The sequence below is a fragment of the Anabas testudineus genome, chromosome 13 (assembly GCF_900324465.2).
Source record: "Anabas testudineus chromosome 13, fAnaTes1.2, whole genome shotgun sequence".
In the NCBI taxonomy this organism is placed as follows: domain Eukaryota; kingdom Metazoa; phylum Chordata; class Actinopteri; order Anabantiformes; family Anabantidae; genus Anabas; species Anabas testudineus.
Genome location: NC_046622.1, coordinates 20012545 through 20156025, shown reverse-complemented (window position 1 = coordinate 20156025; position 143481 = coordinate 20012545). Strand labels below are relative to the sequence as shown.

The 143481-nt window shown below is 39.0% G+C and overlaps 11 protein-coding genes and 4 pseudogenes across 11 annotated transcripts; 1 reads left to right on the top strand and 14 right to left on the bottom strand.

Annotated features, from left to right (window-relative positions):
* Nucleotides 1–825: 825 nt before the first annotated feature.
* On the bottom strand, nt 826–5117 carry LOC113172020 (extracellular calcium-sensing receptor-like). Its single transcript, XM_033326289.1, has 6 exons — nt 4927–5117; nt 4445–4742; nt 3517–4311; nt 3129–3356; nt 2890–3013; nt 826–1739 (listed from the first exon to the last, which is right to left on the bottom strand). Exons 1-6 carry the CDS (start codon nt 5106–5108, stop codon nt 826–828), a joined length of 2541 nt encoding a protein of 846 aa, XP_033182180.1. The 5' UTR covers nt 5109–5117.
* A 4439-nt stretch (nt 5118–9556) lies between these two features.
* LOC117152942 (extracellular calcium-sensing receptor-like) lies at nt 9557–13802 on the bottom strand. Its single transcript, XM_033326290.1, has 6 exons — nt 13612–13802; nt 13238–13535; nt 12306–13100; nt 11912–12139; nt 11612–11735; nt 9557–10464 (listed from the first exon to the last, which is right to left on the bottom strand). Exons 2-6 carry the CDS (start codon nt 13499–13501, stop codon nt 9557–9559), a joined length of 2319 nt encoding a protein of 772 aa, XP_033182181.1. The 5' UTR covers nt 13502–13535; nt 13612–13802.
* A 4731-nt stretch (nt 13803–18533) lies between these two features.
* Nucleotides 18534–25543, bottom strand: LOC113172014 (annotated as a pseudogene).
* Nucleotides 25544–26078: 535 nt separating this feature from the next.
* LOC113166387 lies at nt 26079–30117 on the bottom strand (annotated as a pseudogene).
* A 6663-nt stretch (nt 30118–36780) lies between these two features.
* LOC113166425 (extracellular calcium-sensing receptor-like) lies at nt 36781–40188 on the bottom strand. The gene is made up of 6 exons (XM_026366556.1): nt 40028–40188; nt 39605–39902; nt 38608–39402; nt 38252–38479; nt 38023–38146; nt 36781–37676 (listed from the first exon to the last, which is right to left on the bottom strand). The coding sequence occupies exons 2-6, from the start codon at nt 39866–39868 to the stop codon at nt 36781–36783; spliced, it is 2307 nt and encodes a 768-aa protein (XP_026222341.1). The 5' UTR covers nt 39869–39902; nt 40028–40188.
* A 7236-nt stretch (nt 40189–47424) lies between these two features.
* On the bottom strand, nt 47425–51324 carry LOC113166409 (extracellular calcium-sensing receptor-like). The gene is made up of 6 exons (XM_026366533.1): nt 51137–51324; nt 50645–50942; nt 49685–50479; nt 49353–49580; nt 49114–49237; nt 47425–48320 (listed from the first exon to the last, which is right to left on the bottom strand). The coding sequence occupies exons 2-6, from the start codon at nt 50906–50908 to the stop codon at nt 47425–47427; spliced, it is 2307 nt and encodes a 768-aa protein (XP_026222318.1). The 5' UTR covers nt 50909–50942; nt 51137–51324.
* A 3273-nt stretch (nt 51325–54597) lies between these two features.
* On the bottom strand, nt 54598–58661 carry LOC113166401 (annotated as a pseudogene).
* A 13511-nt stretch (nt 58662–72172) lies between these two features.
* On the bottom strand, nt 72173–76014 carry LOC113166380 (extracellular calcium-sensing receptor-like). Its single transcript, XM_026366485.1, has 6 exons — nt 75824–76014; nt 75304–75601; nt 74367–75161; nt 73941–74168; nt 73676–73799; nt 72173–73086 (listed from the first exon to the last, which is right to left on the bottom strand). Exons 1-6 carry the CDS (start codon nt 75970–75972, stop codon nt 72173–72175), a joined length of 2508 nt encoding a protein of 835 aa, XP_026222270.1. The 5' UTR covers nt 75973–76014.
* Nucleotides 76015–82449: 6435 nt separating this feature from the next.
* LOC113172007 (extracellular calcium-sensing receptor-like) lies at nt 82450–88410 on the top strand. The gene is made up of 6 exons (XM_026374788.1): nt 82450–82713; nt 82912–83706; nt 83833–84060; nt 84205–84328; nt 84671–84884; nt 88371–88410. Exons 1-6 carry the CDS (start codon nt 82450–82452, stop codon nt 88408–88410), a joined length of 1665 nt encoding a protein of 554 aa, XP_026230573.1.
* A 1652-nt stretch (nt 88411–90062) lies between these two features.
* Nucleotides 90063–95027, bottom strand: LOC113172002 (extracellular calcium-sensing receptor-like). Its single transcript, XM_026374774.1, has 7 exons — nt 94849–95027; nt 94399–94696; nt 93453–94241; nt 93136–93363; nt 92906–93029; nt 91622–92524; nt 90063–90124 (listed from the first exon to the last, which is right to left on the bottom strand). The coding sequence occupies exons 1-7, from the start codon at nt 94923–94925 to the stop codon at nt 90063–90065; spliced, it is 2481 nt and encodes an 826-aa protein (XP_026230559.1). The 5' UTR covers nt 94926–95027.
* Nucleotides 95028–101299: 6272 nt separating this feature from the next.
* Nucleotides 101300–104740, bottom strand: LOC113171984 (annotated as a pseudogene).
* Nucleotides 104741–110359: 5619 nt separating this feature from the next.
* LOC113171973 (extracellular calcium-sensing receptor-like) lies at nt 110360–113856 on the bottom strand. Its single transcript, XM_026374731.1, is given in 7 exon segments — nt 110360–111270; nt 111713–111836; nt 111943–112170; nt 112269–112926; nt 112928–113052; nt 113185–113482; nt 113666–113856. Coding segments are annotated over 7 exon segments (2421 nt in total). The 5' UTR covers nt 113743–113856.
* Nucleotides 113857–115736: 1880 nt separating this feature from the next.
* On the bottom strand, nt 115737–119318 carry LOC113171967 (extracellular calcium-sensing receptor-like). Its single transcript, XM_026374721.1, has 6 exons — nt 119128–119318; nt 118639–118936; nt 117669–118463; nt 117327–117554; nt 117097–117220; nt 115737–116650 (listed from the first exon to the last, which is right to left on the bottom strand). Exons 1-6 carry the CDS (start codon nt 119202–119204, stop codon nt 115737–115739), a joined length of 2436 nt encoding a protein of 811 aa, XP_026230506.1. The 5' UTR covers nt 119205–119318.
* A 2005-nt stretch (nt 119319–121323) lies between these two features.
* LOC113171961 (extracellular calcium-sensing receptor-like) lies at nt 121324–124904 on the bottom strand. Its single transcript, XM_026374708.1, has 6 exons — nt 124714–124904; nt 124225–124522; nt 123255–124049; nt 122913–123140; nt 122683–122806; nt 121324–122237 (listed from the first exon to the last, which is right to left on the bottom strand). The coding sequence occupies exons 1-6, from the start codon at nt 124788–124790 to the stop codon at nt 121324–121326; spliced, it is 2436 nt and encodes an 811-aa protein (XP_026230493.1). The 5' UTR covers nt 124791–124904.
* A 14259-nt stretch (nt 124905–139163) lies between these two features.
* On the bottom strand, nt 139164–142747 carry LOC113171944 (extracellular calcium-sensing receptor-like). Its single transcript, XM_026374685.1, has 6 exons — nt 142515–142747; nt 142002–142299; nt 141069–141863; nt 140728–140955; nt 140494–140617; nt 139164–140077 (listed from the first exon to the last, which is right to left on the bottom strand). Exons 1-6 carry the CDS (start codon nt 142745–142747, stop codon nt 139164–139166), a joined length of 2592 nt encoding a protein of 863 aa, XP_026230470.1.
* Nucleotides 142748–143481: the final 734 nt, after the last annotated feature.

Genomic DNA, 143481 nt, shown 5'->3' with positions numbered 1-143481 from the left:
GGATAACTTACACCAATTATCTGGACCTTGAATTAGGTCAATATTAATGCAAACACTGATTTCACCTTACATTTTTATTTAAATGACATTACTTCGTATTAGTCACTTTGACAATAAGTCACCAAGTTTTATTGACCATGATTGATTTATTATGTGAATACTTTTTATAGGCACTGTAATGCTAATCCTTCCTTTGGTAGAATGGACAGTACCTGTGTTTTACTTTTTCTTTCCATTACCTTCTGTCTTTGTTTTTTCTCTAACTCCCCTCTTGTTGTCCTATATATCCCCTCCTCCAAAATATGATTTATGAAGAAATTTTATTGTTTTCTGCGTCAGTGAAAAAATACTACATACAATACAACCTTTTAGAATGTTAGATGGCTACCTAGCTTATTCAAGTGAAACCAAGTAGCCAGCATCATGATAGTCAGTCTTTGCTTAATTTAGCTTGGTGTTGTTCATCATAAGACATCTGGGGTTAAATGAAATTAAAATTTGTTTGCAAGTAACATTCTCTAGTTGACATTAATCACATTTCCATGGATTCAGCTGTCTGTGCAGTTGAATTACTCAGAGAACACCTGTCTTGAATAAAGATTATGTAGTAAGAACAAAATCATTCACTCTGTCCACAATAAAGCAGTAATGGTGATAAGAAGGTGGTAAGTGAAAGTGTTGTACAATATCTTTGCAGCATCAAACTACCAAACTTATTTCATGACAGTATAACAACAAATAACCTCAATGACCTCAGTGTTGGGTACGACCATGCCCATTGGGCAAGGTCAGTGATACACTGATACATAGATTCATCATATTATGTTAAAATGTTTTTGGTGCTCCCTTCCCCATTATATACTTTTTTGTGTTCTTCTCTGGTCTCAGTAAGATAATATAACATTTTGGAATAAAAATACAAATTAACAGTCCAAAACTGGAGGCCAGAATAGCAAATATCTCTACAGCAACACTGAACTTCCCAGGAGAGCTGACATAAGCTGGAATAAAAGTGATCCACACTGCACAGAAGATCAACATGCTGAAGGTGATAAATTTGGCCTCATTGAAGTTATCAGGTAGTTTTCGAGCCAGAAAAGCAAGAATGAAACAGAAAGAGGCCAGAAGGCCTATGTACCCAAGTACAGCCCAAAATCCCACTGTTGAACCCAGAGCACATTCTAAGATGATTTTGTCTTTAATTTCTTTAAAGTTCTTAAATGGAGAAGGAGGAGAAATTGTTAACCAGAGGATACATATTACAACCTGGATGAGGGTGAAAGCCAGAACACTGAGTCTCTGCTGTGTTGGTCCAAACCATTTCATCACATTACTGCCTGGAAGTGAAGCCTTGAAGGCCATTAACACCACCATAGTTTTCCCCAGAACACAAGAGATACAGAGGACAAAGGTGATGCCGAATGCTGTGTGTCTCAGCATGCAGGACCACTCAGAGGGTCGGCCGATAAAGGTCAGAGAACACAGGAAACACAGAATCAAGGAGAAGAGCAGCAGGAAGCTCAACTCAGAGTTGTTGGCCCTGACAATAGGAGTTTTCCTGTATCTGAAGAAGATGAATGCTACAACAGCAGTCATGCATGTTCCAAATAAAGATGCTGCAGTGAGCAGTGCGCCCATAATTTCTTCATATGATAGAAACTCTGCTTCCTTCTTTACACAGGCATCTCTTCTGTCATTGGACCAGAATTCAGGTTGACATCGCAAACAGGTGATAGAATCTGAAAAGTATGATAAAACAGGTATCTTTATTTTAGAAAATAAATGGGAAACCATGTGGCAGCTCCAGTGCTCTAAATATTTTATATGTTATTAATATATTATTTAATAAAGGAAAAAAGCTGTTAAAATCTGCCTGGCCTACTTGGAAAAAGTAATTAAAAAAACTGCAGGCCTCAGTTTTCATGATTTCTCAATAGTAAAGAGACTGGACAAAAATAGTATCCATCGGAAAGTTCTAAAGAAAAATTCACTTCTGACCATAAAATAATGCAATGCACAGCATTCATAAAACTAATATCATACAGTCAAACATGGTGGTGGTAGTCTAATGGTCTGGGTGCTGTGAAGTTAAGACCTGGATGACTTGCCATAATTGATAGAGCCACATATTCTGCGCTCTACCAGAAATTCCTGAAGGAGAATGTCTAGTCATCAGCTGTCAACCTCACACTCAAGCACAGTTGGGTTATACAGCAGGACAATTATCTTAAACACAGCACTAACTCTACCTCTGAATGGCTCAAATAAAACAACATTTTGGAGTAGCCTAGTCTGTGGCATAACTTTAAACAGGCCGTTCATCCATGCACCCTTCTTTTGTGGCTGAATTAAATCAATTCTGCAAAAGAAGAGTGGGCCAAAATTCCTCCACAGTGATGTAAAAAACTCGTTACCGGATATTGCTAACACTTGATTGCAAGTGCGGCAAGTACGGCAATTATTAGGCAATTACTTTTTTACATGGAGCCAGGCATGTTTGGACAGCTTTTTCCCCAAATAAATTAAATCTTCATATAAAAAAGCTTTTTGTATTTACTGGAACTATCTTTGTATAGTAATACAATTTGTCTTGAATCAATAAAGTGTGAAAAAAATAAATAAAAGAAAAGGAGGAAGGAAGGAAAAAAAATCGTAAAGGGGGCAAATACTTCACAGCACAGTACTCGATCATTTGAATCTTATAAGTACAATTTATAGTACAGTACTGGTATTATCCATAAATTGTATTCATTTCTGTTTTTTACCACTGAAAACAGTCTAGCACTTTCCTACACTACTGGGACACCAAGCACTTTCTGCTACTTCTAATTCACCCATTCACATGTCAGTGCCGGCTGGACTGGCAACTTGGGGCAATTATTACTAGACCTGTAGTGTTGCTTATTTCTCCCTCTGCACATCTTATACAGTCATAGCAGCAGACAGGTTTTCCTTTCTGGAGAACTTTACGAGTTCCTGGAGGACATTTCTCACTGCAAACTGACACTGGAACCTGTATGAACAACATTCATGCACTTACCATAACAGTTGTTTTTTCAAAATAATTGATTAACTTCTATATTAGGATTAATATACTGTATAATTGCAGTGCTGAAATTATAACTTACCTGTTTTGAGTTTTGTGTCCAAACTAAAGACTTATTTTTCAGACTCAGCTGTTTGTCTGCAGGTAAAGATGCATCATAAAGACCAACTGTGACAAAGTCCACAACACCATTTTCTGTTGGCTGCCAGTTTATAATTTCATATTTTGCTGGTGGGTCTCCATTCTCATTAAAGTAAACTTCATCTCCTTCCTTTGTTGTGAAATTAAGCTTTTTTATGTGCTGTAGGATCTAAAACAGTAGATATTAATTTACTCAATTTTGAGAAAGATTATGTAGGCCTGTTGGCTAAAAAGCATGAAAACTGATAGACACATTTTTTTTCTGAATCTTTATATTTTTTGTCAGGTACTGTAAAACATTAACATTTAGTATTTAAGAACTGACTCACCGTGAATGGATCTAGCTGCACTCTATTATTACATGTTTCATTGCAGTCAAGAATACTGTGAAGTGCATGGGCCACAGCATACACTCCTTTGTAGACATTATTAAATATAGGCATGAGTGACATGTCAGTGAAACTGTGTTGTAATCCAGTGAGATCTTCCTGTCCAGTACATTCTCTCTGATTTTGTGCTGCAAACCCAGACTGATTAAACTTACAGTCAAACAATGTCTCCCAGAACTCAGTAAACATTTTATTACCTGAAAAATTGAGTGGCTTCACATCTAATATAAATTCTCTCATGCCACTGACATGTGCTTTGGGGATGGACAGGCCTATGGCACCGTCCAGAATGTGCTGCTTATCCATTTCTGCAGTTTGAGAATCAAAGATCCAACTCTCGCTGCCTACCCACTGGTACCCAGTCAAATTGTGTTGAGATAACACATGCATTAACACATCCATATCCATGTGGGACAGGAAAGCAATTATCACTTTGGAGCTAGAAGACTTGATAATATCAATTATTTTTTGTATTTTGTTTGGTGGATCTGTTCTGAAGAAAGATACAGAATACTCCAGACAAATACCCAGTTGCTGTGCAGCTTCTGTGAATATAGCCATACCATTATTGCCATAGTCATCATTGGTTCTTACAGCTCCAACCCAAGTCCAACCAAAGTGCTTGACCAACTGAGCCAGAGCTCTACTCTGATAATAGTCACTGGGTATAGTTCTGAGAAAGGATGGGTACTTGGTTTTGTCACTGAGACAAGCACAGGTGGCAAAATGACTGATCTAAAAAATAAAAATGTTAAAAAAAACAACTAAATAACAAAACAAAAAAACACTTGCTGTAAGCAGGTTGAAAAAATTAAGTATAATCAAAGTTTTTCACAAATACAATTTTAAGTTTACTAATCCTACCCACCTGTGGGATATGAAAGGGTCCAATGACAGTTGCTACAGCCATGCAAGGAGAGGAAGAGGTTTCTCCCATGATTACCTGCACTTGTGCAGGTCTGGTACATGAAGTCTCATAAGGTGCAGACACAACTTCATTACCATTAGCCAAGGCCAGTGCAACTCTCACACTTCTGGCAATAGAGCCACAAGTATCATACATTTTATATCCAAGAGAGATGCCAGGTAGTAAGACTGTGCTGTTATTAATCTCCTTAATGGCAAAAAGCATAGCCTGGGCAAACTGGAACTCTCTGAAATTCAAACTTATTGCAGACATTTTACTACTAAAATTAGAAATATAGACAACAAAGTAGTAAATAAATATATCCGATTGCATATTCAATCAAAACTTATTCATCTAATTCTAACTTTTTTTACTTTTTCACATCATGTGCCCTGTTCCTCTTAGATAATTTTTTCTAAGGAAATTTCAACAGTCTAATTTACCTGGTGCATTCCAGTGGCAGTGGTTTGTTTGCATATGTATCCTGTCTGTTCTTCCAACTGCTGTGGAAAGAAAAGATTCCCCCCAGTACAACGTCACCATCTTTAGATAGTTGGGGTTTCTCAGGATCACCCCTCTCTTGGCACACTGGCTCCTCACCCTGAGAGAGAGATGCTACCAACATCAGGTGTAAAAGTGCCCAGCCCCGCACTGGCCACTTCTGTGTGGTTGTCATCCTGTCACAGAGAATTAAATTATTGGGTGGCATCACGTGTGCCTTAATGCAAATCAGAAGCTTGCTCTGGTATTTATATATCTTGGGCTGGAAAGCACCCAAGAGACAAAATGAGGTGAAAGGAAAGAGGTACCCCCCTAAAAAAAGCTTAGGTTTAGATTTAGGTTTAGATTAGATTTTAGATATGTTTTTCCTGTGTTACCAATTCAATTTTTTTTTAACACTATTGATTTTAAATAATAAGTCAAATAGTACAAAACAGCCTGCTGATAACATGGTAGTATTGGGATAATACTTTAGAAATAACAAGGCAAACATAACAACAAGGTAATAATGGCAGGTAATTTTCAGTAATAAGGATGTAAGAGGGCTATCACATTGATAATAAAAATGTAAATATTATGATAAACAGGTAATGGATTGGAATGAGCCATGAATATAAGTATTATTACTGATTACTTGTGTTCCATGGTACAGCACACTCTGGCAGAGAATTCAGAAAAGCATTTAACAACTAACCTGTTTTTCTGGTCTTAGAGTTTGACTAGATTGACTATTCTATTTACTAGTAGCCGTTGTTTTGCTCCTTACTGTTTCTACCAATTCCTTTATGGGCCCCATGGATTTATTGATATGCGTGCCTCTTTGTTATGCAGAGGCAGGCTATTGGGTGGTAGTTTGATGGGACTGGTCCCTTCTAGGAGTCCTTCTGGATCAGGACTGTTTGGCCTTCCGTTATGATGATGATAATATCTCCCCCCTGACCTGTTATGCTAGTTCCCCCTTTTCCGTAGCATTTATCTTTGACCTTGTCAATCTCTAGTTGTGATCGCAGTTGCTTCTTGCGAATATTGAACACTGAGCTATGAGTTGTTTTGATGTTAATCTAGACGTTGGGTTTAAATAATAAATAGTTCCCACATCCACCTTATGTAACCTCTTTCACTTGGGTTATGTGTAGTAGCATTTCAGCAGTTCTCTGTTCTCCTCTCTGTGAATATCTAGTTCCAGTAGCCAGCTTATCTTCTGTTGGTCCTGGTTCCCAACATTCAATTCAATTTTATTTTATTTGTATAGCGCCAATTTACAACAGAAGTTATCTCAAGGCACTTTACAGCGTAAGGTTTAAGACCTTACAGAAAATATTTATACAAAAAATTATAGAGAAAAATTATAACATCTGGCTTTGGTAATTCAGGCATTGTCTGACTGTCTTGCACAAGGTAGGCAGAATCTCACGTTAGGAGGTCTAGCTTAAGGACTCCTACTGGAGGTAGGCCACAGCCAGGATTCAAACCCTGGTCAAGCTAGAATACGTTATAAAAAGCTGCCTGCACAAACAACCTACATGAAACTTTTTCATTGCACTGCAGTATTACACTGTCCAAATTCAGCTACAGTTGTCCATGATTTCCTTTTTGTCTATGCACCACAGCAGCTACCAATAAGGCAATGGTTCTATAGTTAGTTGCAATTTTCTAACATTGAAATTGAGGTGCTGAAAAACAGATTACAATATATATTTGTATACGTGTTGTATCACATCATCTTCCATTTCCGGCCTTTCCTTCAGCAACCACAGGGACCAGTGGGGCCACAGGGCTGACAAAACCAGGGGCACAGACCTGCAACCACAACAAAGCCATGGAAAAAAACTCCAGATGGCCAGCAGCACAACACAAAAAGAGGCCACGCATTACACCTGTGACTCACCCAACACCGTGTGAGTCATAGTGGAACATGTCATGACCCTCAAAAAACAAACAAACAAATTAACACGGGTGTCACAATTTAAGGAAGGGGATGAGGCAGGCTTGAACTGAAACAGGCTTTATTGCTGAGACTTACGAAACAGGGAAACTAAGGGGGGTGTCAACAGACACTACAAAAACAGGCAAAACACGAGGACAAAGTAACAACAGAAAACCATCCGTGCGACTGGGAACAAAGTAACAAAACAAGACTCCAAAGTATCAAAGAAAACCACTGCTTGAAGGCAGGAAAACACTCACGGAAAAAAAGGGTAACAAAGTCCAAAGAGTCCAGGGGGAAGCAAACAGGGCTGAGCAAGATGAGCAGGAGCTGGCAGGAATAGCAACGGGCAGGGAACACAGGCTGGAAACAGGTTGGGGAACGACAACGATCTGACAGAGGAGAAAGGGCAGAGGAGAGCTTATGTAGTGTGAGGGGAACACAGGTGAGTCCAATATGCAGCTGATTGCTGGGAGCAGAGGGAAAGAAGTGGCTGGTGGGCGGAGTCCAGAGGGAGAGCGAGAGGAAAATCCAAGACCGGCCGGGGCCAGGCCGAAACCATGACAACAGGAAGCCAGTATATGTAGCCAAGCATATGTCCTCCCTGGAGCAAAGCCAGAGAAGCAGTAACTTTCCTGTTGGAGTATGCAGGAATCCCCTCTGGCGGCTTCCCCCCATTCGCCAGATAAGTGTGACGAATAGTGCCACACAAACAATGTGCTCCTGTGAGAGGGTTCGAACCCACTAAACTGTTTCTATAATGAACAAAGAGGCACTCCGATCTGCAAATTTCTGCCGTGCAGGCCACGTAGCACGAGAGAGTGCTCACCAGACACAGCACATGAAAAGCTTAGGTGCCTCAGCCTCAGATGTGTGAGGGTGGGGACAAAACCCCTGCAGGTTAGTCACCCTAGATTGAAAGAGTTGGTACTGTGGTGTGAAAAAGAGTTTGCCCCCTTACTCATTTCTCTTTTTTTTTTTATGTTTTTTGGATCTTAGCATAATGTCCAGCTTTTGAGAATCTTTTGTTCTACTTCACTTTGTCAGGCAGGTCCTATTTAAGTGATTTCTTGATTGCAAACAGGTATGGCAGCAATCAGGCCTGGGTACAGCTAGTGAAATTGAGCTCAGGTGTGATGAACCAGAGTTAAGTTATGTTTTAACAGGGGGGCAAACACTTTTTCACACAGGGCAGTAGTAGTTTTTGATTAATTTTTACCCTTAATAATAAAAACCTTCATTTAAAAACTGCATGATGTCTTTACTTGTGTCATCTTTGACTAATAATTAAATTCGTTTGATGATCAGACACATTAAAGTGTGACAAACATGCAAAAAAATAAGAAATCAGTAAGGGGGCAAACTCTTTTTCACACCACTGTATAAGCTTAGGGCACAACACTGCTGTGTTACCATCCTCCCGAATCTGCAAACCTGCAGGGGAAACTGTTAGAAAGATCTTTGACTCTCTTGGTGGAGGACACTTGTTTTTCTCAATAAAAAGTTAAGAGGACCTGGTCCAGCATGTTACTGTGACTTCAACTGACAAGATAATTACTGTGAAATAAGAGCTGTTCCATCATGCAGGGGGCAGTAGAGAGTAGTAGTAGTAGTACAGAATAACTGTGAGGACCTAGTTTCTCTACGTTGATAAAAGCGAAGCAGACAGTCGCTTATAGAAAATTTTGGCGAGTCAGTAAGGTAATATATATATATATATATATATATATATATATATATATATACATTTTTGCGTAAATGAATTTTCACTCTCAGCCTAAAATAATCTAAAAGATGGACAAATGGCATTTTGTGTGTTAGGCTACAATTAATAAGGGAGGGGGGTGCAATATTTGGCAACTCTGAGTTGCCATTTGACCACACTGCCTAGGTTTTTTGTCATTTGACCCGTCTGTCGTACTTCTAGTGTTAAGTACCTCAAATGCTTTACTGTAACTGACATACAGCATGAAGCACAATTGTACAAGTACTCAAGAATTGTTTTAATTATGTCAGCATAATACATTTGAATATATTTTGTCTTTTATAGAGATTGTGCTACAACACATCTTCCGTAAAGTGTATTATTATGTACTTAATTACATATATTTTGTGACTTGATTGTAAGTTTTATTAAATACTGTCATTTTAATTCAATGCCTCAAAGGAATGTATAGATGCAACAGTTTTTTTTTAAATACATGGTTCATTTATTAATATGAACAAAATCACAAGAAGGTGGCTGAAGGGTCTACAACATAGCAAGTGTCATCTCACCTGAGATTGATTTCCTATTTGTGTTTCTTTAAGGTTTTTGTTGATAAGAGAACTTATTCCAAAGTAAATAAAGACATTTTGTCATCAATCATCAATGTTAAGTTTCTCTTCTTTATCGAGTGCACAATGGTTCCCTAGCCTTCCCTGGTGTTCTGTGTGCTTATTTATAACCACAACAAACAAACAAATTTAATAATTTTATTTAATAATGTTGTATTGAAAAATTTGGTATTTTGGCAGAAAAGGTATGTTGTGTGTTGACTTTACATTTTCACAAAAAAACAAACAAACAAAAATCTATGTTCACTTTGTTGAAAGAAAATGTAATGTGGTTGGAAATATGTTACCTACAAAAAACATTGTCAGAATTATTTTGGTGCTCCCTTCCCCATTATATTCTTTTTTGTATTCTTCTCTGGTTTCAGTAAGATAATGTAACATTTTGGAATAAAAATACAAATTAACAGTCCAAAACTGGAGGCCAGAATAGCAAATATCTCTACAGCAACACTGAACTTCCCAGGAGAGCTGACATAAGCTGGAATAAAAGTGATCCACACTGCACAGAAGATCAACATGCTGAAGGTGATAAATTTGGCCTCATTGAAGTTATCAGGTAGTTTCCGAGCCAGAAAAGCAAGAATGAAACAGAAAGAGGCCAGAAGGCCTATGTACCCAAGTACAGCCCAAAATCCTACTGTTGAACCCAGAGCACATTCTAAGATGATTTTGTCTTTGATTTCTTTAAAGTTCTTAAATGGAAAAGGAGGAGAAATTGTTAACCAGAGGATACATATTACAACCTGGATGAGGGTGAAAGCCAGAACACTGAGTCTCTGCTGTGTTGGTCCAAACCATTTCATCACATTACTGCCTGGAAGTGAAGCCTTGAAGGCCATTAACACCACCATAGTTTTCCCCAGAACACAAGAGATACAGAGGACAAAGGTGATGCCGAATGCTGTGTGTCTCAGCATGCAGGACCACTCAGAGGGTCGGCCGATAAAGGTCAGAGAACACAGGAAACACAGAGTCAAGGAGAAGAGCAGCAGGAAGCTCAGCTCAGAGTTGTTGGCCCTGACAATAGGAGTTTTCCTGTATCTGAAGAAGATGAATGCTACAACAGCAGTCATGCATGTTCCAAATAAAGATGCTGCAGTGAGCAGTGCTCCCATAATTTCTTCAAATGATAGAAACTCTGCCTCCTTTTTTACACAGTCATCTCTTCTCTCATTGGACCAGAATTCAGGCTGACATCGCACACAGGTGATAGAATCTGAAAAATAATAATAAAACAGGTGTCATGTCTGCTTCTGTTATACAAACACTATATATGCACAACAGTATATCCATGCTTCCGGAGCCAAAAGAGGAAAAATGTGGCAAATGTGTTTGGCTTCCTAAAAAGGGGGCTCCAGAAGGCCACTCATATTGGCACTGCCTTCACTGACAACTAAAAATCTCCAATAATGGCACCTTAGATTGTACTGCTGCTGCCCCCAAAGAAATCCTAAGTGAAGCCTAATGTAGTCTTAGGCTTTATTCTATGCCTAATACTACAAGGAGGAAGTAAATCTGTTATGTGAATTCAACCTGAGGTGGCACATTTTTAAGATAGGATAGTAATGGAAATTCGAAAAATGTATTTTGAGGTGTTTTTGTCAGTATTTAATTTTAATAGTATTTAATTGTATTGACTTGGTGATTCTAGAATGGTGCCTGTTGGGTGGCAGCCAGTTACATCAGCTTTTTGTGAGCTGCTTTTGTATTTATAAGCAATGTTCTTCCAACTCATAGTGTGTGCTTTTCTGACATGATGGGCAAGAGATCTTTTTGACTTCTTTGACCTTTTGTTGATCTTTTCACCTTGCCTTCTATAAGCCACCAGTTTCTAGCCCTGCAAAAAGACAGGTCATTGGACAGAGACCTCAAATCCACCAGAAATTTAGCAGATGACCTGAACTCAACCAGGAGTTGAAGAGATGGAGGTGCAGAGCACAGGAGAAGCTCTAGATACAAAAACATAAGATGAGCAATATGTATGTAGTCCAATGCAGCAAAGCGTGCTCAGAGCAGTACATTGGAAAAACTAAACAGCCACTATACACAAGAGAATGGCCCAGGAAAGAACAAGCAAAGGACAAAGAACACTTGGATGAATGAATGCTTTCTGAACTTGTGAATTATACAGTGTATTAATTCCAAATACCACTCACAGTGAATGTCACAATCCTGCACAGATTTTTCTATAAGCTATGCCGCTATTGCCAATGCTTTTTTAAATGAACTCTGCATTGTTACATTGCAGTTTTAATAAAACATATATAAAAATATATATATATAAACCATATAAAATCATATGCACCTTAAAGTCGTCAGTTTTGCTTTGTGGCACACTGAAATGTAAAAAGGTTTAACTAGACCTGTAATGTTGCTTATTTCTCCCTCTGCACATCTTATACAGTCATAGCAGCAGACAGGCTTTCCTTTCTGGAGAACCTTACGAGTTCCTGGGGGACATTTCTCACTGCAAACTGACACAGGAACCTGCATTAACAACATGACTATAAGAAAAATGTATGGACAGCCATTCACACAACATTGTTTTGCTGTGTCATTCAGTTGTATTAAAACTAAACATTCTTATGCCAGAACAATCATACAATAAGTAACAAATATAGTATCTTCAGAAAATTTAATGATATCATTAAATGATAACTTACTTGCTTTGAGTTCTGTTCCCAAATTAAAGACTTATTTTGCAGACTCAGCTGTTTGTCTGCAGGTAAAGATGCATCATAAAGACCAACTGTGACAAAGTCCACAATACCATGTTCTGTTGGCTGCCAGTTTATAATTTCATACTTTGCTGGTGGGTCTCCATTCTCATTAAAGTAAACTTCATCACCTTCCTTTGTTGTAAAATGAATCCTTCTTATGTGCTGTAAAATCTAAGATGGTAGGTATTAATTAATTATAACAAATAATATGTAGACATGTCAGTCATCCTAACAGTATCATAAACAGATCAAGATCCAGTTTGATTTTCAAATATTTGGCAGCTTTTCTGGCAACTTAATATAAAACATAGAATTTAAGTATTTAACATTCACTCACCATGAATGGATCTAGCTGCATCTTGTGGTTACATGTTCCATTACAGACAAGAATACTATGAAGTGCATGAGCCACGGCATACACTCCTTTGTAGACATTGTTGAATATGGGCATGAGTGACATATCAGTGAAGCTGTTTTGCACGCTACTCACATCTTCATGTCCAGTACATTCTCTCTGATGCTCTGCTGATGATGCAGACTGCCTGAAGTTACAGCTAAATAATGTCTCCCAAAACTCTGTAAACATTTCATTGCCAGAAGAATTGAGTGGCTTCACATCTAATATGAACTCTCTCAAGCCACTGACATGTGCTTTGGGGATGGCCAAGCCTATGGCACCATCCAAAATGTGATGCTTATCCATTTCTGCAGTTTTGGAATCAATAATCCAGCCCTCACTGCCTACCCACTGGTAACCAGCCAAGTTGTGTTGAGACAACACATGTATTAACACATCCATATCCATGTGGGAGAGGAAAGCAACAATCACCTTAGAGGTAGAAGCCTTGATAATATCAATTATTTTTTGTATTTTGTTTGGTGGATCTGTTCTAAAGAAAGATACAGAATATTCCAGACAGATTCCCAGTTGCTGTGCAGTTTCTGTGAATGTAGCCATGCCATTATTGCCATAATCATCATTTGTTCTTATAGCTCCAACCCAAGTCCAACCAAAGTGCTTGACCAACTGAGCCAGGGCTCTGCTCTGATAATAATCACTGGGTATTGTTCTGAGGAAGGAGGGGTACTTGGTTTTGTCACTGAGACAAGCACAGGTGGCAAAATGACTTATCTGAAAGACAAATGGAATAAACTTGACTAATGATTAAAATGTAACAAAACATTCATAGTGTGACATTGGTATTTCCTATAAGAATCACAGAATAACATTTATTTTTCACACATTTAATATTTGACAATCTTACCCACCTGTGGGATATGAAAGGGTCCAATGACAGTTGCTATAGCCATGCAAGGAGAGGAAGAAGTGTCTCCCATTATGGCCTGCACTTGTGAAAGTCTGGTACATGGAGCCTCGGAGGGTGCAGACACAGCTTCATTACCATTAGCCAAGGCCAGTGCAACTCTCACACTTCTGGCCATAGAGCCACAAGTATCATACATCTTATATCCCAGAGAGATTCCAGGTAGTAGGTCTGTGCTGTTATTAATCTCCTCAATGGCAAAAAGCATAGCCTGGGCAAACTGGAAATCTCTGAAATTCAAACTTGATGCAAGCATCAATATTTATTGTTATTTTTCATATGTTTTAAATTTAAATAGATTCTTACAGTCTAATTTACCTGGTGCATTCCAGTGGCAGTGGTTTGTTTGTGTAGGTATCTTGTCTGTCTTTCCAGCTGCTATGGAAGGAGAAGATTCCTCCCAATATAATGTCACCATCTTTAGATAACTGGGGGTTCTCAGGATCACCTCTAAGTCGGCACACCTGCCCCTCTGCCTGAGAAAAAGATGCCACCAACAACAGCTGTAAAAGTGCCCAGCCACGCTCTGGCCACCTCTGTGTAAATGTCATACTGTCAGATAGAACTAAACCACTGGGTGGCATCATGGATACTTTTTAATGCAAATCAACACCTTGCTCTGGTATTTATACATTTTGAATCCAGCCTACAAAATTGGTGAACTGTGATCTTTTACTGTATATCTTGGGACCAACAAGGTGGCAAGAGAGGAGGAAACTAGGCCACTGGGCAGCCCCAACAGAGGGCAGTGTTTTCTGGCCTGCCAGTAGCCCTTGAGACCCAAACACTGATATACACATTTGTCTTTTTTGTGGATAAAATGAACAAAACTTTCAAGCAACACTTTTAAGGGACCAACACACCTACAATATTAACTATATTTAAACTTAGCATTTTGAATGAATGGAAATTACCTTCATTTAAAAATGCAATTCGCTGGCTCTTTTTTTGTACATTAAAACCTTAATGATGCCAAGAACCATGTTTAGAACATACAAAGAAGACAATCCAATTGCAAAATTGTATTCAACATAAAAAAAATACATTTACAACTGTGGTTATAATATTTTTCAAAGTACATCAACAAAACATTACAACTTGCACAACAGTAATAGAATCACAGTTTTTTTCCATTCAGGTTGGCTAATTAAACCACTGCCCAATCTTCAGCTCAGTGATCCCACGATGGTGGAATGAGCTGCCAAACTCGGCACGCTCAGCCACCTAACTTTCAATATTTAAAAAACTGCTGAAAACAGAACTCTTCTGCATCTTCCTTTGCACTTAAAAAAAAAAAACTTTTCCGCTCTTTTCTACTTAAATCTCTTAAAACAGAAACACTTTTTTGATAGCACTTTGCTTTGATATTTTTTCTCCTTGACATACATGTAGCTTTTGTTTTACTTGCCTTGTTCCTCAATTGTAAGTCGCTTTGGATAAAAGCGTCTGCTAAATGACTAAATGTAAATTTAATTCTTACATAAGTAAGGCATTTTTAAAAACAACTGTCAGAACAATTAGTTTGTCAGAAGTAAAATTATCTACAAATCAGCACAAAAATAATTTGTATGTGGCTTATAAACATTCTTTCATCTTTTTAGTATCACATTGCAAAATGATCCATTTAATTATCAGAATCTGTCAGATATACATGGATATGTTATCAATCTATCCACCACAGGCCAGAAGATCAGATGTCTCTATTGAATGCCAAGAATGCTGCATGTGAGGACATCCTAGGTGTATGTTGCATTGTTGCACGACAAAGGTGGAAAGGCCACAGGTGGAAAGGACCTCCTGTGGCACTCTGTGGAGCGCTTATTGTTGATCAGTCTTTGGCTGAATGTGCTCCTCTGTCCAGCCAACACACTGTGCAGTGGCCACACCACTTTCTGCAAGTATTAAAATGTTCATTCATGTTCTTTTTGTTTTGGAGAGAGATTCACCATGTTGATGTGTATCATTCTGAACAAAGAAGGGTCACCACTGACATCTGAGACCATAGATGTCTTCCATTTTTATCTTAAAGACCAAACTTGGATTGGATGGAGACCTGGTGGTTCAGTTTTCAGGATATGATAACGAACTGTGCATTTAACTAGCATATCAGACCTTTCTAAGGATAGAGCTACTTTGAGTAGTACACACACACAGACTTAACCCTAGACACTGCAAGCTTGACATTATCATCCTGTGAGGAGAGCCCCATCAGTAGCCAAACTCATCAGCTGCCTCAGCCTTTTGTCATTCCTAACTTTTCTTTTGATGTTGAGTTAAAACTAAAGAAAGGAAACATAGCTTACCACAAAGATGGGACTCTTCCTGACAAATTAAAAGACATGAAATCAGATATTCTGCATAAGTTAGCAGTAGCTATCTATGTCTGCAGCCCTTACCCAACACATGAAGACTATGATCATGTGGCCCAAGCTCTCATCAATAAGCATCCTTGCCTGAAGGAACCAGGTTCTCTCTGTGGGTGGTACTGTTGGAGTTTAATGTTCAAAATGGACAATTTCCGACATAAGCTGCAAGAGGCCGGTTGCGCCGAGCTCAGAGTAAATTTATGCCCAAAAGGGTACAAAAAAACTTAAGACTTAAGACACCCAAAAAAAAAGTCTCCAGAAGGCAAAACCCAAAGTGATCTTGACATGGGCAGATCAGCTATGATTAGTGAGATGAAGAAAAGAAATGTTGACTGGAGGCAAATTAATGAAATGATGAGTGATACATTCCCTTTGCAGAGAAAAGAGATTGTTCAAGATGAATCACTTGTACCTACAAAAGAAACCTCATTCAAACTATCCAATTTAGGAGTTACACTGTGTATTATTATAGCATTTACTGTAGCTTATTGGACTTTTTTAACTGCTATTTCTCAGAATTTGCTCGCCTTACATCTGTTGACAGGAGCTCTCTTTGCTGGACTTGACTTTTTTGTTTAGTTTTTTGTTAAATGGAAATAGGCACACCTACATAAAATAACATTTGGATTTATATAGATTTTATGATTTTCTGCATCCTGTTACTTTTTCTTAGTATAATGTCATTCAATTAGATATGTTTTGTAATTGGGCATTTAGTATTTAAACATTTCTAAAATAATAACAGAGTGGGTCAGATATATTGCTCTGCTTCAAGAGTAGGCTGATTCACCTAACTGAATGCTGATAAATAGTACAATAAAGGTGTGACTGGTGTGACAGTTTTATTTGTTGATATTTTTGTGATAGTATTTTGATATAATTTGTGTAACAAGGAGCTGTAATTTCATAACTATTTGTTATTTTGTTTTCAGGTAGCATTATCAATCTAATTTATCTGTTCTGAAAATAGCTTAAGGTTCCAAGATCTTCTACATTTAAATTTAGAAGATGCTTTTATCCAAAACAACTTACAAGTGAGATACAAGGTATGATAAGCACAAGAAGGTCTTGCCTAAGGAAGTCTACTGGCGCTGACACAAATGTAAACAGTGATTTTTTGTACAATATTGCTTTTTGGCTATTTTTGTGTTTTTAGTTTAACTGTGACAGTAGGGTGCTGAGAAAAATGCTACAAAAGCCATATGCACTAAAACAGCAATATTGCCACATCAAACCTTATCACTGTTAATAAATGTTTAATAATTTGTGCATGAATTTATTATTGTCATTTTTTTCTTTGAAACTAATTTTCTTATGGGATTTTGTAACACTCTTTAATACAAATGTGTTAGAAATAATGTTAAGGTTTTGCGTGAAATTTAATTAATTAAGTACTATAACCAATCTCAAAGTATTTTAGGCAAATGTTAGGTAAATGTACAAGATCAAATGAACTAATAGAAACTTTTCACAATATGCCAAGGTAGTTATGTGGAAATTGAATTTTGAGTTAGAAAAACAGTCAAATGAGTTTAATAAACAAATAAAATTAAGTCAAATAAACAAATAAACTGAAATAGATTAGTTTAAAGAACTCTTGATGTAGCTCAATTAATTAGCAAACTTTATTTGAGAAAACACGCACAGCAATCTGAAGTAGTGCTGTAAGTTAAATAATCTAAATCATATTAAAAAAGAAATGTATTTATCCAACATGAGATATTTAACAAAGACAACATGTGGTTGTGTTAAACAACTAATTGTATTTCTTTGACTTGACTTAATTTTAAGGCAGCCCTTTGACTAGTTATTTTTTGTTAAATTAGCAAGTTAGATTTTACAGCGTGAGGACTCTGGCAGCAGCAATCTAAATTAAATGTAGTGTATTGTTTTTTTTCCCAAGGCCTATGAATAAACAACCAGCAAAAAACTAATGCATGAACAAGTTTTTCTGTTTCTTTATTTTTGAGTAGAAAGTAAAACATATCACACCAATCCTTAAATTATTGCACTGGTTTATGCCAAAGGACACATTTGAAAATTTTACTAATGGTTAACAGAGAACTTTATGGTCTTGGACTAAAATACATTTCTGACTTACTATTAAATTACAAGGCTCCAAGACATTTGAGGTCAACTGTAAAGGGCTTACACGTTCTCAGAATGTTGTTCAGTCTTATAGGCAAAACCTAAATTGAAACTGAGTGCAGATATTTAGTGCTATTTATTGTTTGAATAATCAATGTAACAGGACACACCTGGGTAACAAAACACAGCTGTCAGTCACATTTTCCAATAGCTTTGGTCACATGAAATGTGGGTGGGTTGAAAAAAAAGGTGCTATCTTCAACTCCTCTTAATTTTAGAGGGGAGTGTATACCATACGTCCTACTTACATTTTAAGATTTTCCATTTCTACTTCACTTTGCTAGTTATCTACATTCATATTTTATGTTATTGTTAGTTCTGTTTTTCACTGGTTAATAAGTTATGTAAAACTTATAATTGCACTAGATTTCTTTTGTCACCATATTATGAGTAGTGAATACATTTGGACACACATTAGAAGTGACCATCTTTGTAAAAGAAAAGCATATTTTATAGCATCTAATTGTTCAGAAATACAATGTAGACATTAATATAATTGGAAATGACCATTGTAGAGAGAAAAAGTTGTTTTTACAGGAATAGTTATATAAACCTACTGAGGCCTATCATCAGCAAACATTAGTATGTCTTCCTTTTGCATGTAGAAGGATACCTGATCATCAGAAAACCCTTTTGCAATTATGTAGTGAAGACATGAAATGTGTCATTAAAATCATGGTAGTTTCTATGTCCAAATGTTTCACTGGTTGTGTATTTTTATGGTTTTTAAAATGTCTTCGCTGCTCCTTTCCCCATCATATTCTTTTTTGTATTCTTCTCTGGTCTCAGTAAGATAATGTAACATTTTGGAATGAAAATACAAATTAACAGTCCAAAACTGGAGGCCAGAATAGCAAATATCTCTACAGCAACACTGAACTTCCCAGGAGAGCTGACATAAGCTGGAATAAAAGTGATCCACACTGCACAGAAGATCAACATGCTGAAGGTGATAAATTTGGCCTCATTGAAACTATCAGGTAGTTTCCGAGCCAGAAAAGCAAGAATGAAACAGAAAGAGGCCAGAAGGCCTATGTACCCAAGTACAGCCCAAAATCCTACAGTTGAACCCAGAGCACATTCTAAGATGATTTTGTCTTTGATTTCTTTATAGTTCTTAAATGGAAAAGGAGGAGAAATTGTTAACCAGAGGATACATATCACAACCTGGATGAGAGTGAAAGCCAGAACACTGAGTCTCTGCTGTGTTGGTCCAAACCATTTCATCACATTACTGCCTGGAAGTGAAGCCCTGAAGGCCATTAACACCACCATAGTTTTCCCCAGAACACAAGAGATACAGAGGACAAAGGTGATGCCGAATGCTGTGTGTCTCAGCATGCAGGACCACTCAGAGGGTCGGCCGATAAAGGTCAGAGAACACAGGAAACACAGAGTCAAGGAGAAGAGCAGCAGGAAGCTCAGCTCAGAGTTGTTGGCCCTGACAATAGGAGTTTTCCTGTATCTGAAGAAGATGAATGATACAACTAGCAGTCATGCATGTTCCAAATAAAGATGCTGCAGTGAGCAGTGCTCCCATAATTTCTTCAAATGATAGAAACTCTGCCTCCTTCTTTACACAGGTCATCTCTACCCTCATTTGACCAGAATTCAGAGTGGCATGGCACACACATTATCGAGTCTGAAAATTACATAAAAGCAAAGGTTATTCTTGAACATTTGTTTTTTGTTTGATTTATAGACAGTACTGTATGTATATAGTGTACGGTCAAAAGCTATTAAAAGCTATTTAAAGTTGCAAAGTTGTTTAATTTGTAATTGAAAAAATTTTTTGTTTATTGATACATTCAGGATTCAAACTCAGATCCTTCCTGATGTGTTAATTACTATCTGACTGTGCTGCCCTTTTTGCATACATTGTCACACTGTGACCTTAACACTATAATATAGTGTTAAGGTCACAGTGTGACACGATATTCCTCAAAATTGACATATTTGTATAAAATACAGTTTAATTCCATAACACGCTAAAGTGCAAAACCTTGGATTAAGTATTACTAGACCTGAAATGTTGCTTATTTCTCCTTCTGCACATCTTATACAGTCATAACAGCAGACAGGTTTTCCTTTCTGGAGAACCTTGCGAGTTCCTGGGGGACATTTCTCACTGCAAACTGACACAGGAACCTGTATAAACAACATGAATTTTAGTCTAGTGTAAAGGCAGTCTTTTTTATCCAGTGTTGTTTTTATAAGTGTAATTTAACTGTATTTAATCCAAACTTTACAATAGGTTAAGAAAAATATATAATAATTAGCAATTATGCAACTAAAAATGTCTAGATAATGAGAGAAGAGATCCCTGCATAAAGAAGGAGGCAGATTGGTAGATTACTTGATAGCTTACCTGTTTTGAGTTTCGTGCCCAAATTATAGAATTATTTTGCAGACTCAGCTGTTTGTCTGCAGGTAAAGATGCATCATAAAGACCAACTGTGACAAAGTCCACAACACCATTTTCTGTTGGCTGCCAGTTTATAATTTCATACTTTGCTGGTGGGTCTCCATTCTCATTAAAGTAAACTTCATCCCCTTCCTTTGTTGTGAAATCAATCTTTCTTATGAGCTGTAGAATCTAAAATGAAATGCATAAATTTCAGTTAACTTTAACAAACATTGTGTAGGTCTGTTGGATCAAACCTATGATAGACTGCAACATTTTTTTTGTACTCTTAAGTCTGAAATGACCAACTTAATGAAATACTTTGTAGGCTTCTTGGCTAAAAAGCATGATGGAGTCCCACAACTGATTTTACAAAATGGTATCTATTTCTCTGGCAACTAGATGTAAAAACTCACTGTGAATTGATCCAGCTGCACTTTGCAGTTACAGGTTTTATTACACTCAAGCATACTATGAAGTGCATGGGCCACAGCATAGACTCCTTTATAGACATTGTTGAATATGGGCATGAGTGACATATCAGTGAAGCTGCTTTGCAATCCACTCAGATCTTCATGTCCAGTACATTCTCTCTGATTCTCTGTTGATGAAGGTGACTGTTTGAATTTACAGTTAAATAATGTCTCCCAGAACTCTGTAAATATTTCATGACCTGATGAATTGAGTGGCCTAACATCTAATATAAACTCTCTCATGCCTCTGACATGTGTGCTTTGGGGATGGACAGGCCTATGGCACCATCCAGAATGTGATTCTTATCCATTTCTGCAGTTTGAGAATCAAAGATCCAGGCCTCAGTGCCTACCCACTGGTACCCAGTTAGATTGTGTTGAGACAACACATATATTAACACGTCCATATCCATGTGTGAGAGGAAAGCAACAATCACCTTGGAAGTGGAAGCCCTGATAGTATGAATTATATTTTGTATTTTGTTTGGTGGATCTGTTCTAAAGAAAGATACAGAATATTCCAGACAAATTCCCAGTTGCTGTGCAGTTTCTGTGAATATAGCCATACCATTATTGCCATAATCATTATTGCTTCTTATAGCTCCAACCCACATCCAACTAAAGTGTTTGACCAACTGAGCCAGAGCTCTGCTCTGATAATAGTCACTGGGTATTGTTCTGAGGAAGGACGGGTACTTGGTTTTGTCACTGAGACAAGCACAGGTGGCAAAGTGACTTATCTGAAAGACAAATGGAATAAACTTGACTAATGATTAAAATGTAACAAAACATTCATAGTGTGACATTGGTATTAATCTAAAAGATTAAAAAAGATATTATGTCTTAAGATAAAGATTTAAAATACATACTAAATTCCATTTTAGATAGATGTAGAAAGAAACTTTCAAAGCTTGAAGAGTTATAGAAAAATAATTATTTTTATAAATAAAAATTTTACCCACCAGTGGGATAAGAAAGGGTCCGATGACAGTAGCTATAGCTAAGCAAGGAGATGAAGAGGTCTCTCCTATAATAGCCTGCATTTGTGTAGATCTGGTACATGGAGCCTCTGATGGTGCAGACACAGCTTCATTACCATTAGCCAAGGCCAGTGCAACCTTCACACTTCTGGCCATAGAGCCACAAGTATCATACATTTTATATCCCAGAGAGATTCCAGGTAGTAGGTCTGTGCTGTTATTAATTTCCTCAATGGCAAAAAGCATAGCCTGGGCAAACTGGAAATCTCTGAAATTCAAACTCAATACACACATGTTTTATAAAATATATTTTATAACTACTTAAAACACTTCACAACCTCATCTTAAATATTTTTAATTTGAAAAGAGTTTTAAAGAAATTTTACCTGGTGCATTCCAGTGGCAGCGGTTTGTTTGTGTAGGTTTCCTGTCTGTCCTTCCAGCTGCTGTGGAAAGAGAAGATTCCTCCCAATATAATGTCACCATCTTTAAATAACTGGGGGTTCTCAGGATCACCTCTTAGTTGGCACACCTGCTCCTCTGTCTGAGAGAAAGATGATACTAACAACAGCTGTAAAAGTGCCCAGCCACGCTCTGGCCATCTGTGTGCAGATGTCATACTGTCTCAGAGAAATAAACTGCCCGTTGATTTTACATGTACCCTAGTGTAGATCAAGCGATTTCACTGGTATTTATACATTTTAGATCAGCATAAAATAATGATGGAATACATTAATCTCTGCGGACCTACAAGTGGGTTGAGAGGAGGCTTTGCATAAAAATACAACAGGGGCTGTAGCCTAATGAAAGAATTTAAAATCAGTTAATTTAAATCTGAATCTGTATTCCTCATTTAAAGAGATGTCAGAACGAATGGGTACTGAGGCAAGCTCAGGCTAAAGAAATATTAATGACCACCATGGGGGAATAAGATGCATAGCAAAATTTCAGACAGCGAGTGAGGACAGCAGCTTTCTGCTATTGTTTTGTAATGTTTGAGTTGGAAAAAAAGAGTGAATGACTTCACAAATGCATTGCAATTTCTCCAGTGGAAAATAAGCTTTCATGTCAACACTCTCAACCCAGAATTTCTAAACTGGTTGTGGGGCCAAGAGGTTTTTCGTCTGACAAGATAATACCTAAAACATAATAAGTGGATTAGACAAGTTTGGAGAGAGAGCAACCACATTCATCCTGGGGGGAGTCTATAAGGAGGAAATCATGGAACAAATTAGGGACTGATGGTGGTTTAAAGTTGTTGAGCAGAATCCAGCAAAGGGCCTTTGACACCAGACTGAAAATAGCTGGGCTCCTTCTGCACCTGAATGTTAGCCTCGCTGCTTAATAATATTTTGAACTCCACCTAATGCTGAACAGGTGACACTATGAGAGGTGAATAGGCACTATTTTAAAGGCATCAGATATTTTGGTTTTTGAGAGCCAAGCACCTTGACCTGCCAGTTTTATTAATTTAATTGCATTGTCAAAAATCTGTCTAGTCCTGCCGGAGTATTGAGTATGAGTAGCAATACCAGTTGGACTGATTCAAAACAGGACAAAGGAAGAGAAGAGAAAAGGCTGCATCATAAGCCATGCAACACTTTATTCAACAGCTGCGACACTGCTACAGGCTCTTTAATAGCAGTTTGCAGATTTTTACACACAAAAGACTGCTGCAAAAAAACAGTGTGGGTGTTGGATTGGGCAATGTTGAAAACTGACTTGCTGGAAAAGGCTTTGTGATAGTAAAAAATGTTCCCCATGCTTTAAATTTAAATCAAGCTCTTGATGTCTGTCAGGGTAATGTGAGTGTATAACATTTCAATATATGCCAAAAGCTACCAGAAATCCCTTGATTAGCCTGAGTCTGGCCAGGTGAGGATCACAAGACTTCAGCAGAGACAGAGCAGATGCGCTGTTGCCAGAGAGTTTTTGTCGCACTAAGGGAATGGTAAGAGACGACTGAGGAGATTGATATGTCTAGCTTCGGAGATTTTAGTATGCAGCCTGTCAGAAATGTTGGCTGCTAGGGAATTAAAAGGTATAGTCAACAAGAATGCTGAAACCTTGCCTCTGCCCTTATTGGAAGACCGTGTTTTTTGCACCTTGTGTTTTTTGATCTCTATTTGCTCTCGTAGTTTTGACCTCCTGGATGATCCCTGACACTCTTATCTACCAGCTCTCAGGCCTGGACCTAACTATCTGGACTGGGATTTAGATACTGAACCTTGGGACCTCGATGTTATGAGTTTTTAGAACTTTTTTTCTGCCGTAGCTGCAGTGATTTTTTGTTATTTTCTATTTGGTGATCTCTGCACTTTTTGTTACCTATCATTTGGACTGAATTTGTTACCTTGTGAGATTTTAGTTGTTACTTTGTTCTTTTCTTTTTGAGCCTGTTGCAACATAATCAGCAACTCGCACCAGGCCGCACAGAGAATGCCGATAAGGCATCCGCCATTTTCAAGATCCAAGATTCAAGATTCAAAAAACTTTATTAATCCCAGAGAGAAATAGTTTTGCCTCTTTACAGTTGTTCTGAACAAAGACAGAAAGAAAGGGAACAACAACCAGGAAAGATCCACACCAACACAAATACAGAATAACATCAATACAGAGTACTCAATATATATACAGAATATGTAAAATAGATGAATGAAAATGGGTCAATAATTATAGTCCAGGATCGAATGACAGCAATTAGACATATGACATAAATTGTCAGTTCCCCCATCGCTTACAGAGGGGGGACAAATTGTAGAGATAGATGTCCACAGGTAGAAAAGACTTCTGTGGCCTTCTGTAGAGCACTTAATGTTAATAAGTCTTTGGCTGTACGTGCTCCTCTGTTCAGCCAACACACTGTGAAGTGGGTGGGAGAGATTGTCCAGGATTGAGAGTTTTGACAGCCAGAACAGAGCCAGCCCTTCGGATCAGTTTGTTCAGCCTGTTAGTGTCTGCCACCTTCATGTTGCTGCCCCAAAAGACCACAGCATAGAAGGTGACACTGGAACCACAGACTCATAGAACATCTGCAGCATGATGCTGCAGATGTTGAAGGCCCTTAGTCTCCTCAGAAAGTACATCCATACGACCTCCACCTCCTCCCCCTGTATAAAGAGAGGGCTCACAGGACTCCCAGATTTCCTGAAGCCCATCACCAGCTCCTTTGTTTTATTGATGTTCAGTCGAAGATGGTTGAGTCAACACCAGTCCACAAAACTGTCCACCACTCCCTGGTACTCTGTGACGTCTGCGCCCTGGATACATCCCAAAACTGCAGAGTCATCAGAGAACTTCTGAAGATGACAGGACTCTGAGTTGTACCTGAAGTCTGATCTATACAGGGTGAAGAGGAATGGAGACAGAACTGTCCCCTGTGGAGCACCTGTGCTACAGAACACAGTGTCACACAGTTCTGCCGGTGGGCATACTGTGGGCAGTTGGTGAGGTAGTCCATGATCCAGAAAATCAGGGGAGTGTAAAACCTGCATGTTTTTTATTTTCTCTCCCAGCAGTGGTGTTGAATGCACTGGAGAAATCAAAAAACATGATCCTTACTAGGTCCACAGGCTTGTCTAGGTGGGTGTAGGTGCGATGGAGCAGATGTATGATAGCATCATCCACTCCAACCTGAGATTGATAGGCTAACTGGAGGGGGTCAAGTGAGGGTTTGACCATGGACTCCAGTATCAGCCACTCAAAAGCCTTCATAATATGTGAAGGTAATAATATGTTACCTAGACCACAACTCCCACAATCCTCTGGTTTACCTGACGCATTGCCCAGGGCTGATCTGGTTTTCTTCCACCTCACAACAAATGTAATCTCCTCCACAATCACTCCCCCATTCATGATGTCACTACCAGAATTAGACATGACTAGAACTACCACTAGCAGGTGGAGAAGAAATTCAAGCATATCATGAGTTGTGTAAGCATAGGTGTGAGAGGTGGAATGACAGTGTTATTTGTGGACTGATGAGCTGACTGAACTTGAGAAAGTGAGAAGAAAGGTTTTTGTTTAGAGATGACGATCAAGAAACAGATTTAGTAGGGATACCTAGAAAGGGTAAGTGTTAAAGATTTTCCTTATTGAGCTTTCAGCTTTTTTCTATTTCGTAAGTCTTTCAATAGTCAAACAATAATAAATAAAATAAATAATAAAAAAAAAAAAACCCAAACATTTTAATATCATCTTTAAATGTTTGTATCAGTTCTTCATTCAAGAAATTTGATAAGAACGGCTATGCATTTAATTGTACTTAATTGTATACATATGCTGGTTAAATAATAAGCGTTGTTATACCCACATGCTATGTCACAAATGAAATAATATGCAATAGAATAATAGTATATAATCACATAGTAATAGAATGACACTAGAATGCCATTTTTTAAACAATCATATTATTTCAGAATGATTTTGGTGTCCCCTTTCCCATCATATTCCTTTTTGTGTTCTTCTCTGGTCTCAGTAAGATAATATAACATTTTGGGAAGAAAATACAAATTAACAGTCCAAAACTGGAGGCCAGAATAGCAAATATCTCTACAGCAACACTGAACTTCCCAGGAGAGCTGACATAAGCTGGAATAAAAGTGATCCACACTGCACAGAAGATCAACATGCTGAAGGTGATAAATTTGGCCTCATTGAAGTTATCAGGTAGTTTCCGAGCCAGAAAAGCAAGAATGAAACAGAAAGAGGCCAGAAGTCCTATGTACCCAAGTACAGCCCAAAATCCCACAGTTGAACCCAGAGCACATTCTAAGATGATTTTGTCTTTGATTTCTTTAAAGTTCTTAAATGGAAAAGGAGGAGAAATTGTTAACCAGAGGATACATATTACAACCTGGATGAGAGTGAAAGCCAGAACACTGAGTCTCTGCTGTGTTGGTCCAAACCATTTCATCACATTACTGCCTGGAAGTGAAGCCCTGAAGGCCATTAACACCACCATAGTTTTCCCCAGAACACAAGAGATACAGAGGACAAAGGTGATGCCGAATGCTGTGTGTCTCAGCATGCAGGACCACTCAGAGGGTCGGCCGATAAAGGTCAGAGAACACAGGAAACACAGAGTCAAGGAGAAGAGCAGCAGGAAGCTCAGCTCAGAGTTGTTGGCCCTGACAATAGGAGTTTTCCTGTATCTGAAGAAGATGAATGCTACAACAGCAGTCATGCATGTTCCAAATAAAGATGCTGCAGTGAGCAGTGCTCCCATAATTTCTACATATGAAAGATACTCTGCCTCCTTCTTTACACAGGTATCTCTTCTGTCACTGGACCAGAATTCAGGCTGACATCGCACACAGTCGATGGAATCTGAAAAATGTAAATAACAGGTGTTAGGCCTGCACAGTACATTTGTCTTTTGTTTTATTTGATTGTCAAATGCAATATACTATATTAAGAAAAATAAATAAATCATGAAATAAAAACAGGAAACAGGTGTTTTTGACTTTTGATATGAAAAATAATGATATTCCTTGCAAAAGATAATTTTCATTCATTAATTATAAATGATACATACATATACTTATGTTTCAAAATTTCAAAATCTGCATTTCTTGTAATTAGCACAACATACATATTCAATCTTAATCATTTACCACATTTAAATGGAGAAAACTAATCACTCTTGAATATTTGATATGGTGTGCTGCTCAAAAAGCAGCCGATAGAGTGACCTTGCCTACATGGAGGAGTGCAATATTGAAAGAAAAATTAAAAAGGCAGTCACTGTAGCTCTATGTTTACCGTGAAACATAGAAGCAGTTTATTATGTTCCATTATATTTGGGGCTGCTTAGCTGCATGTGTGCTGTCCTAGGTACATTTACTATATGCAGGGTGCAATGAAATCTCAAGACTATAAGATAATTAAAGGAAAATGCACTCTCTAGTGGTGGTGGAGTCATACTGGATATTAAAAATATGAAGATATTAAGAGGCATGTCTAAGGGTTTCACCAGTTACATAAATGAAGGGAGAAAACATCAGAAACACCAACCAACATGACACCTATATAAAACATTCATGATGAAGTAACATTCATGGCTTAGCTGCTGCAATTGATTGTATTATATTGTACAGCTATTCCTAATATAGTGGCAACTATATTTAAACCTGAAATGTTGCTTATTTCTCCCTCTGCACATCTTATACAGTCATAGCAGCAGACAGGCTTTCCTTTCTGGAGAACCTTGCGAGTTCCTGGGGGACATTTCTCACTGCAAACTGACACAGGAACCTGCATAGACAACATGACTGTAAGAAAAATGTATGGGAGGTATATTTGAACCTGTGAAGACTCCCTTACTAATCATGAACCAAAACAGTACGATACAGCAACAATTCTATAATATATAATTAAATATTACTGTTATAACTTACCAGTTTTGACTTCTGTGCCCAAACTAATGACTTATTTTGCAGACTCAGCTGTTTGTCTGCAGGTAAAGATGCATCATAAAGACCAACTGTAACAAAGTCCACAACACCATTTTCTGTTGGCTGCCAGTTTATAATTTCATACTTTGCTGCTGGTTCTCCATTCTCATTAAAGTAAACTTCTTCTCCTTCCTTTGTTTTGAAATGAATCTTTTTTATGTGCTGTAGAATCTAAAATCATATGCATTCATTTTGATTATTATGAAAAACATTGTATAGACCATGGCTCAAAAGAATCATAGACAGAGGGCACTGCTGTATTTAGCAGAACTTTTCATTGTTATTTTTCTCTTCATATAAATACTAAATTTTAAGTAATTAAATATACACTCACCATGAATGGATTCAGCTGAACCTTATAGTTACATGTTCCATTACAGTCAAAAATATTATGAAGTGCATGAGCCACAGCATACACTCCTTTATAGACATTATTAAATATGGGCATAAGTGACATATCAGTGAAGCTGTTTTGCAATCCAGTCAGATCTTCATGTCCAGTACATTCTTTGTGATTCTCTGCTGAGGACGCAGACTGCCTGAACCTACAGTTAAATAATGCCTCCCAGAACTTTGTAAACATTTCATTACCAGACAAGCTAAGTGGCTTCACATCTAATATGAACTCTTTCATTCCTCTTACATGTGCTTTGGGGATGGCCAAACCTATGGCACCATCCAGAATGTGCTGCTTATCCATTTCTGCTGTTTGGGAATCAACCATCCAGCTTTCGCTTCCCACCCACTGGTACCCAGTCAGGTTTTCGTGAGACAACTCACGTGTTAGTACATCCATATCCATGTGGGAGAGGAAAGCAACAATTACCTTAGAGGTGGAAGCCTTAAAAATGTCTATTATCTTTTGTATTTTGTTTGGTGGATCTGTTCTAAAGAAAGATACAGAATATTCCAGACAGATTCCCAGCTGCTGTGCAGTTTCTGTGAATATAGCCATACCATTATTGCCATAATCGTTATCGCTTCTTACATGCTCCAACCCAAGTCCAACCAAAGTGTTTGACCAACTGAGCCAGAGCTCTGCTCTGATAATAGTCACTGGGTATTGTTCTGAGGAAGGATGGGTACTTGGTTTTGTCACTGAGACAAGCACAGGTGGCAAAGGGGCTGACCTAAAAGATAAGAGATTACATCCAAAGATAAAAATGTAATATAAAAATAATACATAAATATATAAAAAAATATAAACCATTAGCAAAGTCACATTTACTTTTACCATCTGGAGGAAATGCAGTATAATATTTTTTTCACAAATATAATTTTCATTTCACTAATCTTACCCACCTGTGGAATATGAAAGGGTCCGATGACAGTTGCTATAGCCATGCAAGGAGAGGATGAGGTCTCTCCCATCATTACCTGTACTTGTGCAGATTGAGTACATGGAGCCTCAGAGGGTACAGACACAGCTTCATTACCATTAGCCAATGCAAGAGCAACCTTTGCACTTCTGGCAGTTGATCCACATGTATCATACATTTTATATCCCAGAGAGATGCCAGGTAGTAGGTCTGTGCTGTTATTTATTTCCTCAATGGCAAAACGCATAGCCTGAGCAAACTGGAAACCCCTGAAATTCAAACTTGATGCACACAGTTTTAACAATTTGTATTTGATAGAAACAACAAGATGATTGTACTAACACACAACATTGAATATTGTAGTTGTAAAAATATAATAATTAAATTCTAGCCGCAATGCTCAGTTTGGTAAATATTTTTGTATTTGTACCCATTTTCTCTAGGAAAGGAATTTAGTGTATTTGATGAAAACATTTTTACATGATAATTACCTGGTGCATTCCAGTGGTAGTGGTTTATCTCTGTAGGTTTCCTTTCTGTCTTTCCAGCTGCTGTGGAAAGAGAAGATTCCCCCCAATGTAATGTCACCATTCTTAAATAGCTGGGGATTCTCAGGATCACCTCTCTGCCAGCACACCAGCTCCGCTCCCTGAGAGAAAGATGCCACTAACAACAAGTGCAAAACTACCCAGCCCCTCTCTGACCACCTCTGTTTGGATGTCATACTGCCTGAGATAAATAACCACTGGGTGCACATGTACTTTAATGTAAATCAAGATCTTATGTTGACATTTATACGTTTTCTCTCACAAATAAAAAAAAAGAAAAAAGCTGTTATGTTTTATCTAGGATAAGTGAATCTAGGAGGTATCAAACCAATAAGATTTTTATCTTTAACCCTGTTCAAATATATTTTTTGCATACATTATCAGAGAGGAGTGTTTTTGTTGTTTTATTAGTTTTTTTCCTTTTCAAAATTTTATTCATTGCAAATTTCCAATAAATGAAGCCTGAGCTTGACACTCTAATCATGTCTCTCTGAATACAAAAATCCACAAGACCACTAATAGTTTAAAAAGTTTATTTAGACTCACTTATTCAAAAGAATTAACTGAACAGATGAGATACAGAGCTAGTGAGACGGGTCAAAAACTGTGTGGCTCCACTCTCCTCTCACCTGACCCCATCTTTTTTCTAAGACTATCAAAGTAAATATACATATACAGCAGGAAGCAACAGTCACAGTCACAATTTTTTATTATCCACACAAATTTAAAGTACAAGTAATATGCAGTACAATGAAGTTACTGCAATATTGTAAATATGTCCATGTGTAAATATTCCTTCAAATTATTTATAAATCAGAGAATCATGTAAATCACATACATGGTAAAATTCAAATTTAATTATGAACTTAAATAATGCCAATCAGGTAAACCTCAATAAACATCATTTAGACTCATTTAGATTGCATTATTGGTTTATTTTATACTAATCTACAGTTTCAACATTAAAAAGTAATATCAAATAACAGTTTATATAAGTTGTTGCATTAATTGATGTTTTTAAACAGCTGATCATTTATGAAAACACATTTCTTAGTGGGATTTCAACCATTAAGCTGTAAATTCTTAGTGGAAGTGAAGTCACTATAGAAAATATTCAGTCCATATTTTGGTTAAAAGTATAAAAATATTGCATAAAACAGGTTACCATGGTTAGCCATAAAAACAGTAAAAGGACCCAAAGCCCTGCCAATAGTACCACAACACTCGTATAAACTAGTATATCTACTAGCTACATGGCTTAGATATTATATTTAAAATGGGGAATGAGAAGGAGGAAATCAACAAGAGTTAAAATAAAACAAAAAATGAAATTCACTGTTGTTGAAGTTTTATTCATCACCAGAAATCCCATTGTATTGACTTCAAGATGACGCCAAGTGCATGGTGAAGAAAATGTGATGAATCTGTCAGGGAAAAAAATGAAAGAAAAACATCAACACAAAAACCTTTTCTTTATTATCACTGCCCATCCTATGCACATTTTCTTTGATTCTCAAAGAAATGGAGAGTGGTTAAATTGCCATGGCAAAGATGAGCGGAGGGAAAGGGGCAACCAGACAGAAGCCCTTGGGAAAGTGTAAAAGGTCTTACCTATGCAAAAAAATCTTACATAACCACACTTTTAGAGGATAAAAGAAAATCAACTTGATTGAAAATATTTAAAAACCGGCAAAGTATTTATGATACAAGCACCTGGATTCTGAGCTTTCCTGCAGTCATCATTTGTTTGCACACCAATTCCACATTATAGCCCAGTACTCACCTGAACAATTCTGCTGTGTATAACAATGTCTGTTATACTGTCCAGCAGAAGCTCTGAGTGTGTATCTAATTATGGATCAGGTGTTTGGATTGGTGTCCAAAGTCAGGTCGCAGTGGTAGCAGGTTCAGTAGGGTGAACTAATCAGTAGGGTTTCCCCAGTCAAATTCTGGCTCTGCCCCTGGGTCTTCTCCCAGTTCGAAGTGCCTGCAACACCTCCACTGGAATGTGCCCAGGTGGGATTCCCAAATTACCTCAGCTGGCTTTTTTTTAAATGAAGTTGTGGCAGTTCTACTCCAAGCCTGCTTCTGATGTCTAAACTCTTTACTGTAACTCTAAGGATAAGTTCGGACACCCTTCAAAGGAAGCAAATTTTAGCATATTGGTGATCTCATTCTTTCAGTCATTATCCAAAGGTCATGACCATAGGTGAAGGCTGGAACATAGATCAACCAGAAAATTCAAAGCTTTGCCTTCTAGCTCAGCTCCTTCTTCACCACAACAATCTGATACAACATCTGCATTACTGTGTATTCTGCAGCAATTGGTCTGTGAATCTCTTAATCCATTGTACCCAATTGCAATTCTGAGGTCCCCAAACCGAACGCTCTCCTCGCCCCAGCTCTACCTTGTGATCCTGTCCATAAAGAACACAAACAAGACTGGTGACAAGGGACCGCCCTGCCCAACACATACTAAGAATAAATCTGACTCTGCCAAGAATACAAACACAACTCACACTCTGGTTAAACAAAGACCAGATGGCCTGCATCAAAGTTCCCATCACCCCATTCTCCACCCACAAGGCAACCAGATGAACCTGGTCATAAGCTTTCTCTAAATCCACAAAACAACTGTAGACTGTATTGGCAATTTCCCATGACACCTGAAGCTGCCTTGCAAGGGTAAAAAGCTGGTCCACATTGTTCAATCAGAGATTCAACAATCAGTAGTAGTCGCCTTTCCAACACCCTGGCATAGGCTTTCCCAGGGTGGCTGAGCCTCTATAATTGGAGTACACCCTCTGGTCAATATTTTTGAATATGGAAACGACCCCCCCAGTAGGCACTGTCCCCTTCCTTTGCAACATTGTAGAGGCGTGTCAACCAAGACAGCCCAACAATATCCAGAGCATTTAGAGCCTTGTGTCATCCACACCCGGTAGCTTTTTGACTACCTCAGAGATATATGTCAAAGATATAGATGAGGCTTCCACCAGTGCCTCCACAGAGGACATGTTTGTTGGGTTCAGGAGTTCCTTAAAGTATTTCTTCCATTGCATGATGATGATATTTCAAGTATGAGTCAGCAGATGGCCTCCTCTGTGGAGAGGGACCCTCTTTGAGAGAAATTTAAACTCTTCTTGAGGTGAGAGTTTGAGACCATATGGACAGGAGCCTCAGCCAGATGTTCCCAGTTCACCTTCGCTACATGTTTGGGTTTACCAGGTCTGGAGTTGGCTCAGATAGCAGCCTCCCCTGCTATCTGAGCCAACTCTTCACTAGGTGGTGGTCAGTTGACAACTCTGTTCCTCTAAGATATATGACTGTCTAAGACATATGGCCTCAGATCTGATGATGCAATCACAAAATGTATAATTGGTTTGAAACCTAGGGCGTTCTGGTACCAAATATACTTTTAAACAACCCTCTGTTTGTTATGGCCAATCTAGGACTATCACAGAAGTACAGTAACAAACACTTTGCCTGCCACCTGATATGCTCCACACCAAACCTTGATTCCTATCTCTGTAAATCAGGGGTTTCAAACTCAATTTACCTGGGGGCCGCGGGAAGCAGAGTCTGGGTGAGGCTGGGCCGCATCAGGTTTTCCACAAGAAAAGATTTGTAAAAAAAAATCCTCTCTTCTCAAATCTCTTTATTTTTATTTTTTAATTCAAAATAAATAAAAACATACAAAAATTATAAGAAAATAAATCAGTAATAAATAAATAAATAATAATAAATAAAATAATAATAATAAAATTCCTCTAGTTGGCGACTATATGTGGTTTCTTCAGTCTTCAATATCTGCTGTATTCAGATTGAAATGTCTGTATTAACAGTTCTTTAACCTTTAACCTTCTTCTGAACATGAATTGAACATTGAAGAACATGAACTGTTCTTCTGAACATGCCTTCTCTTGTCTACTCCTACTCCTTGCTGCTACAGACCCGGCAGCGCTTCCTCTCGTATAGTCGAGCCACATTTGGCCTGAGGGAGGAAGCAGTTGAGACCCTCAGTATGGTTTAAAGATGATCATCAGTAAGCTTGGATCTGTACTTGGACTTATTGAAGTTCAAGGTGGAGAAGAGCTTTTCGCACAAGTATGTGCTCCCAAAAAGGCACATGGTCCGCTTGAACATTTGGGAAAGCCCAGGAAAGCGGGGGTCAATTCTCTCAAAAACTGCAAATAGCGCGATACAAATAAAAAACAATGACCCACAAAAAACGGTGCGTCCCTACAATTGGTCCGGGTTACCAGGGACTGTTATTGCAGATGGACAGGTGTCGCTATGTGACTGCAGACTACATCAGGCTGCATTGAGTTCCTTACTTTTCTTTTAACCCGCCACTAGCCAGGCTGAAACTCTCCATGGCAACGCTGCTGTGAGTCATTGTGAAAGGTTTCTCTGCTTGCATTGAGCCCAGCCAATGTCCCGCCCCCGAGAGCCATATACCCCACCGTGATTGGTTGGTTGGTTCAGCTCTGCACCAACACTGTAAAGTGCCAAACATCAAACTCAAGGGTCACACTAACATTAAACTCGCAAGTCCGCAAGTTTGAGACCTCTGCTGTAAATGGTGGGTCAACAGTGGCAGATCCATGTTGTTTTTCTGGCTGTGCTAGACCAGTCTCCATGGTTAGAGATCCAGCTATGTTTGCTGTCATCAAGGTTTTTGAATCGCTCTTTGACTGGTCCCTCCCCCGGGAGCACTTTGCCTTCAGAGATCCTACCAGGGGCTTTTGCACCAAATAATACAGTTACCAGGACAATGAAACCCCTGGATGGATGTTGTAATGGGTAGATGCGCTCTGAGATTGATTAAGACATAAAATAATTAAGTCAGTTTATGTTGAGCTTTAACTTGTTTGGTTCAGCCAGGTCTCCAAACTGGATCCATGTAGGATTCTGCTTCAGACATCTGTGCTAAGAGGGCATCTCAGGAGGTTCTGTCACTAACGCTGTTATGTTCAAACTTGCACTGCATCAATTAATCCGAATAAACACAGCCCAAGCCTCAACTCTTTACCCACACTGGACTAGTACTGAAGAAAAGTACATCATAACTGCATTTGCATGAACAGTGCAGGAAACATCCCAGAATCTTCATCTACCTTTTTTTACCTACCACAGCTGTGTCAGTTGCAACAAATGGTCAAATGCAATAACTGGTCCAATACCTGGTGGCATGTTCCAAGATGTGAAGATGTCCAGAACCATCAAAAAAGTTATAGATTTATTGTCAGTATCATTTGATTCTTGTTGTTGATAAACTGTGGCATATATAAATAGACCTTTAATAATGTAACACCTTATTGTAGAGGCTGGTCTAAAAATAAAATTGACTGGCTTCTCCATTAAGTCTATGGTCTTTTAGTCAGAGCAGATGTCAGTATAACATTGATTATATAAGGCAGCCTTTCAGAAATTCTATTGGAGGGATGGGCCCCACAAGCTACACAGTCAGTAAGATTCTTAGGAGGATCTACTGTCTGCGAATGCTGCCAGGTGGAAATTCTGTGCACTGGATTGAACATTGTATGCACCTATGTATAATACTACATTTTTGAATCATTCACTTGTGGAGAAAGTTCTGCATAGAGTAAACATGCTATTGTAAAACATGACAATAACCCCACAGAAATTACAATCCATACCTAATGCTAATGATTCATAGAATCAGTGTTTACAGTTTCAGAGACTTATGATGCTGTGTTAGCTTTGTTTTGTTTGACTAGTTAATCCTAATGAAAGCAATAAGGGGACACTTAGTAAGGTCCATGTTTTCTTCTTTATGGCTTCAGTATGGTAAAAAAAAAGTTGTATGATGTTCATCTGAAATTGTAATTGCCTTGTATTAAGAACGACTACAATCAGATTATTTTTATTATGTTTTATGCAAAAACAAACAAGCCAAATGTCAAGTCACAAGCTGAAAACACTACTGTATATGCATCCATACACTGTATAGTTAGCTACTGTAGAGTTGGAATGAGGAAGTGAATTTGTGATGCCTGGCAGCAGGATAGAAAACTGTACTGTAGGTTGTTTTTTTTTTGAGCCTGGTACAGGGTTAAAAGAAGTAGATACAATAATAACATCATTGCACCGCAACAGTGCTGTGCTAAAAAACACCAATACGGAATGATATGTCTGTAGATCTCAGTCCCTCATATTTGTTCTGTTTACGTTATCACTGATAATAATGGAAATTTCAGTGCTCACAACAAAGCTATAACAAAATCTTAATGGTCTTACCAAAATGGATTAGGTAAATTGTGAAATTAGAACAGCTTCTTGACTCTTAATATATTGTAGGATAACATTAAATCTATATTAAGGCCTTTCATACATACTAACTCATAAACTGTTAACAATAAATGTTCATTTTATGTCATCAGATGAAAACAACAACAGATAAAAAAGCAAGGTTTTGTCTGAGAAAATTTTAATTTATTCTCTCATTGCATGTTAGCTAAAAACTATATTAGATATATAATATATATTAAGTATTTTTACTTGATTACATATGTTAGTTGATATGACTATGTACATAACATTTTCTTGAATGCTATTAACTTGTCTTTGTATGCTATGTCTCAAATGAATTACAGTATAACAAGTGCAAAAATGAATAAGTGCTGCAGTACAGCTGTAAGAAACAATGAATGAAGTTATTACTTTTACATTAACTTTAACAAAATATTTTGTAAAGAAAACTGGAAGTAGAATTGCCAACATATGTCATGTAAATACACTTTTTAAGATGTCAGAATTTCTTGTAATGATCATTTCCCCATCATTTTCTTTTTTGTATTCTTCTCTGGTTTCAGTAAGATAATGTAACATTTTGGAATAAAAATACAAATTAACAGTCCAAAACTGGAGGCCAGAATAGCAAATATCTCCACAGCAACACTGAACTTCCCAGGAGAGCTGACATAAGCTGGAATAAAAGTGATCCACACTGCACAGAAGATCAACATGCTGAAGGTGATAAATTTGGCCTCATTGAAGTTATCAGGTAGTTTCCGAGCCAGAAAAGCAAGAATGAAACAGAAAGAGGCCAGAAGGCCTATGTACCCAAGTACAGCCCAAAATCCCACAGTTGAACCCAGAGCACATTCTAAGATGATTTTGTCTTTGAGTTCCTTTAAATTTCTAAATGGAAATGGAGGAGAAATTGTTAACCAGAGGATACATATTACAACCTGGATGAGAGTGAAAGCCAGAACACTGAGTCTCTGCTGAGTTGGTCCAAACCATTTCATCACATTACTGCCTGGAAGTGAAGCCCTGAAGGCCATTAACACCACCATAGTTTTCCCCAGAACACAAGAGATACAGAGGACAAAGGTGATGCCGAATGCTGTGTGTCTCAGCATGCAGGACCACTCAGAGGGTCGGCCGATAAAGGTCAGAGAACACAGGAAACACAGAGTCAAGGAGAAGAGCAGAAGGAAGCTCAGCTCAGAGTTGTTGGCCCTGACAATAGGAGTTTTCCTGTATCTGAAGAAGATGAATGCTACAACAGCAGTCATGCATGTTCCAAATAAAGATGATGCAGTGAGCAGTGCTCCCATAATTTCTTCATATGATAGAAACTCTGCTTCCTTCTTTACACAGGTATCTCTTCTGTCATTGGACCAGAATTCAGGCTGACATCGCACACAGGTGATAGAATCTGAAACATAATAATATAGCTGTATGTTACACTTTATAAATTTTTTGCATTGACTCTGTATATGAAAGCCAGATACAAAAGACGTTACGGACATTATTGTTTCATTTTAAGTACATAATGTCAAACTTGTTAGTTATTTTAATATATTGCCATGTTTGTTTTTTGTTTTTGTTTACTTTCCTAAAATATCATGGTATTGCCTGTTGCAAAATTACACTGATACACATGACACACAACAACACACACTTTGCCAATCTTTTGAACTGTATATATTTCTACATGTAAAAACAATTTTTTCACATTAAACCTAGAAACACTATATATTTTAATGGTATCCTGCTTTGACCTGTAGTGTTGCTTATTTCTCCCTCTGCACATCTTATACAGTCATAGCAGCAGACAGGCTTTCCTTTCTGGAGAACCTTACGAGTTCCTGGGGGACATTTCTCACTGCAAACTGACACAGGAACCTGCATGAACAACATGCCTATAAGAAAAATACATCTCCACTCAATTGGAAAAACAGTTGTCTTTCTAAATCGCTTATTAATTTTAATGCAACATTATGACAATACCTGTTTTGAGTTCTGTGCCCAAACTAACGACTTATTTTGCAGACTCAGCTGTTTGTCTGCAGGTAAAGATGCATCATAAAGACCAACTGTGACAAATTCCACAACACCCTTTTCTGATGGCTGCCAGTTTATAATTTCATACTTTGCTGGTGGGTCTCCATTCTCATTAAAGTAAACTTCTTCTCCTTCCTTTGTTGTAAAATTAATCTTTCTTATACGCTGTAAAATCTAAAACAGAATATAATAATATGAATTAATTATGACAAATGTAGCCGGGAGCTATTTAATTTTTATAATTTTAAGAAATGTTTTTGTGATTTAATGTACAGTCATTGAATAAATAAATATTTACTCACCTGGAATGAATCTAGCTGCACTTTGTAGTTACATGTTTCATTACAACCAAGAAAACTGTGAAGTGCATGGGCCACAGCATATACACTTTTATAGACATTGTTAAATATGGGCATGAGTGACATATCAATGAAGCTGTTTTGCAATCCACTCAGATCTTCATGTCCAGTACATTCTCTCTGATTCTCTGTAGATGAATTTGACTGTTTGAACTTACAGTTAAATAATGCCTCCCAAAACTCTGCTAACATGTCATTACCAGAGGAATGGACTGCCTTCACATTTAATATGAACTCTCTCATGCTGCTGACATGTGCTTTGGGAATGGATAGGCCTATGGCACCATCCAGAATGTGATTCTTATCCATTTCTGATGTTTGAGAATCAAATATCCAGCCTTCAGTGCCTACCCACTGGTACCCAGTCAGGTTGTAAAGAGATAACTTATTCATCAGCACATCCAGATCCAAAAAAGAGAGGAAAGCAACAATCACCTTAGAAGAGGAAAGCTGGATAATGTCAATTATCTTCTGTATTTTGTTTGGTGGATCTGTTCGCAAGAAAGCTACAGAATATTCCAGACAGATTCCTAGTTGCTGTGCAGTTTCTGTGAATATAGCCATACCATTATTGCCATAATCATTATCACTTCTTATAGCTCCAACCCAAGTCCAACCAAAGTGCTTGACCAACTGAGCCAGAGCTCTGCTCTGATAATAGTCACTGGGTATAGTTCTGAGGAAGGATGGGTACTTGGTTTTGTCACTGAGACAAGCACAGGTGGCAAAGTGACTGATCTAAAAGATAAAAGAAATGACATACCAAGATAAAAATGTAACATCCACAATGACACATTTTCTTTTAACACTGACATGTGGCTTGTAGAATAATGTGTATCCAGACATTATCTTAACATCTTTTCCTATTAACAGTTGTTGGGAAGAATAGTAATGTATAGATTTTTCAGAAATATATTTAAAATTTACTAATCTCACCCACCAGTGGAATATGAAAGGGTCCAATGACAGTAGATACAGCCATGCAAGTAGAGGAAGAAGTTTCTCCCATAATTGCTTGCACTTGTGCAGGTCTGGTACATGATGCCACAGATGGTGCAGACACAACTTCAATACCATTAGCCAAGGCTAGTGCAACCCTCACGCTTCTGGCAATAGAACGACATGTATCATACATTTTATATCCCAGAGAGATGCCAGGTAGTAGGTCTGTGCTGTTATTGATCTCCTCAATGGCAAAAAGCATAGCCTGGGCAATTTGGAAATCTCTGAAATTCAAACTTGATAAAGTTGCATTTGAATTAGAAACAATATAAAAGTACATGAAAATATAGATTGTATAAATACAAAAAAACTAATTATTTTAATTGGCAAAATCACTTTTGTACCTGTTTTGTATCTGTACCTGGTGCATTCCAGTGGCAGTGGTTTGTATGTGTAGGTTTTCTGTCTGTCATTCCAGCTACTGTGGAAAGAAAATATTCCTCCCAATATAATGTCACCATCTTTAGATAGCTGGGGGTTCTCAGAATCACCTCTTAGTTGACACACCTGCTCCTCTGCCTGAGAGAAAAATGCCACCAAAAACAGCTGTAAAAGTGCCCAGCCACGCTCTGGCCACCTCTGTGCAGATGTCATACTGTCTGAGAGAAATTCAGCATAGGGTGGACTCATATGTAACTTGTTGATCATCAGCTTGTGCTGGTATTTATGCATTTTGCATTACCTTAACAAATGATGTGATGTGAATGTGACGTGTAATTTCTGTTAATCTCCAAGTAAGGTGGTACAGAAGAGGTACCAAAATACTAGAGTTTTAAGGACTGTAAGCTTATTTTATATATATTTTGTACTTCATGTACTGTGCACATGAGCTGTGCTGCAACTTTTTTGTTTAAAATATTCATCTTTAGCTATTAATGTTTATTTTACAAAAATGCAATCATTAAAGTTGCAAATACAGTTTAAACACTGAAAAATGTATCAGCTATTTCTCTCCCCTGCGCATACTGTATTTACACACACAAACATTGTCATAAACTAATTAGTCTCTCAACTAATCAGTCTCATACTCCATTCTTTCCTGTCACTGGAGGCTTTGGCTAGAGGGGTCCAACTTGCCATTCCAAGTACAGACTGTGCTGCTAACAACATCAGCACATCGACATCAACCAGCCTATACCACTACACCACAGACCATGGACGCACATCTCTATAGACTTTGTCACCAGACTCCGTCCTTCAGACGGTTTTGGTCTACTTTCAGACTGTTTTTTTTGCCCCCCTGGGAGTCTCTGTCAGTCTCTAATGTGGCTTTTAAACAACGGCCAGACCGAAAAACTGAACCAACAGCTGGAGAATTTACTCTGTCTCCTCTGTGGCCAGGACATGTCCACCTAGTCGAAAAATGTTACATGGGTAGAATATAACTCCCTGCCCTAGTTCTAGTCATGAGGTGCCACAGGGCCTAGCTACAGGCACATCAGGCCCTCCTTCAGTCAGTTAATGGCTACTCGCAATGAACCAACCTTTGCTGCTCAACGGCCCCCGTGTACCAGACCAGTTAGAAGGTCTCGCTCTCCTCCCAAGACCTTCATGGTTAGTAGGGCCCTTTTAGTAGGGCCCTTTTCTGTCTTCAAGGTTATTAATCCTGTGGTGGTACATCTGTGTCTACTCAGGCCACTGCACATTCACCCAACCTTTGGTTGGTTCCAGGGTTAAACCGTCCCTCAACAATCGGCAACACTCCTCACATCCGGATTAGCCTGTCGACTGTCAGGGGACAACTGTTGCGGGAGTTCTTCCTTTTTCCTTCTGTGTCTTCCTGTGCTTAATAATCTCAGATTAGTTACAACTGTGCCCTGCCTGTTCATTTATAAGCTTCCGTCAGTTTACTGTTCCCCTGTCAGATCATCAGACACCGTTCAACCTTTCAGCTTTTGTTCTCCTGCCTTGTACCCCGCCTTGTGTTTACAACTGCCTTTGGACCTGTACCTTGTCTCTGCCTGTACCCCTTGAAAGACTGTGAGTTGTGCTTATCAGACCTCTGCTCTCATCCTTTATTTGTGGCTTCCTGGATCACATCCGACACCCCTGTTCCTGATTCTCATTCCAATTTCTTCACTCTCTGCTGCAAACCTTCCCAGTACACGCTAAAGGTCTTGCCAAATCAACAGGGCATCACAAAGCTGGGATAAAATATTGTGGTCCCCAAGACCTGGCTGTGCCTAGAAATTCCGTCCGTGAAAATAATGAACAGAACTGGTAACAAGGGGCAGCCCCGTCAGAATCTGACATGCACTAGGAACAGCAATGCAAATCAAACCCCTGCTCTGGTCATACAGAGACCAAACAGCCCTTAACAGAGGTCCCCCTACCTTATGCTCCTTGAGCACCTCCCACAGGATGTTACAAGGGACATGGCTGAACGCCTTCTCTAAGTCCACAAAGCACATGTGGACTTGTTGGGCAAACTCCCACAAACCCTTAAGAACCCTAGAGAGCGTATAAGAACGTGTCCAATGTTCCCCAATCTAGGTAAAAGCAACATAGTTCCTTCTGAATCTGAGATTTGACTATCTATCTACTATTTGACTGGCTATTTTTTTTCAAGACAGTCCCACAACATCCAGACATTTCAGGTAGATTTCAGGGTAAATTCACCTCTGGCGCCTTGCCACCGAGGAGCTTACTAACTCAGTGACTTCAGGTCGGGTGTATAAACCAGCCTCTGTCCTCAGCCTCCCCTTTCTCTACAGAAGACGTGTTGGTGGTGTTAAGGAGATCCTCCAAATATTCTTTCCACCTTACAGTTGTTGATTGACCTCTAATCCAAGGTGTCCTGGTGCCACATCCACTGTTGGACACCCTTATGCTTGAACATGGTGTTTGTTTTGGACAAGCTTTGACTAGCAATGGGATTGCTAGTCAAAGCAGAATGGGATTTGAAAATCCCATTCTGATTCACATCAGGGAGGCCAGTCCTCCCAGTCATACCCCTCCAGATGTCACTGTCATAGCCGACCTGGGCATTGAAATCCCCTAGTAGAACAATGGAGTCCCTAACCAGAGCACCTTCCAGTACCCCTTTCAGGCACTCCAAGAAAGCCAGGTACTGCTATTTAGCCCATAGGCACAAACAATAGGGATATCTCCCCTACCCGAAAGCACAGGAAAGCAACTTTTTCATTGACTGGGGCAAAATAATTGTACAACATATATCTTACACACAAACAAAAGTTTTGCACAGGATAATATTCATTAGGAGTTTTCAAAATGAACGTATAAAACAACAACTGCAGATTTCAAGATCATTAAAAGAAATCATCAATCATTGAACTATATGCTATGATTAAAGTTATTTTGGGTGTATTCAAAGTGTTTTAGCAAATTTTCATGATTATCAGTGTTAATTATTGGGGGCAATGCGTTGTGAACAAATGGGGATGGAACAAGAGTCAGAAATGGCCAATGAAATCAGTTCCTGTCATCCAATTTAAAAGCAGCAAGTGATGGTGAGTGACTGAGGTCCCTGAGAGAACTTTAATCTCTATGAATGAATTAAAGTTCCATAATAACATATACATTTATAAAAAAAAAAAAAAATAATATAATTATTAAAAACATATATATTCAAAAATGAAAGTATCCATCAGCTGATCAAAGTTGGTGCAGTAGCTGATAGAATCAGAATCTACTCATTCAATCAATAACCAAGTCCTGATGATTTTATGCACTGCTGGCACAGTGCATCTGTTTAAATACATGAAAAGTATATATATATTTTTTAATTCGTTTTATTTGTCTCTTTATTGTTTTGAAGAGACATATAGAAGAGAATATGAGTAAATTGTTAGAAAAACAAGTGATCTTAATCCACTGGAAAAAAAAAAAGTCCAACTGTCATGTTGAAATGTCCACAGAGTCCTCTAAAATCCAAATTCCAAAACTTTATTTGTCCCCTTTATTTAAAGTACACAGAACAGTTTACAACAAAAGCAAAGTAACAATAAATAGAAAATTTATAAAAAATAAAGAAATACAAAGGAGACAAGACAAGATTAACCTTAGATGAAGTTGTGGCATTATGTTTAAAATAAACAGCTGAACATGGCACTGACTGATTATAGAGGTAAAATATTTTATTAACAAACATAATATGATGATGAATACATAAACTACACATGACAGGACACACATGTTGTGTCACTGAAGACCAACTCCAAATGTTACAGTGCCAAAGCGGGCAATATATAAAACTCCTGTGTAAGGATACACGAAAATACGTAAGATGATAATTCACACAAGTATTAATGACGCGCGATTACACACCTCGGAAGTCACCAAAATTAATGTGGAAACGGTGTGTACATTTGCAATAAAATGACACTGGACTACTTTTCTTCTTCCCAGTCTGACCAGTGATTGCAGACGCATTGTCATCATTTAACCCCTTGTTGTTTAAGTGGTCAACCACAAATAACATGGGCTACATAAATAGTTGCCAAAGGTTTCGGGAAAAACCTGGGCTGATTAGAAGAGACGTCATCTGTCCCACTTTAGATGGTGCATCTCTACTCTCTAGAAATATTAGTTTATCAGACGACCTAAACCCTGACATCTCAGAGTGGAACCCAGATCGCAGAGACACAGTCTGGAACATGTGATTGGGATTAAAGAAACAACACTAGGCTGGTTTAATTTGTATCTATCAGATAGATTCCAGTTTGTGCATGTTAATGATGAGTCTTCAATGCACACCAAACTTAGCTACGGAGTTCCAAAGGGTTCTATGCTTGGACCGATTCTTGGACCAAGGCAATATTATTAGGAAGCACAATTTCCATTGCTATGCAGATGATACCCAGCTATATTTATCTATAAAACCAGAAGAAACTAATCAATTAATCAAACTTCAAGCATGCCTAAAAGACATAAAGGCCTGGTTGTCCTCCAATTTCCTTCCTTCCTAAATTCAGACAAGACAGAGGTTATACTGTTTGGGCCTAAAAATCTCAGAGACACTATGTCTAGTCATATTCTTACCCTAGATGACTTCGTATTGTCCTCAAGTAACACTGTAAGAAAAGTTATCTTTGACCAGGATCCTTTACTTCATACATTACAGAAATCTCTAGAACTGCCTTTTTCCACCTGTGAAACATTGTTAGAATTAGGAGCATCCTGTCCCAAAGTGATGCTGAAAAACTATTCCATGCCTTTGTTACTTCCAGACTGGACTATTGTAATTCATTATTAATAGGATGTCCCAGTAACTAATTAAAAAGCCTCCAGTTAATCCAAAATGCTGCAGCCAGAGTTCTGACTGGAATTAGCAAGAGAGATCATATTTCTCCTACGTTAGCTTCTCTCCATTGGTTACCTGTAAAATCGAGGAACAAATTTAAAATTCTTCTCCTCACATATAAAGCACTACCATATTTTCCAAGCAGAACTCTCCGTTCTCAGGCTGCACGTTTACTTGTGGTTCCTAGAGTTTCCAAATGTAGAATGGGAGGCAGAGCCTTTAGCTATCAAGCTCCTCTACTGTGGAACCAGCTCCCAGTTCAGGTTCTGGAGGCAGACACCCTCTCCACATTTAAGACTAGACTTTAAACTTTCCTTTTTTATAAAGCTTATAGTTAGAGATGGATCAGGTGACTCTGAACCATCTCTTAGTTACAGTATATTGCTATAGATTAGTCTACTGAGCTCCTCTCCTCTCTCCTATATCAATGCAAATGCCACCATTGCATGTCATTAACTTTGTGTCTTCTCTCTCTCATAGTTGTGTTTCCTCCTCTCTGTCTCCCTCTCTCTGTACTTTTCTGAAGGTATCCTCGGCCTGGAGCTGTATATCACCAGAATCCAGTTGACCTGCCCAATGTTCATGCTCCTTCTTCTTGTTTTTTATTGCCTGCTGTTCTTTTCTCTCTCCTCTTTCCACTCACCCCAACCAGTCGAGGCAGATGGCCGCCCACCATGAGCCTGGTTCTCCTGGAGGTTTCTTCCTCTCCACTGTTGCCTAAAGCTTGCTCAAATGGGATTGTTGGGTTTTCTATGTCATTGCTTATACAATTATAATCTGTAAAGTGAGATTACTTCTGTTGTTATTTGGCTCTATACAAAAAAAAAATGAATTGAATTAAAATTGAATGAAGTCTATGGTCTTTTAGCCAGAGCAGATCTTATTATGACAATTATTCCATAAGGCAGCATTTTCAGGAATTCTATTGGAGGGATTGGGCCCACAAGCTAGACAGTCTAGATTCTTGGGAGGACCACTGTGTGTCCCTACTGTCTACTTACAGAAAGTGGGAACACAAAATGGATGTGGGCAAAGAGGGCACAATCATCAATCAATCAATCATGTTCTTCATGTTTTAGTGATGCATCACAGACAGGGTATGTTGGATTAAATACTGTAAACAAATGCTGCCAGGTGGAAATTCTGTGCACTGGATTGAACATTGTATGCACCTATGTATAATACAATTTTGTATATCTATACATATACGTATATCTATCTATAAAAAAATTGGAATCATTCACTTGTGGAGAAAGTTCTACAAAGAGTAAACATGCTATTGTACAACATTACAATAACCGCACAGAAATTACAATCCATACCTAATGCTAATGATTCATAGAATCAGTGTTTACAGTTTCAGAGACTTATGATGCTGTGTTAGCTTTGTTTTGTTTGACTAGTTAATTCTAATGAAAGCAATAAGGGGACACTTAGTAATGTCCATGTTTTCTTCTTTGTTGCTTCAGTATGGTAAAAGAATTGTATGATGTTCATCTGAAATTGTATTTGCCTAGTATTAAGAACCACTACAATCAGGTGATTTTTATTATGTTTGATGCAAAAACAAACAAGCCAAATGTCAATTCACAAGCTGAAAACACTACTGTACTGTATATGCATCCATACACTGTATAGTTAGCTACTGTAGAGTTGGAATGAGGAAGTGAATTTGTGATGCCTGGCAGCAGGATAGAAAACTGTACTGTAGGTTGGATTTTTTTGAGCCTGGTACAGGGTTAAAAGAAATAGATACAATAATAACATCATTGCACCGCAACAGTGCTGTGCTAAAAAACACCAATACGGAATGATATATCTGTAGATCTCAGTCCCTCATATTTGTTCTGTTTACGTTATCACTGATGATAATGGAAATTTCAGTGCTCATAACAAAGCTGTAACAAAATCTTAATGGTCTTACCAAAATGCATTAGGTAAATTGTGAAATTAGAACAGCTTCTTGACTCTTAATATATTGTAGGGTGACATTAAATTCATATTAAGGCCTTTCATACATACTTACTCATAAACTGATAACAATAACAATACATTTTTATGCGTTTATATATCTGGAATTGATTAATCAGATGAAAACTAACACAAGATAAGATAAGCATGCTTTTATCTGTGAAAAGGTAAATTTATTCTCTGATATTAGCTAAAAACTATATTAGATGTTGTGAAATGAGTCAGCAATTATATATTAAGTAATTTTACTTAGTAGTACTTGATTATATATATATATATTACTTGATATGACTGTACATAACATTTTCTTATATGCTATTGATTTGTCTTTGTATGCTATGTCTCAAATGAATTACAGTATAGAAAGTATAAAAATGAATAAGTGCTGCAGTACAGCTGTAAGAAACAATAAATGCAGTTTTTACTTTTACATTCATTTTAACAAAATATTTTGTAAAGAAAACTGGAAGTAGAATTGCCTTATGTAGATACACTTTCTAAGATGTCAGAATTTCTTGTAATGATCATTTCCCCATCATATTCTTTTTTGTATTCTTCTCTGGTTTCAGTAAGATAATGTAACATTTTGGAATAAAAATACAAATTAACAGTCCAAAACTGGAGGCCAGAATAGCAAATATCTCTACAGCAACACTGAACTTCCCAGGAGAGCTGACATAAGCTGGAATAAAAGTGATCCACACTGCACAGAAGATCAACATGCTGAAGGTGATAAATTTGGCCTCATTAAATTTATCAGGTAGTTTCCGTGCCAGAAAAGCAAGAATGAAACAGAAAGAGGCCAGAAGGCCTATGTACCCAAGTACAGCCCAAAATCCTACAGTTGAACCCAGAGCACATTCTAAGATGATTTTGTCTTTGATTTCTTTTAAGTTCTTAAATGGAAAAGGAGGAGAAACTGTTAACCAGAGGATACATATTACAACCTGGATGAGAGTGAAAGCCAGAACACTGAGTCTCTGCTGTGTTGGTCCAAACCATTTCATCACATTACTGCCTGGAAGTGAAGCCTTGAAGGCCATTAACACCACCATAGTTTTCCCCAGAACACAAGAGATACAGAGGACAAAGGTGATGCCGAATGCTGTGTGTCTCAGCATGCAGGACCACTCAGAGGGTCGGCCGATAAAGGTCAGAGAACACAGGAAACACAGAGTCAAGGAGAAGAGCAGCAGGAAGCTCAGTTCAGAGTTGTTGGCTTTGACAATAGGAGTTTTCCTGTGTCTGAAGAAGATGAATGCTACAACAGCAGTCATGCATGTTCCAAATAAAGATGCTGCAGTGAGCAGTGCTCCCATAATTTCTTCATATGATAGAAACTCTGTCTCCTTCTTTACACAGTCATCTCTTCTCTGATTGGACCAGAATTCAGGCTGACATCGCACACAGGTGATAGAATCTGTAAGTAATAATAAAGTGGAAGTTAAACGTACTGAATATTTTAGTTTCAGTACTGCCTTTTTGCATAAACTGTATATAAGACAGACAGATAGACATTACTGTTTTATTTAGTTGTACTTGAATTTGTTATATATCTCACAATATTGTTTTGAGTTATATTTTGACACACCTGGAGTTTAAAACAATACAAATAAATTTTTTCTTAATTTTGCTTTGGAAATTAGAGAACAAAAATATTACATTTCTTAAAGTGCCCAAATTTCGCAAAATCTTTTTGATCATTTTGCTACCTTTATATGACTCAATTATAGCTGTAGACAAACAGCGAGCATGTAAAGAATATCCTTTTATTACATTTTCAGGATTTGTAGATGCCAGTCCCTGAATGGTCCATTCAAAGTTCCTGCTAGTAATTAGCTATTGTCAAGTCTCAGGGACCCAGTCCCCTGCTCAAGCTCGGTCCAAACACCAGCCATGACCAACACTCGCAGTGCAACATTGTCTATTCTGGCTGTAGCAGACACACTCCTCAAACGGCAAAATGTGGCAGCAGAGTACAAAGCACGGACAGAGCTCATCTTTTGGATATATTGGAACTTGCCAATCACTATATTCTACGAACCTTATGACATGACAGTATAAGGGCACTTTTGGGGACTTTACGAACCTGTTTTTTAATCCACAAGAGGCACAAAATATGAGCACTTTAAGCATTCTCAGCATGTGAGAATGACAATCAAGTCTACTAATTCACAACAGTGAAAATATTCCCAACAAGAGTATTTCTACACCTGTAATGTTGCTTATTTCTCCCTCTGCACATCTTATACAGTCATAGCAGCACACAGGCTTTCCTTTCTGGAGAACTTTACGAGTTCCTGGTGGACATTTCTCACTGCAAACTGACACAGGAACCTGTGTATGAACAACATGAGTATAAGAAAAATATATCAGCACTCAAATGGAAGAGCTGTTGTCTTTGCAAAGCTCTCACTGATTTTGTTTTATATGATGAAGACTGATCGCTTACCTGTTTTGAGTTCTGTGCCCAAACTAAAGACTTATTTTTTAGGCTCAGCTGTTTGTCTGCAGGTAAAGATGCATCATAAAGACCAACTGTGACAAAGTCCACAACACCATTTTCTGTTGGCTGCCAGTTTATAATGTCATATTTTGCTGGTGGGTCTCCATTCTCATTAAAGTAAACTTCATCTCCTTCTTTTGTCCAGAAATGGATCTTTCTTATGCGCTGTAAAATCTAAAATGAATTGAGTATCATAAACAACATAAACATATTGCAACAATAAAATAAAATGTAATCATTGCATTTCAACAAAAAGTAGAATTTGTGTATTTACACACCGTGAATGGATCTAGCTGCACTTTCCTGTTACATGTTTTATTACAGCCAAGAATACTATGAAGTGCATGAGCCACAGCATACACTCCTTTATAGATATTGTTAAATATCGGCATAATTGACATATCAGTGAAGCTGTGTTGCAAACCACTCAGATCTTCATTTCCAGTACATTCTGTCTGATTGTCTGTTGATGACTTTAACTGTTTGAACTTACAGTTAAATAATGCCTCCCAAAACTCTGTAAACATGTCATTACCTGAGAAATTGAGTGACTTCACATCTAATATGAACTCTCTAACACCACTGACATGTGCTTTGGGGATGGCCAAACCTACGGCACCATCCAGAATGTGATGCTTATCCATTTCTGCAGTTTGGGAATCAATGATCCAGCTCTCAGTGCCTACCCACTGGTACCCAGTCAGGTTATGATGAGACAACTTATTCATTAGCACATCCATGTCAAAATAGGAGAGAAAAGCAACAATCACCTTCGAAGTGGAAAGCTTGATAATGTCAATTATGTTCTGTATTTTGTTTGGTGGATCTGTTCTATAAAAAAATACAGAATATTCCAGACAGATTCCCAGTTGCTGTGCAGTTTCTGTGAATATAGCCATACCATTATTGCCATAATCATCATTAGTTATAACAGCTCCAACCCAAGTCCAACCAAAGTGCTTGACTAACTGAGCCAGAGCTCTGCTCTGATAATAGTCACTAGGCATTGTTCTGAGGAAGGATGGGTACTTGGTTTTGTCACTGAGACAAGCACAGCTGGCAGAGTGACTGATCTAAAACATAAGAGAAATGACCTCTCAAAATAAAAATGTAAAGTATAAGCCAACATTAACAACATTCAAAAACATTCATAACCATTTGCTCACAACAGAGTAAGAGTTTAAGAAATAAAAATAATTTTTAAATATTATAATTTTACATGTAATAATCTTACCCACCAGTGGAATATGAAAGGGTCCGATAACAGTGGCAATAGCAATGCAAGGAGAGGAAGAGGTTTCCCCCATAATTGCCTGCACTTGTGCAGGTCCTATGCATGGAGCCACAGAGGGTACGGACACAGTTTCATTACCATTAGCCAAGGCCAGTGCAACTTTCACACTTCTGGCCATAGAGCCACATGTATCATACATTTTATATCCCAGAGATATGCCAGGTAGTAGGTCTGTGCTGTTATTAATCTCCTCAATGGCAAAACGCATAACCTGGGAAATCTGGAATTCTCTGAAATTAAAACTTGTTGCAGACAGTTGTAAATATTTGGAGTAGAAGTACTTAGAATAAAAACAATATTGTAGTAAATAATACAGTATATTTGGTGGCACTGAAATACCATACTGTATATAACAGGGTTTTGTACTTTTTTTTATTTGTATCTATTTACTTTTATATACATTAAATATTTTAAGATTTCTACATAGAATATTTACCTTATGCATTCTAGAGGCAGTGGTTTGTGTGTGTAGGTATTCTCTCTGTCTTTCCAGTTGCTGTGGAAAGAGAAGATTCCCCCCAGTATAATATCACCGTCCTTCGATAGCCGGGGATCTTCTGGATCTCCTCTCCTCCGACATACCGGCTCCTCTGCTTGAGAGAATGATGCTACCAACAACAGGTGTAAAAGTGTCCAGCCCTGCTCTGGCCATTTCTGGGAGGATGTCATAATGTTTGAGAGAGATCAACTGCTGAGTGGCATGACATGTACCACAATGTAAATATAAGTCTTGCGTCGCTATTTATACATTAGAAGCAGCTGGGAAAACAAACAAAAACAAAAAATATGCAACAAAGTAATAAATAAAAGAAATTCATCTCTGCACACTGTGAGATGAGTGGAGGGAGGTGCCCAGTTGACTGTATGTTATCACATAACACTATTCAAACATGCTATACACGTTTGAACACCTATCAAATTTCAGTGCTGAGATATTTATTAAAATTAAATTTAAACAAGATAAAATATACATTATTGTCTGACCACAGTAAAATAACTGGTTCCATAGAAATATAATCTCTAAAGCGTTAAACATTGCCACTTTCTTCTAGTTTAAATAAAAATCGAGCAGATGCAGAGAAATATTGCCTGTTGCAGCTGAGAGTGGTGAGTTCATGGATTTTCAGTAAAGGTCAGGGAAACAGCAGAAATGGGTGAGAATTACGTATCTTTCACAATACATATAGACACATCAGTTTTTAATATTGAAGCTTTGAGTAGCAAGTGAAAACAGTAAAATGCAGGTGATCTGGCATATTCCAGGACGCCTTCTGCACCTCTTCTCACCACACAATGCAGGTTTCCAATTCCAAATAACGCAAAGCAGCCCCTAGAACATGGGTCACTAACAAGGTGGACCGTGGTCCGGATCTGGACCCAGACCCAGAAGCTGAGCCTAGTATTCCGTCAACTCTCAACAGCAATGATTTCATGAATTTCTTTACAAATAAAATCATAACTATTAGAGAAAAAATTGATCAGATCCTCCCTGCATACGGCAAGGATAGTCGCATTTGTACAACATCTCTAGATTCATTTTTTAAGACCACACTCGTACCTAGACTGCTTCCTCCCCGTAGATCATTCTGAAATAATTTCAGTAATTAATTCCTCTAAAGCATCAACATGTCAACAGACCCCATCCTGACTAGACTCCTCAAAGATGTCTTAACTTTGATCAGCACGTCCATACTAGATCAGATCAATCTATCTTTACAAATAGGCTACATACCACAGGCTTTTAAGGTTGCTGTAGTCAAGCCCCTACTCAAAAAGCCTGCTCTGGACTCAGGGGTCTTAGCGAATTATAGACCAATAGCCAAAATCTGCCCTTTATCTCTAAAATTCTTGAAAAGGTAGTTTCTAAGCAATTGTATGACCACCTGCGCAGCAGTAACTTGTATGAAGATTTCCAGTCAGGATTTAGAGTACATCATAGGACAGAAACAGCACTGATAAAGGTCACTAATGATCTTCTATTAGCATCAGACAATGGACTACTCTCCATACTCGTCTTGTTAGATCTTAGTGCTGCATTCGACACTATAGATCACAACATTTTATTACACAGACTGGAACATGTCATTGGGATCAAAGGAACAGCACTAGAGTGGTTTAAATCGAATCTATCAGATAGATTTCAGTTTGTACATGTTAATGATGAGTCTTCCATGCACAGCAATGTTAGCTACAGAGTTCCACAGGGTTCTGTGCTTGGGCTGATTCTTTTCACTTTATATATGTCCCACTTAGGCAACATTATTAGGACTCTATACATTTCAATTGCATTGTTATGCAGATGATACTCAGCTATACTTATCTATGAAACCAGAAGAAACCAATCAATTAGTCAAACTACAAGCATGCCTAAAAGACATCAAGGCCTGGATGTCCTCCACTTTCCTTCTCCTAAATCCAGAAAGACAGAGGTTATTTTGTTTGGGCCTAAAAATCTCAGAGACACTATGTCTAATCACATTCTCACCCTTAATGACTTAGTATTGGCCTCAAAAAATACTGTAAGAAATCTCTGCGTTACCATTGACCAGGATATCTCCTTCACTTCATACATCAAAGAAATCTCTAGAACTGCCTTTTTTCACCTGAGAAATATTGTTAAAATTAGGAGCATCCTGTCCCAAAGTGATGCTGACAAACTAGTCCATGGATTTGTTACTTCCAGACTGGACTATTGTAATTCATTATTAATAGGATGTCCCAGTAACTCCTTAAAAAGCCTCCAGTTAATCCAAAATGCTGCAACCAGAGTTCTGAGCAGACTACTCTCTATACTTGTCTTGTTGTCTCTTAGTGCTGCATTCGACACTATAGATCACAACATTTTATTAGACAGACTGGAACATGTGATTGGGATTAAAGAAACAACACTAGGCTGGTTTAAATCTTATCAGATAGATTCCAGTTTGTTTATGTTGACGATGAGTGTGCATGCACAAAATTTACAGTTCCACATGGTTCTGTGCTTGGACTAGATCTTCAAAAAGACCTCATAGTAGTATACTTTACCAGAAGAATGTTCTCAGAGTGCATGTCTACTTGTGGTTTCTAGAGTTTCCAAATGTAAAATGGTAGGCAGATATCAAGCTCCTTTCCTGTGGGAGCAGCTCCCAGTTCAGGTTAAGGAGGCAGACACCCTCTCTACATTTAAGACTAGGATTAGGACTTAACTTTTTTATAAAGTTTATAGTTGCATATATCTTATAGTGGAAATGAACCATCTCTTAGTTATGCTGCTATAGGTTAGTCTACTGACACACTGAGTTCTTCTCCTCTCTCCCCTTTTAATGCCACCATCATATATTTTTAAGTTTGTGTCCTCTTTCTCCCCTAGTTGTGTTTCCTCCTCTCTGTCTCCCTATCTCTGTAATTTTCTGTAGGCATCCTCAGACTTGGACCTGTGAAGTTACTGGCCCTAAAAACCTACCCAGTGTTTTTGCTGCTTGTTGTTGTTTTTTGTTGCCTGTTCTTTTCTCGCTCCTCTTTACATTTACCCAAACCAGTGGAAGCAAATGGCCACCCACCCTGAGCCAGATTTCTTCCATTAAGGGGAGTTTTCATCTCCACTATTACCTAGCTGGGGATGGGGACAACTGTGAAGTATTTCCATAGCTGGGAACTATGACACTGTCCACAGCTGCTCTGCACAGCACCGCAGAACATGGCCACATGATGTGTTCATTTTAACAGCAAATGGAACATTTTGTTCCATTTAACAACCTTTCGGAATTCTGAATGCTCTCAGGTAATACAATACAATGTTGTTTTTTTACCAGGAAACACTAACACAACACACTAACACAAAAAGGCTTTTGTTTCCAAAAGTCTACATTTTATTCTCTGATTACATAAATGCTGTTGTGTATGTTTAACACATATTTATTGTGTCCCTCTCCCCATCATATTCTTTTTTGTATTCTTCTCTGGTCGCAGTAAGATAATATAACATTTTGGAATAAAAATACAAATTAACAGTCCAAAACTAGAGGCTAAAATAGCAAATATCTCTACAGCAACACTGAACTTCCCAGGAGAGCTGACATAAGCTGGAATAAAAGTGATCCACACTGCACAGAAGATCAACATGCTGAAGGTGATAAATTTGGCCTCATTAAAAGAATCAGGTAGTTTCCGAGCCAGAAAAGCAAGAATGAAACAGAAAGAGGCCAGAAGGCCTATGTACCCAAGTACAGCCCAAAATCCTACAGTTGAACCCAGAGCACATTCTAAGATGATTTTGTCTTTGATTTCCTTAAAATTCCTAAATGGAAAAGGAGGAGAAATTGTTAACCAGAGGATACATATTACAACCTGGATGAGAGTGAAAGCTAGAACACTGAGTCTCTGCTGTGTTGGTCCAAACCATTTCATCACATTGCTGCCTGGAAGTGAAGCCCTGAAGGCCATTAACACCACCATAGTTTTCCCCAGAACACAAGAGATACAGAGAACAAAGGTGATGCCGAATGCTGTGTGTCGCAGCATGCAGGACCACTCAGAGGGTCGACCGATAAAGGTCAGAGAACACAGGAAACACAGAATCAAGGAGAAGAGCAGCAGGAAGCTCAGTTCAGAGTTGTTGGCCCTGACAATAGGAGTTTTCCTGTATCTGAAGAAGATGAATGCTACAACAGCAGTCATGCATGTTCCAAATAAAGATGCTGCAGTGAGCAGTGCTCCCATAATTTCCTCATGTGATAGAAACTCTGCTTCCTTCTTTACACAGGCATCTCTTCTCTCATTGGACCAGAATTCAGGCTGACATCGCACACAGGTAAAAGAATCTGATGAACAGTAATAAAATAGTTGTTTAACTTAATTACTGTTTTAGTTTCAATAGTTTCTTTTCACATTCACAAGTAAGAATAAAGTAAATATTAATTGTGCTATTGTGCTAAGTATTTTGGGATCATATTGACAGTGTTTTTGCAACAACGCTATGTATATAAGAGACAGTACATTATTACCAGATGTGACATGGATAATTGTACAGCAAACCTATGATATAATTATAATAATAATATTATATTATATATATTTTGATACACCTGGAGTTTAAAACAATACAAATAAATTTTTACGTAATTTTGCTTTGGAAATTAGAGAACAATAATATTAAATTTCTTAAAGTGCCCAAATTTCGCAAAATCTTTTTGATCATTTTGCCACCTTTATATGACTCAATTATAGCTGTAGACAAACAGCGAGCATGTAAAGAATATCCTTTTATTACATTTTCAGGATTTGTAGAAGCCAGTCCCTGAATGGTCCATTCAAAGTTCCTGCTGGAAATGAGCTATTGTCAAGTCTCAGGGACCCAGTCCCTGCTCAAGCTCGGTCCAAACACCAGCCATGACCAACACTCGCAGTGCAACATTGTCTTTTGTGGCTGTAGCAGACACACTCCTCAAACGGCAAAATGTGGCAGCAGAGTGCAAAGCAGAGCTCATCTTTTGGATATATTGGAAATTGCTAGTCACTATATTCTACGAACCTTATGACATGACAGTATAAGGGCACTTTTGGTGGACTTTACGAACCTGTTTTTTAATCCACAAGAGGCACAAAATATGAGCACTTTAAGCATTCTCGGCATGTGAGAATGACAAATTTGTCTTTTAGTTCACAACAGTGCAAAAATTCCCCAACAAAAGTGTTACTAGACCTGAAATGTTGCTTATTTCTCCCTCTGCACATCTTATACAGTCATAGCAGCACACAGGCTTTCCTTTCTGGAGAACCTTGCGAGTTCCTGGTGGACATTTCTCACTGCAAACTGACACAGGAACCTGCACAGACAATGTGTATAAAAAAATACATCAGCACTCAAATGGAAGAGCTGTTGTCTTTGCAAAGCTCTCACTGATTTTGTTTTATATGATGATTATATTGACATTAATAGTTGCATGATAAAGACTGATCGCTTACCTGTTTTGAGTTCTGTGCCCAAACTAAAGACTTATTTTTTAGGCTCAGCTGTTTGTCTGCAGGTAAAGATGCATCATAAAGACCAACTGTGACAAAGTCCACAACACCATTTTCTGTTGGCTGCCAGTTTATAATGTCATATTTTGCTGGTGGGTCTCCATTCTCATTAAAGTAAACTTCATCTCCTTCTTTTGTCCTGAAATGGATCTTTCTTATGCGCTGTAAAATCTAAAATGAATTGAGTATCATAAACAACATAAACATATTGCAACAATAAAACAAAATGTAATTATTGCATTGCAACAAAAAGTAGAATTTGTGTATTAACACACCGTAAATGGATCTAGCTGCACTTTCCTGTTACATGTTTCATTACAGCCAAGAATACTATGAAGTGCATGAGCCACAGCATACACTCCTTTATAGATATTATTAAATATCGGCATAAGTGACATATCAGTGAAGCTGTGTTGCAAACCACTCAGATCTTCATTTCCAGTACATTCTGTCTGATTGTCTGTTGATGACTTTAACTGTTTGAACTTACAGTTAAATAATGCCTCCCAAAACTCTGTAAACATGCCATTACCTGAGAAATTGAGTGGCTTCACATCTAATATGAATTCTCTAACACCACTGACATGTGCTTTGGGGATGGACAAACCTATGGCACCATCCAGAATGTGATGCTTATCCATTTCTGCAGTTTGAGAATCAAAGATCCAGCTCTCACTGCCTACCCATTGGTAACCAGTCAGATTATGATGAGACAACTTATCCATTAGCACATCCATGTCCAAATAAGAGAGGAAAAGCAACAATCACCTTCGAAGTGGAAAGCTTGATAATTTCAATTATGTTCTGTATTTTGTTTGGTGGATCTGTTCTAAAGAAAGATACAGAATACTCAAGACAGATTCCCAGTTGCTGTGCAGTTTCTGTGAATATAGCCATACCATTATTGCCATAATCATCATTAGTTCTAATAGCTCCAACCCAAGTCCAACCAAAGTGCTTGACTAACTGAGCCAGAGCTCTGCTCTGATAATAGTCACTGGGTATTGTTCTGAGAAAGGATGGGTACTTGGTTTTGTCACTGAGACAAGCACAGGTGGCAAAGTGGCTGATCTAAAAGATAAGAGATGACCTCTCAAAATAAAAATTTAAAATATAAGCCAACATTAACAACATTTAGAAACATATATAAACAGTCGTGAACAGAGTTCTTACTCTGTTCACAACAGAGTAAGAACTTCAGCCATAACAACAATTTAAGAAAATTATAATTTTACATTTTTTAATCTTACCCACCAGTGGAATATGAAAGGGTCCGATAACAGTGGCAATAGCCATGCAAGGAGAGGAAGAGGTTTCCCCCATAATTGCCTGCACTTGTGCAGGTCCTATACATGGAGCCACAGAGGGTACGGACACAGTTTCATTACCATTAGCCAAGGCCAGTGCAACTTTTACACTTCTGGCAATAGAGCCACACGTATCATACATTTTATATCCAAGAGAGATGCCAGGTAGTAGGTCTGTGCTGTTATTAATCTCCTCAATGGCAAAACGCATAACCTGGGCAATCTGGAATTCTCTGAAATTAAAACTTGTTGCAGACAGTTGTAAATAGTTGGAATCTAAGTACTTGAAATAAAGGCAATACAGTAGTAAACAATACAGTATATTTTGTGACATTGAAATACCATACTGTATATAACAGTGTTTGTTTTAATATTAATATTTAGTATGGTAAGCCCTTTGTACTTTTTTTATTTGTATCAATTTACTTTTATATAAATTAAATATTTTAAGATTTCTACATTCAGTTTTTACCCAATGCATTCTAGAGGCAGTGGTTTGTTTGTGTAGGTATCCTCTTTGTCTTTCCAGTTGCTGTGGAAAGAGAAGATTCCCCCCAGTATAATGTCACCATCCTTGGATAGCTGTGGGTTCTCTGGATCTCCTCTCCTCCAACATACCGGCTCCTCTGCTTGAGAGAATGATGCCACCAACAACAGCTGTAAAAGTGCCCAGCCCTGCTCTGGCCATTTCTGGGAGGATGTCATAATGTTTGAGAGAGATCAACTGCTGAGTGGCATGACATGTACCACAATGTAAATATAAGTCTTGCGTCGCTATTTATACATTAGAAGCAGCTGGAAAACAAACAAAAACAAAAAAAAAGCAACAAAGTAATAAATAACAGAAATTCATCTCTGCGCACTATGAGATGAGTGGAGGGAGGTGCCCAGTAGAAAACATTTCAGGTTATGCCTGTTTTTCTTTTAACTGTATGTTATGACATAACACTATTCAAACATTCTTTGAATAGTGTCTTTGAAAACCTATCACATTTCATTTTGAGATATTTATTAAAATTAATACTTTCTCATTTTTTAAATTGAAACAAGATAAAATATACATTATTGTCTGACCACAGTAAAATAACTGGTTCCATAGAAATATGAGCTCTAAAGCGTTAAACATTACCACTTTCATCTAAAATGATGGTTGTGTCTACCTAATTAAAATAAGCCCAATGTCATCTCTCTCTCTTTTTACCTCTACTTTAGTCTCCACCACCTTCCTAAAAAACAAAGTCACTTTTGCTTCTACTGTATATCCTATATATCTATATATACCATCTGTTGTCTGTGTGATACTAAGTATTTAACAGCAGTTTACACTGCATTTATACAATATATGTGTACTGAAATGTAGTTTATTTGCAGCTTTGGAGGCGAGGCTGACTGATTTGGAGACTCGGCTCCGCACCGTGGAAAACAAGCCAGCTGGCCAGGTCCCGGTAGCCGGTGTGGAGCCAGCTAGCGTAGCTCCTGTTAGCTGTCCCCTGGCAGTTCCCGAGCAGCCGGGAAGTCAGGCCGGCTGGGTGACGGTTCGTAGGAAGCATAACCCTAGACACTCGCCCAAGGTTCACCACGACCAGGTTCACGTTTCTAACCGGTTTTCCCCACTCAGCAACACACCTGCTGAGAAACCCACTCTGGTTATTGGCAGCTCCATAGTCAGAAACGTGAAGTTAGAGACTCCAGCGGCCATAGTCAAGTGTATTCCTGGGGCCAGAGCGGGCGACGTCGAATCCTATTTAAAACTCCTGTGTAAGGATAAACGTAAATATAGTAAGATAATAATTCACACAGGAGTTAATGACGCCCGATTACGCCAATCGGAAGTCACTAAAATTAACGTTGAATCGGTGTGTAACTTTGCTAAGACGATGTCGGACTCCGTAGTTTTCTCTGGACCCCTTCCCAATCTGACCAGTGACGACATGTTTAGCCGCATGACGTCATTCAACCGCTGGCTGTCTAAGTGGTGTCCCGCTAACAACGTGGGCTACATAGACAATTGGAAAACGTTTTGGAGAAAACCTGGGCTGATTAGAAGAGACGGCATCCATCCCACTTTAGATGGTGCGTCTCAACTCTCTAGGAATATGGCAGAGTTTATTAGACGACCTAAACCCTGACATGTCAGAGTGGAGCCCAGGACGCAGAGACGTAGTCTTACACACCTCTCTGCAGCTTCCTTACAGCCGTCACCCCCCAAAAACTACCATAACCCCATAGAGACAGTGTCTGCTCCCCGAGTACCTAAATTATTTATATCTAAAACTAACACAAGAGGAGTAATTCATAAAAACCTAATAAAAATAAAGACGACTCCTCTCTTAGAACAAAATAACAAGACAACAATCAAATGTGGACTTTTAAATATCAGATCTCTCTCGTCTAAATCCCTGTTAGTAAATGATTTCATAACTGACCATCAAATAGACTTATTCTGTCTTACTGAAACCTGGCTGCAGCAGGATGAATATGTCTCTCTGAATGAGTCGACCCCCTCAAGTCATGTTAATTATCATGTTCCTAGAAGCACAGGTCGGGGTGGAGGAGTAGCAGCAATCTTCCACTCAAGTTTGTTAATCAACCCCAGACCTAAACATAGTTTTAATTCATTTGAGAGCCTCACTCTTAGCCTCTCTGATCCTATCTGGAAAAATCAAAAACCAGTCCTGTTTGTTATTGTGTACCGTCCTCCTGTCCCTTACTCTGAGTTTTTAACTGAATTCTCAGAGTTTCTATCTGATTTAGTTCTTAGGGCAGATAAAGTCATTATAGTGGGTGACTTTAATATCCATGTAGATGTTGATGATAACTGCCTCAACACTGCATTTAATTCACTATTAGATTCCATTGGTTTTACCCAAAATGTAAATAAACCCACTCTGTCACCATTTCTGCATATTCTGTTCTCTGCCATTCCTGTCTGTACTCATTTATGGTCCCCTTTCTCATTTCAGATACCCTGCATGTTCCTGCTTCTCTACCTCCAGGCACCTTATTAAACACTCATCTGGTTCACCTGTGTCATTGTCTCTGCCCCATTGCTATATAACCCACTCCACAACTCTGCTCCCCTGTCAGTTCGTCACCTTCTCTGGAAAGACCACACCTGTCTGCCTGAAACCAGCTCAACTAAAACGATTTTCTGAACCATTAACTCCGGACTCTATGTATGTCTGTCTACCTGCCCGTTAGAGCAGCCGCTTTTAGTTACTATCCTGTTTTTGGACTTTTTCCCCTGCCAGTGCAGTTATTCAGTTATTGTATTTTTGTTTTCTTACACTCCTGCCGGTTAGTGCAGCGTCCTTAGTTTACTCCGTTCATCTCTTTGTTTATATCTACCACCTGCTGAATAAAAGACACTTGCTCTCCAGCCTGCCTCAGCTTGTGCTTTTGGGTCCACGCACCTACTTGTGATAGAACGAACTGACCAACATGGACCCAGCAAACCTGGGCAATGTGGCTGGTGAGTTGGAAGCACAGGCGAAAGCAATCAGATGTCATGAGCAACAGCTGGAGGACCTTACTCTGCAGCTCCAGCACCTTACACTCCAGCAGAGATCGGATACCTCGCCAGTGGCGGCTGCCGCCCGGGAGCCACATCTTCCTCCGCCCGAACGGTTTTCCGGTGACCCCGAGGTATGTGCACCATTCATCACCCAATGCACTCTGATCTTCGCTCTGCAGCCGTCCTCATTTCCATCGGAGGACGCACGGATCGCCTACATCATCTCGCTGCTGTCAGGACCGGCTCGGCAGTGGGGAACGGCGGAATGGGACCGGCGTTCCACCATTTGCTCCTCTGTCCAAGCATTCACGGAGGCCATGAGGAAAGTTTTTAACTGTACAGCGCCTTCCAAAGACGCCTCACGCCGGCTGCTACGTATAGCTCAAGGGGCTCGGTCCGTGAACGATTACGCCGTGGATTTCCGCACGGTGGCAGCAAGAAGTAAGTGGAATGAGGACGCACTGTTTGATGTGTTTTACCAGGGTTTGTCTCCGACGATCAAGGATGAATTGGCTACTAGAGACTTACCGGATTCGTTAGACGATCTGGTGGACCTCGCTACCCGTGTGGATCTCCGACTACGGGAACGGATGGAAGAGCGACGGCAGGAAAACGCAGTTCGGCGTCGTCCTCTCCCGGCTCCTCTCTCCTCTGCACCTCCACCCCGTCTCCACAAACCTGCACCCGATTCAGACGCACACTCGGTCCCGGCGGGTGATGCCCCAGAGCCTATGCAGTTGGGCCGCTCCCGTCTGTCTCCCGAGGAGCGGCAACGGCGCATTAAAGGTAACCTGTGTCTATACTGCGGTTCTGCGGGACATTACCTGAACAGGTGCCCAGCAAAAGACCGGGCTCATCAGGGGCAGTGAGGGTCCTGGTGAGCCGAACCCACAGACTGTCTTCTCCCTCACGTCCGACCATGCATGCCTTAATCTGTGGTGGTTTCCAGTCTCTCCGTCTCCCAGTGTTTATTGATTCAGGGGCCGACGCCGACTTTTTGGATGAGGATATCGCTAAACAGCTGGGGGTGGAGCTAGTGCGCCTGCCGGAACCGCTACGAGCCGAGGCCATTGATGGCCGACCTCTTCCTGCGATCACACACCGGACCCAGCCTGTGTCTACCACAGTTTCAGGTAACCATAAAACCAACATCACTTTCCTTGTTACTAAGTGTCCTCAGAATCCTGTAATCTTGGGTCACCCCTGGCTTTGTCAACATCGTCCCCACATTGACTGGGCCACTGGCGCCATCTTGGGGTGGCACCCCCATTGTGCATCATCCTGTCTGTCATCAGCCTCCAATGCGGTTTCCAGTGTTGATTCCTCCTCTGATTCATATCCCTGTTTGGACTCCGTGCCCTCTGAATATCTGGACCTGAAGGAGGTCTTCAGTAAACCCCGAGCTACAGCTCTTCCACCGCACAGGCCATATGACTGCTCCATAGACCTTCTACCAGGGTCCATCCCACCCAGAGGTCGTCTTTTCTCCCTTTCTTCCCCAGAGAGGCTGGCTATGGAAAAGTATATCGCAGAGTCTCTGGCCGCTGGAATCATTAGACCCTCCTCTTCACCAGCTGGTGCAGGATTCTTCTTTGTCGGTAAGAAGGACGGAGGTCTCCGTCCCTGCATTGACTATAGAGGCCTCAATGACATTACAATAAAAAACAAATATCCACTCCCACTCATCTCCTCTGCCTTTGAGCTCCTTCAGGGAGCCACAGTCTTCACCAAATTGGACCTACGGAACGCCTACCATCTGGTGAGGATTAAGGAAGGGGACGAATGGAAGACTGCCTTCAACACTCCGAACGGCCATTACGAATACCTGGTGATGCCTTTCGGGCTCACAAATGCTCCCGCTGTATTCCAGGCCCTAGTGAACGACGTGCTCCGAGACATGGTCAACATCTTTGTATTTGTGTATCTCGATGATGTCCTGATCTTTTCCAAGGACCTGCAGGAGCACATAAAGCATGTTCGCATGGTACTGCAAAGACTTTTGGCTAATGGGCTTTTTGTAAAAGCAGAGAAATGTGCTTTCCATGTGTCATCCACAACCTTTCTCGGATACATCATCTCCCCTGATCGCATGGAAATGGATCCAGGAAAAACCAAGGCTGTCCTCGATTGGCCTACTCCCACCTCCCGGAAACAGCTGCAGCGCTTTCTGGGGTTTGCAAATTTCTACAGACGATTCATTCGTAATTATAGCTCAGTCGCCTCACCCCTCCACCAACTGACCTCCAACCAGTCTCCGTTCTTCTGGACCGCCGAGGCTGACCAAGCCTTCCGGGACCTCAAACACCGCTTCACATCGGCTCCTGTCCTTACCATCCCTGACCCCAAGAGGCAGTTTGTGGTTGAGGTGGATGCCTCAAGTTCTGGCGTAGGAGCAGTCCTTTCTCAAAGGTCAGTGTCGGACAACAAATTACACCCCTGTGCCTTCTTTTCTAGAAAGCTGCTTCCTGCTGAACGCAACTACGATGTGGGCAACAAAGAATTGCTCGCCATCAAGTTGGCGCTGGAGGAGTGGCGCCACTGGCTGGAGGGGAGCGAACAGCCGTTTGTGGTCTGGACTGACCACAAGAACCTGGCATATCTCCGTTCTGCCAAGAGGCTAAACGCACGACAGGCTCGGTGGGCTTTATTCTTCACCCGGTTCAACTTCTCTATTGTCTACCGGCCGGGTTCCAGGAATACCAAGGCTGATGCCCTGTCCCGCCAGTTCCCAGACACTGAGGACTCTGAGCCAGCAGATCTCATCATCCCCTCATCCTGCTTCATCGGTGCTGCACGTTGGCCCATAGAGAAACAGGTAGCTGATGCAGTCACCAATCTCCCTGTTCCACCTAACTGTCCTCCCCGCTGTCTGTTTGTTCCTGATGCTCTCAGGTCACAGGTTTTGCAGTGGTCCCATTCTTCTCGCCTCGCCTGTCATCCTGGATCTGATAGAACCCTAGCCATGATCAAACAACGGTTCTGGTGGCCGACTCTCCATGCCGACGTCAGGGAATTTGTTGCAGCCTGCTCTACCTGTGCTCAAAATAAAACCTCCAACAGAGCTCCTGCTGGGCTCTTGCACCCACTCCCAATTCCGCGGCGTCCTTGGTCACACCTCTCTCTGGATTTCATAACAGGCCTTCCTCCATCTGAAGGTAACACTACCATACTCACTGTTGTCGACAGATTTTCTAAAGCCGCACACTTTGTTCCCCTTCCAAAGCTGCCCTCTGCCAAGCAGACAGCTGAGGTCATGCTGTCACAGGTGTTCCGGCTCCATGGTCTCCCGTCGGACATTGTCTCTGACAGAGGGCCCCAGTTTGTAGCGAGGTTCTGGAAAGATTTCTGCCGACTCCTGGGGGCTACAGCCAGCCTCAGTTCTGGGTTTCATCCCCAATCAAACGGCCAAACCGAAAGGATGAACCAGGATCTGGAAAGGACTCTCCGCTGTCTCTGCTCAAAAGAACCTTCCACGTGGTCAAAATCCCTTCTCTGGGCAGAATATGCTCACAATTCCCTTCCCTCCTCAGCAACTGGCTTCTCACCTTTCCAGGCAGCCTATGGTTATCAACCTCCCCTTTTCCCATCCCAGGAGCAAGAATCGGACGTGCCCTCTGTTCAGGCCTTCATCCGACGCTGCCGAAGGACATGGATCAGAGTCCGGAACTCCCTTATCAGAACATCCCACCGCTATGTTACGGCGGCCAACAAACGCCGCTCTCCAGCTCCCCCGTACGCCCCGGGACAGCGTGTGTGGCTGTCCACTCGCGACCTACCATTGAGGGTGGATTCCAGAAAGCTGGCTCCCCGCTTTGTGGGTCCTTTTCCTGTATCCAAGATTGTCAATCCGGTGGCTGTGATGCTCAGGCTCCCTCGGTCCCTCCGGGTGAATCCCACCTTTCATGTCTCTCACCTCAAGCCGGTTCGGACCAGTCCTCTGGCTCCCGCCTCCGTGCCCCCTCCGCCCGCCCGGCTTGTTGGTGGTGCGCCGGCCTTCACGGTCCGCCGTCTCCTCCGTTCCCGCCGGCGCGGTCGGGGTCTTCAGTATCTGGTCGACTGGGAGGGGTACGGTCCTGAGGAGCGTTCCTGGGTTCCTGCCCGGTCCATCCTGGATCCGGCTCTGGTGCGGTCCTTCCATCGTGCCCATCCTGATCAGCCTGGTGGGCCGTCCGGTGCCGGCCGTTGAGAGGGGGGTTCTGTCACCATTTCTGCATATTCTGTTCTCTGCCATTCCTGTCTGTACTCATTTATGGTCCCCTTTCTCATTTCAGATACCCTGCATGTTCCTGCTTCTCTACCTCCAGGCACCTTATTAAACACTCATCTGGTTCACCTGTGTCATTGTCTCTGCCCCATTGCTATATAACCCACTCCACAACTCTGCTCCCCTGTCAGTTCGTCACCTTCTCTGGAAAGACCACACCTGTCTGCCTGAAACCAGCTCAACTAAAACGATTTTCTGAACCATTAACTCCGGACTCTATGTATGTCTGTCTACCTGCCCGTTAGAGCAGCCGCTTTTAGTTACTATCCTGTTTTTGGACTTTTTCCCCTGCCAGTGCAGTTATTCAGTTATTGTATTTTTGTTTTCTTACACTCCTGCCGGTTAGTGCAGCGTCCTTAGTTTACTCCGTTCATCTCTTTGTTTATATCTACCACCTGCTGAATAAAAGACACTTGCTCTCCAGCCTGCCTCAGCTTGTGCTTTTGGGTCCACGCACCTACTTGTGATACACTCACTGTTTTAATCACACCCTTGATCTTATTCTGACATACGGTGTGGAAGTTGATCAGTTAATAGTTTTTCCCCAAAACCCTCTTTTATCTGACCATTTCTTAATTACATTTGAATTTACAGTACCATACTTTACTAAACCTACAGATAAGATTCACTACAGTAGATGTTTATGTGAAAATGCTGTTGACAAATTTAAGGAACTGATTCCATCTTTTATTTCAGAGCCATGTACCAACACAGAGGAAGGCAGTTATTTCAATGTTACTCCAGCACAATTGGACTATCTTGTTAATAGTACTGGTGCTTCACTTGGAACAATACTTGATACAGTTGCTCCTCTGAAAAAGAAACTAGTGAGTCAGAGGAAGTTAGTTCCATGGTACAATTCACAAATCCGTAGCTTAACCTTCCTCTCGTGTTAGGGTCGGTACCGACCCATTTTCAGTTTTAAAAGCATAAAAGTACCAAAAAAAATTTGTTTATTGCTTCAAGGCTTTTTGACTTTGTCAGTAACCTTTAACTCAACAAAATAAAAAAATAAAATAAAATCTAACCAAATTATAAAATCTTCCTATTGAAATTATAGCGTTTGTGTTGTTAGGGTCGGTTTTGACCCGCTACTAAAGTGTAAGATTTTAAATCAATAAAAAAGTCAAAACTAATAACTTATAAGTTCAATTTCAGCCCAAACACTAACAGCCAGCTCTTCTTCCAATCATGTGCTGTGTTTACCTGCACAAAAACAAACAAACAAATCTGAAGTTTTTTTTTTGTTGGCCAACAATGTCACTTCAGATGTTCCAAATGATATCAAGAGTCATCAGATTTGAAAACAGAGATACTACAGCAAGATGTGATCTTGCAGGTGAAGAATAGGGCTTCACTTTGCCTGTACAGACACTACCACTGTTGAAGTATGATACTTATGTCTACTCTTCGCAAAGATGTAGCTGTATCAGCAAGAAGTGACAAAAAAACGGCAATTATTCTTGACTATAACAAAAAAAAAAGGAGGAGTGGATAACCTGGACAAGCTGACTGCCACCTATACTTGCCAGTGCAGGATTAGGAGATGGCCAACGGTTGTGTTTTACAACCTCCTTGACGTGTCTGCATATAATGCATTTGTATTGTGGACCCACAGAATGCAACAAAAAAAAAAAAAGGGAAGAATGTTTCTTGAGGAGCTGGGAATCTCCCTTGTCAAGTCGCACACTGCGCGAAGGGAAAGGGTCCCACATGATAGATGCTGCAGCCTAGGTCAGATAGCACTATGTCCACCACATCAGTACCACAAAAAGCACCTTCATCGTCATCCTCAGCTAGCCATGCATCAACACCAACCAGATCAGCCAGAGATACAATTCCACTCAGGCCACCTGATTCTAAAAGAAAAATGTATCAGATCTGCCCAAATAGTAAATACAAAAAGACAAATGTGCTGTATATCAACTGCAAGAAATATCTTTGCAAAGAACACACTAAGAGTGACACTTTTTGCCACACATGCATCTAAACACAGAGACTAGATTTGTCTGTTTGTTTTTTGTTTGTTTGCTTGCAAATCTATATTTGTTGTTCTGACTTGTTCTGCTTTTCATTTGTATTTATATTTAGTTTTGTAAGTGATAGAAAAAATTAATTTTTTCTCCTTTTCTTGAAGCTAATGTCTACGGGTCGAAACTGACCCCAACACCATAAGTGCTACGATTGGTAATAATATTAATAAATAAATTAATTAAACAAAATTAAATTTAAAAATAATTAAAGAGATGTGTTGTAATGTCCCCCAATGATAGTAAAGTAACAAAACAACCTTTTATTTATTAATGTGATTTTTTTGAGGTACATTTTACCATATTTCAAAAATCGAAATTTAGGAGTATACTGAAAAAAAAGGTAAAAAAGCCCAGACCAAAAACATTGAAACTAATAATTTCATGGATGAGGAAGCCTAACAATATAACCAAGAGATCCAAAAATGTTTGAATGATAAATAATGTTTTTTGTGTATTTTATAGCTGATTTAAGATGCGGGTCAAAACCGACCCGTTAGCATAAGGCATGGTAACAGAAAGCTAACATAAGAGGAAGGTTAAAGCAGAAATCACGTAAGCTGGAAAGGAGGTGGCGTTCCACCAATTTAGATGAATATTGCCTAGCCTGGAAAGATAGTTTAATAATATATAAAAAAGCCCTGCGTAAAGCTAGAACTTCATATTACTCCTCATTAATAGAGGCAAATAAGAACAACCCTAGGTTTCTTTTCAGCACTGTAGCCAGGCTGACAAAGAGTCATAGCTCGGTTGACCCTAGTATTCCCTCAACTCTCAGCAGCAATGACTTCATGAATTTCTTTACAAATAAAATCATAACTATTAGAGAAAAAATTGATCAGATCATCCCTGCATATAGCATGGATTGTACAACAACTCTAGATCCACGCTCGTACTTAGACTGCTTCCTCCCTGTAGATCATTCTGAATTAATTTCAGTAATTAATTCCTCTAAACCATCAACATGTGTCTTAGATTCCATCCCGACTAGACTCCTCAAGGATGTCTTACCTTTGATCAGCACGTCCATATTAGATCAGATCAATCTGTCTTTACAAATAGGCTACGTACCACAGGCTTTTAAGGTTGCTGTAGTCAAGCCCCTACTCAAAAAGCCTACTCTGGACTCAGGGGTCTTAGCGAATTATAGACCAATATCCAATCTGCCCTTTATCTCTAAAATCCTTGAAAAGATAGTTTCTAAGCAATTGTACGACCACCTGCGTAGCAATAACTTGTATGAAGATTTCCAGTCAGGATTTAGAGTACATCATAGTACAGAAACAGCACTGGTAAAGGTCACTAATGATCTTCTATTAGTATTAGATGAGTATAGTATTCTATACTCATCTTGTTAGATCTTAGTGCTGCATTCGACACTATAGATCACAACATTTTATTACACAGACTGGAACATGTCATTGGAATCAAAGGAACAGCACTAGAGTGGTTTAAATCGTATCTATCGGACAGATTTCAGTTTGTACATGTTAATGATGAGTCTTCCATGCACAGCAAAGTCAGCTATGGAGTTCCACAGGGATCTGTGCTTGGACCGATTCTTTTCACGTTATATATGTCCCCTATAGGCAATATTATTAGGAAACACTCTATAAATTTCCATTGTTATGCAGATGATACCCAGCTATATTTATCTATGAAACCAGGAGAAACTAATCAATTAGTCAAACTTCAGGAATGCTTAAAAGACATAAAGGCCTGGATGACCTCCAATTTCCTTCTCCTAAATCCGGACAAGACAGAGGTTATACTGTTTGGGCCTAAAAATCTCAGAGACACTATGTCTAAACACATTCTCACCATTGATGACTTAGTTCTGGCCTCAAGTAATACTGTAAGAAACCTCGGAGTTATCTTTGATCAGGATATCTCCTTCACTTCATACATAAAAGAAATCTCTAGAACTGCCTTTTTTCACCTAAGAAACATTGCTAAAATTAGGAGCATCCTGTCCCAAAGTGATGCTGAAAAACTAGTCCATGCATTTGTTACTTCCAGACTGGACTATTGTAATTCATTATTAATAGGATGTCCCAATAACTCATTAAAGAGCCTCCAGTTAATCCAAAATGCTGCAGCCAGAGTTCTGACTGGAATTAGCAAGAGAGATCATATTTCTCCAACGTTAGCTTCTCTCCATTGGCTCCCTGTTAAATCCAGAATTGAATTTAAAATTCTTCTCCTAACTTATAAATCCCTTAATAATCAGGCTCAATCTTATCTTAAAGACCTCATAGTTCCTTATCTTCCAAGCAGAACTCTCCGTTCTCAGACTGCAGGTTTACTTGTGGTTCCTAGAGTTTCCAAATGTAGAATGGGAGGCAGAGCCTTTAGCTACCAAGCCCCTCTCCTGTGGAACCAGCTCCCAGTTCAGGTTCTGGAGGCAGACACCGTCTCTACATTTAAGACTAGACTTAAAACTTTCCTTTTTTATAAAGCTTATAGTTAGAGATGGATCAGGTGACTCTGAACCATCTCTTAGTTATGCTGATATAGGTTATTCTGCTGGGGGACCTCTACTGATAAACTGAGCTCCTCTCCTCTCTCCTTTCTCCTGTATCAATGCAAATGCCACCATTGCATGTCATTAACTTTGTGTCTTCTCTCTCTTTTAGTTGTGTTTCCTCCTCTCTGTCTCCCTCTCTCTGTACTTTTCTGCAGGTATCCTCGGCCTGGAGCTGTACATCTCCAGAATCCAGTTCATCTGCCCAATGTTCTTGATGCTTGTTGTTGTCTTTATTGCCTGCTGTTCTTTTCTCTCTTCTCTTTCCACTCACCCCAACCGGTCAAGGCAGATGGCCGCCCACTATGAGCCTGGTTCTGCTGGAGGTTTCTTCCTCTAAAGGGAGTTTTTCCTCTCCACTGTTGCCTAAAGCTTGCTCAAATGGGATTGTTGGGTTTTCTCTATAATTTTTTGTATAAATATTTTCTGTAAGGTCTTAAACCTTACACTGTAAAGTGCCTTGAGATAACTTCTGTTGTAAATTGGCGCTATACAAATAAAATTGAATTGAATTGAATTGAATTGAATACAGCCCGTTGCAGCTGACACATCAGTCTTTCGTATTGTAACTCTGAGTGGCAAGTGAAAACAATAAAATGCTGGTGATCTGTTTAGTCTGATCTATTGTTGTAATCTCCTATCTTATATTTATTACCTGAATAAAAGGTTTTAGCCTTGCTAATTTCCTACACTTCCTTTTTAAAAAAAAAAAAAATTATTCACTACAACAACAACAGCAATAAAATTGTGGAAAAGGTGATTTGATTTTAATTGTTTGATTTTGTAATAATTTCTGCCACAAGAGTGCACCACAACACCATGTTGCAAATAGAGAGCAGGTTCCGCAAGGTCGTGAGGTCGTTTTCTTCCATGACAGTTTTAAGGTCTCCAGTCCAAACATTGTAAACACAAGTTAAATATAATATGTAAGTTGTTATGTGACAATGTAAAAAAATTACCTGTTCTTAATTTAAATGCATGGGAAAGAAAAAAAATTGTTAGCACTTGTAAGACTTAGGCTGTTTGAACCTTTTATATGACACATAGGATTATTTCCTGAATTACAGTTGCTCTCAAAATTATTAATGCCCCATTGCAAATGAGGTATGTGCCAAAATATACAAACTTTCAGCTTGTTTGCACTTAACAACTTAAGCAAGAGCAATTAAAATAGCTCAGCCCAACTACTGTTGCATGTTGTTCCTTCAAATTCAGCACAAAATGCAACTTTTAATGACTACTGATGGCAATTACGCCCAGTCAAATATTCTTAGGCCTGTGTATTTAAACTGCCTTCTTCAAATCCTGGTTCTAGTCAGGTTATTGTGACAGCAACTTTAACATATTCCAGGAGGTCGTCTGCAAGTCTTCTTGCCCACCACATATTGCAGGTTTCCAATTCCAGAGAAGGCAAAACAGCCCCAGAACATCACTGACCCACCCTCGTGCTTCTGTTCAGCGCATACTTTTTTCCTCCAGGCATGTCCCTGACTGCTTGACTTAGCTATTTTTAAAAATGCAATAAATTGTGACACTTACCAAATCTCTATCCAGTTCAAGTGTTTCATGTCTTCTATCTCAAGCACATATACATTTAAGTAGTCAATAAAAGTTGTCTATTCTTAGGAACCACTTGTAACATTAGTTGTGCTGATCTATTTGCATTTGATTTGTTCACTACAGCTTCAGTCAAACATGTTTTTGTCTTTGATGTAGATTTTGTCCAGAGCAGAAAGGTATTGCAGTGGTACAATGGAGCTGTTACAAATAAATTTAGATGGTAGAATGTCTTTGCAGTCAATGATTTCTATATATATATATATATATATCTCAGATTGTCTTTGATGCTCCTTTCCCCATCATATTCTTTTTTGTGTTCTTCTCTGGTCTCAGTAAGATAATGTAACATTTTGGAATAAAAATACAAATTAACAGTCCAAAACTGGAGGCCAGAATAGCAAATATCTCTACAGCAACACTGAACTTCCCAGGAGAGCTGACATAAGCTGGAATAAAAGTGATCCACACTGCACAGAAGATCAACATGCTGAAGGTGATAAATTTGGCCTCATTGAAGTTATCAGGTAGTTTCCGAGCCAGAAAAGCAAGAATGAAACAGAAAGAGGCCAGAAGGCCTATGTACCCAAGTACAGCCCAAAATCCTACAGTTGAACCCAGAGCACATTCTAAGATGATTTTGTCTTTGATTTCTTTAAAGTTCTTAAATGGAAAAGGAGGAGAAATTGTTAACCAGAGGATACATATTACAACCTGGATGAGAGTGAAAGCCAGAACACTGAGTCTCTGCTGTGTTGGTCCAAACCATTTCATCACATTACTGCCTGGAAGTGAGGCCTTGAAGGCTATTAACACCACCATAGTTTTCCCCAGAACACAAGAGATGCAGAGGACAAAGGTGATGCCGAATGCTGTGTGTCTCAGCATGCAGGACCACTCAGAGGGTCGGCCGATAAAGGTCAGAGAACACAGGAAACACAGGGTCAAGGAGAAGAGCAGCAGGAAGCTCAGCTCAGAGTTGTTGGCCCTGACAATAGGAGTTTTCCTGTATCTGAAGAAGATGAATGCTACAACAGCAGTCATGCATGTTCCAAATAAAGATGCTGCAGTGAGCAGTGCTCCCATAATTTCTTCAAATGATAGAAACTCTGCTTCCTTCTTTACACAGGCATCTCTTCTGTCATTGGACCAGAATTCAGGCTGACATCGCACACAGGTGATAGAATCTGAAAAGTAATAGTTGTTAACTTATTTAATGTTTTAGTTTCAATAGTTTCTTTTCACAATGATTGTATGCATATCCAACAGTACATTTCTACATACATATATCATAATATTGTGTGGTTCCCACTACCAATAATTGTGGACTTGCTGGTGCTGGCATTGTTAAAAGAGGTTGAAGAGCTTGACTTGTTTATAACTGTACCCGAGAAGTTTTGAGTTTGTGGATGAGTTCCCAAGTAAACAAGTTCAATATGACTTTGGAAGACCATCAGGTCTCAGATCAAAGAAATCATGAACAATATTATCCTAACCTTGCTAACCTTTTAGTCCATCTACAAAAAATCGGGCTCTGGAGCTGGAAACAACACAAACTTGACCTGTCTGTTGACTCTGACTTGTCATTTAAGTAAAGTAAAAGACATTTCTATCTTGTAAAAAATTTAAATCAACCACAGAATGAATATACATTGTAATGTCATCTTAATTTGGAAATTAGAAAATAGAACTATTACATTTCATATGATTTGCATCTTAGGATAACTGCTTCTGTGGTTTACTAAAGTGCAAAACCTAACAAAAGTATTGCAAGACCTGTAGTGTTGCTTATTTCTCCCTCTGCGCATCTTATACAGTCATAACAGCAGACAGGCTTTCCTTTCTGGAGAACCTTGCGAGTTCCTGGTGGACATTTCTCACTGCAAACTGACACAGGAACCTGCATGAACAACATGAATCTGAGAAAAACGCATGAAACTCACTTTGAAAAGCTGCTGTCTTTGCAAACCTTATTATTTTTGATGCAATATAAAGACGTTTATACTATAATTGATAGAATCAAATAATAGGCTCAGGTTACCTGTTTTGAGTTCTGTGCCCAAACTAAAGATTTATTTTGCAGACTCAGCTGTTTGTCTGCAGGTAAAGATGCATCATAAAGACCAACTGTGACAAAGTCCACAACACCATTTTCTGTTGGCTGCCAGTTTATAATTTCATACTTTGCTGGTGGGTCTCCATTCTCATTAAAGTAAACTTCTTCTCCTTCCTTTGTTTTAAAATGAATCTTTCTTACGTGCTGTAAAATCTAAAACAGTATGTATTAATTTATTTATGTGTTCAGTGAAATATGATATATATTATTGTTATTATTATTATTAATAGGCCCTGTTGGGTCAGCACAAAGACTGAAGATGTGTGCAGCAATCCATGTTTCAAAATGTTGTAAAAAGTATTTTGCTATTTGTTGCAAAATGTTGCAGTATGTAATTAGATATTTACTCACCATGAATGGATCTAGCTGTACCATGTCATTGCATGTTTCATTACAGCCAAGAATTCTATGAAGTGCATGAGCTACAGCATACACTCCTTTATAGATATTATTAAATATGGGCATAAGTGACATATCAGTGAAGCTGTGTTGCAATCCACTTAGATCTTCATGACCAGTACATTCACTCTGATTGTCTCTTGATGAATTTAACTGTTTGAACTTACAGTCAAATAATGCTTCCCAGAACTCTGTGAATATTATATAACCAAAAGAATTGAGTGGCTTCACATTTAATATAAACTCTCTCATGCTGCTGACATGTGCTTTGGGGATGGACAAGCCTATGGCACCATCCAAAATGTGCTGCTTATCCATTTTTGCAGTTTGGGAATCAAATATCCAGCCTTCAGTGCCTACCCACTGGTACCCAGTAAGATTGTGGTGAGACAACTTATAAAGTAGCACATCCAAATCCAAAAAAGAGAGGAAAGCAACAATCACCTTAGAAGTTGAAAGCTTGATAATTTCAATTATGTTCTGTATTTTGTTTGGTGGATCTGTTCTAAAGAAAGACACAGAATACTCCAGACAGATTCCCAGTTGCTGTGCAGTTTCTGTGAATGTGGCCATACCATTATTGCCATAATCATCATTGGATCTAATAGCTCCAACCCAAGTCCAACCAAAGTGCTTGACCAACTGAGCCAGAGCTCTGCTCTGATAATAGTCACTGGGTATTGTTCTGAGGAAGGATGGGTACTTGGTTTTGTCACTGAGACAAGCACAGGTGGCAAAGGGACTGATCTAAAACATAAAAGAAATTACCTCTCAAAGATAAAAATGTAAAATATAAAGCTTTTAAAAAAATCAAATGTACTTTTTATAACTAGAGTAACAGCTTGCAGATTTTATAGAGTATAATTTGAAATTCACTAGTCTTACTGACCTCTGGAATATGAAAGGGTCCGATGACAGTAGCTACAGCCATGCAAGGAGAGGAAGCGGTTTCTCCCATAATTGCCTGCACTTGTGAATTTCTGGTACATGAAGCCTCTGAGGGTGCAGACACAACTTCGTTACCATTAGCCAAAGCCAGTGCAACTCTCACACTTATAGCTGTAGAGCCACAAGTATCATACATTTTATATCCCAGAGAGATGCCAGGTAGTAGGTCTGTGCTGTTATTAATCTCCTCAATGGCAAAAAGCATAGCCTGAGCAAACTGGAATGCTCTGAAATTCAAACTTTAAGCACACATTTTAAATATTTGTATTTCCAGTTCCAACGTTGAAATAGAATAAATACAATTATAAATTAAAGCATGTTATAGTCTTAATACACATATCAGGAAATATTTTGTCTAAATTAAATCATTAAAATTAAAAAACTTTTGTACATACTTTTTATATGTGCAAATCTTTTTTAAATATATATTACATTTCAAAAGTTTATTACAGCTAACTTACCTGATGCATTCCAGTGGCATTGGTTTTTGTGTGTAGGTATCCTGTCTGTCTCTCCAGCTGCTGTGGAAAGAGAAGATTGCCCCTAGTATGATGTCGCCATCTTTAGATAACTGGGGGTTCTCAGGATCAGCTCTTCGCCTGCACACCATATCCTCTGCTTGACAGAAAGATAGCACCAACCACAGCTGTAAAAGTGACCAGCTACACTCTGGCTGCCTTGTTGTGTATGTCATAATGTCTCAGAGACATACACCATTGGGTGAAATCATATGTACCCCAATGTCGTTGAAAAGCTTGTGTTCGTATTTATACATATTGGATGACCTTACAAAACAGTAATGTTTTATCTCTGTGGACCAGCACCACTGTATAGAAGGTGGGGTGGGAGGAAGGTAGGAGGATACTAACTACTGTATGTTCTTGGATTGCAGCGATTTAAATTCTTGCTGTAGGTGTCATCATAAGCTGTATTTTTTAAAAATGAAATTATTAATATAGCTCATTAATATTTATACAGATTGTATAAATGGTATACATATGGTAGAAGTATTAATTTAAAACAAAAAATGTGTGAAGGTTATCTACTTTTACATTTTGCAACTTACAACCTGAATTTTAAAAAAAGTTGGGACTTTGCTGCTGTAATTTGCAATTGTCACAAACTTATATTTTAGTCAAGATAGAAAGCAAACAAAACAATTTAAGATTTTTACACCAGTTGGGTTCAAGAAAAACACAACAAGATATTTTAAATGGCTCTGGTCAAGATGAGGGAAACAGGAACTCGGAGGGGTCAGCCTGGGCACAAGTTGCTCCTGGTCTAGGGAATAGAAATGCTGAGCAGGGGGGTGGGGTAAGTGGAGAGGCAGAAACTAAAGCAGAGGATTCTGGGAGTCCTAGTCCAGCAGGTGAGTACGAAACAGGAGGGAGATCCACAGGAGACAGGGAACAATAAAACCACTACCCAAACCCAGCAGGTAAAACAAAACAGCACAGAATAAACAAAAAGGCAAGTACACAATCCAAAGGTTTGTAATCCAAAACACGAGATTCAAATCATGACAGGGTTTAGGATGGGAAACAAAGGGAGGACAATAACCATAAACTATTTCAAAAGGTGACATTCAATTATACAGGCAAAAATTTTAAATCACTTACAAATTTCTTTGTTTTATCAAGGAAAAACACAATTTCATGCAATTTACAAACAATTCAATTTCAATCAGTCTCCGAATAAAAAAAATTTGTCCGATGACTTTTAAAGAATAATCTACATTTTTGCATTGAGACCTATTGTTATGCACGTGCAAACTAGAGGATCCAAATGCAGAAAGACAAGCTAGACGGTATGCATTCTGATAATTTTATTCACAAATAAATTCAGTACTGTAATGGGAATTTAAGCTTTGTATCTTCTGGTATCTAACTTCCTCAGACAACCAACATTCTGTTTTCTCACCAAAGTATAAAAACAAATTTTGTCTTTTGATCATGCTGTCTGAGCCTCTCAGGAACTGTCACCTGGGTGTGAAATCCTGCGGTAAACTCCTGCAAACCCACATCTCAGGAAGTCAGTGGTAACACCTACAGCAGACAAAAGGTGGTGGCACCAACCTGGGGATGTTCCCCAGTTATAAAAACCCTGATTTCCCTTTGTTCAGGGTCTTTCTCGCGTGTTGTTCGACCTTCTTTGCAAAGAATAAAAAACTTTGTCGGCCAGCAGAAGTCTCTATTTCATTCTTCACTAGCAGATGAGAAATTTCCACAACAGTACAAAAACAGACAGGCTGTAGAAATGCAAAGGAGACAAAGCTGGGGAAAGAAAAACAAAACTAAGGATCTCAGCAATGCTGACAAACTAAAGATATCTAAATAAGAATGAAAAATTGCTTTACCCTGTACAGACAGGAGAAGAACACTATGACTTTGGAAAACAAAATTACAGCACAAGGCCAGAATTAAAAATCATCCAACAAATGAAAAATAACCCTCAGAATTTGGGAGAGCCAAATAACTCTCTTGAATTCCCCAAATGCGAATTGGGTTATTACAATAACTGCAAAGCAGGAACAAACAATTGCTAAGAAAACAGGACTAACCACAGAAACAAAGAGCACAAGACCAACTAACCAACTGCCTAAGCTAAGGCTATATTTACTAAATTGATGTTATCAAGAGCCAGAGGTTGGGGAAAACATATGAAAACGAGTAGGACAAACAAGGTTGAATACATTTCTAACTTAAATACCGCAATCACAATGACTGAACAAAACACCTGCTAAAAACACCCACCTGATACCACTTAAAACAGCTGAGTTTGGAAGATGTCTGGGGCATTGGTGAGGGATGAATGAGTTCAGCTTCAGGATCTTGCAAATATACTTGGTTAAAGCCTCGATTTCAGGAGGAGAAAGGAAGTGGTATGGTGCCGTACAAGAGATGACTACCACAATTGGAGGGACGATGTGGGGGTAAAGAGATGGGTGAAGAGTCAGGAACTGTTATCAGGCCACTCTATCTGACAGGAGAGATCCCAACTGAAAACAATCCCAACAACAACAAATGGTCAATGGTTAAAGAGAGTTCAACAGTTCTATAACTAGCCTCATGCATTTAGTCATTAGTCATTATCTTATGTATCCAACATTGTCTTATCATCGATCTAGTCAATCTAGTCTATCGCCTAACCCAATTTCTTCCCTGACCTCCACTCTAGGTGAGGGTTATGTTTTAGAAGAGAGATGGCACCTAGAACTAAGGGGAGCTGGGGTGATTTGATGACATGAAAGGGAATTCTTGGTGGTTATCAATGGACATTCTGACAGAAAATTTACTTTTGGAACAAGGATGAATAAGATGGTTATTCACGGCATATAATGGAGGGGAAACTACAGGGCTTTTCTCTCTCCCGTAACCCTAGGACATCATGAAAGATGTTTTTTGCTCATAGCGTGCAGTGAGTGAGTGGGATTGTAGAGCAGGATGAGGGTGTTTGGGTAAGCCGGTGCTGTTGAGTTGATCTTAGGTCAGGTCTTTGAACCTGATGCGGACGGCTACAGGAAGCCAGTGCAGAGGTGTAAAAAGTGGTGTAACATGCCCTTTTTGGCTCATCAAAAATAAGAGTGCAACTGCATTTTGGATTATGGTGCATGCTGGTAATCACGTCAGTAAGACATTGCAGTAGTCAAGACGCAATATGACCAAAGCCTGCACAATGGGATGTGGTCAGTTGCTCACACCCGGGTGTGTGGACCCCCAAGGAGTGCAGTGATCTGGGTGCCTTCTGTTAGAGATGTGTTAATGATTTGTGTAATGGCTGGGATTAGTGGGGATGCAGATGTTTGAAGGAGAGTGGAGGAGATAGAATCAAGAGAACAGGTGGTAGGATGGTTTGAGAGGAGGAGGGTGGCTGCAGAGTCAGAGTAGCAAAGGAGGCAAGAGATGTGCTCTTAGATGAGGTTGGTATCATGTCTCTGTTCAAAAAAGAACTGGGAGCTGATGGATGCCACCTTGGTAAAGAAGGCGGCTAAGTCATCAGAAGTGAGAAAAGAGAAGGGGGGAGCTGGAGGGAGGTGGAGGAGGGACTTGAAAGTGCAGAAAACGTTCCTGGTGTCAGCGGTGTTGCTTTTTTTTTTTCTGGTAGTACTCTGTTTTTACATTTGTGATGCTGTGAGTGTCACAGTTTTAAGGGAGGGGGACGAGGCAGGAATTAACTGAAACAGGATTTTAATAGGAAACTACAAAAACAGGGAAACTAAGGTGGGTGTCATCAGACACTACAAAAGCAGGCAAAACACGAGGACAAAGTAACAACAGAAAACTACCCAGATGGCGGAGAACAAAGTAACAAAACAGGAACCAAAGTACAAAACCAAAAACCACTGCTCGATGGCAGGAAAACACTCACGGGAACAGGTAACAATGTCCAGAGTTCAGAGGGGGGAACATAGTCCAGGGAATCCAGAGAGGAAAGCACAAAATCCAGAGTGCAGGGGGGGAAGCAAAACAGGGCTGAGGAGGAGTGAGCAGGAGCAGGCAAGGTTGGGCAACAGTCAAGGAAAGCAACAGGCAAGGAACCACAGGCTGGAGACAGGAAGGGAAACAAGAAGGGGGAATGACGACGATCTGACAGGGGAGGAAGGTCTGAGGAGAGCTTATGTAGTGTGAGGGGAACACAGGTGAGTCCAATATGCCGCTGATTGGCAAGAGCAGAGGGAGAGAACTGGCTGGTGGGCGGAGTCCAGAGGGAGAGTGAGGTGGAGCAGTGAGGGAAATCCTCAGCTTGGCCTGATGCCAGGCCGAAATCATGACAGTGAGAAAATGACGCCAGAAAGGTCAATCAGCTCTAGCAAATGGAGCCTTGGATTTGCTCCACTTCCTCTCACCACTCCTGAGCGTAGTGCATTTTGCACGGATCTGGTCAGTGAGCCATAAATTATGAGCTGATATACAGGCAGGCCACAGAGAGAGAGGGCAGGGATTATTCAGACAAGTTGAAAGTGTTGTGCATAATGAGTCAATAGCTGTGTCTGTGTCAAGGGTAGAGAGGTCATGTGGTGGTGGTATGGTAGCAGAGATTCCCCAAGATGATGAGAGGAGTGCCATCTTCGGTGAAGTGGGAGAGCAACATTTCAAGCCAGTTTTCCAAACAGGCCCAGTCTTATGGACTGTAACTGGTGCAGAAATCATGGCGGCATGATATTCCAGTGACAGGGTACTGCTTTGGGGTGCCTGGAGGAAAACTTCCAGGTGTCACTGATGAGCAGTCCTGCCCCCTCCTGATGGGCGAGTGTGAGAAAAAGTGAAATGTGGAGAGTGCAGTTGGGGTGGCCGTGTTTGGTGGAATGATCAGGTCTCTGTAAGTGCCAGTAACTTACCAGCTGACTATATATTGAAATCTAGAATAAAGGAATGTGGAAAGTTGGAGGCCAAGTGAACACCTTAAAGTTGTTATTGTGCTCCTTAAACTATTCCTGAATCATTTTTGCTTTACGGAAGGGTGCATTATCCTGCTGAAAGAGGCCACCGCAAACAGTGAATATGGTATGGTGCTCATGTGCGCATTGTTGGTGCTTTTGGAAGTGGATAGGGGTCAGCATGGGCACTCTGTCTGGTCTGTGGCTAAGCAGCCATACACAACAAACTATAATGCACTATAATGCACTGTGTATTCTGACACCTTTCTATCAGAACCAGAACTTCTTCAGCAGTTTGAGCTACAGTAGCTCGTTGGGTCAGGCCACACGGGCCAGGCTACTCTCCCCACATGCGTAGATAAGCCTTGGCTGCCCGTGACCCTGTCACCAATTTACCACTGTTCCTTGCTTGAACCACTTTTGATAGACACTGACCACTGTAGACCGGGAATATCCCACAAGACCTGCACTTTTTGAGATGCACTGACCAAGTTATCTAGCCATCACAATTTGGTACAATTTGGTCAAACTCGCTCAAATCCTCATGCCTGCTTATTTTTCCTGCTTCTAACACATGAACTTTGTGGACAAAATGTTCACTTGCTGCCTAATACGTTTCAGCCACAAACAGGAGGCATTATGAAGAGATAGTCAGTGTTATTAATAATGACAAAATGTATTCATCTGATGGGATTAGACAGCTGCAGTAGAACTTAACTGCAGCTTTACTCATCTTTTGACTGTTGGCTGTCTGTATTTTCCTCTATAATCTAATCTATTTAAAATTATTTGGGGGAATATTTGAATCAGTATTCACATTGGTTGAATATCTATAGTTATCAATATCATTTTTGTCAAATTTTCAAATAATAAAAATATTACATCCTCATAAAAACATTCTCCCCCTGTTTAGCATTTCACCTCTCTGTGTAAACACGAAAGTCATAAAATTTGAAAACTGAAAACTCCTTAAAGTCTTATGTCCTACAACCCTTTTTACTTTTTACTTTTTACTAGCTATTTGGTTAGTTGTTACTCTAGTTTCATAAGCACAGGGACAGATTGGATGAATTCATTCTCTTTTTGTCCTGTATTTCATCACCATGTTGTCATGTCATTTTTTACATGATTGCGTGTACAGTATATATACTAATACAACACAACAGCCACTCATTTATTTCTCTCAGAAAGGATGACATTTACACAGTGGCCAGAGAGGAGCTGGGCACTTTTACAAGTGTTATTGGTGGCAGCTTTCTCTCAGTCAGAGGAGCAGGTGTGCCGACTAAGAGGTGATCCCGAGAGCCCGCAGCTATCTAAAGATGGGGACATTATATTGGGGGGAATGTTTGCTTTCCATGGTAGCTGGAAAGACAGACAGGATACCTACACATACAAGCCAATGCCACTGGAATGCACTAGGTAAATTAGACTGTAATATGCTTTAAGATTGAATATATATGTATAAATAGATTCACATATAAAAGAAGTAGACTAGTTACTAGAAGATTAAAATGAAAATCTAACATTTTATTTTGATTTTGATTAAACATTTCCTGTTGTATGTATAAATAGCAACAATACAATGCACACAAACAACAATGCAAACTTTCATTTACTATTCTATTACTTTTAACTTATACTGCTAGTACAAATATTTAAAACTGTGTTTAAAGTTTGAATTTAGGAGCATTCCAGTTTGCCCAGGCTATGCTTTTTGCCATTGAGGAGATTAATAACAGCACAGACCTACTTCCTGGCATCTCTCTGGGATATAAAATGTATGATAGCTGTAGTTCCATTGCAAGAACTGTAAGAGTTGCACTGGCCTTGGCTAATGGTAACGAAATTGTATCTATGCCATCGATGGTTTCTTGTACCAAACCTGCACAAGTGCAGGCAATAATGGGTGAAACCTCTTCCTCTCCTTGCATGGCTGTAGCTACTGTCATTGGACCTTTTAACATCCCACAGGTGGGTAAGATTATTACATTTAAAAGTATATTTGTAAAAAAATGTCAATATTATTAAGTGTTTACTTCAGCTGTTAAAAAAATGTTTTGTGAGAAATTATTTTTCTAAAAGTTTTCAGATGTTATGAGCAAACATGACTTTGTGAATGTTTTAAGTTTTACATTTTTATCTTGGGAGATCATGTGTCTTGTCTTTTAGATCAGTCCCTTTGCCACCTGTGCTTGTCTCAGTGACAAAACCAAGTACCCGTCCTTCCTCAGAACAATACCCAGTGACTATTATCAGAGCAGAGCTCTGGCTCAGTTGGTCAAACACTTTGGTTGGACTTGGGTTGGAGCTATAAGAGCCAATGATGATTATGGTAACAATGGTATGGCTACATTCACAGAAACTGCACAGCAGCTGGGAATCTGTCTTGAGTATTCTGTATCTTTCTTTAGAACAGATCCACCAAACAAAATACAAAAGATAATTGACATTATTAAACATTCTACTTCCAAAGTGATTGTTGCTTTCCTCTCCTATTTGGACATGGATGTGCTTTTGTATACGTTGTCTCTTTACAATCTGACTGGGTACCAGTGGATAGGAACTGAGTCATGGATCATTGATTCACAAACTGCCAAAATGGATAGGCATCACATTCTGGATGGTGCCATAGGTCTGTCCATCCCCAAAGCACATGTCAGAGGCATTAGAGAATTCATATTAAATGTGAAGCCACTCAATTCATCTGGTCATGAAATTTTCACAGAACTGTGGGAGATATTATTTAGTTGTAAGTTCAAACAATTAAAGTCATTAACAGAGAATCAGAGAGAATGTACTGGACATGAAGATCTGAGTGGATTGCACTACGGTTTCACTGATATGTCACTTATGCCCATATTTTACAATGTCTATAAAGGAGTGTATGCTGTGGCTCATGCACTTCATAATATTCTTGGCTGTAATGAAACATGTAACTACACTGTTCAGCTTGATCCATTTACGGTAGGTGAATTCCTAAATCTTTAAAGTCTCCTACTTCAAAAAGAATTGCAATCTCTGTTTTCCTGCTGCTGAACCAACAGACAGATACAATGTTTCTTGTACTTACATGAGAACATACTGTTTTAGATTTTACAGCATGTAAGAAAAAATCATTTCAGAACAAAGGAAGGAGATGAAGTTTACTTTAATGAGAATGGAGACCCACCAGCAAAATATGAAATTATAAACTGGCAGCCAATGGAAAATGGAATTGCAGACTTTGTCACAGTTGGTCTTTATGATGCATCTTTACCTGCAGACAAACAGCTGAGTCTGCAAAATAACTATATAATTTGGGCACAAAACTCGAAACAGGTAAGCTATCATTTCAACATTGCAATTAATATTTACAGTAAACTGATCATAACATTGCAGTTAATTAATAATACTGAGGTTTGTAAAGAAAACTGTTAAAGTGAGTGCTGATGTATTTTTCTCACAGTCATGTTGTTCATACAGGTTCCTGTGTCAGTTTGCAGTGAGAAATGTCCTCCAGGAACTCGCAAGGTTCTCCAGAAAGGAAAGCCTGTCTGCTGCTATGACTGTATAAGATGTGCAGAGGGAGAAATAAGCAACATTACAGGTCTAGTAATACTAAATGCAAAGTTTGGGACTACATAGAACCAGAAAACAAAGCTGTCACTCATGCAAATCAATCTTAAGACCTGAAGGTTTTGTTGATGTTTTGTATTCCAAAGAAGGATTAAATAACAAAATATAATTGTTCCAGCAAACTACTAGTTTCACTTTCACAAGAAAGCATTTTGTTTGTAAAGTTTGTTTGGTTTTCAGGCTTTGTGATAAGTGCACACACTATCACGACATATTTGACAATGAAACAACACTGAAAAAAGAAAAAAGAAAAAAAAAAAAGGAAAGCGCTTAAAATAAAAAGTCTAACTTCCATTTTATTTTTATTTTTCAGATTCTATCACCTGTGTGCGATGTCAGCCTGAATTCTGGTCCAATGACAGAAGAGATACCTGTGTAAAGAAGGAGACAGAGTTTCTATCATATGAGGAAATTATGGGAGCACTGCTCACTGCAGCATCTTTATTTGGAACATGCATGACTGCTGTTGTAGCATTCATCTTCTTCAGATACAGGAAAACTCCTATTGTCAGGGCCAACAACTCTGAGCTGAGCTTCCTGCTGCTCTTCTCCTTGACCCTGTGTTTCCTGTGTTCTCTGACATTTATCGGCCGACCCTCTGAGTGGTCCTGCATGCTGAGACACACAGCATTCGGCATCACCTTTGTCCTCTGCATCTCTTGTGTTCTGGGGAAAACTATGGTGGTGTTAATGGCCTTCAGGGCTTCACTTCCAGGCAGTAATGTGATGAAATGGTTTGGACCAACACAGCAGAGACTCAGTGTTCTGGCCTTCACTCTCATCCAGGTTGTAATATGTATCCTCTGGTTAACAATTTCTCCTCCTTTTCCATTTAAGAATTTGAACGATATCAAAGACAAAATCATCTTAGAATGTGCTCTGGGTTCAACTGTGGGATTTTGGGCTGTACTTGGGTACATAGGTCTTTTGGCCTCTTTCTGTTTCATTCTTGCTTTTCTGGCTCGGAAACTACCTGATAACTTCAATGAGGCCAAATTTATCACCTTCAGCATGTTGATCTTCTGTGCAGTGTGGATCACTTTTATTCCAGCTTATGTCAGCTCTCCTGGGAAGTTCAGTGTTGCTGTAGAGATATTTGCTATTCTGGCCTCCAGTTTTGGACTGTTAATTTGTATTTTCTTCCCAAAATGTTATATTATCTTACTGAGACCAGAGAAGAACACAAAAAAGAATTTGATGGGGAAAGGAGCAAAGAATTTCTAAGATGTATAAAAAACATATACAAAAAACATGGTGGCAAAGTAGGACTAGGTGAAAATATCTCTTCTAAATTACCTTGTCCTGAGTAGAACTTGGTGGAGACATACATATATATATATATATATATATATATATATATATATATATATATATATATTTTTTTTTTTTTTTATAGGGAGGATACATTCTAAAAACTTGCTCTGTTGATAAGCATAACCCTCATCCCTTTTTTTTTTATAAAGACAACGTAATTCAATATTGGTAACAGGAAATAATAGGTCAAGCTGTATTTGACCTACTCTACAAAGCCACAAAGTCATTCTTACATACATTAAGCCACCTTCAAGTGATGATCAAAATCAGAAGTTCCGAATGTCAAATTGCTCCCTAAAAAGTACATTTGCTTAATCAGACCCATATCCTCAATAAAATTTTTTCATACTGAAACCTGAATAGATCAGTCTGGTAGGTTAAATTACCAGTAGATTAATGTTACTGCAGCCACACACTATAAATAGCATACATTATAGATATACAGTTTGTTCCTTAAATAACAGAATTTTATTTTTATTTATTTAGTTTTTTACATCTAGCCACTGTACACCATCACATTGAATCTAAGTAAAATTAAACTTTAATTCCAGGGGTTTGACTGAATCTTCAGTAATCACAGCCATTTTCACACACACACACACACACACACAATTAAAACATAAGGATTGCTTTTAATATATGGAAAAAATGTTTATGTCTGACCGGTGTCAAAACAAAATGCAATGATTTGCATCTAGTAAACCCATATTTTTACAATAGTGCGAATAGAGTAATAAAAGCTGGAACATTTCATGACACTTGTGCAGTAATAGCCACCAGAGTAATGGTGGATGATGGTCATTATGTAGGCATCATTTAATGTATGAGGTGTTACCTTTCAAAATTTACTTCCACAGTCTTGTAGTTAACCCTTTCTACATCAAACATAGTGGACTATCGCTGTACAGGTTAGCTACATCTAGTTAGCACACAAGTTAACATTACATACACTGCTTGTTGTGTATGCTGATATTTAGCTTAATGAAGTGACAGTGGAAAAAGATGTCTGGATACCTCAGGTCTTTAGCCCCAGCTTGTGTCTGTCATGTTCAGGTATAAGTTACGTTTGAGTCACACAGAACTATACATTACCAATAAATCAACATATGACAACACTGTCCACAGATAATTAAACAAACAGATCTGCTGCAAAAAAACAAGATCTAGAATTTCTCATATAGTAACTTCTGAACTTGAATTTAAGAGCTCTATAAAACATATAAAACATATAACATCTTGCATGGTTTAAAATGAGAAAATGTGCTGTTTTAAAAATGACTGCAGCCTTTCTCAAAAAAGTTGGAACAGAGACAAGAAAAGGCTGGAAAAGTAAGTGGTACTGACAGGGAAGAGGTGGAAGAACATTTTGCAGCTAATTAGATTAACAGGTTAACAGGTCAGGTTTCCAGCAAATTTAATGTTACATTATGTTTCTATGCATGAAATTGCAGACGTAAGTATCATCATCTGCAGTACATAATGTCATCAAAAGGATCAATAAGATAATCTGTGGAAATCTCTAATCTCTAAAGCTGATATCTGATATTGGATTCCTGTGATCTTCAGGCTCTCAGATTTCATTGAAAACAATCAATTCTGTGATACATAGCAATGCATGGGCTTCACTGTGAACACAGTCTACCTTACGATCAAAAATTTCAAATTAAAGCTCATGCGAAGAAGAAGCCATACAGATTTTCACAGAATCCTTTATGTCTGTCCACTTGCCTGTGTACAGTACATTTTAACATTCAGCATAAACAAAAAATTAAAACTCTCAGGACTGACAAGTTCTAATGAACAATGTTGTGCAAGAAATCATAAAACTGTTCAGAATTTAAGAAGTAAGGAAATAGTAAAATAATAAGTATAATGTATATGAATAAACATTGACAAAACCTTCCTCCTCTCTAGAGTATTATTTTTAGCTAATTTGCTACCTTCAATTCGACAAATGACCAGAAAAGTGAAAATAAAAGAACTGATAAATGTAAAAAGCATGTGGGTTTAAGCAATGAAGATTTAGATTTAGAATTTAGAAAGGATTTAGAAAAACATGGCCAGCTGCCATCTCCATTGTTGCTCTTTTTAGTGGTAATGAAATGGAAGAGCAAGACATGGTCCTTTTCGTAGATTTAATTTTTTTATTTAATTTAATTGAATCACATGTAAAAGAGATGATTGGGATCTTAATAATAACAAAAATATAGATAAGCTCATCAGAGATGACCATTGGTTAATTTACGTTGGAAGAACCTCCTGTCAGAGGGAGCATAGTGATGTATGGTGATGTATTGGTGTCTGGTCACTGTCTCCTCACAGCTTAAAGGACCTGGATTTTAAATCACGGGTTAACTTTTCTTTGTAGAGTTTGCATGTTTTCCCTGTGTCTGTGTGGGTTTTCTCCATGTACACTGGCTTCCTCCCACTAAAAGTCAGACATAATAGGCTTAGGGTAAGGTGTAATCGATGACTCTAAATGGCCTATAAGTGTGAATGTGAGTATGAGCCCTATGATAGACTGCAGACCTGTCCACAGTAACCTGTCTCACCAGGCCCATAGCCCACCATATAATCCACAGGGTAAGAAGAGCAAAACCTTCATGAGGCTAGATGACACATGGTCAGGAGGGAAGACACAACCCTTAACATCAAGCCATCATTCACAAAAATCACAAGGCCCCTTGTATTAAGTGAAGAAAAAAAAAAAAAAAACTCAAAACGCTCATTCTGACATAGTTCCGAATCGATTGAGTCAGAAGAGCGCTTAGGTCTTAAAAAATAATAATAATAATAAAAAACAAAGCACTATAGGATTGCAGAAATATAAGAAATGTCTTTTACAATGCACAAGAATAGGAAGAGGAAAGGAAGAATACAAGCTCCTTCTGGTCAGTCAGTTCAGCAAGGTACAGTGACTACACACCCCTGCCACTGCTATATCAAACCAAGCAGAACATGCAGCCTAATCACTATGTTCACCAAGCACAATCTCCGATTCTTCAGTCTGAACATATCTACTGACAATTACACAGTATGAAAAATAGTTTTTCTATTTTTCTGTAGATTTGCTGATTTGACTGCTGTTTGCAAGTTAAAGAGCAATATGTTTCTGTTCCTGTATAGATGTGTATTTTTTCTTTATTATTCTCTATTATCCTTGTAGTAGTGGTAAGATTGCTGTCCTCCATGTGGGTGACGGGGTTCAAATCCCAGCTGTGGCCTACCTCCAGTAGGAGCCCTTGGGCAAGACCTCCTTATGCTTACTCTGCCTTGGCCTTGTACCTTGTATCTCACTTGTCAATATTCTGATTAATCATTTTAACCCTTTGTCAGAAGGAAACAAGTACAGAAACATTAGGTAGTTTCAAGTAATATAATGTACAATTTTGAAGCAATTATTTTTCAGTTTTGTTCAACAAATCAAGACAGCTAAAGATCTCATCTCAAATTCTGCATTCTGCATAGTATTTATTTCTCTTTTTTTTTGCATTAGAAACACAAAAAATGGTTTCTTGGCTTTTACCTTTCCACAAAAAACAAAAAAACATTTCTGGTTAAGCTTCTTTAGGCTGCGGAAGGACCAACTTGGCATTCACATGAAGCTGCCAGATGCTGAACCAGGTCCTTGCTGGACGTCTGATCTCTTAAAGAAGAAACTCTGGAAAACTTCTCATCAGATCTTCCACTTCTGTTTTTATCCTTGACTTGTCCAGATTCCCCTACAGAGGTTACACTTATTGTCACTTCAGCCAACATAATGTTAAAACAAACATGTTTATTCTGATATTTTTGTGTTTTTTATCACTGTGAACATATTTCCTATGTACACTAGCTGTATTCTAATCAACTGACTACAATATAAATAGGTATATAGCACTGCCAAATCAAAGAAAAATGCAATAGTGCCCAAGGCTTTTGCACAGTACTATGTATATATATGGCACACAACAAACAATAAATCAAATCTATTTGGTTACATTTTCTTTGGTCAATTCAGGCTATACCATTCGCCATGAAACCTCGTGCAGGTCATGAAAAAGGTCTTAGAAAGCACTTGCCATTTTTCACACTGCTGCTTTCCAGCCACAGATTCTTTGCAACAGGGCACTCTCTTAGCTCCGTTTAATCAGCTGTAGGTTTGCATCTTCAGAATCTCCATGGGCAGGACAGAGGTATGCATCAGATCATGTCTCTCTCAATTAGCTGTGAAGGCACAGACATGTAATGGCGCTGCTTGCTACCTTGTTAGGCTTCAGACAAATAATAAACTGGAGGCAATTTGCTAAAATGTAAAAGTATTTTTTTTCAACACTTTGCACTTGAAAGATGGCTGTTGTAGATTTTTTCATTTTGAGGCTGAAAGGGATTTGGCTTCATTAGATCGTATCTCACTGAACAGATACGAACAGGCCACATTGCAGGCCATATAATGCTTCCAATGCTAAACTGAAATTGGAATGTGAGTTAAATGGCTAACGTATCAAAGTAAGCACAGGCTATCAAGATTAAAAGAAAAGTCAAAAAACAGTTGAAGCCCTGTGAGTATTTCCAATAATACAAAAGATTATTACTAGTACGTGATTATTTGTGAATAAATCACACATGTCATATAAACAAGGTAGTTAGTATACTGTATTGTTCCACATTATTGTAAATTGTAAGTTTGTTTGTGTAGTATTTTATTGTGTATGTTGCACACTTTACATAAAATTAATAGCCTAATAAACTTGTTTAAAAATTTAAATTTAATAAGTGCAATTAGTGCAATTAAATAAGTGCAATCAGTGTAAAACATTTAGTAAGGAACAAGTTTGAAATTTTAATGTATAAATAATGTAATTACCTGGAAATGTATGTAATATTAAAACATTATTTCAACCAACTTACTTGAATCTAATCCGAAATGAAAAACAATCACATTTACTAGTAATTACAGAGTATTTAGCAAACAAATAAAAGTTAGACAGAATCAGTAATCAAAGTGGGGCAACAGACTGAGACACTGAATACTATGGGGTTTATATTTTAAAGTCTATGGAAAGTTATTATTTATATTTCAAACTGATTTACTGCAGAGATTTATGTTGCCCAATGATTACATAAATATGTAATACTGTAATATCAAAAGACTGAAGGCTTATAAGATGATACACAACATTTTATTAGTAGAACCATACATTACATAAAAATTTCATGTGTTAAATGTTTGTAATTTTATTACACATTTGGAGTTGAAAGTGACTAGTTTTACACTAATTGCACTTTTTCATTTTGCAATTTAATTTATACAATGAAATAATAACAGGGTCATTATTTACTAATTAGTGGGCTGTAATTTACTAGACTACCAAGATATTAAATAATAGTATTATAACAATATTACTATAATGATTGATAATAATAATAATAATAATAATAATAATAATAATATATGATAATTAACTTAACTATTAAAAAGAGGTATACCACAGATCATTAAAATAATCATAGCAGAAAAATATATACAAATAATATATAAATAACCCTTTAATGACATGACTGTTATAAGTTAACATATCTACAAGACAAGAATGACAGTCTTGCATTATCTTTTGCTACATTTCGCAAAAGAAAATCCTTTTTTTTGACTCCAACTCGGTCAAAGCAAAGATTGTTACTAGAGCAAATTTTAATTTTCTGAAAAGGTTATGTATTCTGGATAAAATGCATCTTGGTCATAAACAGAAAAACAGAAAAAGACCCTTTATACATTCTTTTAGTTTGTTTTACATTTTTGTACTTCTGTATTTCTTTAAACTTTAATTAATCAGGAAGCTTCATTAACACATCAGTCATAGGATAACCAACAATAAAAAAAAAACAAAAGACATTAGAAATATCAACAAGTCACACAAAATTAAAATAAATATCTATAAGTTTACAGAAAGTTAGGTAGATCAGGTTGTTTTTGGTGCCTCTCTCCCCATCATATTCTTTTTTGAATTGTTCTCTGGTCTCAGTAAGATAATGTAACATTTTGGAATAAAAATACAAATCAACAGTCCAAAACTGGAGGCCAGAATAGCAAATATCTCTACAGCAACACTGAATTTCCCAGGAGAGCTGACATAAGCTGGAATAAACGTGATCCACACTGCACAGAAGATCAACATGCTGAAGGTGATAAATTTGGCCTCATTGAAGTTATCAGGTAGTTTCCGAGCCAGAAAAGCAAGAATGAAACAGAAAGAGGCCAGAAGGCCTATGTACCCAAGTACAGCCCAAAATCCTACAGTTGAACCCAGAGCACATTCTAAGATGATTTTGTCTTTGATTTCTTTAAAGTTCTTAAATGGAAAAGGAGGAGAAATTGTTAACCAGAGGATACATATTACAACCTGGATGAGAGTGAAGGCCAGAACACTGAGTCTCTGCTGTGTTGGTCCAAACCATTTCATCACATTACTGCCTGGAAGTGAAGCCCTGAAGGCCATTAACACCACCATAGTTTTCCCCAGAACACAAGAGATACAGAGGACAAAGGTGATGCCGAATGCTGTGTGTCTCAGCATGCAGGACCACTCAGAGGGTCGGCCGATAAAGGTCAGAGAACACAGGAAACACAGAGTCAAGGAGAAGAGCAGCAGGAAGCTCAGCTCAGAGTTGTTGGCCCTGACAATAGGAGTTTTCCTGTATCTGAAGAAGATGAATGCTACAACAGCAGTCATGCATGTTCCAAATAAAGATGCTGCAGTGAGCAGTGCTCCCACAATTTCTTCAAATGATAGAAACTCTGCTTCCTTCTTTACACAGACATCTCTTCTGTCATTGGACCAGAATTCAGGCTGACATCGCACACAGGTGATAGAATCTGACAAGTAATAATAAAACAGATGTTAGACTTTTCATTTTAAGTGCTTCCCTTTTTTTGTTTTTTTTTTGTTTTGTGTTTGTTTTAGTGTTTCACTGTCTTCAAATATGTCATGATAGTGATGATTAACACACAGCCTGAAAACCACATAGACTTTTTACAAATATGTCTTAGATTTTTCTTATTTTTCAAAAAAAGAAAATGCTTTCTTGTGAAAGTGAAACTAGTAGTTTGCTGGAACAATCATATTTTGTGATTTAACCCTGCTTCGGAAAACAAAACATCAACAAAACCTTCAGGTCTTAAGATTGATTTGCATGAGTGACAGCTTTGTTTTCTGGTTCTATGTAGTCCCAAACCTTGCATTAAGTATTACTAGACCTGTAATGTTGCTTATTTCTCCCTCTGCACATCTTATACAATCATAGCAGCAGACAGGTTTTCCTTTCTGGAGAACCTTGCGAGTTCCTGGGGGACATTTCTCCCTGCAAAATGACACAGGGACCTGAATAAACAACATAACTGTGAGAAAAGTATGAAATCACTCAATTAGAAAAGCTTTGTCGCAATATTTTAACTATTATAGAATAATTGATCAAATGATAGGTTACCTGTTTTGAGTTCTGTGACCAAATGATATAATTATTTTGCAGACTCAATTGTTTGTCTGCAGGTAAAGATGCCTCATAAAGACCAACTGTAACAAAGTCCACAACACCATTTTCTGTTGGCTGCCAGTTTATAATTTCATACTTTGCTGGTGGGTCTCCCTTCTCATTAAAGTAAACTTCTTCTCCTTCCTTTGTTTTAAAACGAATCTTTCTTATGTGCTGTAAAATCTAAAATTATATATTTTTATGTAATTATGACAAAGGTTTGTTTGTTCAGCAACATGGTACAAATTTTAAGGATATAATTTTTCACCCACCATGAATGGATCTAGTTGACCCTCGCAGTTACATGTTTCATTACAGTCAAGAATATTATGAAGTGCATGAGCTACAGCATACACTCCTTTATAGACATTGTTGAATATGGGCATAAGTGACATATCAGTAAAGCTGTGTCCACTCAGATCTTCATGTCCAGTACATTCTCTCTGATTCTCTGTTGGTGACTTTGGCTGTCTGAACTTACAGTTGAATAATGTCTCCCAAAACTCTGTGAATATTTCATTACCAGTTGAATTGAGTGGCTTCACATCTATTATGAACTCTCTCATGCCACTGACCTGTCCTTTCGGGATGGACAGGCCTATAGCACCATCAAGAATGTGATTTTTATCCATCTCTGCAGTTTGATAATTAAAGATCCAACCCTCAGTGCCTACCAACTGGTACCCAGTCAAGTTGTAAAGAGACAACGTATACACAAACACATCCATGTCCAAATAGGAGAGGAAAGCAACAATCACTTTGGAAGTTGAATGTTTAATAATGTCAATTATTTTTTGTAATTTGTTTGGTGGATCTGTTCTAAAGAAAGATACAGAATATTCCAGACAGATTCCCAGCTGCTGTGCAGTTTCTGTGAATATAGCCATACCATTATTGCCATAATCATTATTGCTTCTTATAGCTCCGACCCAAGTCCAACCAAAGTGCTTGACCAACTGGGCCAAGACTCTGCTCTGATAATAGTCACTGGGTATTGTTCTGAGGAAGGATGGGTACTTGGTTTTGTCACTGAGACAAGCACAGGTGGCAGAGGGACTGATCTAAAAGAACAATGACTTCTCAAAATGAAAAAAAAGTTGTATATAAAAACCATTCACAAACTCCCATTTGATCTTAACGTCTGAAAGCATTTAGAAAAATAATTTCAAACCAAAATATTTTTAAACTTAGTAATAAAAAGTTAGTAATTTTACAGACCTCTGGAATATGAAATGGTCCGATGACAGTAGCTATAGCCATACAAGGAGAAGAAGATGTTTCTCCTATTATTACCTGCACTTGTGCAGATCTGGTACACGGAGCCTTTGACAGTGTAGATACAACTTCATTACCATTAGTCAAGGCCAGTGCAACTTTTACACCTCTTGCTGCAGAGCCACAAGTATCATACATTTTATATCCCAGAGAGATGCCAGGTAGTAGGTCTGTGCTGTTATTAATCTCCTCAATGGCAAAAAGCATAGCCTGGGCAAACTGGAATGCTCCTACATTTAAACTTGATCCACACAGTGTTTGATGATATTCACAAATACAACAGGAAATACAATGACATTGTCAAAATAAAATACTTTAGATTTATACCTTTTATTCTGGTAAACCTATGTAGTTCCTTTATATATCTTAACAGTATATTTCAGTATAATTTACCTGTCGCAGTTAAGTGGCAGTGGTTTGCTTGTGAAGGTATCTTTTCTGTCTTTCCAGCTACCATGGAAGGCAAACATTCCCCCAAATGTGATGTCACCATCTTTAGATAGCTGGGGATTCTCTGGATCACCTATTAGTCGGCACACCTGTTCCTCTGTCTGAGAAAAAGATGCCACCAACAACAGCTGTAAAAGTGCCCAGCCACGCTCTGGCCACCTCTGTGTAAGTGGCATTCTGATTGAGAAGAATAAACGAGTGGGTGTATTCTCAAGAACCTCAATGCGAAGCAAGAGATTGTGTTACTATTTATAAGTTTTGAATAAAAAAAATGAAAAGAAAAAAGTAATTTAATCCCTTAAAATATATCAAATTTACACTGATGATGTCTTAAACCTTATCACTTTATGATATGATTTATACCATATTAACCATATGGTATAAATTTGGTTGGTTGGTTGATTCAAGAAAATCTTTGAATAATAACAAAGATAAAATCGAGGGATGAGTAATGTTGGACAACCTGAGTATTGTTAAAAATGCAAATAATGGAAAAAAAATGGAAATGGAAATAGAAAAATAAAAATACTAATTCTAATTAAAGAATAAATATTGTCAAAACTTTCCTCTTCTCCAAAATACTGTTTTTAGCTTATTTACATTCTCCAAGTAAAAAATATTTTTTTTTAGGTTAGATTCAAACTTTGGGATATGCATATATATGTTCATTACATAGGAAGTGGTTTTCCAATTCTGATATTCAGATATTGTTTTTTTTCCCCTAAGTACACCGCTTGTAAAAATTTAATGAGCACTTTTTAAGTATGACACAAAGTCAATTAAACCACTAATCCTCCACTGTCAGATCCAGTTCACCAGCAGGTAATGATTGATTGACAGCTTAGCCCCTCTTTTCACCCGAGTGCTGAAGACATAAGGTCGGAGATTAGATGACATGACCACGAACTCCATTGACCTCCAGCCAAGGGTATACTGTTACACTGATGTACTTATGCTTGGACATGGTGTTTGTTATGGACAAACTGTAACCAGCACAGAAGTCCAATAACAAAACCCTGCTTGGATTCAGAACTAGGAGGCCGTTCCTCCCTGTCACACCCCTCGAGGTGTCACTGTAGAATGACAGGTCTCTAGTTGGGGCATCTTCCAATAACCCTTTCAGGGACAGAAAGTCGTGTACTCTACCGGGAAGAATTCCAGCATATGGTGGCTGAGCTGGGAGGCCAATCCAGGTGACATAACGTCCTTCACCTAGGACCTGTTTGGACCCCCTCAGCCAGATCATCACAAAGACTGGCTACGGATACCGACTACGGAATGCCACAACCATCAGCCACCTCCTCTACATGGATGACATCAAGCTGTATGCCAAGAGGGAACGAGACATCAACTCGCTGATACATACCACCAGGATATACAGCCACGACACAGGAATGTCATTCAGACTGGATAAGTGTGGTCGCATGGTAGCAAGGAGAGGAAAGGTAGTCAGAACTGATGGGATAGAACTACCAGAAGGCAAGATAGCAGATGTTGAAGATAGCTACAAATACTTTGGAATCCTACAAGCAAATGGTAACCACAAAGTACCTCCAAAGGGTAAGGCAAGTCTTGCAAAGTCAGCTGAACGGGAAGAACAAAATCCGGGCAATCAGCACCTACGCCCTCCTGGTCAACAGGTACCCCACTGGTATTATAAGCTGGGCATAAAAGGAGATGGAAGAAACTGACATCAAGACAAGGAAGCTCCTTACAATGCACGGAGGGTTTCACCCCAAATCCAGCACCCTGAGACTCTTCGCTAAGCGGAAGGAAGGAGGCCGAGGATTAGTGAGTGTCAAAGCCACTATCCAGGATGAAACAACTAAGCTCCATCAATACATCAGGAAGATGGCCCCAATTGATGATGTGCTTAGTGAATACCTCAGGCAGCAAAAACCAGCGGAGCAAGGGAAGGAAGAGGAGGAACCCTCATGGAAGGACAAACTCCTGCACGGCATGTACCACCGGCAGATAGAAGAAGTGGCTGATATTGACAAATCCTACCAGTGTCTGGACAAAGCTAGACTGAAAGACAGCACAGAGGCACTAATCCTAGCAGCACAGGAGCAGGCTCTGAGTACAAGATCAATAGAGGCTGGGATCTACCATACCAGGCAGGACCCCAGGTGCAGGCAGTGCAAAGATACCCCTGAAACAATCCAGCACATAACAGCGGGATGCACGATGCTAGCAGGCAGGGCATACATGGAACGCCATAACCAAATGGCCGGCATAGTGAAAAGGGACATCTGTGCTGAGTACAGACTGGAAGTCCCAAAGTCAAAATGGGACACACCATCAAAGGTGGTTGAGAATGACAGCGCTAAGATCCTGTGGGGCTTTCAGATACAGACTGACAAACTGGTAATGGCCAACCAACTCGACATAGTAGTGGTGGACAAACAACAACAAGATGTGGAAGGTGAAGGCACAAGTGGTACCCGTGGTGATAGGAACACTGGGGGCTGTAACTCCCAAACTTGGAGAGTGGCTCCAGCAGATCCCAGGAACAACATCTGAGATCTCTGTCCAGAAGCGTGCAGTCCTAGGAACAGCTAAGATGCTGCGCAGGACCCTTAAGCTCCCAGGCCTCGAGCTTGTAGGAATAGGAGTGCTCCCAGGAAGGGGCGAGTGGGGATTTTTTACACACATATATATATATATATATATGGCACACACCAAACAATAAATCTAATCTAACTGATTACATTCTCTGTGGTCAGTTCAGGCTATACCATTTGCCATGAAACTTCCTGCAGGTCATCAGAAAGGAAAGGTATTAGGAAGAACTTGCCATGTTTCACACTGCTGCTTACCAGCCACAGAGGAGATTCTTGCTACATAGGCAGGACAGATGTATGCTTATGATCATATCTGTCATATCTGTCTGGCAGCACAATTTTTCTCAGTGTAGTGCTTCCAATGCTAAACTGAAAATGGAATGTGAGTTAAATTGCTCATGTATCAAAATCAAATCAAATCAATCAAAATCAAATAACTTTATTGTCATTGTACGTTGTACAACGAAATTAGAGTGGAATCATTTCGGTAGAATAAAATTGTCATAAATAAATAAAAACTAAAAACTGCTAAATTAGAAAATACAAAACACCAGTAGGTTACACATACTCCAGGTATTGCACGGTTCCCTTACTAAATTAACCTTTTTTTTAGCAGTGTTTAAGACAAGGATGGCTCTTGGATAAAAGCTGTTTTTTATTCTGCTTGTTCTTGTTTTAATTGCACTGTATCTTCTGCCTGAAGGCAGCAGTTCAAACAGAGAATGTTCAGGTTGTGATGGGTCCTGCAGAATGTTCTGAGCTTTTTTTAGGCAGCGGGAGTTGTACAGTTCTTCCAGGGATGGGAGCTGCAGCTGTGCAACTGGCAAACCAGGCACAGGCACAGTATGTTAAAATGCTCTCTTTTGAGAGAGAGAGACACTACCAGTTTCTCATTCAGGTTGTTTTTCTTTAGAAGACTGAGAAAGTACAGTCTCTGCTGGGCCTTCTTCACCAGAGGAGTGGTGTTGGCACCCCAGGTCAGGTCCTGCTCAATGGTGACGCCCAGGGGCTTGAAAGCAGCCACCCTCTCCACACGATCTCCACACGATAAAGTGCCTGAATGTCTGTTTTGTTCCTCCTGTAATCCACCACCAGTTCCTTGGTCTTTGTTGTGTTGAGGATCAGATTGTTTTTTCCACACCAGACAAAGAGCCGCACCACCTCGTCCCGGTAAGCGGACTCATCATTTCCAGAGATAAGCCCTACCACTGTGGTGTCATCAGCAAACTTAATGATGGTATTGCTGGGGTGGGTGGAGGTGCAGTCTTGTGTGTAGAGGGTGTAGAGCAGGGGGCTCAGCACACAGCCCTGTGGGGAGCCAATACTGAGGATGAGAGCTGTCGATATGTGGGACCCTACTCTAACCCTCTGGGGGTGGGCTGTCAGGAAGTCCAAAATCCAGAGGCATGTGGAGGTGGAGAGTCCGAGGGCCTCTAGTTTGGACACAAGTCTGTGAGGAAGGATGGTGTTAAAGGCAGAACTGAAATCCACAAACAGCAGCCTCACGTAGCTCCCCGGCTGCTCCAGATGGGACAAAGCAGTGTGGAGAGTGGTGGTGATGGCGTCTTCTGTGGACCTGTTTGCCCTGTATGCGTACTGGTAGCTGTCCATTGTAGATGGAAGGCATGAGGTAATGTGACTACGTACCAGTTTCTCAAAGCATTTCATGATAACCGGGGTCAGGGCAACAGGTCTGTAGTCCTTAAGGCCCCGCCATTTGGTCCGCGCAGTCCTTCAGCCCCCGACCAGTGATGCCATCAGGTCCGGCAGACTTCCTCGGGTTCATAGACCTCAGCGTGCGCCTCACCTCATGTTCCTCCACACTGAGTGAGGGGCCGCTGTGGGCTGATGCCTGTAGTGCTGCTGTCTCTGGTGGCTCCACCTTGAAGCGGGCGAAGAAGAAGTTAAGCTCCTCTGCCAGTGAAAGGTCCCCATCGATAGCAGCGAGGTTTGGTCTGTAGTTGGTTAAATGCTGGATCCCTTGCCACACCTGCTGTGTGTTGTTTGTGCTGAGGTTGTCCTCAATCCTCTGTTTGTAGTCCAGTTTGGCCTGTCGGATGCCTCTCTTCTGGCAGAGCTGTACAGGTTCATGTCACCGGACCTGAAGGCTGTGTTGCCCTCCTGCAGCAGTCGCTGGACCTCTCTGGTCATCCAGGGTTTTTGGTTTGGATACACTCTGATGCACTTGTCCACAGTAACAGTGTCTGTGCAGTGGTTGAAAAAGCACAGGACTGCTGCTGTGTGCTCCTCCAGGTCTGGGTGGTCAGAAATCTCCCAGTTGGTTCTCTGAAAGCAATCCTGCAGCTGGTGGGAGGCACCTTCGGGCCAAGTTTTAATAGTCATTCTTTTGGTAAGAGCCTGTTTACTGAGGGGGGTATATGCTGGTGCTAGTAGCAGGGACATGTGGTCTGACTGGCCCAGGTGTGGGAGCAGTATAGCTCTGTAGCCATGTTTTATGTTGGAGTAGACCTTATCTAGTGTCTTATCTCCTCTGGTGGCACATTTCACAGACAGTTTTTAATTGAGCATGGTTAAAATCCCCGGCAATAATTTGCACAGCCTTAGGGTACTTGGTTGCTGCTAATCGTGGTATGCAGGAGTCCCAGTGCCAACTTAACATTAGCATCTGGTGGTATGTACACAGCAGTTGCCATGACAACAGTGAACTCTCTTGGAAGATAAACAGGTCTGCATCTGACAGTCACATATTCCACATCTGGGGAGCAGTGACTAGCTACAGTACAGTCTTGGAGTTGGTGCACCAGTTATTGTTCACATATATGCAAGTATCAAAGTAAGCACAGGCTATCAAGATTAAAAGAAAAGGGAGTGAAATAAATCACACATGTAATGTCATAGAAACAAGGTAGGTAGTATGCTAAGCTCTAAACATTGCACACTTTACATAACATTGATAGCCTATTAAACTTGTTTCAAAATTGAAATTAAATAAGTGCACTCAGTGTAAAATATTTAGTAAGAAACAAGTTTGAAATTTTAATGTAATTACCTGGAAAGCTGTGTAATATTAAAACATTATTTTAAACAAATTACTTGAATCTAATCTGAAATTAAAAACAATCACATTTAGTAGTAATTACAGAGTAATTAGCAAACAAATAAAAGTTAGACAGAATCAGTAATCAAAGTGGGGCAACAGACTAAGACACTGAATACTTTGGGGTTTATATTAGTTTTACTAAAGTCAATGTAAAGTTATTATTTATATTTCAAACTGATTTACTGCAGAGATTTATGTTGCCCAATGATTACATAAATATGTAATACTGTAATATCAAAACACTGAAGGCTTATAAGATAATACACATCATTTTATTAGTTGAACCATACATTATATTAAAATTTCATGTGTTAAACGTTTGCAATTTTATTACACATTTGGAGCTAATGCATAATTATATGAAAAGTGACTAGTTTTACACTAATTGCACTTATTTAATTTACAATGTAAAATAATAACAGGATAGATTTTTAGTAATTAGTGGGCTGTAATCTACTAGGCTACCAAGATATAACATCATAGTATTATAAAAATATTACTGTAATAATGAATAATAATAATATATGATAATTAACTTAACTATTAAAAAGAGGTATACGACAGATCATTAAAATAATCATAGCAGGAAAACATATGCAAATAACATATAAATAACCCTTTAATGACGTGACGTGAGACCTAACAACAATAACATGTTCATAGTCATAGGAGGATAACCAATAATAAAAAAAACAAAAGACATTAAAAATATCAACAAGTCACACAAAATTAAAATAAATATCTATAAGTTTACAGAAAGTTAGGTAGATCAGGTTGTTTTTGGTGCCTCTCTCCCCATCATATTCTTTTTTGTGTTCTTCTCTGGTCTCATTAAGATAATGTAACATTTTGGAATAAAAATACAAATTAACAGTCCAAAACTGGAGGCCAGAATAGCAAATATCTCTACAGCAACACTGAACTTCCCAGGAGAGCTGACATAAGCTGGAATAAAAGTGATCCACACTGCACAGAAGATCAACATGCTGAAGGTGATAAATTTGGCCTCATTGAAGTTATCAGGTAGTTTCCGAGCCAAAAAAGCAAGAATGAAACAGAAAGAGGCCAGAAGGCCTATGTACCCAAGTACAGCCCAAAATCCCACAGTTGAACCCAGAGCACATTCTAAGATGATTTTGTCTTTGATTTCTTTAAAGTTCTTAAACGGAAAAGGAGGAGAAATTGTTAACCAGAGGATACATATTACAACCTGGATGAGAGTGAAGCCAGAACACTGAGTCTCTGCTGTGTTGGTCCAAACCATTTCATCACATTACTGCCTGGAAGTGAGGCCCTGAAGGCCATTAACACCACCATAGTTTTCCCCAGAACACAAGAGATACAGAGGACAAAGGTGATGCCGAATGCTGTGTGTCTCAGCATGCAGGACCACTCAGAGGGTCGGCCGATAAAGGTCAGAGAACACAGGAAACACAGAGTCAAGGAGAAGAGCAGCAGGAAGCTCAGCTCAGAGTTGTTGGCCCTGACAATAGGAGTTTTCCTGTGTCTGAAGAAGATGAATGCTACAACAGCAGTCATGCATGTTCCAAATAAAGATGCTGCAGTGAGCAGTGCTCCCATAATTTCCTTCAAATGATAGAAACTCTGTCTCCTTCTTTACACAGGCATCTCTTCTCTCATTTGACCAGAATTCAGGCTGACATCGCACACAGGTGATAGAATCTGAAAAATAATAATAAAATGGATGTTAGACTTTTTATTTTAAGCGCTTTCCTTTTTTTTTTTTTTTTTTTTTTTGTTTCAGTGTTGTTTCATTGTCAAATATGTCATGATAGTGTGTGCACTTATCACAAAGCCTGAAAACCAAACAAACTTTACAAACAAAATGCTTTCTTGTGAAAGTGAAACTAGTAGTTTGCTGGAACAATTATATTTTGTTATTTAATCCTTCTTTGGAATACAAAACATCAACAAAACCTTCAGGTCTTAAGATTGATTTGCATGAGTGACAGCTTTGTTTTCTGGTTCTATGTAGTCCCAAACCTTGCATTAAGTATTACTAGACCTGTAATGTTGCTAATTTCTCCCTCTGCACATCTTATACAGTCATAGCAGCAGACAGGTTTTCCTTTCCGGAGAACCTTGCGAGTTCCTGGGGGACATTTCTCACTGCAAACTGACACGGGAACCTGTATGAACAACATAACTGTGAGAAAAATATAAAATCACTCAACTAGAAAAGCTTATCAAATTTGTCGCAATATTGTAACTATTAATAATTAATTGATCAAATGATAGCTTACCTGTTTTGAATTCTGTGCCCAAATGATATAATTATTTTGCAGACTCAATTGTTTGTCTGCAGGTAAAGATGCATCATAAAGACCAACTGTAACAAAGTCCACAACACCATTTTTTGTTGGCTGCCAGTTTATAATTTCATACTTTGCTGGTGGGTCTCCCTTCTCATTAAAGTGAACTTCATCTCCTTCCTTTGTTTTAAAACGAATCTTTCTTATGTGCTGTAAAATCTAAAATTATATATTTTTATGTAATTATGACAAAGGTTTGTTTGTTCAGCAACATGGCACAAATTTTAAGGATATAATTTTTCACCCACCATGGATGGATCTAGTTGCACCTCGTAGTTACATGTTTCATTACAGTCAAGAATATTATGAAGTGCATGAGCTACAGCATACACTCCTTTATAGACATTATTAAATATGGGCATAAGTGACATATCAGTGAAGCTGTGTCCATTTAGATCTTCATGTCCAGTACATTCTCTCTGATTCTCTGTTGGTGACTTAGAGTGTTTAAACTTACAGTTAAATAATGTCTCCCAAAACTCTGTGAATATTTCATTACCAGATGAATTGAGTGGCTTCACATCTATTATGAACTCTCTCATGCCACTGACATGTGCTTTGGGGATGGACAGGCCTATAGCACCATCCAGAATGTGTACGTTATCAATTTCTGCAGTTTGCGAATGAATGATCCAGGACTCAGTGCCTACCCACTGGTACCCAGCCAAGTTGTAAAGAGACAACATATACAAAAGCACATCCATGTCCAAATAGGAGAGGAAAGCAACAATCACTTTGGAAGTTGAATGTTTGATCATTTCCATAATCTTTTGTGTTTTGTTTGGTGGATCTGTTCTAATGAAAGATACAGAATATTCCAGACAGATTCCCAGCTGCTGTGCAGTTTCTGTGAATATAGCCATACCATTATTGCCATAATCATCATTGGATCTTATTGCTCCAACCCAAGTCCAACCAAAGTGCTTGACCAACTGGGCCAAGACTCTGCTCTGATAATAGTCACTGGGTATAGTTCTGAGGAAGGAGGGGTACTTGGTTTTGTCACTGAGACAAGCACAGGTGGCAGAGGGACTGATCTAAAAGAACAATGACTTCTCAAAATGAAAAAAAAGTTGTATATAAAACATTCACAAACTCCCATTTGATCTTAACATCTGAAAGTATTTAGAAAAATAATTTCAAACAAAAATAATTTTTAAACTTAGTAATAAAAAGTTAGTAATCTTACAGACCTCTGGAATATGAAAGGGTCCAATGACAGTAGCTATAGCCATACAAGGAGAAGAAGATGTTTCTCCTATTATTACCTGCACTTGTGCAGATCTGGTACACGGAGCCTTTGACAGTGTAGATACAACTTCATTACCATTAGTCAAGGCCAGTGCAACTTTTACACCTCTTGCTGCAGAGCCACAAGTATCATACATTTTATATCCCAGAGAGATTCCAGGTAGTAGGTCTGTACTGTTATTAATCTCCTCAATGGCAAAAAGCATAGCCTGGGCAAACTGGAATGCTCCTTCATTTAAACTTGATCCACACAGTGTTTGATGATATTCACAAATACAACAGGAAATACAATAATATTGTCAAAATAAAATACTTTAGATTTATACCTTTTTATTCTGGTAAACCTATGTAGTTCCTTTATATATCTTAACAGTATATTTCAGTATAATTTACCTGTTGCATTCCAGTGGCGGTGGTTTGCTTGTGAAGGTATCTTTTCTGTCTTCCCAGCTACCATGGAAGGCAAACATTCCCCCAAATGTGATGTCACCATCTTTAGATAGCTGGGGATTCTCTGGATCACCTATTAGTCGGCACACCTGTTCCTCTGTCTGAGAAAAAGATGCCACCATCAACAGCTGTAAAAGTGCCCAGCCACGCTCTGGCCACCACTGTATAAGTGACATTCTGGTTGAGAAAAATAAACGAGTGGGTGTATTCTCAAGAACCTCAGTGCGAAGCAAGAGATTGTGTTACTATTTATAAGTTTTGAATAAAAAAAATGGAAAGAAAAAAGTGATTGAATCCCTTAACATTTATCAATTTTACACTGATGATGTCTTAAACCTTATCACTTTATGATACAATTTATACCATATGTTTAATTTAAGAAAATCTTTAAAAAACAACAAACATAAAATCAAAGGATGAGGAATGTTGGACAACCTGAGTATTGTTAAATGTGGAAACAATGAAAAAAATGGAAATGGAAATAGGAAAATAAAAATACAAATTCTAAAAACTAAAGAATATATATTGTCAAAACTTTCCTCTTCTCCAAAATACTGTTTTTAGCTCATTTACATTTTCCAAGTAAGAAAATAATTTTTTTTTTAAGGTTAGATTCAAACTTTGGGATATGCATATATATGTTCATTACATAGGTAGTGGTTTTCCAATTCTGATATTCAGATATTGTTTTTTTTCCCCCTAAGTACACCGCTTGTAAAAATGTAATGAGCACTTTTTAATCAAAGTATGACATCAAGTCAATGAAACTTCAGCAATTATTTTTTTAATGAGTTACATATCAAAGGGGGTTGTTTGATTACTGAAATCATTTTCAGCTGCTTTTGGGTAATGAAATTAAGTGCACTAGTGGGGCAACAATGCAGAAATGTTTTTTTCTATGAAGGTGGCCTTAGGGCCTGATGTTCTCTTGTGGCTCCTGTGGTCACTGCCCACCACTGTGGAGGGAGTTGAAGACCGCCTTCACAAATGCTTCTGCCATACATTCCCAACAGTCCTTCACACTGTGTTTGGGTCTGCCAAGTCTGTCTAGCATTCTCCTCTACTGTCAGATCCAGTTTACCAGCAGGTAATGATTGGTTGACAGCTTAGCCCCTCTCTTCACCAGAGTGCTCAAGACATAATGTCGGAGGTTAGATGACATGAACACGAACTCCATTGACCTCCGGCCAAGGGTATGGTGTTACACCGATGTACTTATGCTTGGACATGGTGTTTGTTATGGACAAACTGTAACCAGCACAGAAGTCCAATAACAAAACCCTTCTTGGATTCAGATCTAGGAGGCCGTTCCTCCCTGTCACACCTCTCGAGGTGTCACTGTAAAACAACAGGTCTAGGGCTTAACACTTATCTTGGAGATGGGAACAGAATTTAACACTGGTATCTGTTCTGAGGTTGAACAGTTTTGTAGACTGTGTATTGTAATTAATAATTTAAATGGGATTCGCTGACAAAATGAATATTAACACAAGCTAAACATTATTTTTGTCTGCAAAGATTTGGTTGATTGTTTGTGTGACGGTTGTGGTTTTGCAGGCCCAATTAAATTAAAGGGAGTTTATTGTATTGAGAATCATAGTAGAGCAATACAGAAATTGGACATGGGTAGCAGGGAACCCTGGAAGTTGCAGACTGCAAAACAGAAAATGGCAGCAGCCAAAATGGCGATCACCACGTGACAGGGGGCTTGGTACACAGACAAGGAGCGAGGCAAAAAAAAAAAAACAAAGCAACAATTAAAAGTGGCTAGACACAAAAGTTCAAAGTAGCAACAAAAATTTCAAAAACAAATTCTAGAATAAAAACTAAGGGTGTGTTGAAAACCAAAAAAGTAAACTGAAAATTACTGCCAAAACAGGTAGGCTATAACACAGGGGCATAGGTTGAATTCTGCAATCTGATCCAAAAGAGATCAAGGTCCAAATACACTGGGCATGCATCTCAGTAAGATAATGTAACATTGTGTAATAAAAATGCAATATTAATATCCAATATAATTAAAGTTATCATGCAGTTTTAAGCAAAAATGAAACACAATGCAGCCAGAAGACCTATGTACCTAGCTGTTATTATAGTATTTTGATTTCAGGCTATGTATATAGTCTATTCAAAATATTTGTCTAAAATTAATAAGTTACACTTGGATACATAAGAAGTTTAAAACAACACAGAGGTAGTACTTTAGTAATCCTTAACATATAATGCATTTTGTGAAATCCAAAATAAAATGTAGTTATACATTACAATGTAATGCTGCTTTGGAAATTAGAAAACTATTCTATTTATTATTAGACCTGTAATGTTAATTTTTTCTCCCTCTGCACAACTTATACAGTCATAGCAGCAGACAGGCTTTCCTTTCCAGAAAACCTTGCAAGTTCCTGGGGGACATTTCTCACCACAAACTGACACAGAAACCTGCAAAGACAACGTGACTATGAGAAAAACGTATCAGCACTCACTTTAAAAACAGCTCTCTTTATATGCATCATAAAGACTAACTGTGACAAAGTCCACAACACCATTTTCTCTTGGCTGCCAATTTAAAATTGTATACTTTGCTGGTGGGTCTCCCTTCTAATTAAAGTAAACTTCATCACCTTCTTTTGTTTTGAAATAAATCTTTCTTATATGGTGTAATATATCTCTCATACCATTATCCTCAGTAGACTATTCTTCATTGGCATCACTCCCCTTCAAATACATGTTACCATCTTTAGATAGTTAGGGGTTCTTGTATTCCTGCTAAATTCAAATTGCATAAGAGGCTAATTCATCTGCTGTCTGGGACCCAGAATCACCCTTCTAAAATACGAACCAACCAATCACGGTGGGGTATATGGGTCTCGGGGGCGGGACATCGGCCGGGCTTAATCCAATCAGAGAAGCATTTCTCAATGAGTGACAGCAGTGTTGCCATGGAGAGTTTTCATCCTGGCTAGCGGCGTCGTTTCTATGAAGCTCACGCGGACATTCGTCCCAGCGCGCTGCGTTCACAACACTTCAAAAAAAAAAAGTTTTTTTAAGTTGCCCCCCAGCGGGACACTATAAGTCAGAGTGATGCGTTCGCGGCGGGTTAAAAGAAAAGTAAGGAACTCAGTGCAGCCTAATGTAGTCTGCAGTCACAGAGCGATGTTCAGAAGAACGTTAAAGAACTGTTCATTCAGACATTTGAATCCGAATACAGCAGATATAGAAACCACATTTTGTCGCCGACTAGAGGAATGTAATTATTATTTTCATTATTATTATTATTATTATTATATTTATTCCCGATTTATTCTTATTTTTTATGTTTGTATTTATTTTGTATTAAAAAATTAAAAATAAATAGATTTGAGAAGATAGGATTTTATTTTATTTTTTTAAAACAAAGCTTTTCTTGTGGAAAACCTGATGCGGCCCAGCCTCACCCAGACTATGCTTCCCGCGGCCCCCAGGTAATTTCAGTTTGAGACCCCTGCTCTACAGGGACCATACAGCAGACCACCTTGTCCTCTCAGACTAGTCCACTATTTTGTCTTCCCCACTGGGGACCAGCCTCCTGACAGCTCAACCTTCTCACTCACCTGCATCTCACCTCTATAGCTTGCTTGAGCGCTGCACACTGGTCAGGAGGTTGGAAGAATACGCTTCCGCCACTGCTTCTGCCCTAACCTACTGTTTATGCTTATTCACATGCACTTTCATTAATGCTTTCAAATTTATCGTGTTAGTCCAGTTCTCCTCAGAGAGGAGAGTAGTTACACCTACATAAAAATGTTTAAAACTAACAAAACACTGAGAACATTTAGTCAATTACCTGGATTTCAAACCACAAAAACGGTCAATAACAAATTTTAAGCATATTTAAGCACAGGATAATTTGCATGATAAACTTACACAGTGGGAATAATACTGTGTCATTGTCTTGCTGTAACCTCACACTTGGTTGCAATCATAAAGTGCACTGTTGGTGCATCTTGGACCTCTGCAATTTTTTTTTTTTTTTTTTTTTTTAAATCAATTTACAAAAAGCTTTTTTCTATTACATACTAAGACCATAAAAGAGGGCATTTGTAGGTTCTTTGACTCCTGCGGGATATGGCTTTATCAAGTCACATCTGAATGAACGGGCCTCATCAACAAATAGGGCACTACCATTGGCAGTGGGTCCTCAAGAACGTAAATACACCGACATTGAGATTATACCTTAACTGACCATGCTTGAATACAGTCAGGTAGTAGCATTAGTAGTAGTCAGGACAATCAATAAAACATATAAACAGATAGATGTAAACTGTTGAAACAATCACAAAAACAAGCAAAGAAATATCAGAATATTTAAATAAACAATCCCTGGGTCTAAGAGAAATCAAAAAGCCTAACCAAATAGTTTGCAGCTTTAATGGGTGCATAGCACCTAAAACTATTCCAATCAGTGTTATACACAAATTTGAAATGTCTAATGGAGTCATTCGGCACGAGCACCATGAAGGACTCCATGGCCAGAGATCAGACAGGACAGAACAGGGTAGTCAATCTTTATCTATATTGACAAAACAGTAAATCAACAAATTGAATGAAACAGTCACTAGATGGGAGGAGATGAGGTAGGGTGAGTATGGTGGTCTCGTTGGACACCGGAAGTGATGTCAAAACCAAGATGGCCGACCAACAGAGAGCACATGGACAGAATGGAGGACAACAGAGAAAGTTCAGTACAGTAACAAAAGTGTCACACAAGCCACAAGAATATAATCCAAACAATAATCCACAGGGCTAAACTCAGAGGTCTAGGGGAATCCAGGTCATACACAAGTAGGCAGTTCAGAGATAAATCCGACAGGCAAAATCCACAACAGTAAGACAATTCAGGTCGAAACACAGGGAGATCCAAACAGAAACAGAGCAGAGAAGGGAACAACGAGGGGAAACTCACAGAACCAGAGGGGTAGACAGGAAGCAGGGTCAGGTCAGGCTGGTCCAGTGAGGGGGAATCCAGGGTAGAAGGGGTGCAGGTCAGAGAAGGGGAATCAGGTAGATACAGGGAGAGGTCTGGTACTGTGAGCAGGGGGAATAACCAGGAATAAACAAAACTCACAGCACCAGGGGGTCAGGCAAGAGACGGGGTCCAGAGCAGGCAGAGTCCGAGAAATCCAAAACAAATCAGTCCAAGAGAAACACTGGATAGTGTCCAGGAGTTAAGAACAGACTATATGGCAGGGGAGACAGGTGAGCAGGCCGGTATTTATAGAGTGGGGGAGACCAGGTGTAACCAATTAGGTAAGTGCATGTGATCAGACTGGGAAAGGGAAACAGGAAGTTGTCAAAATAAGAGCTCGGGGGAACTACAAGCAGCAACGAGGCTGAAACCATGACATTATTAGATCATGAATTGGGGTTCCAGGATTTAAATGTGATTCTCTGAACAAAAAAAAACTAAGACAAGCCAGTCAGTTTGTATATTTATATATTTTATACTTTTATTTTAAACTTTTAAATATTTATTTGAACTTCATCACATGTATTTTTTTGTGACTGTATATTATATTGTAGTAAATGCAGTCATTCTAATATGGTATATCAAAAATGGATTATACCACATAAATTACAACAAAAATTACATTAACAGTATTGCAGTGGTAAAAAATAGCTGTTGAATAAAATGAATACAATTGCCAATTTGATGTGTTATGTGTTTCAGTCATTATTTTGCAGAAACTAGAACTCACGAATAGTATAATAGTATTTCTTCATTATCATATTTTATATGATGATTTTTTTTTTACATTTCAGACTGTTGATGCCTCTCTCCCCATCATATTCTTTTTTGTATTTTTCTCTGGTCTCAGTAAGATAATATAACATTTTGGAATGAAAATACAAATTAACAGTCCAAAACTGGAGGCCAGAATAGCAAATATCTCTACAGCAACACTGAACTTCCCAGGAGAGCTGACATAAGCTGGAATAAAAGTGATCCACACTGCACAGAAGATCAACATGCTGAAGGTGATAAATTTGGCCTCATTGAAGTTATCAGGTAGTTTCCGAGCCAGAAAAGCAAGAATGAAACAGAAAGAGGCCAGAAGGCCTATGTACCCAAGTACAGCCCAAAATCCCACAGTTGAACCCAGAGCACATTCTAAGATGATTTTGTCTTTGATTTCTTTAAAGTTCTTAAATGGAAAAGGAGGAGAAATTGTTAACCAGAGGATACATATTACAACCTGGATGAGAGTGAAAGCCAGAACACTGAGTCTCTGCTGTGTTGGTCCAAACCATTTCATCACATTACTGCCTGGAAGTGAAGCCCTGAAGGCCATTAACACCACCATAGTTTTCCCCAGAACACAAGAGATACAGAGGACAAAGGTGATGCCGAATGCTGTGTGTCTCAGCATGCAGGACCACTCAGAGGGTCGGCCGATGAAGGTCAGAGAACACAGGAAACACAGAGTCAAGGAGAAGAGCAGCAGGAAGCTCAGTTCAGAGTTGTTGGCCCTGACAATAGGAGTTTTCCTGTATCTGAAGAAAATGAATGCTACAACAGCAGTCATGCATGTTCCAAATAAAGATGCTGCAGTGAGCAGTGCTCCCATAATTTCTTCATATGATAGAAACTCTGCTTCCTTCTTTAAACAGGCATCTCTTCTGTCATTGGACCAGAATTCAGGCTGACATCGCACACAGGTGATAGAATCTGACAAGTAATAATAAAACAGATCTTAGATTTTTTTTCAGTGCTTGCCTATATCATTGCTATCTGCATATCAACTAGTGTAAGAAAGACAGTACTATCAACCTATATGGCAACCCCATGCTGTTATAATTATTAATTCGATATTTTTATGTATTATTAAAATAATGTATCACACACAGTATTTTTAATGGTAATGACTTTATTTCACTAGTGTTGTTTAGTTTAGTTTGTTTTCTACTGTCTTCAAATATTTCATTATAGTGTATGTGGAAAAGTTACATTTGCTGGCAGAAACTTGTGTCGGGAATTTTTGTGATTTTCAAACAAATTAAAATGCTTTTCTGAAAGTGAAATTAGTAGTTTGCTGGAACAATTATATATTATGACAGCTTTCTTTTCTGGTTCACTGTAGTCCCAAACCTTGCATTTAGTATTACTAGACCTGTAGTGTTGCTTATTTCTCCTTCTGCACATCTTATACAGTCATAACAGCAGACAGGTTTTCCTTTCTGGAGAACCTTACGAGTTCCTGGGGGACATTTCTCACTGCAAACTGACACAGGAACCTGTATGAACAACATGAGTATAATAAGCCCAATGAAAATAATTTTTATACATTATTAATGCAATTGTATTGTAATTGAGATGTATAATGGTGATATAATAGCTTACCTGTTTTGAGTTCTGTGCCCAAATTAAAGAGTTATTTTTCAGACTCAGCTGTTTGTCTGCAGGTAAAGATGCATCATAAAGACCAACTGTGACAAAGTCCACAACACCATCTTCTGTTGGCTGCCAGTTTATAATTTCATACTTTGCTGGTGGGTCTCCATTCTCATTAAAGTAAACTTCTTCTTCTTCCTTTGTTTTAAAACGAATATTTCTTATGTACTGTAAAATCTAAAATTATATGATATCATGAAGTTATTACAAAGGTCTGTTGGTTCAGCATCATGTAAGTAAGTAAGTAGATTTCAAGGATTTAAGCATTTACTCACCGTGAATGGATCTAGCTGCACCTTGTAGTTACATGTTTCATTACAAACCAGAATATTGTGAAGTGCATGAGCCACAGCATACACTCCTTTATAAACATTGTTGAATATGGGCATAAGTGACATATCAGTGAAGCTGTTGTGTAATCCACTCAGATCTTCATGTCCAGTACATTCTCTATGATTCTCTGTTGGTGACTTTGACTGTTTAAACTTACAGTTAAATAATGACTCCCAAAACTCTGCAAACATTTTATTACCAGGTGAATTGAGTGGCTTCACATCTAATATGAACTCTCTCATGCCACTGACCTTTCCTTTGGGGATGGACAGGCCTATAGCACCATCCAGAATGTGATGCTTATCCATCTTTGCAGTTTGAGAATCAAAGATCCAACCTTCAGTGCCTACCCACTGGTACCCAGTCAAGTTGTAAAGAGACAATGTATACAAAAGCACATCCATGTCCAAATAGGAGAGAAAAGCAATAATCACCTTACATGTGGAAAGCTTGATTATTTCAATAATCTTTTGTATTTTGTTTGGTGGATCTGTTCTAAAGAAAGATAAAGAATATTCCAGACAGATACCCAGTTGCTGTGCAGTTTCTGTGAATATAGCCATACCATTATTGCCATAGTCATCATTAGTTCTAATAGCTCCAACCAAAGTGCTTGACCAACTGAGCCAGAGCTCTGCTCTGATAATAGTCACTGGGGATAGTTCTGAGGAAGGATGGGTACTTGGTTTTGTCACTGAGACAAGCACAGGTGGCAAACGGACTGATCTAAAAGAAGAAAATGTAAAATTAAAAATATTCACAAAATCACATTTGCTCTTAACAGTTGGAAAAACAGATTGAAGAATAAAGAAGATAATTTCTCATGAATAGAATTTTACATTTAGTAATCTTACCGACCTCTGGAATATAAAAGGGTCCAATGACATTAGCTATAGCCATGCAAGGAGAAGAAGATGTTTCTCCTATTATTGCTTGCACTTGTGCAGGTCTGGTACATGGAGCTTTGGACAGTGTAGATACAACTTCATTACCATTAGTTAAGGCCAGTGCAACTTTCACACTTCTTGCTGCAGAGCCACAAGTATCATAAATTTTATATCCCAGAGAGATTCCAGGTAGTAGGTCTGTACTGTTATTGATCTCTTCAATGGCAAAAAGCATAGCCTGGGCAAACTGGAATGCTCCTAAATTCAAACTTCATTCACACAGTGTTTTATGACACATACAACACAAAATATTAAAATTGTCAAAATAAAATTTTATGAATAAATACTTTATTTAGATTCATTTTTTATTCCTCTGCACCTGTTTTATATTTATATCTATCATTTAATCCTAGATAGATTAAATCTTAACAGGATATTTCAGTATAATTTACCTTATGCATTCCAGTGGCAGTGGTTTGCTTGTGAAAGTATCTTTTCTGTCTTTCCAGCTACCATAGAAGGCAAACATTCCCCCAAATATAATGTCACCATCTTTAGATAGCTGGGGATTCTCGGTATCCCCTCTCAGTCGACACACCTGTTCCTCTGTCTTAGTAAAAGATGCCACCAACAGCAGTTGTAAAAGTGCCCAGCTCCGCCCTGGCCACTTCTGTGTCAGTGTCATTCTGTTTGAGGGAAAAATTGAGTGGGTGGATGAAGTATCTTACTGCAGAGCAAGAGCTTGTGTGACTATTTATACATTTTGAATACCCTAAAAGATAAAAAAAAAAAAGACCTGAGGCTATTAAACAGTCCTTGTCAGAACAGTATATTTTATGTACTAGTGATATTTGAAACCACAGACATTTAATCATTATAAATAATGTGTAAGAAATTAGCCAAATTAAATTATGAAATTGACAATGTAGTAATTAGAGTTTTGGGTTAGTATACTGCATATGTCTTACACTTGCGTACAGAAAGTAGTCACGGCGACCTAAGGGATACAGGAAGAAATGGGGTGACTGGCCAAAAAAAAATTATGGTGGACAAGAATTATTAATTTTGTCCAGGTTTAGCCAGAAATGGGGAAGGATAGAAGAAAAAAAAATGTGGATTGGATGGGAAGGACATGATAAAAAGAGGATGTTAAGTGAAAATAGAAAGACAAGAGCACTCCAGCCCGAGGCATTTCACTATTTTTTCTTCTTTTTCTAGCTGGGGGAAATGTGAACTCGCATCCTGTCTGAATAATTAGTATTATTTTATAATAAATGCTCATTTGAACTGTATTGATTTGACTGAGGTCTATTCTGTAATACTACAAGAAAATTCAAGAAAAAACACAAATGTGCATCCACAGGATGATTCATGTTAGTGTCAATAAAAGGATGAAACATCCAAAAAGTAATCATACTTTTTATAGGCACTGTATAATGAGTTTATATGAATTTTATTTGAATGGAAAGTCTATGGGAGTGTTCTAAAACAGTGGTTTTCTCAAAAACTATATAACCTACTGTAATGAAATTTTATGGAAAGCTGCCCTGTGTTGAAATTCTTCACATACTACATACATGCCTCTATGATGCTACCATGTGGACAGTTATTACAGTTTTATCATGACTCATAATTCCTAAATGGTAGGAGTATAATCTTTTTTTCTCTGTGCTCTTCGGATGCATCTGAAATTATTTGTAATTGGGACCGCCCACATTTGTCTGACTAGATTTTCCAGCATTTAGATTTTTTTAAAACACTCCCTATTCTTCATGCTTCATCAAACCTTCTTCAAATTTCGTATAAAACCTATTTGGACCACTGTGGATTCAATGGTACCAACCATTCTGCAACATACTTGAAATGTTTCTTTTAATTTCTGAGAAATTAAATAGCTTAACTCTTCAAAACAATTAACCAGGCAAACCAAACATTGCATTCGGTTGTACAATCGTACTCTATGTATGCCTTCAGAGATTTAAACAGCAAGAGCTTATGTTTTCACATTTATTGCTTCAAAACTGTGATTTCCACAAGTTTGACATTTTTACACTGCCACAATTAGCTGATGGTCATAAGATAATCTTAAGAACTTGCGATAACTTGTCATTGGTCAGTGTCTTTTCTTAAAAAGATCAGGTCTCCCATTTTAATTGGGATTCTCTGACCAAATTAAAATTAATACAGGCTAAAGATGTTTTTGTCTGTAACAAAAATAAAGTATATTATCCAACTAAACTATGAACTATTTTAAGTGTTGTGAACTCACAGAGCAATTAGGTATTATATCTGTATACTCATTAGTACATAATTACAAGTAGTATTACATATAATTAGATTACAAATGCTGCCATTGCCATAGCCTATGTTACAAATGGATGGTATGCAATAGATTACACCCAACTGTTGCAATGAATGAACAGACATATATTTCTAATGTGTTGTGTGTTAAAGGAATTCCGCAAGAAACAGAAGAAACTAATGTTTTGTTTTAAGCATATTTTAGATATATTCTGTAGTATTTCATATTGTATTTTTTACCTCTCTCACCATCATATTCTTTTTTGTGTTCTTCTCTGGTCTCAGTAAGACAATATAACATTTTGGAATGAAAATACAAATTAACAGTCCAAAACTGGAGGCCAGAATAGCAAATATCTCCACAGCAACACTGAACTTCCCAGGAGAGCTGACATAAGCTGGAATAAACGTGATCCACACTGCACAGAAGATCAACATGCTGAAGGTGATAAATTTGGCCTCATTGAAGTTATCAGGTAGTTTCCGAGCCAGAAAAGCAAGAATGAAACAGAAAGAGGCCAGAAGACCTATGTACCCAAGTACAGCCCAAAATCCTACAGTTGAACCCAGAGCACATTCTAAGATGATTTTGTCTTTGATTTCTTTAAAGTTCTTAAATGGAAAAGGAGGAGAAATTGTTAACCAGAGGATACATATTACAACCTGGATGAGAGTGAAAGCCAGAACACTGAGTCTCTGCTGTGTTGGTCCAAACCATTTCATCACATTACTGCCTGGAAGTGAAGCCCTGAAGGCCATTAACACCACCATAGTTTTCCCCAGAACACAAGAGATACAGAGGACAAAGGTGATGCCGAATGCTGTGTGTCTCAGCATGCAGGACCACTCAGAGGGTCGGCCGATAAAGGTCAGAGAACACAGGAAACACAGAGTCAAGGAGAAGAGCAGCAGGAAGCTCAGTTCAGAGTTGTTGGCCCTGACAATAGGAGTTTTCCTGTATCTGAAGAAGATGAATGCTACAACAGCAGTCATGCATGTTCCAAATAAAGATGCTGCAGTGAGCAGTGCTCCCATAATTTCTTCAAATGATAGAAACTCTGCTTCCTTCTTTACACAGGCATCTCTTCTGTCATTGGACCAGAATTCAGGCTGACATTGCACACAGGTGATAGAATCTGACAAGTAATAATAAAGCAGATTTTTGTTTTCAGTGCTTCCCTATATCATTGCTATCTGCATATCAACTGGTGTAAGAAAGACAGTACTATCAACCTATATGGCAACCCCATGCTGTTATAATTATTAATTCAATATTTTTATTTATGAGATGTCAAAAAGTGTCTTACACCCAATATATTTAATGGTAATAACTTTATTTCAATAGTGTTTTTTGGTTTAGTTTGTTTTCTACTGTCTTCAAATATGTCATTATAGTGTATGTGGAAAAGTTACATTTGATGTCAGAAACTTGCCAGTGTGTCTGGAATTTTTGTGATTTTCAAACAAATTAAAATGCTTTTCTGAAAGTGAAATTAGTAGTTTGCTGGAACAATTATATATTATGACAGCTTTCTTTTCTGGTTCACTGTGGTGCCAAGCCTTGCATTTAGTATTACTAGACCTGTAATGTTGCTTATTTCTCCTTCTGCACATCTTATACAGTCATAGCAGCAGACAGGTTTTCCTTTCTGGAGAACCTTACGAGTTCCTGGGGGACATTTCTCACTGCACACTGACACAGGAACCTGTATGAACAACATGAGTATAATAATCCCAATGAAAATAATTTTTATACATTATTAATGCAATTGTATTGTAATTGAGATGTATAATGGTGATATAATAGCTTACCTGTTTTGAGTTCTGTGCCCAAATTAAAGATTTATTTTGCAGACTCAACTGTTTGTCTGCAGGTAAAGATGCATCATAAAGACCAACCGTGACAAAGTCCACAACACCATTTTCTGTTGGCTGCCAATGTATAATTTCATATTTTGCTGGTGGGTCTCCATTCTCATTAAAGTAAACTTCATCTCCTTCCTTTGTTTTAAAACGAATCTTTCTTATGTGCTGTAAAATCTAATATTATATATTTTCATTTAGTTATTACAAAGGTCTGTTGGTTCATCAACATGTAAGTGTGCAACAAATAATTTTTTGAAGTAGATTTCAAGGATTTAAGTATTTACTCACCGTGAATGAATCTAGCTGCACATTGTAGTTACATGTTTCATTACAAACCAGAATATTGTGAAGTGCATGGGCCACAGCATACACTCCTTTATAGACATTGTTAAATATAGGCATGAGTGACATATCAGTGAAGCTGCTCTGCAATCCACTCAGATCTTCATGTCCAGTACATTCTCTCTGATTCTCTATCCATGTATTTGACTGTTTAAATTTACAGTTAAATAATGTCTCCCAAAACTCTGCAAACATTTTATTACCAGGTGAATTGAGTGGCTTCACATTTAATATAAACTCTCTCATGCCACTAACATGTGCTTTGGGGATGAAAAGCCCTATGGCACCATCCAGAATGTGATTCTTATCCATTTTTGCAGTTTGTGAATCAAAGATCCAACCTTCAGTGCCTACCCACTGGTACCCAGTCAAGTTGTAAAGAGACAATGTATACAAAAGCACATCCATGTCCAAATAGGTGAGAAAAGCAATAATCACCTTACATGTGGAAAGCTTGATTATTTCAATAATCTTTTGTATTTTGTTTGGTGGATCTGTTCTAAAGAAAGATACAGAATATTCCAGACAGATTCCCAGTTGCTGTGCAGCTTCTGTGAATATAGCCATACCATTATTGCCATAATCATCATTGGATCTAATAGCTCCAACCCAAGTCCAACCAAAGTGTTTGACCAACTGAGCCAGTGCTCTGCTCTGATAATAGTCACTGGATATAGTTCTGAGGAAGGATGGGTACTTGGTTTTGTCACTGAGACAAGCACAGGTGGCAAACGGACTGATCTAAAAGACAAAAACAAATGACCTCTCAGAGTTAAAATTGTAAAATATAAAATATTCACAAAATCACATTTACTCTTAACAGTTGGAAAAACAGATTACAGAATATAGATAATTTCTCATAAAAAGAATTTTACTTTTTTAGTAATAAATGTAGTAATTTAGTAATCTTACCGACCTCTGGAATATGAAAGGGTCCAATGACAGTAGCTATAGCCATGCAAGGAGAAGAAGATGTTTCTCCTATTATTGCTTGCACTTGTGCAGGTCTGGTACATGGAGCTTTGGACAGTGTAGATACAACTTCATTACCATTAGTTAAGGCCAGTGCAACTTTCACACTTCTTGCTGCAGAGCCACAAGTATCATACATTTTATATCCCAGAGAGATGCCAGGTAGTAGGTCTGTACTGTTATTGATCTCTTCAATGGCAAAAAGCATAGCCTGGGCAATCTGGAATGCTCCTAAATTCAAACTTCATTCACACAGTGTTTTATGACACATACAACACAAAATATTTATATAATATATAATTGTCAAAATATTTTTTTTTATTTAGATTCATTTTTTATTCCTCTGGTAAACATGTGCACCTGTTTTATATTTATATCTATCATTTAATCCTAGATAGATTAAATCTTAACAGGATATTTCAGTATAATTTACCTTATGCATTCCAGTGGCAGTGGTTTGCTTGTGAAAGTATCTTTTCTGTCTTTCCAGCTACCATAGAAGGCAAACATTCCCCCAAATATAATGTCACCATCCTTAGATAGCTGGGGATTCTCGGTATCCCCTCTCAGTCGACACACCTGTTCCTCTGTCTTAGTAAAAGATGCCACCAACAGCAGTTGTAAAAGTGCCCAGCTCCGCTCTGGCCACTTCTGTGTCAGTGTCATTCTGTTTGAGGGAAAAATTGAGTGGGTGGATGAAGTATCTTACTGCAGAGCAAGAGCTTGTGTGACTATTTATACATTTTGAATACCCTAAAAGATAAAAAAAAAAAGACCTGAGGCTATTAAACAGTCCTTGTCAGAATAGTATATTTTATGTACTAGTGATATTTGAAACCACAGACATTTAATCATTATAAATAATGAGTAAGAAATTAGCCAAATTAAATTATGAAATTGACAATGTAGTAATTAGAGTTTTGGGTTAGTATACTGCATATGTCTTACACTTGCGTACAGAAAGTAGTATAAACACAGTTATGTAAGTTTCAGCTGTTTGAACTTTTTGCTAGATGGAATGTACTGCTGGAGTGGAAGACAGTGGATGCCTCAGGATCAGAGCAATTCATTAGATTGCTGCTTGGGTCACGGCGACCTAAGGGATACAGGAAGAAATGGGGTGACTGGCCAAAAAAAAAATTATGGTGGACAAGAATTGTTAATTTTGTCCAGGTTTAGAGCCAGAAATGGGGAAGGATAGAAGAAAAAAAATGTGGAAGGATGGGAAGGACATGATAAAAAGAGGATGTTAAGTGAAAATAGGAATCCAATAGCATTCCAGCCCGAGGCATTTCACTATTTTTTCTTCTTTTTCTAGCTGGGGGAAATGTGAACTCGCATCCTGTCTGAATAATTAGTATTATTTTATAATAAATGCTCATTTGAACTGTATTGATTTGACTGAGGTCTATTCTGTAATACTACAAGAAAAAAAAAAAAAAAAAAAAACACAAATGTGCATCCACAGGATGATTCATGTTAGTGTCAATAAAAGGATGAAACATCCAAAAAGTAATCATACTTTTTATAGGCACTGTATAATGAGTTTATATGAATTTTATTTGAATGGAAAGTCTATGGGAGTGTTCTAAAACAGTGGTTTTCTCAAAAACTATATAACCTACTGTAATGAAATTTTATGGAAAGCTGCCCTGTGTTGAAATTCTTCACATACTACATACATGCCTCTATGATGCTACCATGTGGACAGTTATTACAGTTTTATCATGACTCATAATTCCTAAATGGTAGGAGTATAATCTTTTTTTCTCTGTGCTCTTCGGATGCATCTGAAATTATTTGTAATTGGGACCGCCCACATTTGTCTGACTAGATTTTCCAGCATTTAGATTTTTTTAAAACACTCCCTATTCTTCATGCTTCATCAAACCTTCTTCAAATTTCGTATAAAACCTATTTGGACCACTGTGGATTCAATGGTACCACCCATTCTGCAACATACTTGAAATGTTTCTTTTAATTTTCTGAGAAATTAAATAGCTTAACTCTTCAAAACAATTAACCAGGCAAAACAAACATTGCATTCGGTTATACAATCGTACTCTATGTATGCCTTCAGAGATTTAAACAGCAAGAGCTTATGTTTTCACATTTATTGCTTCAAAACTGTGATTTCCACAAGTTTGACATTTTTACACTGTCACAATTAGCTGATGGTCATAAGATAATCTTAAGAACTTGTGATAACTTGTCATTGGTCAGTGTCTTTTCTTAAAAAGATCAGGTCTCCCATTTTAATTGGGATTCTCTGACCAAATTAAAATTAATACAGGCTAAAGATGTTTTTGTCTGTAACAAAAATAAAGTACATTATCCAACTAAACTATGAACTATTTTAAGTGTCGTGAACTCACACAGCAATTAGGTATTATATCTGTATACTCATTAGTACATAATTACAAGTAGTATTACATATAATTAGATTAGAAAAGCTGCCATTGCCATAGCCTATGTTACAAATGGATGGTATGTAATAGATTACACCCAACTGTTGCAATGAATGAACAGACATATATTTCTAATGTGTTGTGTGTTAAAGGAATTCCGCAAGAAACAGAAGAAACTAATGTTTTGTTTTAAGCATATTTTAGATATATTCTGTAGTATTTCATATTGTATTTTTTACCTCTCTCACCATCATATTCTTTTTTGTATTCTTATCTGGTCTCAGTAAGACAATATAACATTTTGGAATAAAAATACAAATTAACAGTCCAAAACTGGAGGCCAGAATAGCAAATATCTCTACAGCAACACTGAACTTCCCAGGAGAGCTGACATAAGCTGGAATAAACGTGATCCACACTGCACAGAAGATCAACATGCTGAAGGTGATAAATTTGGCCTCATTGAAGTTATCAGGTAGTTTCCGAGCCAGAAAAGCAAGAATGAAACAGAAAGAGGCCAGAAGGCCTATGTACCCAAGTACAGCCCAAAATCCCACAGTTGAACCCAGAGCACATTCTAAGATGATTTTGTCTTTGATTTCTTTAAAGTTCTTAAATGGAAAAGGAGGAGAAATTGTTAACCAGAGGATACATATTACAACCTGGATGAGAGTGAAGGCCAGAACACTGAGTCTCTGCTGTGTTGGTCCAAACCATTTCATCACATTACTGCCTGGAAGTGAAGCCCTGAAGGCCATTAACACCACCATAGTTTTCCCCAGAACACAAGAGATACAGAGGACAAAGGTGATGCCGAATGCTGTGTGTCTCAGCATGCAGGACCACTCAGAGGGTCGGCCGATAAAGGTCAGAGAACACAGGAAACACAGAGTCAAGGAGAAGAGCAGCAGGAAGCTCAGCTCAGAGTTGTTGGCCCTGACAATAGGAGTTTTCCTGTGTCTGAAGAAGATGAATGCTACAACAGCAGTCATGCATGTTCCAAATAAAGATGCTGCAGTGAGCAGTGCTCCCATAATTTCTTCAAATGATAGAAACTCTGCTTCCTTCTTTACACAGGCATCTCTTCTCTCATTGGACCAGAATTCAGGCTGACATTGCACACAGGTGATAGAATCTGACAAGTAATAATAAAGCAGATTTTTGTTTTCAGTGCTTCCCTATATCATTGCTAATGCATATCAACTGGTGTAAGTAAGACAGTACTATCAACCTATATGGCAACCCCATGCTGTTATAATTATTAATTATATATTTTTATTTATGAGATGTCAAAAAGTGTCTTACACCCAGTATTTTTAACGGTAATAACTTTATTTCAATAGTGTTTTTTGGTTTAGTTTGTTTTCTACTGTCTTCAACTATGTCATTATAGTGTATGTGGAAAAGTTACATTTGATGTCAGAAACTTGCCAGTGTGTCTGGAATTTTTGTGATTTTCAAACAAATTAAAATGCTTTTCTGAAAGTGAAATTAGTAGTTTGCTGGAACAATTATATATTATGACAGTTTTCTTTTCTGGTTCACTGTAGTGCCAAGCCTTGTATTTAGTATTACTAGACCTGTAGTGTTGCTTATTTCTCCTTCTGCACATCTTATACAGTCATAGCAGCAGACAGGCTTTCCTTTCTGGAGAACTTTACGAGTTCCTGGGGGACATTTCTCACTGCACACTGACACAGGAACCTGTATGAACAACATGAGTATAATAAGCCCAATGAAAATAATTTTTATACATTATTAATGCAATTGTATTGTAATTGAGATGTATAATGGAGATATAATAACTTACCTGTTTTGAGTTCTGTGCCCAAATTAAAGATTTATTTTGCAGACTCAGCTGTTTGTCTGCAGGTAAAGATGCATCATAAAGACCAACTGTGACAAAGTCCACAACACCATTTTTTGTTGGCTGCCAATGTATAATTTCATATTTTGCTGGTGGGTCTCCATTCTCATTAAAGTAAACTTCATCTCCTTCCTTTGTTTTAAAACGAATCTTTCTTATGTGCTGTAAAATCTAATATTATATATTTTCATTTAGTTATTACAAAGGTCTGTTGGTTCATCAACATGTAAGTCTGCAACAAATAATTTTTTGAAGTAGATTTCAAGGATTTAAGTATTTACTCACCGTGAATGAATCTAGCTGCACATTGTAGTTACATGTTTCATTACAAACCAGAATATTGTGAAGTGCATGGGCCACAGCATACACTCCTTTATAGACATTGTTAAATATGGGCATGAGTGACATATCAGTGAAGCTGCTTTGCAATCCACTCAGATCTTCATGTCCAGTACATTCTCTCTGATTCTCTATCCATGTATTTGACTGTTTAAATTTACAGTTAAATAATGTCTCCCAAAACTCTGCAAACATTTTATTACCAGGTGAATTGAGTGGCTTCACATCTAATATGAACTCTCTCATGCCACTGACCTGTGCTTTGGGGATAGACAGGCCTATGGCACCATCCAGGATGTGATGCTTATCCATCTCTGCAGTTTGTGAATCAAAAATCCAGGCTTCAGTGCCTACCCACTGGTACCCAGTCAAGTTGTAAAGAGACAATGTATACAAAAGCACATCCATGTCCAAATAGGTGAGAAAAGCAATAATCACCTTACATGTGGAAAGCTTGATTATTTCAATAATCTTTTGTATTTTGTTTGGTGGATCTGTTCTAAAGAAAGATAAAGAATATTCCAGACAGATTCCCAGTTGCTGTGCAGTTTCTGTGAATATAGCCATACCATTATTGCCATAGTCATCGTTGGATCTAATAGCTCCAACCCAAGTCCAACCAAAGTATTTGACCAACTGAGCCAGTGCTCTGCTCTGATAATAGTCACTGGGTATTGTTCTGAGGAAGGAGGGGTACTTGGTTTTGTCACTGAGACAAGCACAGGTGGCAAACGGACTGATCTAAAAGACAAAAACAAATGACCTCTCAGAGTTAAAATTGTAAAATATAAAATATTCACAAAATCACATTTACTCTTAACAGTTGGAAAAACAGATTACAGAATATAGATAATTTATCATAAAAAGAATTTTACTTTTTTAGTAATAAATGTAGTAATTTAGTAATCTTACCGACCTCTGGAATATAAAAGGGTCCAATGACAGTAGCTATAGCCATGCAAGGAGAAGAAGATGTTTCTCCTATTATGGCCTGCACTTGTGCAGATCTGGTACATGGAGCTTTGGACAGTGTAGATACAACTTCATTACCATTAGTTAAGGCCAGTGCAACTTTCACACTTCTTGCTGCAGAGCCACAAGTATCATACATTTTATATCCCAGAGAGATTCCAGGTAGTAGGTCTGTACTGTTATTGATCTCTTCAATGGCAAAAAGCATAGCCTGGGCAATCTGGAATGCTCCTAAATTCAAACTTCATTCACACAGTGTTTTATGACACATACAACACAAAATATTTATATAATATATAATTGTCAAAATATTTTTTTTTATTTAGATTCATTTTTTATTCCTCTGGTAAACATGTGCACCTGTTTTATATTCATATCTATCATTTAATCCTAGATAGATTAAATCTTAACAGGATATTTCAGTATAATTTACCTTATGCATTCCAGTGGCAGTGGTTTGCTTGTGAAAGTATCTTTTCTGTCTTTCCAGCTACCATAGAAGGCAAACATTCCCCCAAATATAATGTCACCATCTTTAGATAGCTGGGGATTCTCGGTATCCCCTCTCAGTCGACACACCTGTTCCTCTGTCTTAGTAAAAGATGCCACCAACAGCAGTTGTAAAAGTGCCCAGCTCCGCCCTGGCCACTTCTGTGTCAGTGTCATTCTGTTTGAAGGAAATAAATGAGTGGGTGGATGAAGTATCTTACTGCAGAGCAAGAGCTTGTGTGACTATTTATACATTTTGAATACCCTAAAAGATAAAAAAAAAGACCTGAGGTTATTAAACAGTCCTTGTCAGAATAGTATATTTTATGTACTAGTGATATTTAAAACCACAGACATTTAATCATTATAAATAATGTGTAAGAAATTAGCCAAATTAAATTATGAAATTGACAATGTAGTAATTAGAGTTTTGGGTTAGTATACTGCATATGTCTTACACTTGCGTACAGAAAGTAGTATAAACACAGTTATGTAAGTTTCAGCTGTTTGAACTTTTTGCTAGATGGAATGTACTGCTGGAGTGGAAGACAGTGGATGCCTCAGGATCAGAGCAATTCATTAGATTGCTGCTTGGGTCACGGCGACCTAAGGGATACAGGAAGAAATGGGGTGACTGGCCAAAAAAAAAATTATGGTGGACAAGAATTATTAATTTTGTCCAGGTTTAGAGCCAGAAATGGGGAAGGATAGAAGAAAAAAAATGTGGATTGGATGGGAAGGACATGATAAAAAGAGGATGTTAAGTGAAAATAGAAAGACAAGAGCACTCCAGCCCGAGGCATTTCACGCTTCTTTCTTCTTTTTCTAGCTGGGGAAAAATGTGAACTCGCATCCTCCAATAATTAGTATTATTTTATAATAAATGCTAATTTGAACTGTATTGATTTGACTGAGGTATATTATTAATAATAATAATAATAATAAATTTATTTATAGAGCACTTTTTTAAACATATGTTACAAAGTGCTTCACAAGACAGACAAGAAACACATGTAGCCCAACAAGATCAACTTGAGCAAGCACTAGGCTAACAGTGGAGAGGAAAAACTCCCCCTAGGGGAAGAAACCTCCAGCAGAACCAGGCTCAAGTTAAACGGCCATCTGCCTCGACCGGTTGGGGAGCAGGAAACAGTTATACAAACAAAACAATAATACAAACAACTACCACATCGAAGTTGTGGGAGTCTTCTTTCTTCTTCTTCTTTCGGCTTTTCCCATCAGGGGTCGCCACAGCGAATCATCCTTTTCCACCTAAATCTATCATGGGCATCTTCTACCCTAACACTAGCCAACCTCATGTCCTCTGTTAAGACACCCATATATCTCCTCCTTGGTCGTCCTCTTGCCCTCCTGCCTGGCAGCTCCATCTCCAACATCCTTCTACCAATATACTCACTATCCCTCCTCTGAACATGTCCGAACCATCTCAATCTGGCCTCTCTGACTTTGTCGCTAACACAGGCAACGTGAGCCGTCCCTCTGATGTACTCGTTCCTTATTCTGTCTAACCTGGTCACTCCTAAGGAGAACCTCAACATCTTCATCTCTGCTACCTCCATCTCAGCCTCTTGTCTCTTTCTCACTGCTACCGTCTCTAACCCATAGAGCAGAGCTGGTCTCACCACTGTCTTGTACACCTTTCCTTTGAGTCTTGCTGACACTCTTCTGTCACACAACACTCCTGACACTTTCCTCCACCCGCTCCAACCTGCCTGTACTCGCCTCTTCACCTCTTTTCCACACTCCCCATCACACTGAACTGTTGACCCCAAGAACTTAAACTCCTGTACCTTCTTCACCTCAGCCCCCTGTAACCTAACGCTTCTACCTGGATCCCTCTCGTTCAGACACATGTATTCTGTCTTACTACGACTGACCTTTATGCCTCTTCTTTCCAGAGCAAACCTCCACCTTTCCAGCTGTTCCTCTACCTGCTCTCTACTCTCACTGCAAATCACAATGTCATCCGCAAACATCATTGTCCAGGGTGATTCCTGTCTGACCTCATCTGTCAGCCTGTCCATCAACATAGCAAACAAGAAGGGACTCAAAGCTGATCCTTGGTGTAGTCCCACCTCCACCTTGAACTCCTCTGTCTGACTTACAGCACATCTCACCACCGTCATACTTCTCTCATACATGTCCTGAACTAGTCTGACGTACTTCTCTGCCACTCCAGACGACCTCATACAGTACCACAGCTCCTCCCTCGGCACCCTGTCATACGCCTTCTCTAAATCCACAAAGACACAATGCAGCTCCTTCTGACCATCTCTGTACTTTTCCATCAACATTCTCAAAGCAAAAATGGCATCAGTGGTGCTCACAACTCTCCACCTTCTTCCTAAGCCTGGCTTCCACTACTCTTTCCCACAGCTTCATTGTGTGGCTCATCAACTTTATTCCTCTATAGTTGCTGCAGTTCTGCGTGTCACCCTTGTTCTTAAAGATCGGAACTAGAACACTTCTCCTTTCCACTCTTCATCCTTTTCAGAGCCTTCCTAACCTCATCCTTTCCAATCTCTGCTATTTCCTGCTCCACAACATCCACATCTTCCTCTCTTCTTTCCCTGTCATTTTCCTCGTTCATCAGCTCCTCAAAATACTCCTTCCATCTTTTCTGCACACTCTCCTGGGTTGTTAGTACCTTTCCATCTCTGTCCTTAATCACCCTTATCTATTGTACATCCTTCCCATCTCTATCTCTCTGTCTGGCTAGCCTGTACAAGTCCTTCTCTCCTTCCTTTGTGTCTAACCTGTCATTCAGCTCATCGTAAGCTTTCTGTTTGGCCTTTGCCACCTCCCTCTTCACTCTACGCTGCGCTTCCTTGTACTCCTGTCTACTTTCCTCAATCCTTTCTACATCCCACTTCCTTCTAGCCAACCTCTTCCTCTGGATGCATTCCTGTACTTCCTCATTCCACCACCAAGTGTCTTTACCTTCTTTCCTCTTTCCAGATGACACACCTAGCACCTTCCTACCTGTTTCCCTGATAATCTCTGCTGTAGTTTCCCAGTCATCTGGAAGCTCATCCTGACCACCCAGAACCTGTCTCAACTTCTGTCTGAATTCCTCACAAGTTTCTTCATTCTTTAACTTCCACCACTTGGTCCTCTTTTCTGTCTTCCCTCTCTTCTTCTTCCTGACCTCCAGAGTCATCTTACACACCACCATGCGGTGCTGTCTGGCTACACTCTCTCCTACCACCACTTTGCAGTCACTAACCTCTCTCAAATGACCTCGTCTACATAGGATGTAGTCCACCTGTGTACTCCTACCTCCACTTCTGTATGTCACTCTATGTTCCTCTCGCTTCTGGAAGTAAGTGTTGACTACAGCCATTTCCATCCTCTTAGCAAAGTCCACCACCATCTGTCCTTCCAGATTCCTTTCCTTCACACCAAACCTGCCCATCACCTCCTCATCACCTCTGTTGCCCTCACCAACATGCCCATTGAAGTCTGCTCCAACAACAACTCTCTCTCCTCTGGGGATACTCTCTATGACCTCATCAAACTCACTCCAGAATCTCTCCTTCTCTTCTAACTCACAGCCAACCTGTGGCGCATACCCACTGACTACATTCCCCATCACCCCTTCAATTTCTAGCTTTAGGCTCATCACCCTGTCTGAGACTCTTTTCACCTCTAGAACACTGTTTACAAACTCCCCCTTCAGGATCACTCCTACCCCGTTTCTCTTCCTATCCACACCATGGTAGAACAGTTTGTATCCTCCTCCAATGCTACGTGCCTTGCTGCCCTTCCACCTTGTCTCCTGCACACACAGTACATCTACCTTCCTTCTCTCCATCATGTCTGCCAGCTCTCTGCCTTTCCCTGTCATTGTGCCAACGTTAAGAGTCCCTATTCTCAGATCTATGTCCCTGCCTTTCCGCTTCTCTCTCTGACCACGAACCCTTCTGCCTCCCCTCTTTCTTCGACCAACAGTAGTCAAATTTCCACCGACACCCTGTGGGTTAACAGCATCGGTGGCGGTCGTTGTTAACCCGGGCCTCGACCGATCCGGTATGAAAGTCTTGTGGATGATTCGCATGGTTATTTTGGCAATTTTTACGCCGGATGCCCTTCCTGACGCAACCCTCTCTATTTATCCGGGCTTGGGACCGGCACAGAAATCACTGGCTTGCAACCCCTGTGGCTAGATTTGTGGGAGTATATTCTGTAATACTACAAGAAAATTCAAGAAAAAACACAAATGTGCATCCACAGGATGCTTCATGTTAGATATTGAGCAGATATTGTTAGATATTGTAACAGAAAATAGGAAAATAAAAACACTAATTATACCTCAAGAACATTAGCAAAACTGTTTTAGTTATTTAGCTTTTTCCAAGTAAGAAAATGGTCATTTAAATTAATAAACAGTGTGTTACTTTAGGAATGCATCCAAATTTACACATATCCTTTCTATTTAAAAACTACATAAACAATATCAGTAATAAGCTCACATTTTACTACACACTTAAAATGTGGAAATACATAGGCTATTTCTCAGCTTGGGTAGCTGACATCCCTCTCACTCACTACATTGAATGTGGGGACACAAAGTCCACTCTGTCCCACTTGCATGAGGGAAACAAAACAACGACCGCTATCCAAAACACTGGTTTTTGTATGCTAGCGTTATCCAGCCACTTAAACCCTTTCGCATTCCATTTTTTCAAAGGCTGCTACACTGAACAAGGAGAGACGTTTGCTTTTAGCAGAGAATGTTTTATTATACTTTTATTATAATTATTGGATTCCCATGATCGTTGGGCCCTCAAGCAGTACTGCATTAAAAACAGCCATGATTCAATAATGGACATCAAAATCACATGGCTACATCCCAACTTTTGAAACCAACAAACATTTTCCTTGCTACAACTATACTGCTACTGCATATGTTCCTGGCAAACAGCCAGTTCTTGCGTGAGAGTAAGATGAAGTAATGGGTGAAACAAGCAGCAATTCAGCACAAGGACCTGTAGATGTTGTGTCAGTATGTCACCAGCAGTTGGGCCAAGCATGAGGTCAGTGCCTCTAATGGAGTGAAGCAAAATTAATTAATTAAAATAACTTTGTCTTTTTTCAATTATGTGCAAGAAGTAGCCTGCAGCAGTACACAGTGGTCCACGTACGTCAGGGGTGCCCACATTTTCTTTCTCATAAAATGACCTGTCAGGTGTTAGGTTTTTCTCTTCTTTTGGTTGCTTTTTGTTTTTGACTTCTATGTCTGTTTTTTCATCTCTTGTCTGTATGTGTCCCCGCAGTTCTCTATCCTGCCAGCAGCAGCCTCTTCTCTACCTCAGCCTGTCTCCGGTCCCTCTTGGTTCCCCACTCCTCTGCCTGCATCGCTTAACACACCTGCCTGTTATCATCGCTTCACCCCCGTTATAAGCACCCTCATATCCATTTGCTGGTTGCTAGTGTGTCACTCATGTTCCTTGTTGTTCCCTGTTTCGTCTGTTTTCCCCACTGAGCGTTGTTTAGTTTCGTAGTGCTCTAGGGTTGTGCGAGTTAGGTTTTATATTTCTCTCAGTTTGTTTCCTACGTTTTTGTAGTGAGCGTTTTTCTTTTCTTACCTTTTGTTTTTCTGGTCGTTTTTCCTCCTAGAGAGTGAGCGCTTTTTGTTTATTTGCCTCAGTGTGTCTGCCGTGTATTTGTATTGTCTCTATTTCATTATTGTTAATAAATTTAAGTTTGACACTGACACTGAGTGTGTACCAGGTTCTCACAGAACACACTAGCCACTATGGATCTAGCAGGATCATAGCAGGCTTGGCAGTCTCAGGAGGCTCAATTGAGCCAGACACAGCAGCATGTAGAGGAGAATAGCCGTAGATTGGATTCGTTGAGCAGGTGCTCAGCGTATCGAGTTTTTCCGCCTCCCCCGAGTGTAGGATGGCACCACCGGGACGCTTTTCTGGAGACTCCGGTAAGTGCCGGCCTTTTGTTTCGGCACTGTCACTCTTTTTTGATCTGCAGCCCCTGTCATATTCTACGGAGCGCAGTAAGGTGTCGTAGGGGAGACCGGGGTTGGTTGTCACACTTTTTATTTTTTTACAGATTCTTCAAAAACCGTGACCCTAACATATTAACTTTCACTGGAAAAACGAAAGGGTAAAGTGTCAACTAAGAATAGAGTGTCTTTACTTTCCATAACCTTATTCTGTTCAAAACATATTGCCTTTTAAATACATCGTGTGCATTTTTGACAACCATCCCCGTTGTAGGGTTGGTTGTCACACACTATGGGGTTGGTTGTCCCTATGTATTTTATTGCAAAAAAACACAATCATAAAATTTTATTTAAAATTTTTTATTTTATTAAATGCAAAAGCCTAATATCACATAAGAACATATGCAGGACGAACTCTTTCCTGAAAGTGTTTTTTTAACCAATATATAACACTAGAAAGAACAACAGACAACAACAATACATTGATAATATTTCATTTATCTTGTCAGTCACTACCGGACCCAGAGTCACAGTTCTGACAGATATAGACTGACAGTCCAGGGGTGCAGTCCCTGTGTGCCCACTGTTTGCACATGATGCACTGCAACCATTTCTCCCTGGGGCGGCTGTTTGAGAAGGGCTCCACACACACCAAGCAGAAACATTCTTCTTCATCTGAGGATGACTCTGTATTCTGCTCTTTTCTTTTCTTGCTTGTTTTTGTTGATGTCTTACTCTTTTTCTTTTCAGTTTTAGAGAAGAGGGTCTTTTTCATTCTCTGCTGAGTAAATGTTTTTTCTGCCTCAATCCTCTCTTTCACTGGGGTATCTGTGAGTATGGAACTCGTCAGTGTTTTTCTTTTTCGCGTCTCCTTCGTGGGTCCAGCCTTTGGAAATGGCCTCAACTCCACTGGAGTAGTTACTCTATGTCCAGAGCTAGTGGGAAGGTCTGATGAATGGACAGTGTTAGTAGCCTGTGATTGGGGGATTGTAGGTGCCCCGTTCTGTGTGTCATTTAGCACCAATGCATCGGAAGCTGGGCAGGGGTCAGTATTTGGATGGTCAGTCACAAAGGCAGGAGCAAATGCCGACTGAGGAAACACCTCCCTATCAGGGGATATATTCCACTTGCCTGGAAGCCTGCCTGAATGTTGGCCATGTTAACTGCAAGAGGGAAGGCTGCAGCTACAATTCTTGATATTTCGTGAATGGTCATTGTTTTTCCTGGATTATTGAACATCCAGACAGATGAGGCAGTGTTGATGTGCTTCTTCAATGGGCCAAAGACAGCCACATCCAGGGGCTGCAGGCGGTGAGAGCAGTGAAGGGGGGATGATAGCATCACAATCCCACTCTCTTTTGCATAATTAAGGCCATCGACAGACAGGTGGGAGCTGTGGTTGTCCAGCAGCAGGAGACATGGTCTGTCTTTGCTGCACTTTGTGTGAACTACAAAATGCTTCAAAAAGTCTACAAAATGCTCCTCCTTCATCCACCCACTTGGATTTGCCCCTCCTGCACTTCCTGTGGGAGCAGAAATTAGAAAATGGTCAAAAAAGTTGACTCGCGGGAAAATAAAGAAGGGAGGTTTACTGTTTCCAGTGGCAGAGACAGCACAGGAGACAGTAACCAGGGTTCCCCTCTCAGCTGATGTCAAAGATCCCACCTGCTTGTAGCCTTTCCTGGCTACCACTTTGTTTGGTTTATGGACCGTGGTAACGCCAGCTTCATCCATATTCCTCCTCCAAGTTGTCAAAGAACTGGTCCACATTATGCTTGTTAAAAGCTGTGGCACGTGAAAGGCTAGTGGCCTTCGGGGTCCTGATTGAAAGTGATGGATGTCTTTTCAGAAAGCCAGAGAACCAGTCTGCACCTGCCATCTTCTCTGCCAAGTTTGTGCGGACTGCAACATTATTGTGGACTGCATACATGTATGCAAGTTTGCGGACTTCAATAGGAGAGAGGCCAAAATAAATGTCCGATGCAGTGATGACGTACTCTGCCAAATGGTTTTCCTGTTCCTCACTGAAAACTGAACGATTTTTGATATATCCTACTGGCAAGAATGGGAAAATTCCATCTCCAGCAACTTCAGCTGGACTTATTTTATTACAATATCTGGCCAGTGTTCAATAGTTTATCTGAAATTCTTTAGCCATTCCTCTGAGCTTCACCTCTCTGACTGCCCTGAGCATTACATCTGGTGGAGTCTGTCCGTTCTTTGTCTTCCTCACAAACTTTCTGCCCATTTTTCTATTGGGCAACAAAAAGGGTCTGGTAGGTCACACCATGCACGTCTATTTAAATGAAGGGTTGGTTGTCACATGTGTCACATGTGACAACCAACCCCGAAGAGAATGTGACAAGCATTCCCAACTGGACTTTTTAGCTAACATCAAAGCTAGCAGCTACATTTTGTAGCGTAGCATAGAAAAAAACTATGTAAAATATAGCTAACACTTCAGGCTTTTAACAAAAATTTATTTTATTTATTTTAACAAATTTTCTTATAAACTATATGAAAAATTTCACATTGTTAAAAATGTCCATTTTGCCATGAAAAAAACTAAAAGTTCTCTCACCTCAGTATAAAGTGTGTTAATGCAGAATAGTCATAGTAGGTGATCTTTAACCCAAATTCCTGAAAATCTGGCGGTAAAATTTTTTAACAGTGCCCCCTAGCGACTGAGTTATAATCAATGTGACAACCAACCCCGTTCTCCCCTGTACCATTTCCCTACTCTCGGGGAACGGCGGAATGGAAAAGCAGGTCAGCATGTTGTCAGTTGTTTGAGGCTTTCTCTTACGAACTAACTTTTGTTTTCAACCCGTTAGCACCTCGTAGGGTGGCAGCTTCGAGCCTGTTTAAACTGTCTCAGGGATCTCGTTCAGTCACGGACTACACTGTTGAGTTTCATATGCTCGCCGCCTCTGCCAACTGGCGTGAGGAAACATTGTTTGATAAATATTACAAAGGTTTAGCCGGTCGCATTAAGGATGAGCTGGCAGCTCGCAACCTCCCCTCCTCCGTGCGTGGTCTGATTGGGCTGGCGGTGTCTATCGATCATCTTCGTTAGGCTACGGACGCCGTAGCGACGTCACTTTTTGATCCTTCGATGTCGGCTCTTCCTATCATTGTGAAGCAGAATTCACCAATCGTTGGATTGTTCACCCACTAATAGAGAACGTGAGCTGGGGTTAGACCGTCGTGAGACAGGTTAGTTTTACCCTCCTGATGATGTGTTGTTGCAATAGTAATCGCCGTCGCCCCTCTGCTCATCCCCCAGCCCCCCAGCCGAGTCGATATCATTCCCTCCTGAGGAGCCCATGCAGGTGAGGAGGTTGCGGCTACCACCCAGCGAACAACAACAGTGCCTGATCGGAGGGTTGTGTCTCTATTGTGGGGAGGCCGGTCACAGAGCCCGTCAGTGCCCGTTAAACAGCAAGGCTCATCAGCTAGCAGGGGGGCGCTGATGAGCCGTTACACTCAACTCAGCTCCCCATGTCGACCCACTATACCAGCCCTCATCACTGGACCACGGGCATCCAAGGAGTGTCCTGCCTTTACTGACTCCAACTTCATCAACGAGGCAGTGGTTCATCTGTTAGGGCTGGAAGTTGAGGACCTCCCAGCCAGACTTCAGGTAAAAACTCTTGATAACTGTATCACTCATCACATTCAGTCTGTTTGTTACAAAGCCTGTTAGGATTAAGTTGTCTGGCTAACTGTTTACGTGCCGCTGAGTCTCGTCCTCATAAGGCTGTTAGTGCTTCTGTGGAACCCACTGACCTGACTGTAGTCCCTCCTGACTATCACGACCTTGCTGATGTGTTCAGCAAGGCACGCGCTACGTCATTGCCTCCCCACAGACCCTATGACTGTGCCATTGAACTGTTGCCTGGCACTACGCCCCCTCGAGGTTGTGTATTTTCACTTTCCCAGCCTGAGAAGGAGGCCATGCAGGAATACATAGACAGTTCCCTCAAGGCAGGGGTTATTCGTCCTTGCTCCTCTCCGGCGAGGGCTGGGTTTTTCTTTGTTGAGAAGATGGACAGGGGGGCTTAGGCCATGTATTGACTACCGAGGGGTAAACAGCATTACCGTTAAGAATAAATATCCCCTTCCCCTTATGTCATCTGCTTTTGAATTACTGCAGGGGACCACCATCTTCACAAGACTGGATTTGCGGAATGCCTACCATCTCGTCTGCATTAGGGAAAGGGATGAGTGGAAGACTGCCTTCAATACCCCCAATGGACATTACGAGTACCTGGTCATGCCCTTCGGCCTCACTAACGCTCCTGCTGTCTTTCAGGCCATCGTCAATGTTGTCCTCCGGGATATGATTAACATTTGTATTTGTTTATTTAGATGACATTCTCATCTATTCTAGCGACCTGAAGGCACACAAACACCACATGAGGACCGTGTTGCTACGCCTCCTGGAGAATCAGCTATTCGTCAAAGCTGAGAAATGTGAGTTTCACACTTCCCTGACCACTTTTCTAGGGTTTGTCATCACCCCTGGGAAGATTGCTATGGACAAAAGGAAGATGAAGGCAGTAACTGCATGGCCAGTCCCAGCTGACCGGAAGCAGTTGCAGCGGTTCTTGGGCTTTGCTAACTTTTATCGCCGTTTTATTAGGGGCTACAGCAAAGTGGCGGCTCCTTTGCATGCCCTCACCTCCGTCAACACGCCGTTCGTATGGACGGCAGAAGCAGAGAAGGCCTTCGATCACCTCAAGACCTTGTTCACCACCGCTCCTATCCTCCCCCTCCCGGATTCACAACGGCAATTCCTTGTAGAGGTTGATGCCTCTGGCATGGGAGTGAGAGCGGTGCTGTCCCAACGCTCGGGGGTGGACAACAAAGTGCACCCCTGCGTCTTCTTCTCCCCCGCCTCACGGACGCCGAGAAAAACTACGACATAGGCAACTGAGAGCTCCTTGCTCTCATGTTGGCGTTCGAGGAATGGAGGCACTGGCTTGAGGGGGCTGTGCAGCCGGTGCTTGTGTGGACAGACCACAGAAACCTGGAGTACATCAATTCGACTACACGCCTCAATGCTCGTCAAGCGCGTTGGTCACTCTTCTTCTCCAGGTTCAACTTTATCCTGTCGTATCGCCCGGGGTCTTGAAACACCAAACCTGACGCCCTGTCACGCCAGTTCGGCAGTGAGACAGACTGTGACGCACAACAGGAGACCATTTTGCCACCTTTGGTACTGGGGGCGATTCGATGGGACCTGGAGAAGAAGGTAAGGGATTTTAAGCACGTTAACCATGTTCCTGCTGGTTGCCCTCCGGGGTGTTTGTTTATTCCTGTGTGTCTTCGTCAGCAGGTGGACTGGGCTGGTTATGGTCCGGAGGAGCGGTGCTGGTTTCCCTCCCGGTTTTTCCTGGACCCCTCCCTCCTTGCTGATTTCCACCGGGCTCATCCAGATCTGTGTATTTGTATCATCTCTATTTCGTTATTGTTTATACATTTAAGTTTGACACTGCCTGTGTGGCTTCTGCACCTGGATTCCCGAGTGTGTACCAGGTTCTCCAAGTCAAAATGACCTACCCACTATAAAAATGCAAAACATATATTTAAAAATATATTGTGAGTATTCTTTACAATATATGTTTATGTATCTTGCATTACTGCATGAAGCCATATTGTACAACAATGAGTCAGCTGTTTCTGCGAATGCCTCTATTACCATCTCTGCGTCTTGGAAGGACTTCTTGTGCTTAACGATGAAGTGACTGACCCGGAATGATGCTTCGGTGGCTGCCTTCGTTTTTGTGGTCAACTGTGAGAAAAATGACTGCTGTTCGGATAACTGGGATTTGGCGTTTCACATTTCCCTTCTTTGGAATAGCAATGGTAGACTGGCAGATGAGGCAAAAGCACTGTGAAAAAAGTCCTCCCATTCAGTATGGAAATGGTAGGTTTTTGACTTCTTACTTGGTCCAGCTCTCCCACTCATTTTTATACCCTTTCTTGAGTTTAGAAGAAATAAATTGGAGGCTAACTAGGCAACTCGGTAGCTTGATAGAGCTTTTGGTGTGGTTGTATGCGCATGCGTGGTGACCCATGTGTCAGAAAAGGTTAGATGTCAGACTGGCTGCCCTGTATGTCAATCAAGTGACAAATTTCATAGTGAGGATAGATGAAAAGTTGAAGTCTTTTTTTTATATGCCCTGTGATCTACCCACACTACCTTTGTGATCGACTGGTAGATCGTGATCAACGTATTGGGCACCCCTGACCTACATCATGTTTGCTTAATAGTGTGAGAGCTGAGCTCTTTATTAGTGGGACAGCTAGAAACATGGTTCCAAAGCTCAAATGTGGAAAGCTCACTGAGGAAAGGAGTGCTATTACTGTTAGTGCTGCTATCTATAATTGTTTAGTTTGTATGAATTCTATTTGAATGGAAAGTCTATGGGAGTGCTCTAAAACAGTGGTTTTCTCAAAAACTGTAAAACCTACAGTAATGAAATTTTCTGGAAAGCTGCCCTGTGTTGAAATGTTCAATGGTAATGACAATGGACTGCAGATCTGACTTCTTCCTCCTGTAGTCCACGATCACTTCTTCTGTTTTTGAGGTCCCTATTCTTCATGCTTCATCAAACCTTCTTTAAATTTGGTATAAAACATATTTGGACCACCATGGATTCAATGGTACCACCCATTCTGTAACATACTTTAAACTTTTCCTGTAATTTGCTAGGAAATTAAATGGCTTAACTCCTCAAAACAATTAACCAGGCAAACCAAACATTGTATTCGGTTGTACAATCGTACTCTATGTATGCCAGAGATTCATACAGATGACTCACTAGGTGGCGCTACAGCAAGAGCTTATGTTTTCACATTTATTGCTTGAAAACTGTGATTTCCACAGGTGTGACATATTGTACACTGCCACCATCTGTTGACATGCTTAAAATACTAAAGAATTAAACTTGTCACGCCACCGTCTGGCTAGTTATGGAACTGCAAATATTGAACATATGGTTAAGATTATGTAATAGAAACAACTCACTGTCAGTGAGTAAGTGTAAATCATACTGAAGCCTGATACCATACTGCCATCTGCATAAGTTTACGTAAAAAAAATTAGAACTTTTCATGCTTAAATTCTGCAAGGAGCAGCTGATACTACTGCTTTCAGCAATCACACATAGTGTCTGTGTTTCTTCTGATCCATTATGTTTCTCTTTCTGGTTATCACTTTTCCCCTAACTAACATCTTATCTTAGTCAACTTATTTTGTTTTTTGTCACATTTACATTTAATTAGGTGTGCATGTCTATATTCACTAACAGTCTGTGTCTTTGTCTTGATTATATTTGTCCTCACCTGTTATGACTGCAGTATATGCCTCACCCTTCGACTCATGTTTGCCTTGGTTCCTCATGAACCTTTTTCTATAATTTACCTGTTACACATGTGTGTCTATACCTAAAAGTTAACTTTCACCATATTGTCCTGCTTTTACAAAAAAGCCCTGATACTTAAATTCTAAAAGGAAAGGCTTAAAGTGGCTGAAATATTCAAAATATTAGCACCACTTAAAAAAATGATAGTATATGATAGTGTGAAGTGTGCTAGAATTTCAAGCTAAAAGCATATAAAATTTTATAAAAATTTCTTCTTCTATCATTTGATGTCTACGTCTTGTTTTTTACTGGCTTGTGTCTCTTTTATTCAAACGTCTTTTCTGCTTTCAGCTTCTTTTCAACACTGTCTTTCTTTTCTTATTGCTTTTTCTGTCCATCATTTTCTTTTTGCCTTCATTGCACCTTTTTTTCCATTTTTTCTGCCATATATTTTTAGCCTCACCTCTGTCCACTAGGTGTATTTTTTTGTCAGCTTTTTCTTATACTCAACCTTTTATTTTTGTGAACTTTTTCAGCTTGATAACTTTTCCTGTTATCAACTTTCCCTCTTTAACAACTTTTCTTTGTGATGTTCTTTTAGATAAGAACTTGCGGTAACTTGTCATCGGTCAGCGTCTTTTCTGCAACAGCTCAGATCTCACATTTTTATTGGGATTCTCTGACCAAATTAAATTAACACAAGCTAAACATGTTTTTGTCTGTAAAAATATAAAGTATATTATCCAACTACACTATGATCTATTTTAAGTGCCGTGAACTCACACAGCAAATAGGTATTACACATTTGTACTCATTAGTACATAATTACAAATAGTATTACATATAATTAGATTACAAATACTATCATTGCCATAGCCTATGTTACAAATTGATTGAATGGAATAGATTACATTCAACTGTTAAAAGATATGAACAGAAGTGTCTATCTAATGTGTTGTGTGTTTAAAGCATTACGCAAGAAAAAGAAGGAACTATGTTTATTGTAAGCATATTTTATATATATTCTGTAGCATTTCATAATGTATTTTGTGCCCCTCTCCCCATCATATTCTTTTTTGTATTTTTCTCTGGTTTCAGTAAGATAATATAACATTTTGGAATAAAAATACAAACTAACAGTCCAAAACTGGAGGCCAGAATAGCAAATATCTCTACAGCAACACTGAACTTCCCAGGAGAGCTGACATAAGCTGGAATAAACGTGATCCACACTGCACAGAAGATCAACATGCTGAAGGTGATAAATTTGGCCTCATTGAAGTTATCAGGTAGTTTCCGAGCCAGAAAAGCAAGAATGAAACAGAAAGAGGCCAGAAGGCCTATGTACCCAAGTACAGCCCAAAATCCCACAGTTGAACCCAGAGCACATTCTAAGATGATTTTGTCTTTGAGTTCCTTCAAATTCCTAAATGGAAAAGGAGGAGAAATTGTTAACCAGAGGATACATATTACAACCTGGATGAGAGTGAAAGCCAGAACACTGAGTCTCTGCTGTGTTGGTCCAAACCATTTCATCACATTACTGCCTGGAAGTGAAGCCCTGAAGGCCATTAACACCACCATAGTTTTCCCCAGAACACAAGAGATACAGAGGACAAAGGTGATGCCGAATGCTGTGTGTCTCAGCATGCAGGACCACTCAGAGGGTCGGCCGATAAAGGTCAGAGAACACAGGAAACACAGAATCAAGGAGAAGAGCAGCAGGAAGCTCAGCTTAGAGTTGTTGGCCCTGACAATAGGAGTTTTCCTGTATCTGAAGAAGATGAATGCTACAACAGCAGTCATGCATGTTCCAAATAAAGATGCTGCAGTGAGCAGTGCTCCCATAATTTCTTCATATGAAAGATACTCTGCTTGCTTCTTTACACAGGCATCTCTTCTGTCATTGGACCAGAATTCAGGCTGACATTGCACACAGGTGATAGAATCTGTAAGTAATAATAAAGTAGAAATTAAACTTACTGAATATTTTAGTTTCAGTACTTCCTTTTTGCATAAACTGTATATAAGACAGACAGACAGACATTACTACTAGATACTACATTTCTAACTGTATCACAGTTGCATGATATAAACATTATTGATTTTAAGTATAAAATTTCAAACTTATTACATGTCTTATTATTGTTTCATCTTTTTAAATTAGTTTTTAGCTATTTCATTACATGTATTCCAAAATTATACTTGGATCCACATAGACTTAAAACAACACAAAAAACTAACAATTTACCTTGGCGTTTTCTCATTTTTTAAGAAGAAAAGACAAAGCTTTCCTGAGAAAGATATTAGTTTAATCTATTTACCTTCTTAAGATAACTTTAGCAGTGGTATAATATTACTAAACCTGTAATGTTGCTTATTTCTCCCTCTGCACATCTTATACAGTCATAGCAGCAGACAGGCTTTCCTTTCTGGAGAACTTTACGAGTTCCTGGGGGACATTTCTCACTGCACACTGACACAGGAACCTGTAAGAAAAATATATCAGCACTCAAATGGAAATGCAACAGATGTTGTCTTTGCAAACCTCTTTTTTCTAAACATTATAATGTCAATAATAGTTCAAATAATAGCTTACCTGTTTTGAGTTCTGTGCCCAAACTAAAGACTTATTTTTCAGGTTCAGCTGTTTGTCTGCAGGTAAAGATGCATCATAAAGACCAACTGTGACAAAGTCCACAACACCATTTTCTGTTGGTTGCCAGTTTATAATTTCATACTTTGCTGGTGGGTCTCCATTCTCATTAAAGTAAACTTCATCTCCTTCCTTTGTTATGAAATGATTTTTTCTAACATGCTGCAAAATCTAAAACAGTATGTATTTATTAAATTATAAAAAACATCATGTAAACTTGTTAGTTCAACAGCATTTTATACACCTTGCAATAATTATTTTATCAAATGTAAGTATTTACTCACCATGAATGGATCTAGCTTCACCTTGTAGTTACATGATTCATTACAGTTAAGAATATTATGAAGTGCATGAGCAACAGCATACACTCCTTTATAGACATTATTAAATATGGGCATAAGTGACATATCAGTGAAGCTGTTGTGTAATCCACTCAGATCTTCTTGTCCAGTACATTCTCTTTGATTCTTTGTTGATGAACTTGACTGTTTAAACTTACAGCTAAATAATGTCTCCCAGATCTCTGTGAATAATTCATGGCCCCACAAACTCAGTGGCTTCACATCTAATATGAACTCTCTAATGCTGCTGACCTGTGCTTTTGGTATAGACAGGCCAATGGCACCATCTAAAATGTGATGCTTATCCATCTCTACAGTATGTGAATCAAAGATCCAGGCTTCACTGCCTACCCACTGGTACCCAGTCAAGTTGTACTGAGACAAGTGATTAATTAGTACATCCATGTCAAAGTAGGAGAGGAAAGCAACAATAACTTTAGAAGTGGAAAGCTTGATCATTTCAATTATCCTTTTTATTTTGTTTGGTGGGTCTGTTCTAAAAAATGATACAGAATACTCCAGACAGATTCCCAGTTGCTGTGCAGTTTCTCTAAATGTAGCCATACCATTATTGCCATAATCATCATTGGATCTAATAGCTCCGACCCAGGTCCAACCAAAGTGTTTGACCAACTGAGCCAGAGCTCTGCTCTGATAATAGTCACTGGGTATAGTTCTGAGGAAGGATGGGTACTTGGTTTTGTCACTGAGACAAGCACAGGTGGCAAAAGGGCTGATCTAAAAAATACAGGATAAAACACTTAAAGAAAGATAAAATAAAAACATTCACAAAGACACATTTGCTCTTATTAGCTGGAGTAATTGCTTGCAGAATAATATAACAAATATAATTTAAAATTCACTAATCTCACCCACCAGTGGAATATGAAAGGGCCCAATGACAGTCGCTACAGCCATGCAAGGAGAGGAAGAGGTTTCTCCAATAATTGCCTGCACTTGTGTAGATCTGATACATGGAGCCTCAGAGGGTACAGACACAGCTTCATTACCATTAGTCAAGGCAAGTGCAACCCCTACACTTCTTGCAGTAGAGCCACATGTATCATATATATTATATCCCAAAGAGATTCCAGGTAAAAGGTCTGTGCTGTTATTAATCTCCTCAATGGCAAAAAGCATAGCCTGGGCAAACTGGAATGCTCCTAAATTCAAACTTGATGCACACAGTTTTAAATATTTGTACTAACATATTTGTAGCAGCATTTGAAGCTCAACAAAAGTATTTTTTATGCATTTGATTCTATGAATAAATACCATATAATTATTCACATGTTAATTTTAATACTTACTTTTGTACCAAATTTGTGTACACATTTTTACTGTAATGCTTAGATGTTTTAAATTATTACAAATTTCTGTATAATTTACCTGGTGCATTCCAGTGGCAGTGGTTTGTTTTTGTAGGTATCGTTTCTGTTTTTCCAACTACCATGGAAAGCAAAGATTCCCCCCAATAAAATATCACCATCTTTAGAAAGTTGAGGATTTTCAGGGTCACCTCTTCGTTGGCACATCTGCTTCTCTGGCTGAGAGAAAGATGCCACCAACAACAACTGTAAAAGAGCCAAGCCCCACTCTGGCCACTTCTGTGTGAATGTCATACTATCTGAGAGAAATAAATGAGTGGGTGGAATCATGAAGTGTGTTGTGTTGGTATTTATGCAGCATATGTTGAAAAAAATGTCTCTACTGTATATTATAGAGTGCATATATTACATCTAAGAGACTGCCCTGTTTTACTTTAGCTTTCTGGTTGGAGAAGTTTAAAATAAGAAGTGAGAGAAGTCTTTAAGCAATCAGTTTGGATAATGTTACAATGTATATGGTTTCTGAATTGTATCTGTTAAACACTAATGAGCGTTTAATTGTATCTGTTAAACACTAATGAGTGATGATGGCTTAGATCTTAAGACTTCCCTTTTTAATTAAGATTTACATAGAAATGAAAAGTGAAACAGTTTTCACAAATGTAATGGAATGTATTGTGTTTATTATATAAAGAGATCATGAAAATTATTTATAACTGCAAACATTTAATCATTTTGAATACAGACTGTAAAACCTTCCAACACGATTTTAAATAGATTAAATGATTAAATGACTAGTTTAAAAAAATAATTATTAAAAAAAGATATAACAAACATGCAATCAAAAGAAAAATTATGTTGGACAACTGGAATATTATTAGAGAAATTATACTTACTTCTTACTTAAACCAAAAGGAAGAGATTATTTGTCAGAGGTAATGGACTTCTGTCTTATATTTTTTTGTTTGTTTTTTTTATTCAAGTGATTAAAATTCTTTATGTTAAATGTATCTTTAACAATACTGGTA

What these genes read in the sequence shown, in the direction of transcription:
- LOC113171961 (XM_026374708.1), bottom strand. Translation starts at nt 124,790, where the DNA reads ATGTTTGCCTTCTATGGTAGCTGGAAAGACAGAAAAGATACTTTCACA. An exon ending in CTGCCACTGGAATGCATAAG is followed by an intron (nt 124,523 to 124,713) that starts GTAAATTATACT and finishes GTGTGAATGAAG; the next exon opens with TTTGAATTTAGGAGCATTCC. An exon ending in GGGCACAGAACTCAAAACAG is followed by an intron (nt 122,807 to 122,912) that starts GTAAGTTATTAT and finishes TTGTTCATACAG; the next exon opens with GTTCCTGTGTCAGTGTGCAG.
- LOC113171944 (XM_026374685.1), bottom strand. Translation starts at nt 142,747, where the DNA reads ATGACATTCACACAGAAGTGGCCAGAGTGGGGCTTGGCTCTTTTACAG. An exon ending in CTGCCACTGGAATGCACCAG is followed by an intron (nt 142,300 to 142,514) that starts GTAAATTATACA and finishes GTGTGCATCAAG; the next exon opens with TTTGAATTTAGGAGCATTCC. An exon ending in AGAAATAAGCAACATTACAG is followed by an intron (nt 140,078 to 140,493) that starts GTTTAGTAATAT and finishes TATTACTTACAG; the next exon opens with ATTCTATCACCTGTGTGCAA.
- LOC113166380 (XM_026366485.1), bottom strand. Translation starts at nt 75,972, where the DNA reads ATGGTGTGCAGGCGAAGAGCTGATCCTGAGAACCCCCAGTTATCTAAA. An exon ending in GGGCACAGAACTCAAAACAG is followed by an intron (nt 73,800 to 73,940) that starts GTAACCTGAGCC and finishes TTGTTCATGCAG; the next exon opens with GTTCCTGTGTCAGTTTGCAG. An exon ending in AGAAATAAGCAACACTACAG is followed by an intron (nt 73,087 to 73,675) that starts GTCTTGCAATAC and finishes ATTACTTTTCAG; the next exon opens with ATTCTATCACCTGTGTGCGA.
- LOC117152942 (XM_033326290.1), bottom strand. Translation starts at nt 13,501, where the DNA reads ATGCTTTTTGCCATTGAGGAGATTAATAACAGCACAGACCTACTACCT. An exon ending in TGCAGCTAGATCCATTCATG is followed by an intron (nt 12,140 to 12,305) that starts GTGAGTGAATGT and finishes CTACCATCTTAG; the next exon opens with ATTTTACAGCACATAAGAAG. An exon ending in GGGAACAGAACTCAAAGCAA is followed by an intron (nt 11,736 to 11,911) that starts GTAAGTTATCAT and finishes TTGTTAATGCAG; the next exon opens with GTTCCTGTGTCAGTTTGCAG.
- LOC113172007 (XM_026374788.1), top strand. Translation starts at nt 82,450, where the DNA reads ATGCTTTTTGCCATTGAGGAGATTAATAACAGCACAGACCTACTTCCT. An exon ending in TTCAGCTTGATCCATTTACG is followed by an intron (nt 83,707 to 83,832) that starts GTAGGTGAATTC and finishes ATACTGTTTTAG; the next exon opens with ATTTTACAGCATGTAAGAAA. An exon ending in GTCAGGGCCAACAACTCTGA is followed by an intron (nt 84,885 to 88,370) that starts GCTGAGCTTCCT and finishes TATTAAGTGAAG; the next exon opens with AAAAAAAAAAAAAAAACTCA.
- LOC113166425 (XM_026366556.1), bottom strand. Translation starts at nt 39,868, where the DNA reads ATGCTTTTTGCCATTGAGGAGATCAATAACAGCACAGACCTACTACCT. An exon ending in GGGCACAGAACTCAAAACAG is followed by an intron (nt 38,147 to 38,251) that starts GTATTGTCATAA and finishes TTGTTCATGCAG; the next exon opens with GTTCCTGTGTCAGTTTGCAG. An exon ending in AGAAATAAGCAACACTACAG is followed by an intron (nt 37,677 to 38,022) that starts GTCAAAGCAGGA and finishes ATTATGTTTCAG; the next exon opens with ATTCTATCACCTGTGTGCGA.
- LOC113166409 (XM_026366533.1), bottom strand. Translation starts at nt 50,908, where the DNA reads ATGCGTTTTGCCATTGAGGAGATTAATAACAGCACAGACCTACTACCT. An exon ending in TGCAGCTAGATCCATTCACG is followed by an intron (nt 49,581 to 49,684) that starts GTGTGTAAATAC and finishes AATTCATTTTAG; the next exon opens with ATTTTACAGCGCATAAGAAA. An exon ending in GGGCACAGAACTCAAAACAG is followed by an intron (nt 49,238 to 49,352) that starts GTAAGCGATCAG and finishes GTTCATACACAG; the next exon opens with GTTCCTGTGTCAGTTTGCAG.
- LOC113172020 (XM_033326289.1), bottom strand. Translation starts at nt 5,108, where the DNA reads ATGTTGGTAGCATCTCTCTCTCAGGGTGAGGAGCCAGTGTGCCAAGAG. An exon ending in GACCCTTTCATATCCCACAG is followed by an intron (nt 4,312 to 4,444) that starts GTGGGTAGGATT and finishes TTTATTTTTTAG; the next exon opens with ATCAGTCATTTTGCCACCTG. An exon ending in GGACACAAAACTCAAAACAG is followed by an intron (nt 3,014 to 3,128) that starts GTAAGTTATAAT and finishes TTGTTCATACAG; the next exon opens with GTTCCAGTGTCAGTTTGCAG.
- LOC113172002 (XM_026374774.1), bottom strand. Translation starts at nt 94,925, where the DNA reads ATGTTTGCCTTCCATGGTAGCTGGAAAGACAGAAAAGATACCTTCACA. An exon ending in GGTCACAGAACTCAAAACAG is followed by an intron (nt 93,030 to 93,135) that starts GTAACCTATCAT and finishes TTGTTTATTCAG; the next exon opens with GTCCCTGTGTCATTTTGCAG. An exon ending in GATGGGGAGAGAGGCACCAA is followed by an intron (nt 90,125 to 91,621) that starts AAACAACCTGAT and finishes CACATTCCAATT; the next exon opens with TCAGTTTAGCATTGGAAGCA.
- LOC113171967 (XM_026374721.1), bottom strand. Translation starts at nt 119,204, where the DNA reads ATGTTTGCCTTCTATGGTAGCTGGAAAGACAGAAAAGATACTTTCACA. An exon ending in CTGCCACTGGAATGCATAAG is followed by an intron (nt 118,937 to 119,127) that starts GTAAATTATACT and finishes GTGTGAATGAAG; the next exon opens with TTTGAATTTAGGAGCATTCC. An exon ending in GGGCACAGAACTCAAAACAG is followed by an intron (nt 117,221 to 117,326) that starts GTAAGCTATTAT and finishes TTGTTCATACAG; the next exon opens with GTTCCTGTGTCAGTGTGCAG.